The 138,018-nt window shown below is 36.8% G+C and overlaps 21 protein-coding genes and 1 long non-coding RNA gene across 50 annotated transcripts in view; 9 read left to right on the forward strand and 13 right to left on the reverse strand.

Annotated features, from left to right (window-relative positions):
• Positions 1 to 1,048: 1,048 nt before the first annotated feature.
• Positions 1,049 to 3,023, reverse strand: LOC129568004 (60S ribosomal protein L5). Its single transcript, XM_055445481.1, has 5 exons — positions 2,867 to 3,023; positions 2,337 to 2,600; positions 2,137 to 2,248; positions 1,713 to 2,038; positions 1,049 to 1,421 (listed from the first exon to the last, which is right to left on the reverse strand). Exons 1-5 carry the CDS (start codon positions 2,867 to 2,869, stop codon positions 1,230 to 1,232), a joined length of 897 nt encoding a protein of 298 aa, XP_055301456.1. The 5' UTR covers positions 2,870 to 3,023; the 3' UTR covers positions 1,049 to 1,229.
• Positions 3,024 to 3,159: 136 nt separating this feature from the next.
• LOC129568003 (serine protease snake-like) lies at positions 3,160 to 5,085 on the reverse strand. Its single transcript, XM_055445480.1, has 3 exons — positions 4,195 to 5,085; positions 3,655 to 4,124; positions 3,160 to 3,527 (listed from the first exon to the last, which is right to left on the reverse strand). Exons 1-3 carry the CDS (start codon positions 4,935 to 4,937, stop codon positions 3,367 to 3,369), a joined length of 1,374 nt encoding a protein of 457 aa, XP_055301455.1. The 5' UTR covers positions 4,938 to 5,085; the 3' UTR covers positions 3,160 to 3,366.
• A 2,960-nt stretch (positions 5,086 to 8,045) lies between these two features.
• LOC129568005 (proteasome maturation protein) lies at positions 8,046 to 8,477 on the forward strand. Its single transcript, XM_055445482.1, has one exon. The coding sequence runs from the start codon at positions 8,046 to 8,048 to the stop codon at positions 8,376 to 8,378; it is 333 nt and encodes a 110-aa protein (XP_055301457.1). The 3' UTR covers positions 8,379 to 8,477.
• A 143-nt stretch (positions 8,478 to 8,620) lies between these two features.
• LOC129568001 (protein-associating with the carboxyl-terminal domain of ezrin) lies at positions 8,621 to 10,996 on the forward strand. The gene has a single exon (XM_055445476.1). The coding sequence runs from the start codon at positions 8,766 to 8,768 to the stop codon at positions 10,839 to 10,841; it is 2,076 nt and encodes a 691-aa protein (XP_055301451.1). The 5' UTR covers positions 8,621 to 8,765; the 3' UTR covers positions 10,842 to 10,996.
• A 581-nt stretch (positions 10,997 to 11,577) lies between these two features.
• LOC129568002 (serine/threonine-protein kinase GL21140) lies at positions 11,578 to 18,319 on the reverse strand. 2 transcript variants are annotated; one of them, XM_055445479.1, is made up of 6 exons: positions 16,984 to 18,154; positions 16,772 to 16,901; positions 14,901 to 15,227; positions 14,732 to 14,825; positions 13,411 to 14,649; positions 11,578 to 13,297 (listed from the first exon to the last, which is right to left on the reverse strand). In XM_055445479.1, exons 3-6 carry the CDS (start codon positions 15,224 to 15,226, stop codon positions 13,007 to 13,009), a joined length of 1,950 nt encoding a protein of 649 aa, XP_055301454.1. In that variant the 5' UTR covers position 15,227; positions 16,772 to 16,901; positions 16,984 to 18,154; the 3' UTR covers positions 11,578 to 13,006. The 2 variants fall into 2 exon arrangements, with proteins under 2 accessions (XP_055301454.1, XP_055301453.1); XM_055445478.1 differs by lacking the exon at positions 16,772 to 16,901 and having other exon boundaries at positions 17,639 to 18,319.
• A 236-nt stretch (positions 18,320 to 18,555) lies between these two features.
• Positions 18,556 to 19,941, forward strand: LOC129568012 (iron-sulfur protein NUBPL). Its single transcript, XM_055445507.1, has 5 exons — positions 18,556 to 18,662; positions 18,850 to 19,006; positions 19,112 to 19,140; positions 19,206 to 19,336; positions 19,398 to 19,941. The coding sequence occupies exons 1-5, from the start codon at positions 18,633 to 18,635 to the stop codon at positions 19,939 to 19,941; spliced, it is 891 nt and encodes a 296-aa protein (XP_055301482.1). The 5' UTR covers positions 18,556 to 18,632.
• Positions 19,942 to 19,944: 3 nt separating this feature from the next.
• On the reverse strand, positions 19,945 to 21,940 carry LOC129568011 (deoxynucleotidyltransferase terminal-interacting protein 2). Its single transcript, XM_055445506.1, has 3 exons — positions 21,415 to 21,940; positions 20,977 to 21,326; positions 19,945 to 20,385 (listed from the first exon to the last, which is right to left on the reverse strand). The coding sequence occupies exons 1-3, from the start codon at positions 21,623 to 21,625 to the stop codon at positions 20,011 to 20,013; spliced, it is 936 nt and encodes a 311-aa protein (XP_055301481.1). The 5' UTR covers positions 21,626 to 21,940; the 3' UTR covers positions 19,945 to 20,010.
• Positions 21,941 to 22,115: 175 nt separating this feature from the next.
• On the forward strand, positions 22,116 to 29,646 carry LOC129568009 (zinc finger protein 677). 17 transcript variants are annotated; one of them, XM_055445485.1, is made up of 11 exons: positions 22,122 to 22,282; positions 22,434 to 22,482; positions 26,122 to 26,210; positions 26,321 to 26,447; positions 26,566 to 26,808; positions 26,879 to 26,937; positions 27,026 to 27,089; positions 27,176 to 27,821; positions 27,914 to 28,081; positions 28,184 to 28,341; positions 28,415 to 29,646. In XM_055445485.1, the coding sequence occupies exons 3-11, from the start codon at positions 26,190 to 26,192 to the stop codon at positions 28,534 to 28,536; spliced, it is 1,608 nt and encodes a 535-aa protein (XP_055301460.1). In that variant the 5' UTR covers positions 22,122 to 22,282; positions 22,434 to 22,482; positions 26,122 to 26,189; the 3' UTR covers positions 28,537 to 29,646. The 17 variants fall into 17 exon arrangements, with proteins under 17 accessions (XP_055301471.1, XP_055301460.1, XP_055301467.1 ...); XM_055445496.1 differs by lacking the exon at positions 22,434 to 22,482 and having other exon boundaries at positions 22,116 to 22,282; positions 26,321 to 26,438; XM_055445492.1 differs by lacking the exon at positions 22,434 to 22,482 and having other exon boundaries at positions 22,128 to 22,282.
• On the forward strand, positions 29,473 to 33,728 carry LOC129568007 (ecdysteroid-phosphate phosphatase). The gene is made up of 8 exons (XM_055445484.1): positions 29,473 to 30,175; positions 30,259 to 30,499; positions 30,591 to 30,807; positions 30,893 to 30,994; positions 31,067 to 31,242; positions 31,465 to 31,797; positions 31,868 to 32,114; positions 32,186 to 33,728. Exons 1-8 carry the CDS (start codon positions 30,075 to 30,077, stop codon positions 32,818 to 32,820), a joined length of 2,052 nt encoding a protein of 683 aa, XP_055301459.1. The 5' UTR covers positions 29,473 to 30,074; the 3' UTR covers positions 32,821 to 33,728.
• LOC129568010 (two pore potassium channel protein sup-9) lies at positions 33,698 to 35,569 on the reverse strand. Its single transcript, XM_055445505.1, has 4 exons — positions 34,966 to 35,569; positions 34,637 to 34,854; positions 34,166 to 34,566; positions 33,698 to 34,082 (listed from the first exon to the last, which is right to left on the reverse strand). The coding sequence occupies exons 1-4, from the start codon at positions 35,144 to 35,146 to the stop codon at positions 33,809 to 33,811; spliced, it is 1,074 nt and encodes a 357-aa protein (XP_055301480.1). The 5' UTR covers positions 35,147 to 35,569; the 3' UTR covers positions 33,698 to 33,808.
• Positions 35,570 to 35,887: 318 nt separating this feature from the next.
• LOC129568006 (mucin-2-like) lies at positions 35,888 to 39,251 on the reverse strand. Its single transcript, XM_055445483.1, has 4 exons — positions 39,041 to 39,251; positions 36,564 to 38,965; positions 36,224 to 36,492; positions 35,888 to 36,150 (listed from the first exon to the last, which is right to left on the reverse strand). The coding sequence occupies exons 2-4, from the start codon at positions 38,944 to 38,946 to the stop codon at positions 36,091 to 36,093; spliced, it is 2,712 nt and encodes a 903-aa protein (XP_055301458.1). The 5' UTR covers positions 38,947 to 38,965; positions 39,041 to 39,251; the 3' UTR covers positions 35,888 to 36,090.
• Positions 39,252 to 42,410: 3,159 nt separating this feature from the next.
• On the forward strand, positions 42,411 to 64,029 carry LOC129568022 (general transcriptional corepressor trfA-like). Of its 4 annotated transcripts, XM_055445526.1 has the most exons (6): positions 46,741 to 47,224; positions 47,507 to 47,595; positions 51,670 to 54,788; positions 59,928 to 60,492; positions 60,584 to 61,221; positions 61,313 to 64,029. In XM_055445526.1, exons 3-6 carry the CDS (start codon positions 54,537 to 54,539, stop codon positions 62,846 to 62,848), a joined length of 2,991 nt encoding a protein of 996 aa, XP_055301501.1. In that variant the 5' UTR covers positions 46,741 to 47,224; positions 47,507 to 47,595; positions 51,670 to 54,536; the 3' UTR covers positions 62,849 to 64,029. The 4 variants fall into 4 exon arrangements, with proteins under 4 accessions (XP_055301500.1, XP_055301499.1, XP_055301501.1 ...); XM_055445525.1 differs by lacking the exons at positions 46,741 to 47,224; positions 47,507 to 47,595 and adding an exon at positions 42,411 to 43,065; XM_055445524.1 differs by lacking the exon at positions 47,507 to 47,595 and having other exon boundaries at positions 46,720 to 47,224.
• Positions 64,030 to 64,301: 272 nt separating this feature from the next.
• LOC129568023 (uncharacterized) lies at positions 64,302 to 72,916 on the reverse strand. 2 transcript variants are annotated; one of them, XM_055445529.1, is made up of 3 exons: positions 72,604 to 72,916; positions 67,594 to 67,915; positions 64,302 to 66,882 (listed from the first exon to the last, which is right to left on the reverse strand). In XM_055445529.1, exons 2-3 carry the CDS (start codon positions 67,651 to 67,653, stop codon positions 65,968 to 65,970), a joined length of 975 nt encoding a protein of 324 aa, XP_055301504.1. In that variant the 5' UTR covers positions 67,654 to 67,915; positions 72,604 to 72,916; the 3' UTR covers positions 64,302 to 65,967. The 2 variants fall into 2 exon arrangements, with proteins under 2 accessions (XP_055301504.1, XP_055301505.1); XM_055445530.1 differs by lacking the exon at positions 72,604 to 72,916 and adding an exon at positions 72,142 to 72,386.
• A 4,928-nt stretch (positions 72,917 to 77,844) lies between these two features.
• Positions 77,845 to 79,879, forward strand: LOC129568019 (L-2-hydroxyglutarate dehydrogenase, mitochondrial). The gene is made up of 3 exons (XM_055445517.1): positions 77,845 to 78,206; positions 78,407 to 78,722; positions 78,811 to 79,879. The coding sequence occupies exons 1-3, from the start codon at positions 78,118 to 78,120 to the stop codon at positions 79,738 to 79,740; spliced, it is 1,335 nt and encodes a 444-aa protein (XP_055301492.1). The 5' UTR covers positions 77,845 to 78,117; the 3' UTR covers positions 79,741 to 79,879.
• Positions 79,862 to 80,958, reverse strand: LOC129568020 (post-GPI attachment to proteins factor 2-like). The gene is made up of 3 exons (XM_055445519.1): positions 80,538 to 80,958; positions 80,248 to 80,469; positions 79,862 to 80,145 (listed from the first exon to the last, which is right to left on the reverse strand). Exons 1-3 carry the CDS (start codon positions 80,956 to 80,958, stop codon positions 79,988 to 79,990), a joined length of 801 nt encoding a protein of 266 aa, XP_055301494.1. The 3' UTR covers positions 79,862 to 79,987.
• Positions 80,959 to 81,260: 302 nt separating this feature from the next.
• LOC129568018 (probable ATP-dependent RNA helicase DDX28) lies at positions 81,261 to 83,220 on the forward strand. Its single transcript, XM_055445516.1, has 3 exons — positions 81,261 to 82,317; positions 82,379 to 82,831; positions 82,894 to 83,220. Exons 1-3 carry the CDS (start codon positions 81,475 to 81,477, stop codon positions 83,176 to 83,178), a joined length of 1,581 nt encoding a protein of 526 aa, XP_055301491.1. The 5' UTR covers positions 81,261 to 81,474; the 3' UTR covers positions 83,179 to 83,220.
• A 2,081-nt stretch (positions 83,221 to 85,301) lies between these two features.
• LOC129568021 (aldo-keto reductase family 1 member B1-like) lies at positions 85,302 to 99,732 on the forward strand. 5 transcript variants are annotated; one of them, XM_055445521.1, is made up of 8 exons: positions 88,332 to 88,483; positions 88,843 to 89,162; positions 94,777 to 95,133; positions 95,205 to 95,492; positions 95,580 to 95,768; positions 95,842 to 97,854; positions 97,957 to 98,058; positions 98,128 to 99,732. In XM_055445521.1, the coding sequence occupies exons 3-8, from the start codon at positions 94,965 to 94,967 to the stop codon at positions 99,315 to 99,317; spliced, it is 3,951 nt and encodes a 1,316-aa protein (XP_055301496.1). In that variant the 5' UTR covers positions 88,332 to 88,483; positions 88,843 to 89,162; positions 94,777 to 94,964; the 3' UTR covers positions 99,318 to 99,732. The 5 variants fall into 5 exon arrangements, 4 of the variants coding, with proteins under 4 accessions (XP_055301497.1, XP_055301498.1, XP_055301496.1 ...); XM_055445520.1 differs by lacking the exons at positions 88,332 to 88,483; positions 88,843 to 89,162 and adding exons at positions 90,752 to 90,889; positions 93,678 to 93,828; XR_008687899.1 differs by lacking the exons at positions 94,777 to 95,133; positions 95,205 to 95,492; positions 95,580 to 95,768; ... (1 more) ...; positions 97,957 to 98,058; positions 98,128 to 99,732 and adding exons at positions 85,302 to 85,486; positions 87,008 to 87,089; positions 87,161 to 87,221; positions 87,300 to 87,783; positions 87,900 to 88,108 and having other exon boundaries at positions 88,278 to 88,483; positions 88,843 to 89,085.
• Positions 99,733 to 105,693: 5,961 nt separating this feature from the next.
• LOC129568013 (uncharacterized) lies at positions 105,694 to 106,437 on the reverse strand. Its single transcript, XR_008687898.1, has 3 exons — positions 106,317 to 106,437; positions 106,175 to 106,242; positions 105,694 to 106,092 (listed from the first exon to the last, which is right to left on the reverse strand). It is a non-coding gene; the product is annotated as an uncharacterized LOC129568013 (long non-coding RNA).
• A 16-nt stretch (positions 106,438 to 106,453) lies between these two features.
• On the reverse strand, positions 106,454 to 107,171 carry LOC129567950 (ubiquitin carboxyl-terminal hydrolase 7-like). Its single transcript, XM_055445341.1, has 2 exons — positions 106,900 to 107,171; positions 106,454 to 106,818 (listed from the first exon to the last, which is right to left on the reverse strand). The coding sequence occupies exons 1-2, from the start codon at positions 107,141 to 107,143 to the stop codon at positions 106,454 to 106,456; spliced, it is 609 nt and encodes a 202-aa protein (XP_055301316.1). The 5' UTR covers positions 107,144 to 107,171.
• A 3,502-nt stretch (positions 107,172 to 110,673) lies between these two features.
• On the reverse strand, positions 110,674 to 112,791 carry LOC129567960 (protein rhomboid-like). 4 transcript variants are annotated; one of them, XM_055445357.1, is made up of 4 exons: positions 112,420 to 112,791; positions 112,182 to 112,325; positions 111,882 to 112,061; positions 110,674 to 111,779 (listed from the first exon to the last, which is right to left on the reverse strand). In XM_055445357.1, the coding sequence occupies exons 1-4, from the start codon at positions 112,738 to 112,740 to the stop codon at positions 111,564 to 111,566; spliced, it is 861 nt and encodes a 286-aa protein (XP_055301332.1). In that variant the 5' UTR covers positions 112,741 to 112,791; the 3' UTR covers positions 110,674 to 111,563. The 4 variants fall into 4 exon arrangements, with proteins under 4 accessions (XP_055301332.1, XP_055301330.1, XP_055301329.1 ...); XM_055445355.1 differs by having other exon boundaries at positions 110,705 to 111,563; positions 111,641 to 111,779; positions 111,882 to 112,325; XM_055445354.1 differs by having other exon boundaries at positions 110,705 to 111,779; positions 111,882 to 112,325.
• Positions 112,792 to 113,481: 690 nt separating this feature from the next.
• Positions 113,482 to 122,473, reverse strand: LOC129567959 (probable G-protein coupled receptor Mth-like 1). The gene is made up of 7 exons (XM_055445353.1): positions 120,731 to 122,473; positions 120,329 to 120,545; positions 117,280 to 117,358; positions 114,867 to 115,057; positions 114,439 to 114,577; positions 114,136 to 114,319; positions 113,482 to 113,965 (listed from the first exon to the last, which is right to left on the reverse strand). Exons 1-7 carry the CDS (start codon positions 121,577 to 121,579, stop codon positions 113,780 to 113,782), a joined length of 1,845 nt encoding a protein of 614 aa, XP_055301328.1. The 5' UTR covers positions 121,580 to 122,473; the 3' UTR covers positions 113,482 to 113,779.
• Positions 122,474 to 127,684: 5,211 nt separating this feature from the next.
• LOC129568017 (probable G-protein coupled receptor Mth-like 1) overlaps positions 127,685 to 138,018 on the reverse strand; it is a 16,995-nt gene continuing 6,661 nt past the window's right edge. Inside the window, exons 3-7 of the mRNA XM_055445515.1 lie at positions 136,195 to 136,273; positions 132,221 to 132,396; positions 129,885 to 130,023; positions 129,463 to 129,646; positions 127,685 to 129,305 (exon numbers count right to left, since the gene is read on the reverse strand). Coding sequence (XP_055301490.1) covers positions 129,117 to 129,305; positions 129,463 to 129,646; positions 129,885 to 130,023; positions 132,221 to 132,396; positions 136,195 to 136,273 — 767 coding nt within the window. The 3' untranslated portion in view covers positions 127,685 to 129,116. The remainder of the gene's footprint in view (positions 129,306 to 129,462; positions 129,647 to 129,884; positions 130,024 to 132,220; positions 132,397 to 136,194; positions 136,274 to 138,018) is intronic.

Genomic DNA, 138,018 nt, shown 5'->3' on the forward strand with positions numbered 1-138,018 from the left:
ACATGTAACATTTTAAAAATGCAGAAGAACTATTTACTACTGAGATGCGCCAGTGATTCATATTTCGCTAGCTTTTTTTTAGTTCATAAGATGGTCACAGAACACAGGCTGAACTGAAATTCAGTTTAATTGAAAGATGAAAACAAATGAGAAACAGTGCGATTCTTTTTGACACAGATTGCGCCAATTTTTAAACTGATTATTGATTGATTGATGATTTATTACTGGTGTTGACGATAAACGATAATACTGTAATACTATCCTTATTGTCTATGGAAAATATGAATTGTACGAGACGAACTGTCAGTGGAACATGAAACCAGCTAAAACTGCAAAATACAAACTTGAAAATTCATACAAAAAAAAAATATAAAGCGAAACAAAAAAAAATACGAAAAATAAAGAGAAAATTCATTGAACAATTAACATCTGCACGTGCTTTTCATTCTAATGATATGATATGGTTATTTTTATGTAAGTTATTGTGTATTTTTCTATTGTTTCAGCATTATCATTTTCATATCTATCCACATTGAGATGATAAAGGCCAGGCACTACAAGTATGTAGTGACTACATACTAAGTTGATTTGTAACCATGTGGTTTACGAAAAATGGAGATCATTTGCAATTTCAGCCAAATTTCAAATGAGTACTGAAAACATGACGGCACATTGTTACAGACCTTTGAAACGGACAAATATTGAATCAATTAGAATCCATCAGCAAGATATCAAATTTTGGATGACTATGGCGGCGTCAGCGATGAAAGTATTGAAATGTCGGTGAATATTTCACACGGAACACCATGGAGTGTTTAGTTATGATGTGTGCAGTTATAGCCATACCTATGACAATGTGAACAGCTGAGACTTGTTGAAGTTGTATAATTCCATACATTACCTCTTACACCCGGCATAATCAAGCATTAGTTTGACGAACAGTTGATTGATGAGCGCCAAAAAAGACGTTTTTAATTCAATATCTTTTTTTCTCTTTTTATTGCTTACGTAATAAATTAAATTGCCAAAAAGAACTTAACTAAAATTGTTTTAATTTTTTCTCAGCGATGTTTTTTTTATTTTATTCAATAAACACATTGAAAGTGATTATTCTGTATATATATATCAACTATATATAACGAGATGGTAAGATAAAATAAAAAAAACGTGGATAAGTGTGTGGTGTGTGTGTGCAACAAATTGCAATTTTGAATGCCAGCGATGTTTGCTTATGCATCGGCTTCAGCCTTAAGTTTGGCGATGAAAGCTTCTTTGCGTGCAGTAACCTTAGCCTTACGTTGTTCAAGTGTAAGTTTCTTGTCGGTCCAGCGTTTCTTGGTAGCGGGTTTCTTGTGATCCTTCTTTTGGTATGAAGGGTCGGCACGAATGGATGCGTGTGCCTTCTTGTAAATAGATTCAATCTAAACAGGATGGATGAAAGAAAAATACCACAATATGTATTAGTTTTCTCTGTTCAGTTGGCTCAAATCTCAAAATATGATGATGAAAAATGGGGTTGTGAAATGATCTCAGGATGTTTGATATATTTAGACAAAAAACATCGAACAGATCGTTTCTGATGGTTGATGTGGTCCATTTTCGGCACCGAAATCGCACGAATGGCATTTGATTTCGGTAATTTTGGAAATGGACGTAAACCATTCATAAAATGATGCAAATGTCGAAACGTGTATGAACTTATGGATACTTACATCATCAGCACGGATGCCCAAGTTAATGTAGCGGCTGAATTGACGTTTGAAGGCTTCATTATCTTCCTCTTCCAAAGTACGCATGTATTCGGCAACGTGAAGACCGAAAATGTGGGCACGATGAACTTCAGCGTTGAAGCTCTTTGACTCAGCACTGTAACCTGGGAAACGTTTGACTGAATGTGGAATGTTCAATCCACCGTCAACAGCTCCTTTCATGGCACCGAAAATACGGGCACCAGTGGTGGTACGGGCCAAACCGACATCCAAGAAACAACGGAAAGCACCTGGACCATCATCCACTGGCTCAACATTGTATTCTTCACCTGAATCGAATTGAAAATGACAATCGAATTTTGTGGTTAGCACTTTAATCCCACAGTCAACACATTTTGCTACAGCTGCTAAAAAAAACGGTACGAACCTGTAACATCAGTGCAACCACTGTAAAGTGAGTCCAAGCCTAATTTTTGCAAAATACGACGGGCTACCAACAAACCGGTACAGTAAGCTGCAGCATAGTTGGTCAAACCAACCTATTGAATAGGGAGAATTGCACAAATTGTGATTAGAATGTTAGCCGGGACGCTGTCACCAAAAGTCACGTGGGTGTGTTACACTTACCTTAACGCCGTATTTTGGCAATTCGTGCGAGTAAGCGGCGCACACAACGCGATCACCTTCGATACGTGAGTATGCGATTTGGGCAGTAACATCGCGGTTTGACAAACGAACAATCAAACGGTATTTTGGGGTGTTATACTTGTTTTTGTCTTGGAAAATCAAGCGTTTACGAGCATAGTAGTCGGTCTTTCCCTCACGACGTCTCTTGAACTTAACTTGGTAACGCTTGAAGTATTGTTTGTTCTTGACGACTTTAACGAAACCCTATGAAAATGCAACAAATAAAACACAAAATTAGTTTTTTATTGAAAAAACTTCACTTAAAAGCAATCAATCAATTGAAATGTTCATATGACGAAAGTATCCAGTTTTGAGGTTACACAGTCGAATTACGGTCTTGCAAAAGCCGAAATTTTTAATCAGAAATAATTTGGGGAATCACTCGCGGAACTTGATAAATAATTATATTTTCGGAATTAGCACACCTAGTACGATCGATTGCGATAAATATTATTTGGTTTTATGCTCACCATTTTAAAAAATATTCAGTTAAAACACCGCACCACTACGAATAATGTCTTCGCGGTTTCAATGGTGACACGAAAAGAAGGTTTCAATATGGCTCCGCAGTACACGTTGGGCACGGTACGGAAGTTGACACTTGACAGCTCACACATACTCGACATTCGTATTGCCTTATCCTTTTCATTCGACGAAATGTCAGTGGAATTTCGTATTTCGTGTTACGTATTACGATTTCGGTTTTACGTAGTTGCACGACTACTCAAACTTGATATTCGTTTTTTTATGAAATGCAATAAACTTTTTTTTCATTTCGAATTTTTGCCATTTCTTTATTCAAAAGCTGAAAATTATATCTTACGCAAATGTTATGCATATAAAAAGTAGTACATGAATGTTTGAAAAAAAAAGTTGTTTCTTCTCTTTCATTGAAGCCGCCCTTAAAATAAAAAAAATAATGTTCACTGGACATAATCAATGTCCCACACACGTCCGATACCAATAATGATTAGTTTGAATTTTTCCAAACAATGCTTTCAATCCAATCCAAATACTCGGATATGCGTGTATAAACTCCATAGCCATTACCACATCCCATTCCAAAACTCGTTACTCCGATTACATGATATGTACATGCTGACTTTTGTGTTGCAACTTGAAGTGGACCGCCTGTAGAGTATGCAATGCAAATGTGTATGCAATTTAGTTTTAATTAGTATGAATCAATTGAAAATGTAAATGATGCGGTTAGAAGATATTAATATCTTCTTTTTTTTCTTTCAACTTATTCGTCTACCTGAATCGCCGCTACACGTGTCTTTTTCTTCAACATCATCGCCAGCACAGAGCTGTGAATCGATAATGCCATTCTTCAATGCACCAAATCGCTGGTAAAACCCGTTACATCGCTCGTTCGTAATGAAATTCAATTGCACTTTAAGTAACTCGTCCGATGGACGGCCACGATCTTTGGTTAATCCCCAGCCAGTTGCTATTCCACTGGGGTATTTTATATCGAATTTTTGCCACAAACATGCTGGCCTAATGAAATCGTTGATTTGCACGTCTCGACTCAGTTCGAACAAAGCAATGTCGTTGTATTTCGATGATGGTCGATAGCTTGGGTGTCGAATGGATTGCAAAATGCCGAAATCTTCAACGTTTGGATCATCGGAGCGTTTGAGATTCTGAGAACCCAATCTGATGATTTTTGGTTTGATTCCACGCCATGACACACAATGAGCAGCTGATAAAACAAAGCGGTAACTGAAAAATGGTTCTGATTAATGTGGTTCATTCATATCAGAATATATCAGAATGTTCATTCATTGCTTACCTTATCAATGAACCGCCACAGTTCCAATCAATTGGGCCATTTTCGTCTTGCTGCCATCCGATGATGGCCATGTGTGGGAATTCCCCATGTTCGGTTGCCGTTCCACCAACAATGAAACCTTCGCTGCTCGGTTTGGCACACTTGGTTGTTTGTACTGTAATGTTCTCCGGATTCAATGAGAATGTTGTTACGACCGATTCTTCAATCATCAATTTCATATACTGTTTGCATTTTTGCTCACTGATCCGAGTTTCATAAGATGGAACTGCTGGTGCTGCTGGCGGTGATAAAGATGGTTTTGGTTGCAGTGGAGGTGCTACGGTTGGACCTGTCGTCGTTGTTGTTGTGGTCGTTGTCGATGGGTAGTAAACATTATTCGATGGTGCGACTGGTTGCACGATTGGCACACTGGCCGGCTTTTGTGAGCGCGGACAACATATGATTGGTAGATGACCTTTGTAATTACAAATTTGCGGTTGAATTCCTTTCTGGAAATCCCGTATTGCCTCCGGACACTGATTTGGAAGTGTACAAATGCCATTTGTGCGTCGAACCAAATTGAAACAAGCTTCACCTTCAATGTCTCCGGTACTTTCGTGCGTAAATGCAATGTCACTGGGTAATTTGATGCGTGTCTCACTTTGAATCTTTCTACGACCAATCTGCTGCTGTTGCTGCTGCTGCTGCATCAACGCCACAGGAAAGAAACTAATCAACAACAAAACTAATGCTCGCTTCTCCATGGTCTTTTCGTGATTACTGTTCGATATCAAACGTTTCCACTTTTGAATAAACTATTTAGAATTGAACACAGCTATTTATTGATTTTATTTCGTCGCTAAAAACAACAACAAGCGATTGTCGATTGCAGTGCTGTGAGCGATCGATGATGAGTCGTTCAAAAAGTCCCGACCACTACAAATGCAATATAAACAATAAACTGTTAAATGTCGTGCTAACTAGTTAAGTTGATTGTCATTGCCTATGTTTCAAGTGTAAGTTCAAAGCAAGTCGGTGCAACAACGGTTTAAAGCTGGTGCAGCTCCAACCAACACAGTTTCTGCGTACGATTTGTTGCTTTGTTTTTTTTTTCTTTTATTTTTCTTTCGCTCGAGTCGGCGTTGCTTGTGTGTGCCTGTGCATACAACACAAATACAAGGGCAATACCGAAGGTTTTGGAGCACAACGCAATTTCTTTCGCATCTACTGGACGTTTTTTTTTTCTTCATTACATTCCATTGCACAACCAGTTGAGTAGTTCAATTTATATTTGGCATGGAAATTATTTTATACCATCGCATCTAACATCAATTAGCTAACAGATTTGCAAGTGATATATTTTTGTCTGGAATAGGGAAATACATAGCATTTTTTCAATTTACATCGTAAGTTCCGCCAAAAAGTATTTTCGTATTGCCATACACATACAAACACTGATCAGATATGCGATACACAAACTACTAAAGCAACACACTGTGGTTCACTTGTTAGTGTGATTCAAGCCTTTCGGACGAAAGACATAATTATTAAATTCACTGCCGTCCGACCGCTGTACGCAAGAGCATAACAAGTGATTTTGAAAAAGAAAAGAAGAGACTCATCAGAACCGTTTAGCGTGTGCGCTTTAAAACGAGTTTTTTTTCCTCATATTTCGCACTGTTTCATCTTCAGAGTGGGATAGATCAGGTATGAATATTTGCACAATTTTTTTTTTCTCGCATGAACGCGCACTAAGAACAAAAAATTGTCAGCAAATCTTTTTTTTCATCTCTTCGTATCACTTCATTATATAGTTTGAATGTAGAACTTTTTGTTTTATGCACAACTAAAATATCCAGTGACTCATATTTCGTTAATTGCCCAAAAATGTATACAATATACATTATGCGCGGTTTATTTATTGAATATATAAACAACATTTCTCAGCGCACATTTTTACAAGAATTGCGCTTACGTTTCGTTGCATGCCGGCACATGTGTTTCCAAACGATTGCTCTGACAACTCAGTTGACATAGAGCGAATCACATTGATATGCAACGATTGCCGCTTTAGTGATTCATTTCAATCGTAAAGATTACTTGAATTACAAACTGAATAGAGAAAACTTATGAAAGATATCAATTCCATCATGAAATATCTATTTTTTGTCCAATTTTTAAATGCATTTTTCTCTATTTTAATTCGTCATTGCAGCGTAGTGGTACATTCGAACATATATGGTACAAGACAAACACAATCGAGGCAAATATGTTTAATGCAACAGCAAACATGTCTACATTCAGAGTCTCAGAGATTATTGGATGTAGTACACCGATCAGAGTATTCAATGATACAAGCTCTGAAAATGGCAGCTCATATCGAGATTGTTCGAATGGTGTGCGGATTCAGTATTCTGAATTGGAGCCGCTTGATATTAGTGACGAATCAAGTGATGAAACTGCTCCACAAGAAGTGAATGTTGTCGCGCAGTCAAACGTCGATGGAGTTGATATCAGATCTGGTCTACAGGTCGTTTTGCATCCAATGACGCATGATTACATTCGAGATATGATGAATGGTGTCAAGTCCACCCAGTCAGCTCGGACTGAAATCACACAAACTGAAAGGCCCCAAACCCGTTCCGACAAACTGCACAAAAATGACAGAAAAAGAGATGCATCGAAAATAGACCACAAATCGTGGCAATGGCAACCGATACTGAGACTTGATCGCATCGATGAAAATGGTCAAAACAGCAATCAATCGGAAATGTCCACAAGCAATGTTCCACCTATCGAATTTGATAGGGACGAATCAATTATTCGAGAACTGTCACCAGAAAAAGCGACCGAGATTTTTGAACGGGTAAGAGAAATTCGATGATTTTTTTTCCGGATTCATTAAAATGATGAAATTTACTTCAACTTTCAGCGTTTGGAAGTGATAAAAAAAACCATGCAACCCATATCAATGAAACCGAGAAATCCAAAGGCAAAGCGAGCGACACGTGCGACGAAAAAGGTAAACGAGCTTCAGACGCAATATGAAGAAGTACACAAGCGACTGCAAGAAAAGCCCAAAAAGCGACCAAAGAATGCAAAGAAAGGTCGCAAATTGTATAATCCCAGTGATTCGTATGAGGAATCGGCTGAAAAGGAAAATGATGAACCGGATGATATGGAACCAAAATCAAAGCGACCTCGAATCTCATCAGCGCAACCCGTCCGAATTCTACCGAATCGCGCTGCCAAAAATATTGCCAAGTAAAGTGGATGAATCGACTAAATGAAATCAAACACCGCGGTGCAATTAATTCTAAGAGAAAATGACTGTAAAATCAACAACGATGATATAATTTGTTATAATTTTCACTACGTAAGCCGTAGCTCATAACTTTCAATGTCCAAATATGGAATGTTAATGTTGCCGTAAACTGAATCCGGTATTCAAAACATTTAAAACGAAAATGTAATGATCAAATCTATAATTAGAGTAAAGTGACTAATGAGTAAAACAGAATCAATTCTTTTTTCAATATATTTCATTTTTTTGGATCGAAAACCGCTGAATTTTGTACAATTTCGATTGAAAATATTCGTGTACGTAGAATGCGGTCCAGAGAGCGTAATACGAAATACGAAATACGTTTCAGAAAGCGAAAAACGAAAAACAAAATACGTACATTGAAATGTCAAACATATCGAACGAGACAGTCTCTGTTTTTGTATGGTAAAAGCTAACTAAACCGAAAGTTGACAACAAAAAGTGACTTGTCATACTGAGTACAAGCTGCAATTTAGTTGATTGGAATAGCCTGCATCACGGTTGAATACGGAAAAACAAACAGAATCCAGAAAAACAAGTACGGAAAATGGCTGATAAAATCAAGGTAACAACCCGAACACTCAGTGATCATCCATTGAAGGCATCTGAAGAAACATTTGCACAACGTGAACTCGAAACCAATTTGCAAATGTTGCGACGCAACGAAGGCATAGCTGCACCGATGCGAATCATGATGGAAATGCAAGCGTACAAAAAGGTGGGCCGTTTACCGTTCCTGCCATCCAGCCGTTTGCACATGGATGTAATTACTGGTCGTGATGAGACGATCGATTTCAGCGATTTCCTTGGCACCGAAGAATTCTCCGAGCGTTTGTGTCAGCCCCAGGTTATGGCCGAGAAGAAATTGAATTTCAATTAAGCAAAAAAGAAAAATGTCGTCCATTTGACATACAGCAAACAATTTTTTGTATTACGATAAGATAAAATATTAAAGAGAAGTTCATTGGAAGCGGAAAAATCAGGGATTTTCATTTCGGAATTTCATTTTCAGCAATTCTTTTATATGCAAAAAGTGAGGTTAGAATCAACAAACACACAAATCATCGTCGAATTCGTTCGGCTTTGTAAGCTTTTGTATAGTACCCGTATACATCGAACACTGTCTGAGCTGTCAAACTGGTAATGCAATTGGTATGGAATGACGTTTACGTCACCAAAAAACAGAAAGTAAATAAAAATGTGTGTTGATTTAGTTTAGCCCAATTGAAAGCTGAATTTTTTAGTGATATATTGCGAGTTTTGAACTATGGGAAATGATCAGTCGCATATAAAAGGACTGGAAGTTGATAAGAAAGCCATCGATTCGACGGAATTTTGGTCGATTTACAATGGAGAATTGAAGAATGAAAATATCCCAACCACACTGATAACTATATTTCAAGGTGAACAAGTTGTTAAAGGGCAACTATGGTCAAGTAAAAGCCCATTGGAACGAGCCACACGGAATTTCATGCTCTATCGTCATCCATCGATTCTGCGATTCATCACATCATGGGAAAAGGGCTCCGTACATTACTTGGCGACAGAACGATGCAAAACCTTGTCGATGGTGTTGGCAACGCAGAACGATACACAAATATGCCTAGGGCTACGGAATATATTGTGTGCGTTGATATTCTTGGTTGAGAAGGCGAATATGTGCCATTTAAACGTTTGTACGTCATCAGTTTACGTGAATTCGAGTGGATCATGGCGATTGGGTGGCTTCGAACACTTGTGGTCAAAGAAAGAGGTCAATCAAACTCTGTTGGAACGATCTCAGACGTATCGATACACAAATGCACTGGACAAGGATGAGACCAAACGTGATTCAATCCATGGCATTGAATCGTTTGCATTTGGCGTACTATGTGAGGAGATTTTAAGCAACCGGAAAAATAGCTCAACTATACCCCATGTGGCCGAATTTCGAAAGTACTGTGTTGAATACTTGAGAAATTCAAACGCAAAAAATCGTCCAAGTCTGTCAGCCGTTTTACAACATTCCTATTTCAACCAAGACTTTGTACTGATACATTCATTTTTATCGGAACTGCCATTGAAAAATCAAATTGAGAAGCAAACATTCTTCACAGGCTTAGTAGATCGACTGCGTGAATTCGACGAAACGGTCATTGGCACCGAACTCATTGAATTGATTCTGTCGCGCATGGTCTTACTGGATGAAACTGCCAAATTATGCGTCTTACCATTCGTAATGCAGCCACGCAATGATTGCGAATCCAATTCAGCTTCAATCACACCAATCTTTTCATCAGAAACATTCACCAAATTTGTTGCACCCAAGATAAAGCAGTTGTTTTTAGTTCGTGACGTCCAAATTCGTTTAGTGCTATTAGAGTATTTTGCGGCATACATGGATTATTTTGAATCAAAAGAAGATTTGACCAAACAAGTATTGCCTCAGCTATTGCTTGGCATCAAAGATACAAATGACCAATTGGTCGCAGCGACCCTACGATGTTTAGCCGATTTAGTTCCAATTTTGGGTTCATCAGTGGTCATTGGAAGTAATCGATGCCGCATTTTTGCTGATGGCAAACCGTATGGAGTTTTAGAGAAAATGGACTTGGCACCTTCAGTTAAATGGGCTGAGGTGCGTTCGATAACACCTGTAATGAATGGTGCTGGAATTGGTGCTGATATTGTCTCCAGTAGTCCTCTATTGGTGTCTAGTAGTCCTCTGGCAACGGACACAGGCGGTGATGTTAGTGACAGTTTTGTTTCGATAGTGAATTCGACAAATGTAAATGGCAATGAAAAGGATTTAATGCCAGAACGACTGTCACCAGACGGAGCCGCCGTGGGAGAAGATCTTCAATTGAACAATGAACAGGCGGATCTCGATGAAGATGGATGGAGCGACTGGGAAACCGATCAACAATCCAACGAAATTCAAACCGATGCAAAAGTTTTTGATGACAATGAAAACATAAATGAGAGTTCAACGATCGTCACACCAAGCTACCAAAGAAACATATCAGTCAGCAGTTCAAACAGCACGGCAACCAATCAGAATAACGAAAGTTTCATTAAAGACGTAAAAGATATCGAAATTAAACCAATTAACACACATTTAAATGATGAGATTGATGATTTTTTCAAAGAAATGGAACCAGTTATAGCGATGCCCAGTTTGACATTAGCACTATTAAATAACCTCACCACTACGGGTAAACCGTCACCCGGCGAAACAAAGAAACACGATATCGAAACCGATGCAAAGATTGATCAAAATCGATTTGCTGTCACTGCTAGCCTAGATGATGATACATTCGACGATGCCGCTTGGGGCAACGAAGCAAGTGATTGGGATAATTAAAATAATTGTTTTTTATTTGCTTTTTCTGTTTGTATGTAAATAATTGATAGACAATTGATCATTTGACACTAAGATTGATTGCAATGTATTTTTGAAACGCAAAAAAAATGAGATTCTCTAATAAACCAACGATTACAAATTGAAGGCATAATAAATACGTTTTTTCATTGAGATTTATTAGATTTTAATTTTGTTTTTCTTCAGCTTTAAGTCTTTTTCTTTGAGAATGGGTCAATTCAACGAGGTCCGTATCGAAGATTGTCTTATTTGGCTGGATGCATATTCTCGCCAGTTGAGATTTTTCTGTCATTTTTGATTTTTCATTCCTGATTTGCAGACCATTCTCCTGTTCTTTAGTGTCAGCTCCACTGTCCTGCATATTTGAAATCCCCATATCGTATTTAAATGCGTGTTTCGATTTACATCGATCTTAGTAAAAATGTCCAGAATCAATCGTGCAATAAATTACTAATAAATAATGAGAAATGAAAGACTTAAACCCTTTTTTGCAGTTTTTCATTTAATTTCATGGTTTTATGTTTATAAAATAATTGCACAATCTTAAAATCAAATAATTTGATGTATATATGTATATATCAAGCCAACGAACCAGTTCTGATATAGCATTATAATGCAAACAATTTTCAAGTCTTTTCAATCGTCTTTTTTTTTAAAGAAATTAATACAATACACTTTCGATTATAACGCAATTTAATGCAATGAATTTCCATTGTGATTGATTGAATCTCCGATTTATTCAAACATTTGAGATGAGATAATAATATAGCCAATTATATAAAGCCCAATGTGTGCGTGATATCTTGATAATAATTGTTTTTAACAATTTAGATTATAAAAATGCCCTCAATCTCGTTTTACAAAATTATAACAAAAGCGCATATTTTACAAATAACAGTTTCTTTGATCATCCGGTTGTAATGAATGGACTGCATTTATTGTACCTATCGAGAAAGTCTCATGGATTTATCGGATTTGTTTCCCTTATGAAATGCAGGTTTGTTTTGTTCATTTCTTTTTATATAAAATGTCTTCTGTTCATCATAAATATTAGAATTAAATACACTTATATGCTGTGTGTAATGTAACTCATAAATCTCTTGGCAAATAGGTTTGCGTCTATAACATACTACACATTTCCTTATCGTTATGTCCAAATAACAATTCGGTTATCCTTATTATATCACTATGGGTATCACATTCCGCTTGGAATGGGGATTTATTTTACAAGTATTTTCAATCGCATTTGAATAATTTATTTCAACCGAATACAGGGATAAAAAGCAGCTTAGAGAATAAAGTGGTAGCAAGTGGAAAATTTTTCTTCAAAGTATTAATAATAAAAAGTGGTTTTGGAATAATTTTTTTATTTGACTGAATCGAAAGTGGCAATGGGCGAGTGAAAGACCATTTGTTTTTTTTATGTGTTCTTTTGTTTCTCAATGAAATCTTCAGTATGAATTTTAAAATGAAAGTTAATATGGATCAATTAATTTATTTTCGGAATATAATGCAGTATAATACAGATAGTGATGAATGCGCCATGCAATAAATATGTAAAGAATACGAACAAATTTAATCAATTTGTAGGGTATACACTTTGGTTGATCATCCTCTTTTATTTCCTATATAAGAAAATCATGCGATGCATTCAAATTTCAATTTAATTTAGATATGTAATTTTGTGACCGAGTTCTAATCCCAATGTCCTACTAAGCCCTAATTGATAATGTGTATATTTAGAGTACAAATGTCTTTATACCAATCGAAACAATAGAATCGATATTCGGAGAATATTCATACAATTGTCTTGTGTGCCAATTTCGGCAGAAAAAAGGGGAGATACAATTTAAGGAAGCTGCTTGATCATCCTTTAAATTAATTTGTATTGCAAAAAAAATAAATTCCCTTTCCTTTTACTCTCTTTTTCAAAAGAGATGATAACTCTACATCTCATTCATGCACGAATACTAAACTAGCAAATAAATAATAATAATGAATTCATTATGTGTGTGACATTTACAAAATACATATCGCCAAAAAAACACAATGATCAAAAATTTCTTTTCGGCCGACTTACATTTTAATACAAGAGGCAAAAAGACATTCAGAGATGTATACACCGTTTACATGTCAACTGTTTCCCTTCAGCTCAAATCAATTAGCGCATCAAATTTGCTGTTACTGGCGGTATCGAGTGTCCATGGATGGTCAAGTACATCTTCGCTGGCAAATCGAAGGTCGGGATCAAGTTGAAGCATGTTTGCAATAAGATCTCGCACTTCTTGTCCTATATCATTCCAATATGGTTCGGGGAACTCATAAATACCAGATAAAATTGCATCGAAAAGTGGCTCTTGCTCATTATCTGGTGATACGAAAGGTGGAAAGCCACACAACAAAATATACAAAATAATACCGGCCGCCCAGACGTCAATCTATTGTGAAAATTGAAGAAAATATTTAATTTAATTTATTGGGCAATGGTTTCATGTATCATCAGAAATGGATGAGCAATTATTTAATAGCCTGCTTTCAAGGGATACAATACCTTTAAGCCGTATCCTGTCTCCATGAGAATTTCGGGCGCAACATATGTCGGGGTGCCGCAAACAGCGGTCAGTGGCTCAGTCACTTCGCAGGCCAAACCAAAGTCAGCTAACTTCAACTGAGTTATGTGTCCTGCTTCATCCAATTCGACCAATAAATTTTCTGGTTTAATATCCCGATGTACAATTGCCAAGGAATGTAGGTAAGCCATAGCTGATGCCAAGTGTCGGATCATTAATCTCGCTTCAGACTCCGGGAAACGAGTAACACGTGTGATTGCATCAAACAAATCTCCACCGCTAACGTATTCCAAAATGAGAAACATATTTGCTGATGTATCGCAATTCAAGTGCAACGACATCACTTGTTCATGCTGTAATTTCTTCATTACTCTTATCTCAGCATCGATATAATGCTCTTTGCCCTTGCATTTCGATTTATCGATGATTTTCAATGCAAAGTTCTTTTTGTCGCTTTTCCGTTTGATTTTCAAAACTACGGCAAAATTGCCATCGCCAATCACCGGGCCCAAGGTATAGTTGTTCTGGATGATTTCGGGTAAACCAAGGGGATTTGAGTCATCACATTGAGTCGACACTAAAATCGTATCGTCATCCGCTTCAAATGCTGCATTATGTAAATTGACGGAGTTTTTCGTGGGCATTTGCGGTTTTGGGCCACTTCGAGCACTTCCCGTACGTAATGTTCTTCGGGTTTGTTGTACAGCCTTCAATTCGTCTACTTCTAACTTAAAATCATCAGCATTCACACGTTCACTTCCGTAGGCAAAAAATACATATTCATCAGCAAAAAAATCGGCCAACGCTTGCAATTGGACCCCTTGCAAGGTGTACATTTTTCGTACACATCCCGTATCTAATTTGACACATTGAGTTATCGCTGTCAAAACATGCTCAAACGATGGACTGTTTCGTTTGTTCAGCAGAAGCCTAAGTATTTTCCTGGGCTTGGTTCCACTTCGTATGAGTGTCACTATTCGTGGATGTACCACACTGTCACGCTCACTAAAATCGACTTTATCAAATTCATTGGTGTTGATACCATATCCATTCAAACCGATCTTCAACGGTGATGCCGGTCGTTGGGATCTCGTCAGGCGATTGGTCGCTTTATTATTTTGGCCAAGTGGTGATGATGTATAGTCCATTTTCTTGTAATTTTCATTATTACACAAACATACATAGCTTTGGCCATCTTCAAACTCATCTAAACTTGTGATCTAGGTTTGATTTAAAGGGAAAATTCGATAGTTAGCTTCATGTTAAGTGGTAAAGAGTATGTTTTATGGTGGCATTGCTTACTTTTTTGCCTAAGGTAGAATATATGTTGCGCACAGCACCAGATACACGGTCTTCGAGGATTCGTGTTAAATCTTCAGCTAGACTATCAAAAAATCTGTGGAAATAAAATGAAAGGGATCTTAGTCTTGCATTGTATTTAATCATGGCGCAATTTTTTCCCCCTACATACCGATAGCGTTCATTTGACACAGGAATCACAACACCGCCGTAGAATTTATCACCGTTTCGAAAGAAACGTACTCGTTTCGCTTTCCTTGTTGGCGTCCTACTACTCGATACGCGTTTTTTCAGTGTGTTATTCTTTGTGATTATAATCACCGAGCCATTACTACTCGTCGTGCCACCATTTTCATCATCCCCTTCGATTTGTTCTCCAGTCGGTGTGCTGCCATTCAAGTCCAAATCCGCGAGGTCTTTGTCCAATTCCGAATTTGAGCTCGTCGAGCTATTACTTTGGCTCACTACAGTTTCCAGCATATTACTGCTTCCATCCATTCTAAGCGACGAGAAATAGAAATAGAAAAAATATAGGAAAATCACGACATATTCTAATTAGTATTATGCTAGGTATTATGAACTCGAGTGAGCAGAAATGCTTTTTTTAATATTCACGATGATTGATTTAAGAAGTTGTTTTTAATGGTAGAAAAGGCAAAATGCCCATTTAGTCGTCAGCAAACACTAATTTTGTTCAAAAGCACAAAGAATACGGTTAAACGACGGAATGTTGCCAAAGAAATATCGAACTCAAATGACATATTCTAATCACGCCTTTCTATTCTATAGTTTTCGAAAGACAAGTGTACGAACAACATAAATAAACACATTTCAACTCACAGAAAAAAGAAAGATTCTATTTGTGAAACGAAGAAATGAACGAAAAAAACAAAAAATCGCTATTGGCACACACTTGTTGTGTACAACTTTGGCATTTACACGGACGTAGTCAAATGATTTTCTGTGGAAACGAACAGTGAAACGGTTAAGTTAACCGTTCGTTGTAAGACAAAATCTGAAATTGCATTCAATATGAGAACAACATGCCATAAAAAACATGATCAATCCAATCAATCCAGACGTAAACAGCAACTGAAGTGAGACGAACACAAGAGATACACAGACAGAGAATCACGGTCGAGAGAGAGAGAGAGAGAGAGAGATTGTGCAAAGGAAAATTGAATGAAATGAAACAGCATGTCGGAAGTAATGTGCTACTCGTTATACACACGCTCAGCTACATGTAATATTCACTTATGCTCATGTTCATATTTGTATGGTTTTTTTTATCATTGAATATTTTCTTTTTTTGGCCCAATTAACCGATACGAAATGAGTGAGAGAATTGGAATTTCTCTTAACCGAGACTATAAACCTAGTGTGCGATGGTGTGCGTGTGCGCGATATTATATGTATATATGTACTTTCTTTCTATAACAAACGGCATTTCATTCATTATTATAATTGGCGATTTGGCGTGTGCCGTTCTTCATATACATATATTTCTTTCTCGGTTGCTCTACCTCCGTGTTCCGCGAAAATGCACAAAAGAACAGGTAGGGGCAAACACAAGATATTCTGCAAGCATATTGAATATACATTTTTTTCTCGCTCGCTTGGTATTCGGTATAGATTCGCTCTACTTTCATGCCGATTACGATATTAGCTCTTAAATGTGTTTGTTGATTGTGGATAAGAAAATCATTGCCGTCAACAACCAGAGAGTACAATACATATATCAAAAAGCAGCCACAATTTATGAACGCTGCAGCGGCGCGCGGCAGCACCTTTGCTTTTTTTTGATACGCCACGCTACATTTATATACACACATCACTAATGGAATTTTATAATTGCCACTCGCACGTACTTTTTTTGCTTTTCTTCTCTACATACTTATGATGGAAAGAGTGAAGAGAATTTCGTGCTCAAGTACCTGTTTAAGCATAGCTCAATTGATATATATATATATATATATATATATATATTATGAAAGGTAAACGCTTCTTTGTTTGTATTTATAAATATGTACGTCTAATGGTTACCATAAAAAATAAATAAATCCGTTGATGTGATTTTGGCCGTGCACAGCAACGACTGGTAGCGCAGAAAAAGAAAAAAAATGTCCCAAGAATTTTTCTCCCGAAAATAGAAACTGATTGCTTTTTCAATGAGCTACAGATTGGAATGAATGTTGTTGATTTTGTGTAAATCAATATTCCGAATGTTGAACTATTCTAAATAATGTTGCACTGACATGAAATCGATAACGATGGGAACGGAAACCATGATAACCCACAATTTTCATGTCATGCCATGCCATGGCATAGGAAAAGTCAAGTGCAAACACTTTCACCGAAGTCATCAAACTGATTTGACATGGGAATAATGTTTAGCCACATTATTATTATCAAAACATATTTTTCGTTGGAATTTGCTTTCGTTCATACACATACACACCCGAAAAATCGAATTACTCGCGATGGGAGTCGTATTGATAATTATTTCCTACTATCTTTGGTTGTTTAACGAATTATTTTGCCTGATTAATCGTATGTGTTTGGAGAAGCATCTATTTTCGCGAGTCAAACAACGGCGGAAAATTTGCACAGAGCACACACGGCCACATATTCGCTGATAATGCAAAGTGCAAACCAATTAACGCAATTTATATACATCGTGTACCGCATTTTTCGTGCTCAATTATTCGCTCGGTTGATTAATTGACAACGTCTTCTTGTATTCAATTTGAAAACGTTTTTTTCTTAAATCATTTCTCTTTCACTTTTCTTTTGGCATGTACACTTTTTTATTAGCATTTTACTTTCTTATTGAAATAATGAAACAAAGGGAAAATTGATTAACATCACACCATTTTCCCCCATTAAATCTCTGTTCATTGTTTCATTTACCTTTTGAAGATTTGTGATTTTTATACAATTTGTGAACGGGATTTAAATGAATTATGGCCAATTGGATAGTAATAAAAATTATCTCTCACACTGAAATAAAACACATATTTACACTAGACCACAACCGAAAAATTGATAAAGAACCGATCTACACTGTTTCAATGTTTGAGAACTCGACACAACCATTCGCAGATTTTGGTTGAATTTTCTAAATTGGATAGCGACTATTTGGTGATTTGAAACGGCGTCTTATCACACAAAAAACATGAAATATACAATACAAAAACGTTGACACTGAATTTACAATACACAATTCGGCGAAAAAAGAAATATACTATTTTTTTTCTTCATCCAAGTTTTAAAACAACTCGACCGATTGTCCGCCCATTTACTCAGCATGAGAGACATACAGCCGAAGAAGAAGCAGTGGAAAAAAATATACACTTTGAGAATGAAGGGAATTTCTATGCACAATTGTTGTGTGTAATACACATCGATGGAGCTATCGAGCGTGAACGAAGTAAGAAGGAGAAGCAATCAATTCGTGTGTGTATAATGGCATATACAGTTTTTTTTTCTTCTTCTTTCGGTTGTTTTATTCTTAAATCACATACTGGTGTGTGTGCAAAAAGAAGAGATATGTACGCGTCTGTGTGTACGAAATGTAGCTTTCAAATCTACGAATGAAGTATGAATCGGTTCAAGTGGAAGTGTCAATTTACGGTTTAAATTTCGATACACTATCAATGAACGTTATACATGCCATCGATTGAAGAACAGGGAAAAATGTGGATAAAACTATGTATCAATGTAATTGATTGCAAATTCATGCTTATCACAATGATTATTCAATCAATATCAGGTATATTGCTTTGTATGAAGATGTATTTACCCCAATTCACCGGTTCATCTGTCACTGACAATAACTGATTGTCAAGTCAAACATTGGTTAACCTAGAACTTTGGATTAGAAACCATACAAAAAATGTAAACAATGAAATTTAATCCGCGAATATTAGTCTCGGTATGGATTTTACTATAAAACTTCATATTAGTATCGATTTTTCTCTTTGTTTCTATTTAAAATAGCTCAAGGTTTTTTTTATTCCATTCGTTGTATTGAATGTTACGAATATAGAAAAATTGAATATAAGTGTTTGGTGTAGTGATGGTTTGTATCACGATTGAAAATACTTTTCAAATAATTTCAGGCGTGGAGTCGTGGTGCCAGTTACAGCACCAAGCCGACGGCACGTCAGGCCGAAATTATGGCTAGAGGTTTGCCCAAACAGGCACCTTTGCCCGGCGTAAAAGATATTGTGGTTGTTGCTTCCGGCAAAGGAGGCGTTGGTAAAAGCACGACATCAGGTGAGTTTATGCTATGAATTCAAAAACAAATTCGAATTGAATTATTCAATTTAACTCATTCAAGTAGATTGATTATATTCAACCATTTGTCTTTTTCATTGACAGTGAATCTGGCAGTTGTATTGGCTCAAATGGTATCACACACAAAATTTAATAACCATAATTAGAAAAACTGACCTAAAACAATTTTATTTTCAAGGGCAAACGCGTTGGATTGCTTGACGCAGACATATTTGGTCCATCGATACCGTTAATGATGAATTTGAATGATACTCCACGTGTTGATGACAAGAATTTGATGATTCCGTTGCAAAACTATGGCGTTAAATGGTGATTTTGCTAACAATAACTTTTGAAAGTCAAAAAAGTAATAAATTTCTGTCTTATTCAGTCTGTCGATGGGATTTTTGATTGATCCTGATAAACCGATAATATGGAGAGGGCCACTTGTAATGTCAGCATTGCAACGACTTCTAAAAGGCGCTGTTTGGGACCCACTTGACATTCTGGTTGTTGATACACCGCCGGGTACAGGTGACATACATCTGTCATTAGCTCAAAATGTACCTATATCGGGAACAATACTAGTCAGTACACCCCAGAAAGCAGCTTTGAATGTTACAAAACGTGGAGCCGAAATGTATCAAACGCTCAAAATTCCATTGATTGGCATAATTGAGAATATGAGCCATGTCATTTGCACCAATTGCCAAGAAAAACTACAAATTTACCCCAACAGCACGGAAGAATTGGCAAAAGATCTCGGCATCGATATTCTAGCTTCAATACCTATTGATTCTCAATTGTCCCAATGTTCGGACTCTGGTATTCCCATTGTTATCAAATTCCCCGATTCAACACACCACAACAGCTATAAAACAATTGCAACCAAGTTGATAAGTTTTCTGGATGAAAGTGATTCGACTAAAAGTTGAGCGTTTTAGATTTATTTATAACATGATTTTTTTTATTTATAAAATAATAAAAATGGCTTTTCCTATAGATTAAGACTTCTTTTTGAGTTTTTTCATTTTTTTGTACGCTTTTTTGAAGCCGGTGTTTCTCTTTTCGGCCAACACCTCCTGATATTTTCGTTTGTTGTACCGTTGGAATTCGGCATCCTCCAACAGTTCGTCGACTAGAGACTTCTTCTTGCTCACCCGTTGACCACGGTCATTGTATTTGTCGAGCGGTGATGCCATAACGGTACCAACTTGGAAGTACTTGGGTAATGTTTTCAAATCGTTTTTCTTGTAGAAATGTGTTGGATTTAGCACCGAACGCATTTGAATAATTTCCAAATCTTGGCGTAATTCATCGGAGACCTCTGTGGCAGGCATATTGAACCAGTTCTTGCCCTTTGTTTTTGATGCCTCAGCCTGAAATTGTAGAAATACACGATGAACATTAGTATCAAACACTTAAGAAATGATTTCATTATTTGCTTGGATATGAATGATCAGATTACTAAAATTGACATCATAAAATCCACAATCAACCGTAGAACGACCCATTTTCGTTAAATTTCCATTCGGTCAGTTTTTGAAATTCGCCAAATGATTAAGATTGATTTCGATCATCGATAGAAAATGATTTCACTCGATGAACAAAAACCAAGCCTTGCATTCGTCAGATTCAAAGAACAAACCACGCGTAGATGTATGGTACAACTTGATTCGAATATCAAATATATGATTGGTATCGTTTGTGTGTACCAATAAAGCCGTTGACCGTATTCATCCGGGAAAATCGAGTAGATTCTCCCTTCCGAAATCGTTTCCAACTTCAACAATGTCTCGCTGGCCTTACAATGCTATCATAATCTCAAAGAAAAGCATCAAGATACAACGAGTGGAGTTGAAAATGAGTTGAGTCGTGCTCTACAGCCGATACGAGTGGAAATGTGTCAGTGTCGCGTGTCACATCATTTCGAAGTTTTTCAATGTTGACATTTTGTGTTCGATATTCACCTTTCTTTGTCGATGTGCTTCACGTTCGGATAGAACTTTCACCTCCCTCTTGGTCTCAATGCCTTTTAGTACACTGCTGCGCATCTCTTTCTCAACATCTGTCTTTGTCAAATCTTTATGTACATCAGTTAGGTCGATATCCTCAATTTCCCAGCCTCGTTTGGTTTTCTTCTCAGGTTTTTTCGGCAAAACACCATTCAAACTCGTCCAACCCATTGCTTTGCAAAATGCATCTAAATCGTCTTCACCTCTTCCCTTTGATTTATCCGCATCGTTGCCGTACAACGGTTTGTTGAATAGCGTTGGCTTCTTCAAAATGCTAATGATATCTATTGGCGGTGGTGGAATGCCTACAATGTGACAAGGTAATGAAGTAAATATTATATTCGCTGTTGAACTAAAACTCATCTGTGAACAAATGCGGCTTTTATTACTAACCTCCATAATCGTAATCCTCTTCGATATCCTCGATGTCATCGTTCTCTTCATCTGCATTTGTCTCTTTCTCACTCTGGTCTTCTTCTTGTTGTTTAGCGGCATTTTTATCATCTAAATGTTTAGTACTTGAATATAACATTTTTGAATTATCATATTCGTTTTGCTCTAAGAGATTTTGCTCTCCAACCGTGTCAACGGTAAAAAGATCCATGTTTAAGCTAGTAATGCTTCTCAACTAGTAAAAAAACAATTTCTTTGACAATTGACACCACGAGGCAAAACACGGACAAAAAATTCCCTCCAGGGATATTTTGAGTGTCAAGCAACGACTATTGCATCTGGCAAAACGAAAATACCTAACTGACACTCAGACTGTCTCGCTTGCCCCACCTACATTGTGAAATGTACAGTCACTGTCTCAGTTTGACTCATTGCGATTAAGGAGAATTGCCAACACTTGAGTTCGTTTCATACGTACGCACGCATACACACACACACGCGCACACAGAGGAAATGATGCCAGTGTGTTGGTGTGCATTTCGACGAATTTACTGCTGTAAATGTGAGCAAAGCGAAGGCGAATGAAGGGAAAGCATATTCAAAAACCGAAGCCATCTATCTCTCGCATACATGGAACATCGCATCGTTTCGGTCGACGATTTTACGTACTCGTTCCACTCTCGCGCCTAGTCGCATAGTTCAGTGTATTTGTTCGAACGCTTCAAATGTGTTTTCATTCTTTTTCGCTGGTGTCTCTCCATCTTTCTTTATTCAATTTATATTTTGTGTTTCCAACAAACGGCACAAACAGCCATACAACGCGCGTACATATTTGTGTAGCGTAATAGCAGAGAGCAGCCATATTAAAGTGAGACAAAAGATTTTCTACAGAAAAACGAAATAAAAAATCATTTCATTTCTCGTACGTATATACATATTCTTTCACCATTTTATTCTATTTTTTTCTTTTTCTCGCCAAAAAACCAAAATTGTGTTGTTTGTAATCAAAATGTAAGCAGCAGAAAAAAGAGCGTAAATCGAAAAGACAATAATCGACCAATATTTTATGTGAGAGTGTAACATTTTTCGTCGCGTTTTGCATGTAATAAACAAAAATTTTACGAAATCAAAATCACTTTTGATCAAATCAAGTTCAATTAGTGGTATGAGTTTCGAGGTTTTTTTTTTAACTTTTTAGCCAATTTTAATAATTTTCCCCATTGGTTTTTGTTGCCTAATATTTCCAGAGACACGTTTGTTTTGTGAATTTATATAGACATGTGTGAATGTGGTTTTGTTTTGGCGTTACATCGAAATCGGAATGTGAATTGTTGGTTTTTTTTGGTCGTCGCTCTCTTTCAATGAGTTCGTTTGACAAAAATACCAAAATACCAAAATCAAAAGTTAAATTTTAGTAAATGGCAAAATAGTTGTTTGTCGGTGATTTTTCGGCAGAATTTCAAATAAATGCATTGGGCTTTGATGTGCATAGTTTTTTCGTTCACATTTTGCCACTGAAAGTCGCATAGAGGATGTAATGTGCGTATCTGTGCGCGTCGTAATTTATTTAAATATCAATTTATTAATGTGCACTATACAAGCTATTGCTGCCGTTGCTGCCGCAGCGACTGTAGTAGTCTGCTGTGGTTGTTGTTGTTGTTGTTGCTTTTGCTCTTTAACTACTGTAATGAGAGAAAAAATAAACACAAATAAATCGACAGTACTGAGTACGCAGAGAATAAAAATTAAATAAAACCGTGTAATGGCCGCAACGTTCAATTAGAATTGTAGATATCTGGTGGTGCGTGTATGCGTAGTCAAAATCGTTTCAAGTGTTTAACTTGATAAAACCCATTTGCTTTTATCTTGATTTTTGTAAATAAATGAATTGCATTTCGAAGCATTTTTCGGTCGACGACAAACACTTCGTTTTGCGTACAATTTTCATCGAAACAAAATCTTACCACCAATCAAGCGTCTAACATAGAGCGCATTTATTCAAAAAACCGTAAATCTTGAAAATTCAGTTCATTAACTTGATTTCAAAGTTCGATTAGTTAATTCTCGGCCAACTTAAAAGTTGATTATAAGCCTTTTAAACGTATAACGTTTTTCTGAGCGCAACAGAATATCAACTGCAGCAGCAACAACAACAACAACTGCACAGTGCAAAATGATCATTTTGAACACCTTTCGCTTTTGCACACTGCGAAAATGTAATCACGTTAAATAAACATGTAAGCTCGCTTTATAATTACCATAAATTATTATTGGTGTCACACGTTTTGCTCAAAGCATATTAATTTGGCGCGCATTTTTCTCTCTGTTTCATATATATATATATATATTCTTATGCTTACACACACTGTACTCACTGATGGATGCGAGTTGCAATGAATATCCATAGCAAAACAAAATCGAAACGATGATGATAACATGTTGATATGTGTTTGTCTATTTTAAATAAATAGCCACAAAAGAGAAAGAGCGTATGATGTGTGCTGTTCATCAGTACAGAAGAAACAAGTAAGACGGTGTCGCGACACACAGCCGAACCGCACACTGAAATGAGAGAAATGTAGAAAAGGTGTGCGGAAAAAGAAGAAGAAAGAAAAAAAAGAGTTGTTTTTGTTTTTCTTTTCTCTCGTCTATTTCATCCACTAAACCATCAATTTCAATGTTTAGGCGCGATTGAATAAGACAGAAAACCAGACACACATTTTTCTTTTTTTTTCGAGGAGAGAGACAGCTCTCGAAAGAAGCGAGAGGTACCGTATGTGTGTTAGGCGCGCAGACACAACGCATAACCTCTAAGACATACGGTTTTTATATCGCTCATCCCATTCTAGCACGAGTTTTGGTTTTCACACACTCGGGGAGAGTGATCTCTCTCTCAACATGCTACGAATCTGCTCGCATTGAAAAGAGTCAAGAATATTTTCGTGCTGTGCCGCCGCATATGAACCTTAGAATACAAACACGAAACGCACAAGCATATATGTGTATCCCTTGCACACCGTCGCCGCTTGATAACGACAAAGAACAATACAGACATTTTTTTAGAAAGAGAATGAGAGCAGCAAATTTTGACACATTGCATGCCATCGTTTGTTTATCATTATTTCCTCGCGCGTCCGTGTGTAGATTTGTTGTGGTGAATTTTCCGTCTGAACTTTGATTGCTGTTATTTTCCCCTTCGCTTCACATAATGACTTCGCTTTGCGATGACAAGAATGTACTTCTTACTATACTTTGCATTCCGTACCATTTGTCTTTCTCTCGGTTTTATTAAAGTTTTCGTTTCAACAACGTTTACGGCCAATCGAAAAATGTGTCACTTCACTTACCGTTTAACTCTAACAATCGAAATGAGTGAATAAGTGTACATTCTAAAACAAACAACATTGGAAAAAAAAATCATACAAAAAGAGAAGGGCATCTTTGAACTGAATATTTCTGCCATCATTCTTATACAAAGTCTTCGAAAGCAGGCCGAAGAAAGAGACAGAAGAAAAAAACAAATCATCAAAACACGACGGCACCGTCTTTTTTAGCGTTCGTTCAACGTAAACACAAGTCCAACGCGCTAAAGAATAAGAGAAAGGCAAAATATAGAAGCACATCGCCTCCTGTCAATGTGAATATGCAAGCGAACATTTTCATTTCAGAATCACAAGAAAGAGACTACACTGTTTTCGCTCTTCTTGTTGTTTCTACTTCTCTATCCACTCTAAGTGACTTGATTTCTGTTCCTTTCGCGTATGAACACTACCTTTTTCGCTTGGTTTCTCTCCCTCTCGTCTTGTATCTCATTCGTAAAAGTTGTGTGTGCTTTCGCGTGACATCAACTCGGCATTTCGTATACACACACGTATTTGTACGTAGGAAAAAAAAAACGAAAAAAAAACGACGAGAAATACATTGCAAAATTGACGTATGTAGCAATGTACGGCGCAACACACAAAATCCATTCAGGACAGAGACACATAAGATATGTATTAATGTATAGTCCGTTTGGCATTCAATTGTACATACTTTCTCGCACTCACTCGAATCCGACCCAGACACACTTAGCAACATGCTAACAGCAGCATTCACACTAACACACACAAAGATGCTTGACACGCTCAAACCATCGTGCATCGCAGCAGCAGCAGCAGCAGCAGCAGGAGCAGCAGCAGCGACGGCAACAGCAACAGCAACAACGACAGAGAGATATATACAGACTGTTCGCTTTCGCTCATATCATCAATTCCAATCCGTTAGAAATTGGGAGCGCGTGCGAAAGAAAGAAATACAAGAAGTGAATGTTTATGTTTTGATTGTTTTATTTCATTTTTTCCTCTGTGCCGCTGCTACTGCTGCTGCTATACTTCACCCAAGTGCCAGCTTTTTTCCACTCTTCGCTCTATTTTATTGTCGTCTTGGTTTAATGGTTTGTTGTTGTTTTTTCTCTTTCACCCTTTGTCAAAGTTTTTCGGTGATGATAAACTTGACTACGGAGATGAGATTTTCGTATGTGCTACAGTGCTTTTGTTGTGCGTGTTTTTCAGATTGGAATATTTTATCGCAACGCTTTATTTATATTTGTTTGCATGAATGATTAACGGTGGATATGGAAATATTTTGTTTTTGTTTAAACTACAAACAAAAATCGACATTTTTGCTGAATTCTTTTCAAATATTTCTTTCTCTTTCATTTTTCAGAAGCAATAAAAGTGAAGTTCACGCAACACTGAACACTTTGCCCGGCTAATGAAAAACACGAAATCACAATGTTAACACCGACATCACAGGTAAATTCAATGTTAGATAAAAAAAAATCATTTTCTGATCAATATTCCACAATTGAGAAATATCTGAATTGAAATAATAAAAAAAATGAATGTTTATTGAATATTTTTAGGGTCATACCAGTACGGTAAATTTGGCCCAACTAACAGACGACACCAAAACATGCTACATCGCCCAACCGTTTGGCTATGCAAATTATGCATTGGTTAACCAAATGCCAATCGGTCAAAGTAATAATGGTTCTTACACTTTTTTATTTTTTTCCTTGTTTTCTTTCAAATCATTTTGTTTATTTTCTAAATGTTCATTAGTAGTTCGGATCTAAAAATGCTGACTGTGTGTATTCTCTTATTATAGCTGCATCGACAGTTGCTGGCATTGCTACGGTTGACAGCAATGGACGAATCCAAGTGGTCAATAAGCCAATCACAAACACCATTTCCAACATAAGCTTCAAGTGCGACGTATGCGGACTGATGTTTTCCCATTTGACGCTGTTGAATCATCACAAGCGGATCCATACACAAGACGGGACGGATGGCACGAACGATCAACAGATTACTGTGGTGACACAACAGGCTGGACAAAACTTAGTTCAAGGTAATAACTTAATTTTTAATGAAAATGGACAAAATATTGGCTCATATTCAAATTATTGCTACCAATGAAGCCATGGACCAGCAAGTGCAAGGAGGAGACCATCAACAGCACCATCACCATCAACAACAGGTAAGCATTTTTTAGATTCTGGTAACACAATTCAGCCATCCGGGGCGTTGAAGTCAAGTGATATCAAACAATATTATCGTTTATTCAGCATCATCAACAGCAGCAGCAACACCATCAACAGCATCACACTGCTCAACAACAACACCATGCCCGTAAGTACTTTTTGTTCGATTTATTTGTCTTCGAATCATTTATAAACGTTTTATTTTTTCTCAATCGCAAATTCCCATCCAAACAGAGCAACAGCATCATCAGCAGCCTCAGCACCAGACGCATATAAAAATCGATAAGACCATAAAGTGTATAACATGCGGTGGTCCTGTACAGCAGAACCCAAAGCGTAAGGGTCCAAAATTGATACGATGCGAAAATTGTATCAATAACGATGTGTCTTCGATAATGACACAACAGCGTCAAACACAAATCTTTGTTGCACCCGATGGTGATGTAAAATTCGAAATGAATCCAGACGCCATGGATGTAATCAACGCACAAAATGTCATCGGTGTCAATCAGGCCGGTACATCACAGCATCAACATTTAAAGCAGCCGAAAATTGAAAATGCCGCTGGTTCGTCAAATCAAGCCGGTTACTATCCGGTGAAAAAGCGAAATATGGCAGCCGTCACAAAATGTCACAAATGCAACGGATCCGGTGTGATATTCATCGGAGGACATAAAAATTCAAAAGTTCCGCCACAGGAAAAGCCTTTCCATTGTAACATTTGCGGTGGTTCATTCTCGCGGTACTCGAGTTTATGGTCACACAAAAAATTGCACAGCGGTGAAAAGAACTACAAATGTTCGATTTGTGGACTTGCATTTGCCAAAGCGGTCTACTTAAAGAATCATTCGCGTATCCATACTGGAGAGAAGCCATACAAGTACGATACAATTGATTAAAATTGGAAATGTTCATTTCGGTTTGTTGGTATTAATTAGCTTGCTTGCACCCTCTCTCTTCCCAATCACACAGATGTCAAACTTGCGGTATGCAGTTTTCTCAATCGCCACACTTGAAGAACCATGAACGCACACACAGCGGTGAAAAGCCATATGTTTGCGAAGTCTGCGACAAAGGATTTGCACGCCACGCCACATTGTGGAACCATCGTCGCATTCACACTGGGGAGAAACCATACAAGTAAGTGTCACTACCCTGTCAAGCCAGGCACTGCTCATCTTTTTGTTGGGTTTTTATGAGGGGATTATTCATGTTGTCTTTTGAAATCTACTTTTTGAATAGATGTGAGACATGCGGTTCGGCTTTCAGTCAGGCAGCCCATTTGAAGAACCACGCCAAGGTACACAGTGGAGAAAAGCCATTTAAATGTGAAATTTGTACAGCCGCCTTCGCCGATCGTTTTGCTTTGAAGAGGCATCGAAGAATTCACGAGAAATATGGTATGATTGAAGCAGTGTCTCTGTGTTATTTGAAGCATTTATTTAACAAATTTCTTTTATGAATCGTTCGCAGGTCAAACAGCACCTCGTCAACCGGCCGTCAATCCGGATGAACAGATGATCGTTCACAAAGAGGAAATCTTGGATCCAGAGGACAATGACGAAAATCAGCAAGTTGTTTTGACTGGCATCTAAACATCATCAAATCAGACAATGGAAACAATAATTAAATCTAAACACATTTTGCGAAAGCCCTGACCGACACAATACATGTTACACACACGGAATTCGGATCGATATATAAAACTAAATGCTAAACCGCTAAAACAAACATTTACTATACAATCCGTGCGATATAGTAAATAACAAACAAATTTTAATACAATTACAAGTTAAGTGAATGAAAAACAAAAAACAGAGCGAATAAAACGCATTCAGATGAAAAACCGGTAGAGCGACCGATTAAAACAGAAAAAAAAACATTACACAAATTAATGTGCTAGCATCCATAGATCTATATAGCATTAAAATAGCGTTAAGAACTTTCTAAAAAAAAAACAACAACTAAACACACCAACAAACCATCAGATTAAAATTATCGTTATTGATAAGGAATTGGTGTATTTCAATAGAAACAAACACACGTACACAGAAACGATGATTTCGTCATTAGTTCGATACTTGAAATTCAAGTAGGGAGAATAAATGGAAAAATTGAAATATGAAGGTTTAGAGGCGAACAGGTGGAACATGTGCGAATCAGATCTATGAGACAAGAATATTTTAACATTGTTTATTTTTATTATATTTTTCTCTTCATTCTTATATTTTCTGTAAAAATAAAACAAAGGAACAATCAACAAACAAACACATACACACACAATAAGTTTGGAAATAAGTTTGAGTTTGTACAAATGGTATTTAGTATGCACCGACAACCTAATTCATCGCTTCATGTAAATCAATTGGAAAAAGTCATTCAAAAATCACCTAACTAGCACCGGTCGAGTGCTATGCCATCGTCGTTGGCAAATAACGATGAATAGATCCATGCCCAACAGAAGACAGAAAAATCTTGGACAATACATTTTCGACATAACCAAAACCACACACAACACACACACACAAACCCACACAAACAAACAAAACATGAAACATTATAGTTTAACGCGATTCGATGCAAAAACAAAAACAATATCCATAGAAATAGTCCAGTTGCATTAATTTGTAAATAAATTCTAAGATTTTTCGATTCATTACTGTACTAACCTTTTAATATTTTAATAAAGAAAATTTAGAATAGCATTGCATTGTGCATTCATTGTGCTCGAGTCCGATTGGATCGAAGGATAATCAAGGGCAATTTATGGTTTGCATTTTTCCCTCCAAAATTGTGTATAGGGTATATGATTCATAGACACTCAAACAGAAAGAGAAAGCGAAATTCATGCTGCGGCCACTGATGTCGCCACTTGTATCGAATGCTACATTCGTTCACAAGTTCAGTTATACCATGCGCATTACAATACCATAAAAAGCCGTGTAGCGAAAACTCAGTGTCAAACATAAACACACTCGCACATTCAGTCACCTGTTTGAAGCTTAGGAGCAAAGAACTCTCTCAATTTAAGAACGTACGTTCTTAAACGGTTTGATTTCTCAAATTCAGTGTGTCTCATCAAACCTAATCCGAATAAGTTCTTTTTTAATAAAAAAAAATACGTCGTAACGAAATGCCACCGCCTAGAAAAAATCCACCGCTACAGAATTTTTCCAAACCAGAAAAAACCCCGCTGCAAACGCTCATGTTTTTGGGCATTTCGAGAGACAGAGCGTAAGTACTAGTACATGCACATTTGACATATTTTTCATAAAGCAATTCGCATGGTATTTTTCATGGTTAAAACGCTTTGACAGTGAAAAGGCTTTAGCAGCCACGGGCAATGGATGTTCAAAGAAAGCGATGAACTGGCTTGTGTCTCATGTGAATGATCCACGATTGGATGAGAACATTTTACGCGAATACACGTTGTTAGCTATGCCGGTCGGAGCATTTGGCGAGCAGCTATTGACTTTCTGGAATGATTCACGTGACCTTTGCAATTGGAACGATGCACACAATCGATTTCCGCATATGACATTGGTGTCATTTTTCAAGGTAGCATTTGTTTATTCCCGCTTTGCATGGGCATTAGTGACCTTTGAGCAATCAATTTTGGATTTTTCTTTCGTTGGGCTTACCAAACCAGGCTTCCGCCGATATGGAGCCGCACATCACAAAATCGGTAAAGGCTGTGGTCAACACACTCAACGCATACATAGAGAAACGAATCGATTTGAAATTGCATCAGGATGAGGAATTCATTGGGTTCTACATCAATCCGCCTGACAAAAAGTTTTTCGAAAACATTGCAACAACATTCGTCGATGCTGTCAGAACGATTGAGAGCAAAGAAAGTAAAGACAGTAAGTCAAATCGATTGCATTTTGGATGTTTTATTGTATTAAAGGCTTGCCAAACTAACGTCAATCACTTTGACATTCATTCAAGACATTGAAGACTATAATCAAGCATCGGCATTAATGGCTTGCTGTCCGTGGTGCACCAGATCGCATTCACCGAAGCGGAGTGCTCCCGTCGAGACAAGAGGGTGTAAGTATTTTCAATTGAATCCATTTGACACATAAATGACGCGACAAATTTTACTGTTTTTCAATCATTCAGCAATCGACGTGGACTGCGAAGAGAAACCAGCACAATTGCATTTGAAATTGGCCTACAGATACGACAAAATGGATTCGATAACGCTGTCTAGTTTGCTTGACCGATTCGAATACGTTGATGCATCAGCATGGGAACTGCGATTGTACTCACGCGATGCTCGCATTGAACAAAACCAGGTGAATATTTGAAATGTCATTCTCAGTCAAGTCATGTTAAATGGAGAACAAAGCACCGTTGACTGAACACTGTGGAGTTGCCAGGATTTGCGTCTCTTGCGCCAACTTTCACACTTTGTCTCCAACTTGCCCTGAGTTTAGAGTCTTTGTTAGCCTAACGATGTTAGGAATTTACGTTTGATATTCACGTTTCTCGTTTCGTTCCGTCATCACTGGCATTAGGTATTCAGAGTAATGACAAATTACCGCGCACAAGTTCACGATGAACTGAATATAAACATTGGCGACTACGTTTCGGCCACAGAAACTGCCGTGAGCAATGGCGATGAAGAAGGATGGATTTATGGTGCGTCACTAACAACGGGTACCTCAGGCTATTTCCCATCGGATCATGTGTTGAGAGCACCCGAGTCCGAAGCATGGAGTTTGCACACACGACTTCAGTTCGTCGGTTCGGGCAAGGGCCGTTTACAGAATGACGAACCATTAGTGAATAACATGCGTCAGCCAGAAGCTTCGCTGGAAGATTGTGCCAGAGCGGCAATCGATTCTTCGGTGAGTTTAACAACATTTTTCAGCGTTTCGAAACAGCTAATATAAGTGAAAAACATATCCGAATTAACAGCGAAAAACCATTCCATGGAAACCGACAATAGGAAAGTTACTCGAACGTCCAAACGATAGTCAGAAATTGCTGATAATGCGACATGCAGAACGTGTAGACTACTCGTTTCCGAAATGGACGGATCAGTGTTTTTCGGAAGCTTTTGGCTATGAACGGTTAGATTTGAATCTGCCACTTGTTCTGCCCGAGAGAAGAGACGGTGAATACCGTTATCCGTGGAAGTTTGATTCACCGATAACGAACATGGGTAAGTCAACATGGCCACACTCAAAATGTGCGCTACATTTACAATTTATTTCGCTTTTTCTTCCACCGCAGGTGTTAATCAAGCATTCTTGACGGGCCAAATGCTAAAGGAACAAGGTGTTTCAATTGGTTTTGTCTATTGTTCACCAGCATTCCGATGCATTCAAACCGCACAGGCAGTACTACAAGGGTTACAGACGCCTGCTGAGGTAAAAATCAGAGTAGAACCGGCATTGTTCGAGTGGTGCGCCTACTACACGGAAATTCCACAATTCCTAACGGTCCAGGAACTTGAGATCGCTGGATATAACATCGATGTAGGCTACGTACCACTTTTGTCTTATGAAGACTTGAAGTATAAGCAACGAGGTGAGAATCTTGATACGTTTTATCAACGAAACCACCGAGTATCCGACTACGCGGTCAAACGTTCCAGCGAAAACATACTAATTGTTGCGCATGCTGCCAATTTGGAGACCAATAGCCGACTCTTGCTGGAAGGACGACCGATGGCCTTACGGAACATACGAGAGCTAATGGAAAAGATTCCTTACGCTAGTATACTAGCACTCGAGAAAAACGAATATTTAGGCAAATGGGTCGTGGCAAAGCCTATTGTTCTGCCTCTAACACATAGCCGAAACTTTCAGTTTGATTCGCGCGTATTCACTGATCTACATCGACCAACTGCTCCTCGTCAAATTTGAGATGTCGTTCAGAAATAATATAAAACATATTTAACAACAAATTTGTATGATCATGTATGATTTCGTGAAAAAGTTCGAATTCTAGGGGGAAAACACATTCAAATATTCACACATATTCGGAACTCCAAATGCAAGTCTTGACTTACCATAAGCCATTTATTCAACACAAAAATGGTTTCCACAGAAATCACTGGATAGCCATCTAGCACAGCTACGAAATGCAAGTTCTGTATTGTGTGAATATTCCTCATTTTCACAACATTATGAAAGTGTTTGTTTCCCCTAGATTGATTTATCATTCGAAGTTGTTTAATCCACTGGCTAACGTGTTGGTTGCCCTTTTTCAGTTTTTTCGCTAAAATTCGAATCAACCGTTACGCTGCGATGATTTCATGAAAATTTTTGTTCGAAGAATATTAACTGCATGATAGTTTATTCGCGCTAGAGACGGCGATTGATAGTTTCGCATAACTGTATGATTTCTAGCAAAATGTTTTCGAAGAATTTTTATTAACGAATTCAACTATTTTTATCACGAATGATATTTTCACTGAATACGCATATAAACGAACAGCATATTCGTATAGAGATTCGTAATTAGTTCAAATTTATGCTCGAAAAAAGAAATATTAAATGAAACAATCGTAGAAAAACCCACTATCAAAACGAAAACCAATCCCATCGTATCCCATCACTGTTCTCAGAAAACAAATATATTTTGTAATCGATTAAATGAATTTGTAGTCAGATCTATAACAAAGAAAGAAACAATTTAGAAATCTATTTAAAGACACAAAATACACCAATAAAAGTGAACCTTCTTTGTTAAGTTTATATATGAAAGCCAGAAAAAAATAGAAGAATAAAAAAGAACAATAAATATCAATAGATTCGAAATAAAAAAAAAATGTTTTTACGTTTTTATTCAACACACATTGAGACATTTTACATATTTACAGAATAACACGTGCTCGATGTGGCACGGCATTCAAACGGAGGCTCGCTTAATGCTCAAATTATCAGTGAGAATTTCGGCCGGATGATATCCTCGATCGATAAGTAGTTCGTGGTTTGCGCAACTGGCTCCGCCTGAGCATGTGCATGAACAAGTGCTTATCTGGTCATCAACATCAGAATAGTAATTGGATTGACTTCCACCAAGCAATTTCCCGGTTGCATAAGGATCATCGTAAGGCATTAGAACGTTATTCGATGCAGATGACTGTGCTTCTTGTTCATCGCGACGATTATCTTCAGCTTGCCTGGAAATTTCAATAAATTTTATCGTGAATTCAGATTTTTCAATCAATATGATTTGGGTTTTCTTTTTCTCCTTGCAACATACATTGTCATGAAACGTAGGACGAGCAAATTGATGGAGGCAGCGACTACGGCCAAACCGAACAGAATGAATACCAAACTCAGGGCCACATAGCCAGGTTTACTCGTCAAAGCGTGGTCATTTTGAAGTGCAACATAATCACCAAATCCGATCGTGGTTAATGTCACAAAGCAATAGTAAAAACTATCGAAATAATTCCAGCCTTCATATCGGGAAAATACGGCGGCGCCCGTAGTGATAATAACTGATGACAGTAGCACGTTGAACAGCATCAAATTCGTCTCAGTTGCCTCCGTTTGTTTACATCGAATGTAGAGTTTCACTCGTTTTATGAACACCGATACGAATTTGTTCAAACGCTCACCAATAGACTGGAACATAACGAGACCCAATGGAATTCCAACCTGTATTTGAATGAAAAGAGACGTCTTTAGCACAATCAAAAATCTCGACTGAATTTATTCAGAACATTACCATTGCATAGCCCATGCAGAACGCCTTCCCACCAATTGTGACTGGCGTAGAGTGACCGTATCCTATCATGGCCAATACGACTGTTGCAAAGTAAAATGCACCCGCAAATTTCCACTGTGGACCCGCCTTATGGGGCTTATTTTCGATTACAACTATTTCCATCATTCGATAGTCTTCGGCTGTTATATTATACTTTCGAACAAATGTATTCTTTATATCTGCAAATATTTTTCACCCAAAAAAGAAAGAAAATTGTCAACATTTTTTTCTCAACATAAATCACCAACAAAAAAAAAATCGTATTTATTCAATCGAATAAAATCACTAACTTGATAAGAAAGCCCATCGTTTGCTTTCAGTTTCCGATTCGAGTGCATCAAAAACGGCAGCACCAATTAATAAATACGTAAATGTGCACACAACGAGTGACAAAGTTCTCACATTTTGCCGTTTCATTGTGCAAGATGTCAAAATATCAATCACACTATCACTCCCTTTAGGAAGTCGCATTTGAAGAAAATCGAACGCAAAAAATTAATCGATCAACAGAAATGGTTTGCATTGAACGTGCGTTTTTTTTTCTATGTTGGCCCAAAATCTAAGCTGCTGATGTCCATGTTGGCTGACCAATCGATATAATTTTTCACACAAAAAGTACACACACTTGATAGATAGAATTTTCTTGGGCCTTTTCAAGTGGAGTTGATATGGAATATATCGCTATTCGATTCAATCACAAAAATTTCTAGTACTTTTTTAATTGAATTGTGTTATCGTTTTACTTTTCTCTCTCTCTCAGTTTAATTGTATTTTATCGATATAAAGAAAAAAAAATGTTTCCAATTTTATCATAGACGTCTCGTAATTAAAGAACTAATTTTCGTTCCACAAGATTTTCTGACACTTTATGATGAAAAAGCTTCGAGAGTGTCTGATTATATGGTCGAAAAATTGAGTTTACCCTACTCTAGTGGCGAGAGCAAAAGAGAACACCATAGTCAACAGATATGTTTGTTACATCTTACAGCATGGATGCTCGCAGCATCTACCCCTCATCCCAGCATGTGTCATATGACAGCAAATGCATGGAAACGTTCACACTTAAGGGAAGCAATCCCTGGACACATGACATGTTGCGCGTCATACTGTATCAATTTTGGAAAATGTGTGTTTTATTTGCATATTGATTTTTTCTCTCACTTCTTCTTGATGTCATACCTTCAGCACATGAGAAGAGAAATACAGCGAATGTTTCTTGTTTTAGTAATTGATATTCATGAAAGTTTTATTTAAGATTTTTCTATATTTTTCTTGAGATTTCATCTTGAGCAAAAGAAACCGATTTGTATATTATAACGGGTCTATAGACCAACTTATGCGCAGCTTCAGAGTAAGGACACTCTACCAATTCATGCAATCCATATTATAGCTTCGAGTTTAGTTAATGTATCCCATTATGGCTGTTTGTTTTCTTTACTGGCCGTACTTGAAGGCTTCTTCAGTCCGATGCCCGACTGTAACACAAAAAACGGAAACACCTTAATTTATCTGATTCATGCAAAACTGTAAGGAAAAAAATTGTATTACCATTCTTTTGAATTTGCTTAGTCCGCTGGCTAACGTTTTTGTGGCATTTTTGATGCTCGAGACCGTTTTACCACTGGAACTAGGATCCACGGTTACGCTGTTATTCACTTCGCTGCGGTAGTCTGATAAGGTTCGGCGCCGATTCTGTCCACTGCTATATGCCGCTTGAACGGACGGTTTGGGTGGTGTCATAGTCAGATATGTTCTATCCTTTTTTAAACTTGGAATTGGCGACTCAGCTGGTAACTCTGATCGTTCTGCTAAAGAGCCTATGAATCATGAAAAAAAAATTAGAATTTGGTCAAACAAATGATTCAGAAACCAAATCGATGGTTCGTACCTGTTTTTATGTTAGCAGTAGGAGACTTGGACAGAACGCTTCGTGGTGTGCTGGTGATAAGAAAACTTCCCTTGTTATTGTCAACTGATGCAACTGTCTCATTGATCAAAAGCATAGATGCGACACTCTTCATTGGTACAAAGGCACGTAACGGTGCTGTTGATCGTCCACCCACCGTCTGTGACACTCGGATTTTCAAATTCCGTGTAGCTGGTGGCACTTGAGGTTTTTTCATTATGCCATACGATGTTCTCAACTTTTGCGGCGAGTCTTTCGTGGAATTCGTCAAATCACTGGCGAATGATTTGCGTCGCGTTAAAGTGCCAGTTGTGCTGGATTGCAAACGTAACGGTGCGTTCGGGCGATTCAAATTTGAGTTGAGGCTTGGTTTTGGAGACGGTGATCGTATACCACCAGTTGTGGATATAGGTGGACCTTGAAAAGATCGTCTTCTTGCAACTGGATTCAATGGTTTCATTTGGGCGGGTTCGGACTCTTTTGGCGTTGGCTTTGTATTAACCATTGTTGGGCCTTGTAGTGAACGCCGACGGATGACTTTTGCTGCATCTGCCTTGACCGGCGGAATCACCGATTTAATTTTCTCATTTTTCGGTGTCGTTCTTGTGATTGTGCCAAATGAACTGCGTCTTTGCAGTGGCGGACGTTGTATTGGAGTTGTCATTGGTGTGGATTGATATGGTGATGGTTCGACTTTTTGTTGAACAGCACGAACAGCTGCTAATGGTTTCTCTTTTGCCGACAGTGATTGACTACGAGCACGTTGTAAACGTTGAAAGTCACCATTCTCGCCGAAATCTGCTACTGGTTGTGTCATGACAACAATATAAGTGGGATTGGCAGCATTTGCTGTTGTATTTTCCATCGGTTGCAGCACATTGACATTTTGATGTGATCCGAACGCGTTTTGAATTTGTTTCATAACTTCCGACAAAGCCGGATCAATCGGACTTATTTCTCCATCAGCTTTGATACTCTCTTTTGAATACTCGGTGTCAGTCAGCTTACTGTCATCAACTGTATCGTCGGCGTTTTTCTCAATGCTAAATGTTCCTTGTCGCTTAATTGGCTGCGGTGGTCGTAGCCCAATCAGACCGTTACGCCTCTCTTGGTTATCGTTCCCTTTGTTTGCTGTTTGTAGAATTGAACTCAAATCATCCAATAGGTGTTTAGCTGTGGACTGTTTATTTTTATCATCGCATTGATCAACCAGTTTCATCAAGTTTTCTATTAGTGAATTTCGATTGTAAGCCGACGATTCTGGTGGCAGTACCACCGTTGAATATTGACTCTTCGGTGTGGCTGGCTCATCTTCAATGGTGGCTGGCGCTTGAGTGCACGTAATATCAACAGTTTGACTGTGAGTTGGTGTCGTCACTGCCACCGTCGACGTGTCGATTGTCATCGGTGATTGTGGAATTTTTTGTTTAATTGAAGCTAGTTTCTCAAGTATTTGACTACGATTCACTGCCCTGGATTCAACTGTCTCTTCGCTTATTTGATCACCTTCTTTTGATGTTGATTTTTCGCCAGACTTTGAGCCATTTGTCGGAATATTCAACATTGGAATGTTCAATTTTGCAATATCATTATCAATGTCGCTATCAATGTCGATGTCAGTTTGGGAATCGATTAGATTTGGCTTTGTCGCCCAAATGTCATCGAACGAATCATCTTTGCTGGACTCACGCTGAGCCGTTGGCCCATACTTTTGCTTCTTTTGTACTATTTCATCTCCGGATAACAACTCATCGCCATGCGATCCACTTTCTCCAGCCAAATCCAAACGGGTATTTGATAAACTATACTTCAGTAAATTGAGTGATGTACTTTTTGCTTTGCCGCGTGGTATTGGCGAAAGGTTTTTCAGAATAGGTGGTGTTATTTGGACGGAATCATGTGTTTCACTGGATGGATTCGCCTTTTTGGGCGTATCAAATTCTGCTTTAGAATGTGGTTCATTTCCCGATTCACTCTTCGAAATGATTGGTGATTCTATCGATATCAGTGTTCCAGTCTCAACGTTCAATAACTCGGCTTCGGCTGGTGCACTGGACGAAATTAGAGCTGCATTTACAACAATCTCAAATGGATCGTCCGACAGGCAGGCTTGTTTGTCAAAGTGATCAAATGGATTATTATCATCTGCATCGACTGATCCGGAATTGAGCAATTTGTACAATGGTTCTGATGAACAAAGAAACGCCATCGATTCAGATGCTGCTGTTGTCGATGCATTATTTTGATCCAACGCTACTGACTTATTGGAATTTTGATTCGACCAATTGCTACTAGAAGACTCATCATCCACATTCAGATTGTTGAAATCGATTAATAAATTGTCCATGTTCGCCTTTTGTGTCATTTAAAAACTCAAATTAAACCTGTTGAACATTCGGAATGGAAAAAAATGCATATCAAAACAACAATACTTTACATTAACAATGATAAACACTTACACTCAACTGACACCACTTTAGATACAACATCAAAAATATTTGATAACCAATAGAACAATAACAAAAATATCACAATCGTTGCTCGTCAGAAATAGTTTCAATCAGAAATATATATAAAAAAAACAGTGTGTAAATGTAAGTACAAACAGAGCTGAGTGGATAACACAATAGCTCTTTTAACTGTTGGGATTTGAAATGTCAGAGTAAAAATGAAAAGGTGTACACATCAAAGTGAAGTTGGTTGCGAATGACAACCGATGCAGGTTTGAAATTTGAATGAAAAATCGGTTGATATCAATTCAATATTTACATTTTATTACACGAATGTATTTTTTTTACACAATTAAATGGCTTTGTCATGCTATCACTATTATGATAGTGATATCCTAATTTCTAACATTTTTATGTGATATTCTGAGAAAAATCCAATACGGAATCATAATGTTGAATTATGTATTGTAAAGAGTTCTCTACTTTGAATAGTGTATAAAATGCCCATTCACTTAAATTCCTTTCTTTATTAATTCAAACTCACGGATGACTCATTCGTTTGGTTAGGACGGTAGAAATTGAGGGAACAAAAAATCAACAAATGGCCATCAATAAAAATTCGCCCAAAATGCAGCATAAATCCATTAATTTTCAACAAATTCGTCAATGCACCATTAAAAAAAGCCGATGATGGTTATAAAAAAAAGGAGAATCAGAACCATTTTTTGAGTGATTTCATTTTCGATTCCTTTTTGTGTTTGCTTTCCATTCACACCGTACGTCTGACAAGGCAACCGCATTTCTTTCTTTCATTCTTACTTTGCTCTCGTTCTTTTCTTCGTCGTTTGGTTTGTGTGTACCCAATATAGTCGGATGCAGTGCAAAATCGACAACCTACAATTATATCGGTCACATGTATTTCGCCTCTCTGTTTATGCAGATATACACATATACTTCAGGTCAGCAAATTGCTGTGAAACATTTACATGCGCGTACCATCACAACCACTGTACGTATTCATACGGCATTAGTGTATATAATAGAATTCACCTTGCTTTCGATTCGTTTTCTTTGCACTTTTTTACTGAATTCGAAATTTATGTAACATTTGAACCGCACGAATTTTATACATTGAACGATAAAGAAACAGCAGCAAGAACAACAGCTAAAATATCGTCATGTTTGAATTCCTGTCCGTTTTTTTCTCCCGCGGACGACAATGAGAGCTACGGGCCGATAAGAATATATTTTAGCAGCAACAAGTGAACAATTTGCCGTATTAACATTTTTGATTATTGCTTCATTGCTATTCGGACGTTCGTGATTTGTTTCTTTTTTTTTCGGTTGGTAAATTGTTCTTTTCATTCTGGTTGAGCATTACATGTTACTGAAGTGCCTCGGGCAATTTTTCGATTCAGATATAACGAGAAATTCTGAATGTACAAAACAGTGCAAAAACACTGAATGGAAGAAAAGCAAAGCGATGCGAGAGAGTGAAAGGGAGTGAAAGAGATGGAAAAAGGTAGAAAGATGCTTAGAATGGAAATAATATCATTTTGTGATTGGTATTTATAGCCAGTTGAATGCCACACAAACCATTAGACATCACGCATCGGAATGTGGGCCAATCGTTTCGTTTCGACGGCAATTCATTTAATAGTTGTGTATATGATGCTCATTCTATGCCGCAATCTCATAAATTTCAATTTCCAACGAGGTTACATGCTTTCGACAATGAAAGGGCAATGCGCGTATCAAATGATTGAATGGCAGTGATCGTTTCAAAATCCGGAAAATCCCCGAAAGTCGATTAATTTTCGATCTATCTGTGAAGAAGGTAAAACCTCCTATCAAGACAAGAACCTGAGCTGTGCGCGCGCACACACACACCGTGAAACAAAATAGTTAATCATGAGAATTGAACAAATTCCACTTTTACTGACTCCGTAATCATTTTCACGCCGTGGCGCACACAATCGAATGAATGATGGTTTGTGTAACGTTAAAAGCATATTTGGTTTCTTTCAACCTAGTTTCGATTGTCATAATTTCTATGTTTTGCCGTCGGCTTCCACCGTGCTATTTTCCATGCACATTGCGTGGGAATACATATTTAGCATTTTTCTCTTCGTCTACAATGACTGAATTTTTTCTTCTCTTCGGCCAAGATCAACACCACACGCAATCTACGTAAGAAATCTATGGTCAAGCGTCGGATTTTTGTTGCCGTTGTTGTTGTTGACATAACGCGAAGATGCGGCAGCAAAAAAGCAAAATTGAACAAAAACATAGCGACGAAGCAAAGGAGGGAAAAGTCAAAAATCTTATATTGTATTGCCGAAATGAAAAGACTACGTCGCAGCGACAGCAAAGCAGAATCAATGATGAAAAGAGCAAAAATGTTAAACACAGATAAAGACCATTATTAATAGATCTCTTTCTCACTCTCGTCATGTCTTTCTTCCTTACCTTTTTACCGCATTCAAATGATATTATAAAGAAATAAATATGTATTAATTGAGAAACGGCGTTGGGTTCAAGCCCTGGTTCATACCTCAATACCTTACCTTTTACTTATTAGCTTCTCGGAGACAACAGCTTCATAAGCGTTTCATCAATGCAGTCTTTCGTACATCATACACAACACACACACACGGACTGTGTGTATGTGCAAAGACACGAAAATCCCCGGAACCAAATAAAAAAAGAATAAAAATTTCAAAAAAAGATGAAGAAAACGACGAAAAAAAGACAAAAAAAAACGCCAAAGTTGAATAAAAGCAACAAATAGAAGAAAGAATGAAGGTATACAAACAGATACAGAGACACACAACGATCGATTGAAACCAGTCAGCTTAAGCGCAAAGTTGTATGAACAGAACCATGGAGGATCATTTCGAGCGCATACACTTGCAATGTTAACGGCTTGTTGTGCAAAGAACTGAGCACACATTGAAAATTCATTGTGGCCAGTTTTCTGCCTTATTTCAATTTAGCATTTACTTTTTTTTCGTGTCTCTTGGCTTGGCTCTCCTTCTTCGTCTTCCTCGTCAGATCATTTGGATTGTGTGGTTTTTGTTGCTCGCTCACATGTCGACATCGTCTCAACATGCCAATGATGGCGTAGTAGTGGTGTTGTTGGTATTGTGTGCACTCATATGGTGAAAATGAAGAGAAAAAAAAATAGTGTATCGTATGCGGTGAGAGAGTTTAAACATGTATTAAGGCATATACATGTGTGTGTGTATGTATGTTTTAAACTCGTGTATAGCACACTTGTTAATGTGGTTGTGTTTGTTGTTTGGTGGCTACACATTTCTTTGGCTACGCTCTCATCGTGTAGGAAAAAAGTCTAAGTCGATTTTATTAAGTGAAGTCATTCCGTTCAGATCGGTCGCGTTTCATACACACAAATCTGCATTCTGAACGAGTTGCTTTTATTTTATCACATTAATTAGAAACAACAATAAAAAAAGGAACTATTTCACATGTTTGTGTCTCTTTACACACTGTCATTGACTCTATTTTGAGTGCGAATCACATAAATTTTACCTTTCAAAACAGCTGCACAATATTCCATAAGTGTATGGTGCAATATGAACACTTTTCAATTGGAATTTAATTAAAACCATGATGGTGCTACTTTGATAGTGGGTGAAAATTGTGCTGAAAAGAATGTATACAATGTGCTAGAAAGGCGACGTGAAACTGAAACTGTTAATTTGTGACTATCGATTGGCTTCATATATGTAAGCTTGTAATCAGATGTGTGCTAATCAAATATCAAATTACTGTTAAATCCATACAAAAATTGTGTGTGTGCGTCGTGTGACGGTGCTTCAACCACATTTTTTCGACGCTTTTCTTTTGTGTCGAATATTTTATGTAATTACGAAAATCGTGCAATGTTACATCATACCATTCAAACTCCTTGGCTACGAATTGATTGAAGTTTGATTTGCAACACCCTTTCTACAATCATCAGTCATCGACCAAAAGCAGCAAGACACTCAATCAAACTACGTCGGACAACGGTTCGTTTATACCATGCTTTTTTTGCTTCTTGCATTCGTTATACATTCATTATAAATTGTCTCCGACTCTGTTCATTCCTATTTCAACTGTAGCAATTGTTATTATTTTGTTTGGTTGATTCAGTAAAAGCGTTTCGAAAATCAATTTCGATCTCATTTTTCGAGGCGTTGAATGTTTCATTTTTTTTTGCATAAACACTTATGTTCCCATACAGCAACAACCGTGGCAACTGGCAATTGTGTAACGATCGATTATTCTATTTTTTTGGGCAATTCATTGCTTCGAATATATTTAAGGAAACTGGCGTTTGTTTTTGGCCAACGAAATATGAAATGACGCGATTGCGCAAATACACATAGCGCCCATTGTTATGGATGCGAAACTGAAGATACAAATCGTACGTGTATCTAAGCAAAGCAGCCATGGTCAGAATCATGTTCGATTCAAATCTACACTATTTTGTTGTCATTAATTTTAGCGTAAATTATTTTTCGGACTACAACGTTACCATTCCTTTTGAAGTTTTGCTAAATTTCGTGCTCGAAGTTCACCGAAGAGAGATAGAGAAAGAAAAACGAATCATTTCGACCTTATGATTGGTCGGACGAGCTCTGTTCAATGGATCATTTTGGTTAATCTCTACATCGGACACATTTATTCCTATAATGGGTTATTTCATCATCATCGCCAATCGTCGTAGTCATCGCCGTCGTCGTTAGCGCTATATGGACTGCTTTTAATTATTTGCTTTGCTGTTGCTTTGTTTCAATCCACAATTTGAGTCCGATTTCTTCTGACTAAGAGCTTTGTTCCCTCGCATATATTTACTTTTCGCTCTCGCAAATTCGCACATTTGTCGCTTGCTTCATTTCATTTTCTCAGTTCATTTTTCATAATTCGGCGTTGACTTTATCGCCAGCTGCCAGTTTCACGCACAAAATGCAAAAATGATATTTCTTAATTTCGTACATATGATTTGTGAAATATTTATGTGTATGGCTAAGATGATTTTCTTTATTTTGCTTCCCTTTCAGTCATTCAGTCAAATGCACGTTTTCAGTTTTGTTTAGTCGTTGTTTTTTCTCTTTCTCTCTCGATATTTTCGAAACAAAATGTTTATTATAATATGAATTTTGTTATGATTTTGCCTGCACTCTACACAAATTATGTGCCAGTGCAGTAGCAGCAGTGTACTCACAATAACAATAATAATAAGCGGTAGCGCGTAATTATTTGAACATGATTTTCATAATCAAACATTTTAAAGAAAATAAATACGTAGTAAAGAAGAAAAAAAGCGTTTGAAATCAGAAACATATATATGAAACAAAAAAGAGCAACTGAAACAAATGAGCGAAGTTCATTCTGTTGTTCGCCAAGCAACCATTCTAATGGAAGCTTGGGGAAAATGCGAAATAAATAGGGGCACCTCATGAGTGTGTGTGTGTGTGTGTGTGTGTGCACGACTGAAATGTTCATGTTGCAATTGAATATTTGGTTGATACACACAGTACTTTGTGCCGTGTTACTGTTGAGAGTTGCTATGTCTATTTGTTTCAAACATCATTTTCACGTGTCTCGAATCGCTTGCGTACTTTTTCAATGCACTAAAGCAAAACGATTTTCTCTGCACGCCCAGCGACACATAATATATGATTTGCACAAATGAAGCGATTAGCAACCTTTATCAAAAACGCAATTGTTAGCTGGTTTCATTCGTATTTGCGAGAGCGTTCATCGGCACGGTACAGTTGCCATTGTTATCGCCTGCACTGCAACAAACGTGAAAAAAAAACAACGTTCATACCAAGACCAAGTGTACACACAAGGCAGCGGCCTGTTAACAATTTTGCATGGAATGTTTTTTTCTCCATTACCACAATGGAGCCTTTGCGCTTCAAAGACTCAAATAAAGTCGAGCATATTGGCGCGCTTACATTTGGAAAAAATTTTTTTTTTCGACGAGAGAGTAAATGAAACACCAACGTGAGCTACACCAAAGGTTGTGAGTGCGTGTTTGCATGAAGTACAAACCAGAAGAATTCGAAACTGTTGTTTTATTTTTAGCTGAATTTTTAATCGTGTTTCACTACATTTTACCTTGAAATCGAAAAATTGACAAAAGAACACCAAACGGGTCAATTAATTACCAGGCTCGACAAATTTGCCCATACAGTAAACGCAGTTGAAGGCATATGGTTTTTTGTATTGGCCGTTTTTTGTTTCTGTTGTGTCACGACCTCCTGTCAATGCGTTGCCATGGCAAAAATATACACATCGATTTAATAGATTCGGTCGATTCAAAACGCTAACGATACCACGACCCAAAGATTCGACACACACACAAATTCGTTGGTGAACGTGTGAGGGATTTACATTGAATGTTATGATTTGAAGAAAATTGACAATAGTTATTGACAAGCAATGAAAAAAAAGGTCACATGTACCACATTCACCAATCAGTGAGTTTCGAACAAACGTAAAGAAAAAAACAAATTGAATAAATTAAAAATTAAAATCATTTTTTTTCCTCTCGTCGAAAATTGAATTAACTCCACGAAGCAGAACACACAAATTTTAACTGCTATAATCTGCCGCTTTATTTTAGTGATGTCATTTCTTTGGTTTTAATAAATTGTGCGAATGACTTTCTTTTTGCTTGGTGTGTTTGCTGTGCGTCACTTAAGACGATTATACAACGTCCAAAAAAAAATATTGTAGACATGCGAAGCCACAAAATTCTTAATGACTTTTGAGCGGTTGATTTTACGATCGAAACAACAAAAAATACGTGTATATTTTGTGGCTAACAGTGCGGTCCGTGGTGTTACTTCATCAATGGTCTGAAATTCCCAGTTGGTATTATTACTTCATGCACAAAGCTTCTTTCCAAAAATGTGTTTAATTTGCTCATTTGGTATGTTGAAGTAATATCAAGCAGATCTCGAAATCAAAGCGTTTTTTTCGCGTTCTAAAATTAAAATCTTTCGTGAAATTTTTGCAAATTCATTCATCGTTTTCTTTTACTTGAATTATTTGCAGAACTTGATCAAAAATAAATGAAAAAGAGAACATGATCGCCAGTGTTCACTGTTATAAATCTCCATCCATTCGGTCGTGTAGGTGGAGAGAACCGTTAACGAAATAGCGATCGATCATCATTCGGCATCGATTCACCAACAATTAGCATATTTATGCTAATTTCTCGTACATTTACGTTTTCGTACATCGGGTACCCAATACAAACAAGACGATTTTAAAACTTGAACAGACGAAGAAGAGAAACGAAATTCGCGTGCAATGAGAAGCTCTCTCGCTGGCATAACTGGAAAATAAAGAGAGTAAAATGCAAATTCGAAGTTAGACTGTAAACGAGTTGAAATATATTCACCGAGTAAACAGAGGATGAAATGTTTTTTGTTTTCTCTTCTCGGATGAATAATTATTATTGACTCAGTTGGTTTGAGTGTAACGTTACATGGAGTGCGCCACAACATTATTATAAGATCGAATAAAGTGCTGTGCAATCGATGAACAACAACAGACTGCAACAACAACAATTTTTGAGACGATGGGGATGACTGGGAAAACAAGAGAATTTAATTATTATTCCGTTTTCTGCAACTTTGTCACGCATATTCTCATCATCATTTAGTATTCAGTGGTATGTTTAGCCGTACAGACCGTGTACTTGATCGATTCTGAAATTTCAATTCACTCTTCCATACATCAACTGACTTCGTTTTTTCTCTCTGCCGATGACAAAACGTGAATTGAGGTTTCAACGTGTTTTTTTTTTGTTCGTTTCGATTCGCCATGCTTTTCCGTGTAAATTCCTATCGGAATTGACTTTGAGTCGTTGTGTTGTATTTTTTTTTTCATTGCGTTTTCGTATTGTGCAATCGAAAGAAATTGTCAACGATTAATTTCAAATTACAAAATAAATAGCGTGTGTTTAAATGTAGTACTGAACCTTGGAATGGCATCGTGATCGAACAGAAGAAATTAAAGCACACGAAAAAAAAGCAAATCGCCGAAACGAAAAAAAAGAAAGAAACGAAGAAAAAAATAGCGTCAAGTTGAACGGCGACGGTGCTGTGTCGAAACAGCACGTAATTGGCCACGAAAAATGAGAATAATGTTTACGTCTCAGTGAATGTGAGTACAATTCAATTCGATTCGATTTCGACATCGCGAACACGCCACGCTACTCTCTGTAGCCAGGATGGAAGCTACACACGTGTGTATCATGCCCATCAAATAAATTGATGTTTTAACTTTTGTGATAAAATGAAAATGAGTGTTCATTATCGGCTCACCCGGCCCGATCAAGATTGTGAAATTATTGTCTGTGTGTTTCTTTCTTTATTCTCACCAAAGATCCATCCAGATTCTGTGATGACCATTAAATAATAAATCGTTGCGTTAAACTTGTTCTAGATTTTCTGGTAGATTGAGATTCAATGCTGCCATCAAGTCCATTAAACAAATATATATGAAAGGCATACACCCGGATCCAGAAAAAAACAGTAATCATGAGCATTTCATCTATCATAATTTTTTGATGCGTGTTCCGCGCAACAATTGTATGGTATTAATAGTGGTATTTTAAGAGATGTGATCATTGGCCAATTGTTGGTTTCGGGCAAATGCCGCGAAGCATCGAAGATGAGAACAGAAGATCGCGCTTGACAGCTAATTTCTTGAATTGTTTCTGCGGCCTTTGTTTTGAACGCAAACACACACACACAAACACGCAGTCAGCAACACTTTGCGCATATAATTTCATGTAAGTTCGTGGCTGACTTTTACCTCGCTTTCTTCGTGTGCCTTCTTTGCTTTCTTCAGCCGAAGCGACGTTGGACTGGAAGTTTGCTAAAGTCTAGTTTTTCGGTGAATGTCAGAATGCAAGTCATTTGAGAAGAAAGAATCGAAAAGAGAACCGAAAACACAACAAGCGTATGTATGTATTCAAATATTCGGGATTGTTGTGCGTGAGAGCGATTGAGTGAAAGGGAGACGAGATATGTCCACAATGGAAACGAGAATAATTGCCGCGTGAATTGATACTTTGATAATTGAAATGTGAGCGATGACGAACGAACGAACGAAGTAAGATATGACGCGCGCGCGCGAGTCGATCGTGATAATGATTGTTTGAAGTTGGCAAACACAGACAGGCCAAAAGAACACGCAACCGCATGTTAGTCGATTCAAGAGATAATACCAGTTTCTTCTTCGTTGTTGCTTTTTTTCATCAACATTCTCTGCTATCTCTCACTCGACAATATTGTCATTTACATAAAATGTGGGAATTTCAAGGAAACACACTGCCTATGTAATCAAAAAAATATTTTCCTCGTTGTTTTTTCTTTGGAAAAAAAATTCCTTAAAATATGTTCTTAGTTATGTTATTGCATTTGCGTAACGGTGAATATGGAATTAGAACGTATGCTTCGTCTCTCGATCAAATTCCAAACGTGCGCTCCAAACAGAACAATACGTACGTAACAACAAAACCAACAATTTCATGTTTAATAACCACATCTGAAATTAATGTCAATAGAAAATAGACACATGTATGGATGTCTACTTAGAATCGCAACCGGAGGATAGAACGTGTTGTCAACGATTTGAAAGAAAGCGCGGAAAACGGAACACACAATTCGCATTGAAGAAAAAAAACACGCTTTAGAAAAGTACAAAAAAATCATGTGCTTAGACGAAAAAAAACGATGGAATAACTTAACTAGCTTCTATTATTTGAAGACGCATGAACAAAAGTCACAGATGCGACCGAAAATAGTACTGCTCTTCGTTCAGTATTCTCTTTTGGTTAATTCATTTCGAAGAATATCATTCCAAACCATGGTTGTTTGTACAGTGTCGATGCAATGTTGCCCAGTTTAACGTAGTAACCGAACATAAAATAAAAGTTTAAAGCATTCTGAGGTCGACGAAAATTCAATAAGATCATGCAAATGATGTTATTATTTCTTCAACAGAACAGAACAAAACAGAAAAACCCAAACAATAACAATGCAATATTATGAAATGGACGACATTCCAGCTAGAGTGAATGGTACGAATAGAAAAAAAGAATCAAATTAATGAGAAAAGTATAAAAAACTAGCCGTTTGGACGATTTGAATTGCCCAGAAATTGACTTGCAATGTATTATTTCGTTTTGTTTTGTTTTTTTCGTGCGCCCACTTGCAGTTAATCTCCCTCTCTTTTGCTGCGTCTCTCTCTCCAGTTTCAATTTATTGTAATTGTTTTCGTTGTTGCTGTTTTTTTTCTGAGTAATTTCATTTGTTTAAATGAAGGTCAGCTTAAATACATGGAATGTCCGTATGCTTCTCAGCTACACACAGACTGATGATACCACAAGTACCAAATTGGATTTGGACTTGGAAAAAGAAGAAGTGCCGCGTCGAAAGAGAAAGATGATTTGAATAAATGTTTATTAGTTGAATGTGAAATTTTTTCCTCTTAAAGAGTAAACCAAATTTGAAATGAACAAACACAATTCAAAGTCGTTGTCGTTCGTCAGTTAGACAGTAAATATTGATGGGTAATGAGGTATTATTGAGGAATGCATGCCCGGTATCGATTCTTGGTTTACTTTTCTTCCCATCCTCTTCCGAACATTCAATTACTGTGATGATCGTCAGCGAGAAAATAACAGCAGCATCGACAACCGAAATGGCGACGGCTGTTGCAATCGTGCATATTGCATTAACCCGGGTATTATTGTTTGAATGCCGACTGATTCGGGCGAGAGACGACACCCATAAGATGAGCAGCAATAACAAATGTAATGAACAGAAAGCAAAAATTGATGATTGCGTGAAAAGTAGCCACAATGAAATGAAAAAACTTGTAATCGCTACTCGAATCGACAAAAAAAAACACGGAAAATCAAGCGCGATCTTGTTCAACTGTTCATTGCCCAACCGCGATCCGATTACTGTGCGAGGCCTTAAAGCGAAATTTAAATAAGCAACATTTATAGAGAAAAACATGAACAGAATGAATAATTTGTGTGATATAGTCGACGTAAGACGGTACGGTTTGGATTCAGAAAACACTGAAACAGAAACATGGAGAGGAAATAAGCAATCGTTTGCTGACAAAACGGCGAAAGACATTAGTGAAAAAAAAACAAAAGAAAGAAATAAATGCATACATTATATGAGTGTGTGTGTGTATATGTTTGGAACCGAGTTTTTGGTTTCATCGTATGTACAACTCTCTCGCGCCGTCGAGATGAAGAGAATTCACTTCTAGGCTAATAGTTTCAGTTTCTAATTCTATGCCGTTTTTATGTAGCCATTTAATCGCTGGTTCGTTCACTTTTTCGTTCGTCTTCTTCGTGTTTATTAACGATTTTAAAGCCGCCACTGTTGCTATTGCTGCTGCTGCTGCTGCTGCTGCTGCTGCTGCTGCTGCTCATGTGCTCAACCGAATGCGATTTTCTGGTTTCTTTTTTGTTCAGCATATTTGTAGTTTCACTAAAATTATGGAAATTGGCGCTCCGGTTTGTCCGCTTCAAGTTTGTGCGGCTGCTGTTGGCTTAACCGAATAGAATAGAAACTTGGAGAAAGAGGGAAAAATTAATGGAAACGGGGTTAAATGTGTGTCATCTGTCACAGGCAAAGCAAAATGAGTTGTTATGATTATAACGAGTTTTTTTTTGTCTTCTTCATTCATAATACACAACGTGTAATTGTGTGCGCGCTGCAAAAGTAAAAACTTAATATCTACGTCGTCTCTTGTTGTGCGCTCACGCATTTCGAAAAGTCGATCCGAAAAAATAGCATCATTAACGTGGTTATTGGTCGTTCTCTTCGGCGCACACGGATGAATAATCAAATAATCAATAAACATTTATTTTGTCGCGACGAAATATATTTTCCATGCGATGGCAATTAAAATGAGTTGAATGAGCGCTCACTTTCTGCTAAAACTTGTTGCACAGCACAGCTGCCCTTCTTCACTGGATTTTCTGTTGCTGCTGCGATCGCTGTCTATGCGGAACGAATTAATTGTATCGGAAAACGCGAATATAATCAGAACATAACGATGAGAAAATGAATAGAAAATCAGTGTTTGGAAAGAGAGCCAAACGACCACAACGAAAAAGTAAAGTTCAGTTGAGTTTAAAGCAAGTGTGTATCATCTTTTGTTGTATATTGGCAAAGCTATTTCCCCAAGCGAGTCAAGTCTCTGACAACTTGTGAACGTGTTTGTGTTTGTTTGTTTTTTTTTCACGTATAAATTGAAAAATTGCAACTGATTTGCTATTGTATCGGTTAATTTATTCGAATAAATCTTGGATCGGTAACTGAGCCGTTGCATGCACGCTTGATAAACAGCCATTTTTTTTTGTTCGTTTTAAACGCGCAATTTGTGTGCTCTCCAACAATTCTTCAATAATTATTAGTGTATCCAACATTGTGTTAAGCTTCACATTTTTTCAGTTCTTACACGTGTATTTATGTTGCAATTTCCTCATTCTTTTCGGTGCCATTTTCATTTAGATCAAAACAATTATAAACGGAGTATCCTAATTTTTATTTCTTTCATTGTTTCGTTTGCAGATATAATTGATTGGATCGTTAAAGAAAAATTCCCGGTCGAATGCCATGAGAGACGAGCCGTAGAGATTGGTGTTCGCCTCTGAATTCAACTGACCGTGTTACAAAACGAAATGGTAAATTGTGGAAAAGCATTCAGCATTTGAAGTGTGTGGCAGTGGAAGAAGAATAAGTCCAAAGTGAACACCTCAAGAAATCGCCGCAGCAGTAGCAGCAGCAGCAGAGTCGTCGAGAAAAATCATACAAAAATTATTATGAACACCAAGAATAGCTCTTCAAAACGGAATACAACAATCGCGAAAGAATTTTTCTGAATTTACTTCAACGTCGTTGGAAAAGCGAAAAAAGCAACAACAACAACAAACGAAACGAAACGAACAAAATGAATAACCGTTTTGCTATTCGTTCGCGTCGTACGTAGACAGTTTTAGCGCAAAAATCTTTGTGCGGGGAAGTGATTCATGCGTCTCGTACACTCTCCAGAGACCGAGAGAGCATACATATAATAATAAAAAAAAATATTCTCGTCCATATATGGTAAAGAGCACATGCATTGTGGCTTCGGCATGTTTTGACTCTACTATCGGTTTGACATTAAACAAACGATGTTTGTGCATATCGCACTCCTCGTCACTGGTTTTTTTTCTTAGTCGCAAGTAAATGAGTGTGTGTGCTGAATTCAGACAAAAATAAAAACTAAGCCGTAAGACATCACACACTACTCTGGTTTTGTTGGATTGTTGACAGAGTCTGAGCGACTAAGTACAACGAACACGAAGAAAAATATAAACTAGTCAACTTTTGTAAGCAAATAAAATCAACAAGACATAAAATAATCCGACTGCGTGCCGAAACAAAACAGCAAATAAAAACACAACAAAAAACATTTAAGCTCGCTTCGATCGTTCGAAATGATAGTGAAAATCTGATTTGAATTTGATTCACATTCATTGTTGTTCGCAATTTCTCCGCGTGCGTACTGCAATTTCTTTCTAATCCGGTGTAGTTTTGCATTCAAGCTGGTGTGGTAGGCGATTGTGATTGGTGTGCGTATGAACGAACTAACGAACAAACGAGCATTCATGTTGAAATTCTTGTGCTCTCGATTTGCGATCGCAGCGGCGGCACCAGTTTCTACAGACCTTTGGTTCACACTTGTGCCAAATTCGTGCCGTGTAAAAGACTCTGAGTTTTGTAGCTCTAAAAAGTTGTCTTAATTTCTACGATTAGTAAACGGAATCATCAAGTTGGAAAAGAAGAAGAGGAAAAGCACGAAAGAAATCGTAAATAAAAGTGCGCGATGAAAGATTAAAAAGTAGTCCCCACACACAAACAAACAAAGTGAAACAATTCTCGATTCAAAGCGAGATCCGATGAGAAAAAAACGAGCGTCGAACGAAATTGTAAGTGCGAACTAATGTGAAAAAAATAAATTTTCGCAAAATAGACTATTTTTTCTTGTGTGTGAAGTGAGAAGATGCATTGGAGAAACGTTTAAAGCGGCTTAGATATTTTAGAAAGATTTGCTTTTGTTCAAGTGGTTTTTATTTCTTGGTTCCGTCGTGTGTCTATCGTTCGTTCGATCGTTCGGTGTGTATTGTTCAATTCAACTGACGTCAGTAGACGTAAGCAACACCGAATACTATTGAAAAACCAGAAATTCGATTTTGATTGATCCGGTGTGTGTGTGTGTGTGTGCGCGAGCGAGCGCAATGAATCCACCAACAACCCAATGCCATATTATGCATGACTATTTCATCGTTCATAAAGCACTCGCACATTGCGTACAGTAATCATAATCAATTGCAACTGTTGAATACACGGGCGACTGTAAAATTCGACTTATTTTACGTGTTTTTATTAATCTCCACCTCAATTTCGATTGTTTACTGCCCCCGACACGCATAATGAAATATGAGAGAACGACGAAAAAGACGGAAAAAGAAGACGGAAAAGTAAAATAGCCAGTAAAATTCAACAGTCGAAACAGCAGTAGCAGTAATAACCAGCAGTCAAGCGAGGCGCTGAAGAACTAACAAAAAATACAAAAAAAAATAAAGTGAAAAAATAAACCAACATACAAGCGCTAGAGCAATAGCGTAACATTCAGTTTAGTGGAACTAATTAAAAACTTTGGCACCAGCAGCAGTAGCAGCAGTAGCTCAGCAGCATCAGCCAACGACCAAGAAAAAGAAAACGGATTTCAGTCCAAGTGCTGTTTATTAGCCATAGCTTACACTCGACGCAGTGTGTTCACCTTTATATTTCACGTATTGTGAAAGAAATTCGTAATGAAACTTAAAACTGAACTCGACAGTGAATGAACAAAACGAGCACGAGAAATAAAAAAACAAATTCGACAGATAGAAGCGAGGCACAGCAAAAAAAAAGAGATACATACATATAGACGATAAATAGTTTGTGGACACGAAAAGCGTTCAGTGTTCACAATTAAACCGCATGCGAATGTGTGTGTGTGTGCCTCCCGACCACTATCACCACTTTGAATAGTAAATGATTTCTTTATAGCTGTGCTTTATCGTGGTGTTGTTCTGTTTTTTTTTGCAGACTGTTTTAATTTGTGTTGTCGGATTGCGCGCGCGCACGTGAATGTAAATTATAAACAAAAGCCGCAAACTGACAAGATACCCGACCGATTTGGCTACGGTACACAGAGGGAAAGAAAAGCTCACATAAAATATTTCGCCATATTGAATGAGCAGGCGCGAGGAAAATATACCAACATTTATAAATTATCGTGAACTCGAGTGTGTGTTAATAAAGTGCAGCCGTTGCGTCAACGATAAAAGCAACGACAACACGAAATAGGGAGAATACGACACAGAAATTAGTACCAAAAAACCCGCAAAATGAAATGGTCTAGTTCAAATTCAAGCCTAAGCAATGGCAGTGTTGTTACGATGGCACTCAACAATTCAAACAATAACAATAGTAGCATAAGCAGCAGTGGGAGCAACACATCATCAAACTACGGCCACAATGGTAATATCGTGCGATCTACAGCCACGGTTCGTCGACATGAAAGTGATCGCAGAAGCATCTTCTACACCGATCCCCACGATATGGAAATATTTTTAAAGAATCACAACAATAAAAAAAAGGTTCGTTTTTGAATTATTCAATCCATAATTTAATATTTCCCTTGTCAGGCCATCATTGTTGTACAGAAAAAAGAGAGAGAGAGAGAGAAAAACCGAAGCGACAAGATTCGCTTTGCTCGAGCAATACCGGTGATACTCGATCGTCGTTTTTCATATATACACATATAAATGTCTTATGATGTTGCCGATTTCATCATTAGTTTTGAGTGACGTCCGTAATGAAAAGCATAAGCACTCATAAAATAATATGTTTTTTCGGGTTTTGCGATGTCTTGGTTTGTTGTGTGTGTGCATTTTGTGGTTTTGACTTTGAACATGATTCGTTTTGTATTCTCTCATCGTGTACTCCATATGCTGGTCGTGTGTCAAAGGAAATATATGACATGAAAGCGATAATGGATTTTGTAATTTATGTGACGTTTATCGTCATATTGTCTTTTGTGTTCGTATGTTTACAAATCACTTCTCGAATCTGAACTGAGGAAAACGACGATGACAACAAACAACGTCGATGACAGAAAAAAACGACGACGAAGGAAAAAAAAACTGAAATAAAGAAGCAATGGCCACTTCTACATGCATACAATTAGTCATTTGCATTTATTGTAGATAGTTATATCATACGGGTTGAGTTTTTGTTCCTTCTTTTTTTTTCTTTGTTTTGCCACATTTTATCTGTTCACTTCCTTTTGGCTCTCAATGTGTGCGCGACATTTACTCGCGCACAATTTCCATTGAATTTTTTTTTCTTTAATCTTCTACGCGTCCACTTGAGACATTATAAGCGATTTTTAAACTACGATTCATATAAGCACCAAAATAATAATAATGGTTTCCAAAATTGCCTAGTCAAGAGTTGGCGGCAGTGGTTTGTGAATTCGTGACCTTTTACGCGTCATCGTAGTATTGGTGACGAGCGTTTAATTTGCATTGCAATAATGTACAGAAAAAAACACACTTCGGTTTCATTTGACCGGAGAGCAAAAAAATAGCCATTTAGCCATTTTGCACAATTTAAGACACAACATTTTGACTTTTGAATTGGTCTGGTCTTTTGTGCTACGTGTCTACTTTACCTTTAGCCATCCATGAAATTAAATGTTGCCTTTTGTTTCTTTTCAATCGTCGGTGTGTCTGCTTTTTTTCGCGGCCTCTCAATGACTTTGTTTTTCGGTGGGTTTTCTATGGCATATATGGTGTGGATGTTTGTTTGAACCTTTGCCACTTTCATTTTCATTCCAATTAAGCACTGAACCAAAGATATCCATCAAACCTCATATGTCAGTCTCGGTTGTTGTTGTTGGGTTTTTTTCCTCACCTTTTCTCGTTTAGCATTGAAATTACTCAACAATCGACAAAATCATACTCTCGATCCAATTACACTGACCATTTCCCAGTTGTATACCCCGCTATCTATTTCTTTATCAAACCTCGACCAATTGGCCAATTGCTGTTGTTTTTTTCCTTCATCTCCGCTTGACTTACTATTATTATGTATTGCCTCTCATATTTCACACTCTTGAATAGTTCATTTTGTTGGTGGATTTTTTCCCTTCTCGTTACTTCTCTTAATAATCGCTTTGAGATATTTGCTTTTCTTAATCAACGCTGATGCTGTTTCCTTTCGGATTTAATTTTTCTTTGTTCAACGGCGATTGCGTTACATTGCACACCCAAACTGGAATATGTTGTACGGGCACACACAAAAACACACCAGCATACACATATCATGGTGATTATGTTTGTGTAGTGAGCAAAAAGCGAAAAAAAAAATCAAAATCGAATCCAAAAGAGATCGAAATCACTGCACAACTGAAATTGGTTGTGAGTTTGTGTAATGCATGACTTTTGAATGATCACCGCCATAAACGAGATTAAAATTTATTTTTCGCAAACATAGTTTAAATATTAGAGATTTTCTTTTGGTGGATCTCATGTGCGATTAGATGTTGTTGTTGTATTTTTCTTCTCATTTTAATTCGTTTGGTTTTGGCTGTGGAATTTAATAATCCGGCTAAAACTCAAACATTCCGCCGCAAACATTTTAATGCACGATTTTCGTGGTGATACAAAAATATAAATGACGACACCGCAAACGATGGACAATTTTTTTCATTTTTTTTTTGGAGAATGAACTCAACAACATCAAAGAGAGAGAAAGAAAAAAATCTGAATGCATTCAGATGTTTATCAATTAAATACAAACACAGTGGCTGTGAGAAAGTGTTTTTTTTGTCTTCTTTTTTATTTCCATTCAAATAGTTAACCCGTAGTGTGAATGGCCGTGCAGTGAAGCAACCATCACTTACGCTCCATAAACTATTTCTTCGAATCATACATTTCTCTAACGTAATCACTTGTTAAAAATTTAAACTAGGTGCTAAGCGGTACTCTCTGTGTGTTCATGTGGTTGTTATTGTTTTTTTTTTCCCTCTTTTCGTGTGTCTTTCTATTTCTGATTTTTTGTTGCCCCGTTCAATTTCCACAATGCTGCGTGTATGGATGTGGACGCAATGGTTTGTAATTACTAAAATTAAGTGGAAAACATTACACACAGCCATATGTTTTAGGTCAGCACATTTCACTTCGTTTCGTTGTCATGGACAAGTGGATGCAATGTGTCAAGAGAGAGAGAGAGAGAGAGAAAATGAAATGATACATCAAAAATTAATATGCCATAAATGAAAATTAAATTATTAAAAGAAAGAAAGAAGAAAGAAAAAAACAAATGAAAATGTATAACATTTCTCTAAATGGGCATGTTATATAAAATTCGACCTCACATTACTTTTATTTCTTGTTATTTCTTTTGAGTTAATTATTTATTTATTTTTCTACGGCCTGTTAGATCCTGTTCGGTCTGCTTGTTTTTTATACCTTTATTTCACACCTCATGCAAGCCACTTCAGTTTATGGCTTAAAAATTCAAATGCGCTTCGTGGTCATTAAAGAGATGGTGAAATTGTGCAATGGAAAATTAAGAAGTGTATCGCAGGGAATCACACACGACTCCGTCATTAAATCGATATTCATTGTTGCCACACTTGCACTCAAATATCGATATAAATACCTTCCGATAAGAATTGATGTGATTGAATCATGCTATTTTTGCAAATTCCTTCCAATCTCTCGGTCAAACGTGTTCATTTAGTCATCAACCCTATCAGCAATTAACACTCATATTTGATTTGCCTAAAATGATTAGATAAAATTCATCGAAAAGATAGACAAAATAAAACATCAAAACAGATAACAGATTTCTGGCATGAAGGTTGACGGCTATTCAGTTTTTTTTCTCGTTAATTAATATGACTCAAGACCTTTGTGCGCCTGACATTATCATGTGGCTATGTCAGTGTGTTAGCATAATATAAACAAAACCAAAACCAAAAACATAACGGATAAAAACGATTAGTTACAATGGAAATATGAGGCGCAATTTTTCGTTTGGATTTTCTTTCTGTATTACTAGTCCGCACACCGACTTCACAGTAGTAGCGCTAAATTCAAATTTGATTGCGATAAAGTATTGTAATCACTCGAAAACCGTGTAGAAACCCATTCATAATAAATTATTTATCTATACACATTCGACACCAGAACAGTTATATTATGGACATGTGGGCCAAAGTGGCATCCATAAATAGATTACAAATATGGAATAGTACGTCTTACAAGCGTAAAACAATTTCATTTGAAGTAGAAACCGTTCAATGGTATAGTCATAAAGTCATATATTTGTTTATTTTACGTTACAGTTACGTTGCAACCATATATGAGTTAGTGCGCTACCTATCAAATGTCGAACAACAGTGTTTTGCTTGCATAACAAAAATCTCAATGATCCAGTGAATAAAAATTCCGTGTGTGATTTATCATATATGAGAATCACAATTTATTTGCAACAAAAGACGGGCGAGAGAGTGAGAAAAGCAGTTTGGTTTTGCGAGTTATCCTTGAATCTTGTATAGTTTTGCCATTCATTTCTCTTTTTTGCCCCATTCTGTCCTTGCATACGCAATCGACGCGGTGGTACGAACCAGATGCAAAAACACAATAAACCAACTTCAAATTTCAATCCGAAGTACACGCATTACATTATTATCAAGGGGGCATATACATATATCATTTAACGAATGTATTCGCTGAACATTTACACCAAATATTCCAAATGCTATGAACTGAGAGAGTGCCAAAAGCTTGTTGTGGTTAGAGAGATTTATGATTTAGTGTGTATGTGTGTGTTTGTGTCGGAGTGTATGCGACATGCCGTGCAATTGCCGCCGCACAAATGTGCAATTATGAGCTTCTATGCCATGTTCATTCTATTGTATTCGGCTAAAAACTTTATGGTTTATTACGTTGATTTGTCGCACAATACTGCACACGGTACACATATTTCTGCCTATTTCCTCAGTTACATTTCATTGTTTAAATTGTGCGATAAGAATATATTGATAACAAGCGACAATATGAACAGAGAATTGTGTGTAGAGTCAGAATGAAAAAGACAACCGAAAAAATAAAATAAAACAAAGAACTAACGACACGACATCTAAGCGCAACCAATGGCGCAAAAACAACAATTGGGCACATACACACTCACTCACACTCACAAGCACATCTACAACGCTGACAACTCCGATGTTTAAATAAGATTATCACAATTTCAATTTCTTAGCTGTGCTCTACCCCAGTCGTACACTTACGAGAATATGACAAAATTTGAAATTCAATTCGAGCCCGACCAATAAAACTGCCAGCCAAACAGCCAGTCAGCGTTTGTCGCGCTACAGTTGTCCGTTTCCATTTGCTTTGGGCACTCTAACTATGTTCAACTTTTATGAAATGGTAAATTTTTCAATCGTTAGTTTGTGCAATCGCATCGACAGACATAAAGAAATTGAAAGAGAAAAAGAAACACATCAGCAACAACAACAGCAACAACAACAAAAATAAAGAGATAAATAATTGAGTGTGTCGTGCGCCGCGCTAAAATTCTTTTTATCTGTTTTCGCCGTAGTTATTCATTTCTCTCGTTTCTGTGTACTCTTGTCAACTTCAATATTACATTCAGTGACTGTATTTTTTTTATTTTTTTTCTCATTTTCTTCTTGTTTTTGTTTGCTCCCATTTTAGATGTCACCATCACTTAGCTCGAGCCGATTACCCACTAGCAATGGCATAACCAAAGTAAGCGCTACAACGAATGGAAACAGCAAAAATGGCACAGTTCATTCGCGTCTTCAGGCTAGCAGAAGCAGTAGCAGCAACGGTGGTGGCGGCGGTGGAGCGACAACAGAAGCCGATCAAATGCAACGGCGAAAATGCGAAAATCTCATTTCCTATTTCACAAACCAAATCCAAAATCTGAACAAAGAACTGGAAATAGAAAAACATTCGCGTGACACTCATTTAGCGAAAATTGCAAAAGCTCTGCTGTGCTTCGAGGCAAAATTGAAAAACGATCAGAAACAGATTCGTCAGCAACTCTACGAAAAGGATACACAACTGAATCGTTTGGCTAGCGAAGTGCTATCGTTACGGGAAAAGTACGGTGTAAAAGATGATGAAACGCAACAAATCGATCCAGTCGCTCAATATTGTCCGAATTGTCGAAAACAGTACTATTCGCTTGGCACAGCCGATGTTAGTGTTCAAGTTAATAAGCATGGTCCAATTTGTCGCGATGACATTGATAAAGGTGAGAAAAAAAGAGCAACAATATAATGTTCCATCATCAACGTATGTACGGGATTTAGTCAATTTAAAACATTTCACATTTATCTTTTCAGAAAATAATATGCGTCCAAACTCATCGAGCGAAGACGGATTGGGACAAGTATTCTCATCGGAAGCGCGGCGTAGCAAGCGTTATATGAGCAAACGAACATCGGGCACGTTTCGTGAATACCTAAATTCCAGAAACATTGACCTGGCATTCAACTGCAGTGATGAATCGTCGTTTAACAAAAGTTTCGAGAGTTCACAGCCACAATCCGAGCAAATGGAACATAAACCAATCGTTGAGACAAAAACAAAAGACGGTTTTATGCGAAAAGGAAGTATGCGACGATCAACGAAATCATCTGTTGCGATAAAATGTGATAAAAATGGCAATAAATTGAGTGATAAAACCGATAATGAAACGGCAATCATCAAAGCGAAATCGGCGGCCACCGATTCAAATGGCAGAAGAGCATTCGACATTGAAGTATCTGCAAATAACCAGACAACAAAAAGTGTATCTGGTGCAAATAATTCGTTTTTAAAGAAATACGATAACGATGTGAGCAAACCAAAAAATCCGCAATTTGAATCGAATGACGATGTATGGTATGCGAGCGCAAGCGATATGGATGACTCGGACGGAGCGGTATCCAAACCATATGGCTACAATGCAGTGAATCCAGTACTGGAATGTGTTAATCAAGTAAGCGTTTCAGCATTCACCACTTGCTATGCTAAAACCCCAATGGAATTTTTTAAATATACTCACTCTCTTTCTCTGTCCCGCACCACAGATTCTCTTGCAACAATCAATGGATGGCATAATGGAGAGCTGTGCGAATAGAAATGATACCAGCACTGATATGCCCGCTGCGACCTCAACACCATCGAACAATAATAATTTAACGGATTCTCCTCCCAAAGAGACTACAAACACATTGAAAAAACGTGTACACTTTTCCACACAAAACTCAATGGTACAAGTTCCACGGTCCGATAGTTCATCGAATTTATACCGTTTGAATGCTTCAGCAACGTCAACCGTTGATGCATGTAATGCCAAGGATCTTAGCTACGCAACCATATACGGTAACGAGTATGAGCCAATTGGATCGGAAAATAATTCAACAAACCATTATGTTGATATGGATTCAAAATTGGAAGATGAACGCTGTCCGTCGATGATTGAAAAACCAAAAACACCACCAGCTCTGCCCCCGAAGCCACCGAATCTGCTGAAATTTCGCCAAATATTGAAAATGTCCTCATCATATCCCGTTGTCGTTCAGTCAACATCAACGAAATCCGTTGATAACGAATCTGAACCGGACTATTGTTCCATTGGTGACGTACAAGAGACAGTTAAAAGCGTACAAATCGTGGCTGACGTGCATAAAAATGCAGACGATGATGTATCATCACATGCCAGCGAAGAGACGAAAACTGACATGACAGATGAAACATTCGCTGATATTCCAAAGCTACCAAACGTGGTCGCTTTGTTATCGCCGAAGAAAGAATCGTCACATAGCAAGGTCATCGCTCAAGACAATTACGTGATCAAATCGTCTCCGCCGAAACGTGCAAAACCGGCCGTGTTGCCTACGAAAGCGGTGGTCGCCAATTTACTGTCTGAAATAAGTGCACAGAAACCCAAGGGTCCTATCAGCAATCAAATATCAAAGCCAAAAATTATAACTGAACTCGATGAAAGTACCAAGAAGAATCCATTAAAATTGATGGGTCAACAGAAAATGACGACAATTGTTGAGACAACGACAACGACAATGTCAACGACGACAACGAATGCGGCACAACAGCAAATGGTATCGGTGCACCCGATGAAAGCGCTGCCAATCATTAAACAGACCGATAAGATACTGATGCCCATTCAAGCTGAATTCGATTGGTACAATTTAGATGTTGAATATGGAAAATTGTTACCCACGAACATTCTGGAAAATGGAAAAGAAAGCGAAACTCAAGACCATGTTGAATACAATTTGGATGCGGAGTTTTCGTTGACTTCATGCTCCGACAATAATTCATCGCTCGAGTCAAGTGGTAGTACCATTCATTTTGTTCCCATTACAGTTGCAGAGGATTGCAATGGATGTGGCGGTAATCAAATTTCGGATGATGATATTGCCAGCACCAAAAATAATATTTTGTTGAATCCGGCACGTTTGAAGAAACTTATTAATAAAACGGCAACCGTTCAGACCGATGTTAATGTTAAGTCATTCGACACATTCTTAGAGCAAACCGGTTTAACTGAAAAACCATTACCGCAAAAGCGCAAAATTTTTTATAATGCACCATTTGTATAGTGTGTGTGCGCGCGCGATATGAATCATTCAGTGCGGAACAACAACAACAACGAAAAATAGTAAAGGCGAAATAAAGCAGCAACAGCAGCAGCAGCCGTAATAACAACGAACGAAAGCGACAATCGAAATATGCTATCGATTGGATTTCGACCTTATATTTAAATGAAAACGAAACAATGGCAAAATTGAAACGTACTATTCTATTGTAATACTATAGATATATTTGGGTACCGTTAAGCTTGCAGCAGAAAAAAAAATATAACTATTTGTATTTAAAGCACGTTCAAAACTATTTATTTGTATTGTGTTTTCCCTCAATTTTTTTAATTTGTATTTTGGCTCAGTATTTTTTTTTCTCCTCTGTTTAAGATGTAATTTATAAAATAGAAGTTTGGTGAGCTTAAAAATGATGTAGAGAGAGTTCAGTTGGCTTGCTTTACAATGTACATAATAAAAGCATAGACTAGACTAGTATTTGTAAAAGTGATATTTTTGGCATTTTGCTCTTTGCTCTATCTCGAGCTAATTTATGTTTGCTATTCGAAACAATAGATGTAACAACAAATCATACTTTTCGAGAAAGAGAGACATTTACAATTGTCTTTTCTTTTATTATCTCTCCATTCGCAAAAGATGTGAACAGAAGAAGAGAAAAACGCGCGCAATAATTTGCTTCGACTTAACGGAAGTATAACATTTTGAAGGACCTTTGCACTATATTCATTACTTTGCGGAGGATATGCCATGAATGAAGACGAGCCAAATTTGCATACGAACCGTATCTCGCTTTCTTCGGTGCTCGGCACGATTTGCACTAAATCAATACATCTTATTCAATAGTCTCACGATGAATATTATCGGTGATTCGCCCGAATAATGATTTGTGATTATATTGATGGGGAGAGCGAGCGAAAAAAATTGGTTCCGCTTGAAAAGCAAAAGTAATTCGGGCGGATATCATTTGATTGTAAACGGAAAAATAAATTGATCCAATCGGAATGTAATAAATTCATGTCCTAGCTCTGCTCTCCAACGTGCCTGAGAGCAAAAAATGAGAAATGACACGGAAAAAAACTAGGTACTTAAAGCTACATCAAATCCCAACAAAATATTTCAAGCTCGATAAGTAGAAATTTCTGTGTAAAGATGAAAAATGCGAAATAAAATTGACTATATTGACATATTGCTTGATTTATTTGATTCATTTTTTCTTCTTCTTCTCTTCCATGATGCGTTTTCATTTAACGCCGCAGGGACTTTCGTGCATTTGGTAAATATTTGCGAACTTCAATTCCACTGCAAAATTCCGAAAAAAAGTGTATCTCTTGAAACGATACATCGGATGTATCCATCCTGTTGCTGTGGCGACTGGCGACAGTTTTCTTTTGTTTTGACATCTATTGCTGATTTCTGTACGTAATATCATTGCTAATGGTATGACAATAAAACGCGATTTTATTTACGATAGTTAGTATATAATTTTATTTTCATTTCTTTTATCAATATTTTCCTTAGTAATTTACAGCATTTCACACTTTTACATTGGTTAAATAGTAGTTTTTATATACGTATAGTAAGCTTAGAAACATTATGCTTTTGCAGTTTATTTGTTAACGAAAATATAAGCGAGGACCGTTTTTTTGTTCTTGTTTTTCTATCTCTCTTAAAACACACAATTGTGTCAAACTGACACTGTTAGTTATACGTATTTATATGTCATTTGAATGGGTTTTTCAATTGCATTTTATAATCACATTTACGAAGCTCTGCTTGTGAACAGTTAAAAGTAAACAATTTCCTTTTTCACTACAACTGTTTTCATTTTTATTGGAATTTTTCCCCCAACAAATGTTTACAAATAAAATGAAACCAACACACCTCTTAAGTATTTATTATCATCGGAATATTGCCAACACACTTCATGAAACTTTAAAGAGTTAAACATTTGGAATTCGGTCCTGTAGATGAATTATGAATTACTGGAAAATGATAAAATTCGTACACAATTACATGCGAAGCATTCGGCTTTTCCTATTAAACTTTGTTAGGTTTTAATTGTTTCATTTCTTTATTGTGGAAGCGATAACAAAAAAACATTGTTAGGTTTGCAAATTGAAATTTGTGATTAGTTATAAACGAAAAAAGATCGTTTGTTCTTGTTATTAAAAAAGCTATTGTTCAATCAATTGTTTTTATCACACTTTTCCAGCAAACCGATCAACTTTTTCATTCGCTTTATTTTCAATTGATTCATTTTCTGCGTTTTTTTTCTTTCATTTGTGCACAACTACAAGCAATTAACGGTGATTTATTAATTTATCAATTCATTATATGGATTTTGTTTATTCAGATCAGTGCACCAAAAGCAATACCAAAAGCGTATTTTGCGTTGCTTCAGCCATTTATAGAAATGCTAAACGAATTATTTTAATAAAACATGTAAAAATCAAACTCAGCGAATTCATTTAATTGACTGATTTTTTTTGGAAGCTTTAAATTTTATGCACGCACATGTGGAGGGTGTTCCAAGCGTTATAATTTGGGATGATGCTAGCAATGCCCAATTGCTAGCAATGTCACATTTCGATTAGCAATAAAATCGATTTCATTTCTTTTTTTTTTCAACCATCAAGCTTGGACAGTTGGACTCACCCAGTGTGTTGAGGTAAAAGAGTTTCATTTTCTTAGAGTGTAAATTGTGTAGAAAATTGAATTCGTGCAAAAATATATTCCACTGAACATTTTGAATATATATAGTGTATTGCATGGAAGTATATATGGAGGAAAAAATCGACCGTATGATTTAATCGGATTCATGAACTTTTTTTCTCCTTCAAAATGTATAGACAGCTCTCAGAAAATGTGTGTTGAAAGAAGATTGTTGTAGATTGAATTTTTACTGGTTAACGTGTGTAATTGGATAAACACTCTTTTTTTTTGCTGCATGCATAGCCTTCATTCATGGCGTCCGGATTTATGTTGAATATCTCTGTGGTTTTGTGAGGTTTCCATTCGAGTATGTGTTTCTGTTTCGTCTTTTTGTGCCACAGAGAGCGGACGTGTGATTGGTTCTCGTTTTAAATGCTCTTCCTTGGCTTATCGGAAGATTTCATCGAATGTCAAACGTAATTCGGAGCTTGTTTCTGAGCATCAATTGATTCGCTATTGCCACGGTCGATCCAATGTTTGAGTCGACCCCGTAGCTCTTCTAAGCTTTTTGATTTTGCCTTATTGATTCGCTTGTACTTAACATCTTTTGGCTTGGTCACTGTACGATGATTCGACATAATGCGATTGTAGCTAACTACATTCTTCGTTTTATCTACATTTGGATATGTGATGGTGGGTTCGCTGATACTTATGCTTACTGTTTCGCATTCAATGTTTTCCACATCGACCGTTGACTTGCAAGCACTGATTTTCGATTGTCGTTTGAAATTTTCACGCTTTTCGGTCGCATTCTCTGTTTCGGGATCTTCTTCCACACTGTAAACGGTTTCCAAAATATCGGGCCGCCGTAAATAGCAATTCGAGCGTCGATTCAAGTTACCGGACAAATATTTATTCAACGTGCTGTCAATAGCATCTGATACCGATCGTATAATATCGCCCCCATTGTGTCTGCGTCGCAATGCAATCGATGAATTGTTGCTATCGGAATCGATATCATGGTCCAGTACAACGGCCGAATCATTGTCATTCAATTTCTCGAAATCACTACACGAATCCAATTTATAGTCAACCAAACGACTAGACAGTGTATCAATAATTTTCTGTTGTCTCACAATCGTACATTCCGTTTCAATCAGAACGTTTGCAATCGAACGTTGTTTTCGTCGCAAACGTGATTCCAACAAATATAATTGACTAGTTAATGCATTTAATTGTTCGGTTTTCAGTTGACCAATGGCAAAGTGCTGTTGTCGTTGCATGTTATACGCTTTTTTCCAATTCAAAATCTGCTCACTTTGCATCCTACATTTTTGCTTGAATTTGTTGATTATCAATTTGGCGGTTGGCAAATCAACTGGATCCTGTGTAATGGTGGAACATTTGCCGAAGTATTCATACACACAAATTTATTTGTGTCGTTGTTTAGTGCGCGAGCGCGTACGTAGGTGGCAAAGGGGAGAAGAGAAATGAAATAATATCATTAAATATTCATGGTATAAATAGTAAAATTATTTCATTTAAGTCTAATTAGAATGGTCGTCTTAATAGAAACAATTTCCATTGTTAAATATTTCGTGGTGGCAGCACTCGTGTTGGCATTGCCCGGCATAGATATTAGGATGGGTGTTAAGTATAACGCAGAAGGATGAATGCGTGCTCACTTGAATGTGGCAACTACACACTCATATGAACACTGACGTGGTCATTTCGAAAGAGGGAAACGTATCATAATCGTAAATTCGTATATCACGTTTTATTTTTTTTTCTGTCGTTCTTTTTCTTTCTGTGCCAGAAAAATATGATACGGTTGGTGTGTTTTTATGTGATTAAATCTGTCACGAGCATATGGTGGACTTCTGCATGCACAGGCACACACACACTCAGGTAGAAATAACTATTATTCCAAGTTCTCATGCAGCTCATACGTGATCACGCATATATGCTTTCAAGTTTGAAAATATTTCTGCTTCAGTTTTTTCAGTGCCACAATAATGTTTCTGTTATTTCTTTATCGAAACGTAACGACGAATGAAAACAAAACTAAGCGCAAAGTCTAAATTTAGCCAATTTACCTCATTTAACGAGATGTTATCATCGGTTGTTGTGTTGCTATCCTCACCCTTATTCGCCATTTCCGTCTGCCGTTTCCTTCGATTTTTCCGCCGAATCGTAAAAACTTCTTTTTTTTATTTTATTTTTGTTGTTGTTTGTACTTTGATTGCAGTTGTAGCAGCAGAAAGCAATACACTCGAGTCTCTCTTCCTCTCAACGGCGGAGTTGCTGCTTCATGCGTTGGCACGTCGCACAAGAAAAATCAATTTCTCCTCAGAGTTTCCTTTTTTTTCACAATGTGCCATGCAAACCGAAAATTTGGAATATCTAATGGCGGAATTTCTGAAACGAAAACGAAAGAAAAAAATCGCCGAGTCAACATTCATTCCATATTTTATTGTCTATAAAAAGAGAATTGGGCTGATGAACAAAAAAACATGAGGTGTGGTGTACGCTCGGCAAGCTGGATTTGGATACCGAATTTCGGAAAACGGATGATAGTAGAAGAGCTGTATGAGACGAGGATGAGTATTATTCAAATTAAATTATAGATTAGAAATGAGCGTCACCGATAAATTTTCGATAAAAATGTCTTTTCTACATTTCGTATAGTATTCTACCCTCAAATACCCGTGCCACTCACAAGCGAAATATGTCCTCTTCATAATGCAAAACGACGCGGTAAAAAAAGGAAACGGGAGAATGTGATAGAGAGAGTATTCGCAACCCTGACCTATGAATGTTTCACACAGAGTGAATATGTAATGATAAATATAATAATAACCTGAATGCCCCAGCAGCAGTAGCAGCATATTGAAATGCGTTAGGACATATTCTATCAATGTAAATCCCTTCCACTACCAATGCATGAGCTTTGAACATTGAACTTCCATCACAAAAATGGTACATCGGCACAAAAACATCTAATGCCACTTGAATGGCTATAAAAATAAACGGCCCCGTTGCCATGAACACTTTGGTTGAAAAACGAACAGATACCATATCGAATGTCATGTGAGACCAACTCAATTCAAATTAGATGGTCACGTTAAAATAATCCGCAATTAAGAAAAACCAAATACCGCGAATCTCCGCCACTGTATACATAGCATTGGGAATTGGTATGAAAAAAAAATGGTGAAATAAGAGAGCAAATGGAAAATTAAGTGAAATGTAAATTACCACGTTACAAACTCGGCACTCTTCAGTACGTCGCATCCGATGTGCATTGCTTGAGAGTGTGTTTTGAGAAAGCAGAGCAAGACAATCAAATAAACAGTATGTGAAATGTGTCGATTGTGTATGGTTTGGGACCAATGAAACGCTTAAAATTGGAAATCCACTGAAAATAGATCGATCAATTGGCTGCTGTACAGCAATACAACTTTGCTGCTGCTGCTCTTTTTTTCTCACCATCTTATTAGATTGAATTGTCAGTAGCAGAGTGAGTACTATTAGAGAGACCGAAAGTTACAATGCACAGAAGAAGATGAAGAAAAGTGGTGTGTGCCAGTTGAACGGCAACGTGAATAATTGAATGCCACATTGTAATAATAATAAAAAAAACGAGCGGCCAAACGACGATACAAAAGAAAATCGAACGGCTGATGAAAGAAAACAAAGAAAGATGAAAAAAAGAAGAGAAAAAAACCGATTCGGAACAACACAAAAAATTTTCTTTTCACTCTTCCGTCGAAGTACATTTCGACCCGACCGATGTATTTGTAACATCTGTATTTATGTTGAGCGTTGATCAATATTGAATATGGTTGTTGCATTTAATATCCATACGATATGGTGGTAAATCCATTGGGGGGGGGGGGGGCATATGATGAGCGTGCGGCCGAAAATAAAATTCCTTTTTTGTATGTGGATGTGTATCATTTTGCAATAGTACTGTATATATACACCAAAGTACTACATGCATAGAAAAGCAATCACGATTTATAAAAAGAATTTCGCCTCGAAATTGAGAAATATGAGAAGAAAGACGGAACGAAATGGAAAAAATTTCGGCAAAATGAGAAGAAAAAAGAACAACAACACATAACGAGTACAACACGACGCAGCATTATTTGAATCTCTGAATTGCTTGCGTGTGCTTTGTAATAGATCGAAACAATTACTTTGTTGCTTTTGTTTCTTCTGCCATTTCGTACCAGTGTCGTACTCTTCCCTTCATTTTTGGGCAACATCAGCTCGCTCTCTCTCTCTGCGAAAGAGAGAGCAGGAAAGATCAGAGCAGAAAGAAAGAGCAAAGACTCGATAGATGGAGATGGCCACTCAATTTCATTTCATTTGTCCATAAGATCAATGTAATAACCACCTGTATAGATGTGCTTTGATTCAAAGCACTGTACCTTCAATTCATAAATTTCAGACGCGAATGGAATTTGAGACAAATGAAAATACACACATCAAACATTCCATAGTATTTGGTTCGAGCATAACACACATTCATACAAAAATGAACAGCATCAAAATATTACATATTCCTTTGCTTGGAAAAAATAATAATCAAACATTGTGCTTCTTGTGACGACGTTCCAGCAAGATATTCAATACGGTTATCTGGTATTTTTCTGGTATGTTGACTGCGTTCTTTTTGTTCATCTTGATATATTTCTGAGTTTGTTTTTTATTTTAATTTGTCGTAATATCCATAAGTGTTACGGTAATTTTGACATTTTTTTTCATCCTCTCTCTCTCTCTCTCTCTTTCTCTCTCTCTCTCTCTCTCTCTCCAGTATTTTATTCCAGAAACTGTGTCGTTGAGTTCTATCAAAACAAAAAAAGACAAGATAAAAAAGAAATCGTCTTTCATTTCATAAAAGTTTGAATGAATGGTCTGGAGGATGATGCTGAAGATGGGTTTTGACTGATACATTTCAGCTCGTTTTGATTCAAGTTTCAAATGAGTGTGCCAAGTAAAGTTTTGTGCAAATGACGACGATGAGCTTAGCAATCATTCGATACTTCGAAAACAGCAGATGCACAAAAAACATCACTCTGAAGAAGAGAAAAATACACATCTACGGAAATGGTCCGAATCGAATGAGTGAGAATCAGACAGCAAGCACACTATGAATGGCATGGAACATTCGTTTCATACGTATCTAGTATAAAACGTGCACCACAAGTGAATTTCTATTGAAAAGAAATATCAACGGTACTGTGAACGACTTTAGATTGAACAAACGAACGAAAAAAAACGGCAGAAACAAATCAGCAAACGCGGAACAATATCATGTTGACGGTCTTGTTGTGTATGCTTTATTTCTTTATTTTTGCCTTTATCGACGCGCGCGTTGTCGTTTGCTTTGTCGAGAGAGTCGTTGTTGGTCGTTTTTTTGCGCTATTTGCTGTTGTTTCTTTCTTCTTTCTCCGACTGTTCATCTGCTATGCTTATTGCATTAGTCTATATTTTGTTGTTGTTTCATATTGAAAATAAATTATACGTACAAGTTTATCGTATTAAACGTATTAAATCTCTCGTTAGAGAAAAAGAAAACAGAGAACCGTAGAGTTGCAGTTAATTTCGAGAGAAGCAGCAGAAAGGAAAAATACACAGCGGCGCACTTTTTTCCTGCCTTCTTTCTCGGTCGCCGTTTTTTCAATTAATTTTGTGCGCTGTGCATTGCATATTCATTTTCTAAGCGAAACGTTTTTTCTCTCTCTCTCTCTCTCTCTCTCTCTCTCTCTCTCTCTCTCTCTCTTAACTCGATGGATCGGAGGGGTTTGATTTCATATGCTTATTTTTTCTTCTTTCGTTATGGAGTTCACATTTCTCCCCGGATCAACCATTTACTTTTGCTGTGTGGAACTTTTGTTGTCGGAGTACAAACGGAATTGTTCTTTTTTTGGACATTGAATCGTGTGTACGTAGGTATGTAATACACACACTTTATTGCAAATTGAAAGTAGTTGGATGCACAATGGTGTGTTTTTTTTTCGCTCTGGTCTTGGTGCGATACCAGGGCAATTTATATAAATATTTCAGTTGTTTCATTTCCTTTACTTCACTTCATTTCAATTACCTACGCTCACGAACACGTAGAAAAATTACTTGGCAGATTTGCGCTTTTATTTTATTTATTTAAAAAAAGAAGAAAGCACAAAAAGCGACTGACTTTATATATATGGATCACGAAATCAGCGTACATTTGGCGAAATATAAATTCATTGCATTGCGCGCTATGGTGCGCTCAATTTGGCTTTTCGGATTTGGACGATGATGACTAAATTACTAATTGAATTACGTTGAAATGCATTCAAAACATTTTCACTTGGCCAATTTTGACAATGTAATTTGTGCAATACACTCCATATAATTTGATTATACCATAATTGCGGTGACAAACGGAATGTTGTCATATCAAGGTCTCTCTTTTTTCGGATTCCAACCACATCAAATTGCAGTTTGCTTTGATTTTATATGATAGCTAATAAACCTCTGTCAGTAATCATAGTCATTGCCGTTCCCTTTAAATCGTACGCTTTTTATTCAACCTTTATCCACAAAACAAATAAACAAACCCAGAAAAAAAAATAACAAAATAAATCGGTCACCTTTTATCCGAATAATCAATACGTATAAATTGGCGCGGTGCAACAAGTCCGACAAATTCGGAACACGATGGTCTGAAGTACATAATTCGGACACAGAGTGTGAAAATGACGAAATAAATCGTCTGAATCACTCACTTAATATCATATCAAATAAATAGCGAACAATCACCATTAACAAATTTGCACAAAGTAAATCATCAGCAAAACGTATCGTTTTAAATTACAAATGCCACACGCACACACTCACACACAAGCACACGTACATCAAAATGGTAAATGTTCAATGGGTGAAGAGAAAAAAAAAACGATGTAATATTTTAAACTCGGACACAGTACACATTGGGTGATATTTAAATCAAACAATCGTGAAATACTTCAAGCACTACAGCAATAAAAAAAACGAAGAAAAATGTTGTTACACAAACACGAATACAAAGCTCCAGAAAGAGATCAAAAACTCACACACAGCACGGATTCAAAGCTCACGGAACAAAAATCGGGCCTATGGTTGTGCTTGGCCGTTGTGTCTAATCTAAATTGTAACTGCTGGGTTTTTGTTTGCTGCTAGCAGCCCGTTTTTGGGTGAAAATCAAATCGTAATGCGAAAATGAAACCAAAAAAATCAAACTAACTAAAACCATAACAAAACGAACGAACTATTCCGATCGAAGCGACAAAATATACTAGTTTGGCAAACTGCTCTCCGCATACTGTTCGCTCTGGTTGTATGTTCACAACATTCGAAGCGTTCGTTGTGGCTTGCTGCTGCTGTCGCCGTCGCCGTCGCCGTCTGTTGTGTTGTTCTTGTTTCTGAATGTTTGCTTGGCTGTGCACAGCCAGTTGATGTTTCGCATGCTATGTGAACTTTTGTGTTGTGTGTTCTCTCTCTCTCTCTCTGCATACGCGCGCACACAAGCCATTTATCGCGTTGTAATGTTTACGGTTTTACCTATACCATTTTATGTGTACATTTCCAATGAGGAATTGTGTGTGCTTTTGAAACGGACGCGTCAGATTTGTGTTTTTTCATGTTTTTCGCTTTGTGTCGTCGTCGTCATGTTTTGTTCAGCCAGCTCTCTGGTTGCGTCGAGCCAGTATTCATTCTATCGTTTGGTCATGAACGTGTGCGCTGAAGTTTTTCCATGTAGCATGTGGATAGGTGCACGCTTTTGCACACATTACACACTCTTAGCCTGAATGTAATTGCAATGTAATGCAACGAACGTACGAATGGAGCATTCATTTTGGTACCCAATCCATCGCATCGAGTGTGCTTGATTCTACACCGTATTTTTTTCTTTTCGGCTAGTTGTGCATTTGAGATATATATGTATGTTGGACTCTCTATTCGCTTTTTCGTAATCGGCATCATCGCAGTCGTGTGCATCGTCGTCGTTGTCGTCGCCGTTGCCGTCGCCGTCGTGGTCGTCGTCATTTGTTTGGCGAGAGTCGTAAGCATTGCTTGATACTTGATGCGCGCGTTCGCAGCACTACAAGTCAGGTCTAGTTTTTTTCGGTTCCATTGCCCGCGCTTTCAGCTGTTGATGCCGAATCCAATTCTACTTGTACTCTGTAATTCAACGCAACGCTTATTATTGTTATTATTATTGTTCGCCATGCTTTTGGTACATGGATTGCAGTATTTCGCAATGTACTCAACACCAAACTCAAAAATACCATCAACACAGAGCAGAATACTCGAACATAATAATGATGTACAGCGAGCATGAACACACACGAATTTCGTTTCTTCTTATTTGTTACTTCTGTCTCTCCCTCAAACTCTCCCTCTTTCTATCTCTCTTTTTCAAAATTTCTGCTCCATCTCTTTACTTGCCACAAAGCACACTCATGTGTGCAAAGAGTCTTGTATGCAAAGTTTGTTCTTTGTATCCCCCCGAAAAAAAACGTACACTCGAAATGTTTCAAAAAGATAGGTAATTCCACGTCGAGTGAGCAAAACCATCACACATATTTTGTTGGGAACATTTGTATCAAGTGGTATTCTCAGTGAGTTTATAGCACCATCGTTAAGATGGCAACCGCTCACAAAAGCATTACATATTAATAATTGAATTAATTAGCAGCGCATTTTGCTCGTTTCATTCTTATCATTCGGTGGAAGAAAGAAAAAAAAATCACCATAAAAGCAAATCGTTATATGGGCGCTAAAAAATGTGTACATTTATTGCCGCAAAAATGCTTGGAAATTGGTGAACAACGGCATTGCATCAATTTTCAAGACCATAGCCTGTCTTCCAGTCCAACGGTGTCTTTTATTCATACCGTACTCAACAAATCACAAAAAGCGAGAAAAATGCTATCAATGTAAAAACGTTACACAAACACAAAGTGTTGTTGTTGTCAGAAAGAAAAGATGAAGATGAAGACGCACAGCAGAATGGATTTTCTTCCTTTCTTCTTATTAGTTATGCTTGTGCATTTTACCATTCTGTTTAGGAGACATAATATTCATGACTTTCTTATGTGTTTTCGGCTTTTATCGCAACGAAACAACGAACATCAGTGTATATATAAACTTGGGACTTGGCGTACATGTACACTGTACACTCACAGCAGTGACTTATGCTTACTATTAATATATGATGAGAAAGAGTGATGCTACTGTAAGGAAAGAATTCTTGCCTGTTGATTTCATTTGCATGCATATATAAGACAGATATCTCTCGGTCTTTCTTGTTCTCTCTCTCCTTCTATCTGTATCCGCACGTTTTGATCAATCTTCACGTTTCAGGAGCGCATAACCATTCCAATGAAGCACGCCGTATCGTAGACAATGTTTTTTCTTCGCTTGTTGTGCTTGCAGTTTGCTCAAATCGAACCTTAACGGAAAAAGTAAACAAACACAACGACGTCACGCTATCGAATAAATCATTATCGTATTATGTAAGTTATGCATGGTCACATCATCATGGTTTGCTGTTCCTGTGGTCAGCTGTGGGTTCGAATCGAGGCAAAGTTTTAAATTACCCGAAGGCAAATTACAACAACCACTCACTGTGTAGCCGTTACCATCGTATGGATTCATCGTTTCCGAAAACCGAAAAATGTGTGCTGGGAAATATTTGCCAAAAAAAATGAAAAAACTTTAGCATTTCGGTCGATACGGTTGAATTCTGAAATGTTTGTAAAATCGGTATTCAGCTCAGGTTTCTCGATTTTCCTACTTCAATGCACACACACCCACTTGATGCTTCATGGCAATATTCACCGTTCGATTATTATTACTCGCTGGAGATTATACGATTTCATATGCGGCCTTTTATACGCCTCGGCTGTAAATTCAGAATAATTGAAGACGGAAAGAAGCTACATCGAATACAACCGAGCACAGCATAAACGTAGCACAATATATATTACATCAGGCTTCTGCCAGCTTGAGTCTCGACCACACGGCATCATTTTACAATCGCATGAAAGCAGAAAACATGCGAAACGTATCCGAAAATACGACACAAAAAGGAAGCAGCAACAAATAGAAAAAATTTCACCCATAATTTCGTCGTACGTGTATATTTGATTCCTGTGCTGTGTATTGGCCATGTTTTCCTTCTCACACGTTATTGTTATCTCGCAGTTTTTGCTTGCCATGCATATCTTCATTGTTTTTCTTCGCATTTTTATTCAATACATTTTCCATTTAATACCAGTAGATTTTCTTTTCTTTACTTCTTCGGCTAACATTTACAGCGCATATCTTTCACTTACTTACGTCTCGTCTTCGGTTTTTTTTCCTTACTGCGCTACGCTATAAATACCTAAATTTTTATCTAATTTTGTTATTATGTGTATTTTATTGTGTGCAGGCCCATGAATCGCTACTGAATTGCCAACCAGCTAACTCATGCACATTATATGTCAGAGACTGCATATTTACTGCTGTGTAGGCCTGAGCTGAGCTGAATTTTCTACCTCAGGCGTCTGAAGCGGTATTTTAGCGCGCTTACGGTGCAAAATTGTCGTGGTCTACTGGAATCCACTCAAATATAATTGATAAACAGCGTGGGTTCCAGCTATCCACGACAATTTTGCACCGGGATGATGTGCGCTAAAATACCGCTTCAGGCGCCTGAGTTAGCAAATTCAGCTCAGCTCAGGACTGCTCAGCAGCAAATATGCAATCTCTGTTTTATGTACTGATGCTTTTATTTAGTCGGCTTTAAATCTTTATTTGATGTTGATTCGAAACGGAATTGACTCTGTTTATAAGCTTTGTGAACGTGTACCTAACATAACAATAATTTCGACTGTGTTTGTTCAACAAAAGAAAGAAATACGTTTGGATGCATAGCATATTTGCGAATAGAGACACAATCACAACAATGTCGTTTGGAACAACGCTTGACGAAGCGAAAAAGAAAACTTTTTTTATGGCAAAGCTTCAATTGTACCTTATATCCGATTTACTGCAGATAATTGGATAAATTTATTAGTCTATTTCTAATGCTTATATTATATGACAGTCGTTTATAATGTCATTATTACTTATTTTTTTTATCGCCTTTAGCTACTTATGTAGGAAGCAGCTCGCTCTTCGAATATTACACTAATGAAGCTTTCCAAACTTCGAACAAGTGAGTGTTTGAAGAGTGTTTGTAACTATTTAATTATAATTGTACGACTTTTTAATGATCTTCTAAACGCACTGTAAATCATCATCATATACTCCATACAATCATCATTATTTTAAAGCTCATTGAGAACAACTCATTCACTTATGATGCTCCATGAAATTTAAATCACTCACCCGATTTTCGGGTAAGTAGAAGCGCACATGTCGTTTCCACCTTTTGCACTGTAGCAATACCAATTGGATGTGCGACGTGATTGTACACTATGCTGCTGCCGTTATCATAATAATCGATGACTTATGTACTTGAAACGGTGAGTGTGTTTTTGTTCTTCGTTTGCACGAGTGCATTTTAATTCTTGCGATCTTTTGATGTTCACAACGATTGTATAAACATTGATTTTGAAGAATGGAGCTTGAAGCGCTTTGTAATGGATGCGTGTGGGTGAAGATAATTGATAAAACCTTTTTACATAAATTACGATTATTTAAATATTCATTTGACTTGAGTGAATTACCAAAATCATCAAGACGTTCTAGACTCATTGGTAGATATGGTATTTATTCAGCATGAGTAAATTAAGATTTGGGAGTCCAAAACTCATTCGTTTAATTTCTTAATGGCAAAGCCTAGAAAAGAGCTGATATAAACACTTATAAATGGTAAGAGTGAATATTTGGAAGAAATTCTTTTGACGTGAATTTTTTTCTACCTGCTTTGAATATTTTGTTCGTACGTCATAGGTTTGGCAAAAAAATTTTCTCATTAACTGAGCTGCATACTTTGAAAATTATCTCTTTATTCCTCATAAGAATCGATAGAAATATACATTTTTTCATACATTCAGAAGCACTTTGAATTCGTTAATCTAAGCAAAACACTTGATAGTATTTTTAGAAAAAAAAACTCGTTCTCACTTCATTTCCCATGCCATTCATAGAGAAACCTTTCAATTGTTCCAAAACATTTGCAAGTACTTGGATCTGTTATATATTTGACATCAGTTTAAGTACCAAAGAAGTACTATTCGCTTAAAATCACGAATATTGTTCACGCAATATTCTTCGATTATGATATCATAATGACATTGACATTACTTGACCTTCTTCTCCGTCTCCGTAATGTGTACATAAGACTCATACAATAATTAAAATCAATTTACCGATGAATGTGTTCGAGATTATGTCACTCTCTTGTGTACTGTCATCGGTGATATCGAATCACATTTTTGTTATCAATGTGTAATGCATAGATGTACGTGAGCAGGCTGTTGTCTGTTTAACATATATATATATAAAGGCTAACAAGGCCGTGTCGTCTAGTCATATTTTTAGTGACAGAAAAAACATCAGCTGGTTCTAGTGTCTGAAAAAGTTTAGCTATAATGTTGTCGCGTAGTATATGTCCAAATTTAGCGAAAAGCTCGAAAATTTTACAACGTGGCTATGCAATAAGTTTTTTTGGCTCAGAGAAGTAAATAATTGTTTCTGCGTATTCGGATTAAATTTGAATTTGCTATTTTTAGATATTCGATTCAATTGTTTTCATGTATTTCACAATGTTTCGTCTGTGTTACAGTAACCATTAGCAAGTGATATTATCTAATCTAATGTTTGTTTACTGTTGTGAATTGCATTGACAAAATGTTTGTTGTTCACTTTTGCTTTTAACAGAGTGGAAAAGTTCGATGTTGTTGTTGTCGGAGGAGGTATCGTTGGAGCTGCATCGGCTCGTGAGATTTTGCTCAGACATCCATCATGGAAAGTGGCAGTTGTTGAGAAAGAGGAGCGACTGGCATTCCATCAAACGGGCCACAATTCTGGAGTCGTGCATGCTGGAATTTACTATAAGCCAGGCACACTGAAAGCAAAACTTTGCGTCGAAGGCATGCAACTATGCTATAAATATTTCGACCAGAAAAGCATTCCGTACAAAAAAGTTGGAAAATTGATCGTCGCCACAGAGGAAGTCGAAATTCCGAGACTGTTGGTAAGTTGAATTGTCAACAAATCAACCAGTTGATTGAATTTTTCTTCATTCGCAATTTTCATAAACACAAATTTGTCAATATTTATAGGATTTGCACCAACGGGCCATGGAAAACGGAGTACCAGACCTGCAGCTTATCGATGGTGACAAAATTCAAGAGATTGAACCGTATTGTGAGGGATTAAAGGCATTATGGTCCCCACACACCGGGATTGTAGACTACGCCCTTGTCACTGAGCACTATGCAAGCGATATACGTTCGCTGGGTGGCAAAATATTCCTCGAATACAACGTAGACCAATTTTCAGAAACTAAAGACAATTCGGAATATCCCGTAACTATTGCTTCTTCACAATCCAATACAGTGCTGCAATCCAAATTCGTATTAACATGCGCCGGATTACAATCCGATAAAGTAGCTGAAAAAACCGGATGTCCACGAAGTCCACGCATCGTTCCAATTCGTGGTGAATATCTATTGTTGTGCAAAGAAAAGCGTTTTATGGTCAAAGGTAATATTTATCCGGTACCAGATCCTAGCCTACCTTTTTTGGGCGTTCACTTCACACCTAGAATGGATGGATCCGTATGGATCGGACCAAATGCTGTGCTCGCATTCCAACGTGAAGGATACAAATGGTACCAAGTGAATCCATTGGAATTGATTGACGCTTTGAGATACCCAGGTTTTCTTCGTTTAGCCTATCAGCACTTCCGATATGGTCTTACCGAATTCTTCAGATCGACACTCATTATGCTTCAAACGCCACATGTACAGAAATTCATCCCAGACATCACCGATTTCGACTTGAGCGTTGGACCGACCGGTGTTCGGGCTCAGGCATTGGAAATGGACGGCACACTGGTTGAAGACTTTGTGTTCCATTTTGGCGAAGGACAGAGTGCCGTAGCCAAACGAGTATTACATTGCCGAAATGCACCAAGCCCGGGGGCCACCAGTTCACTGGCCATCGCAAAAATGATTGCCGATAAAATTGACATTGAGTTCAAATTATAAATTAGAATTTATGGTTTTGACCACTTGTGTCGAATATATAAAAAAAAAATTTTACGACATCGATTTTTGTAAAATCTAATCTGTAGGTATAATATTTTTTGGCAAGATTAAACACACACAATTGTTATATTGCTATAAAGCTTGCTTGGTTTTCATTTTATTTTCAAATATTGAAATGCACAAATTTATCGCTGAAACTCAAAACAAAATATCAGCTCTGAATTGTTTCCTCTCAAAATTTTTACATTCATTTCAGTCGACTGTACTGATTTGCTGTGATCATATCAAAACCGTTGATTCTGTCGCAAACAATTATTTTGTCACTAAAATCCCAATAGGCAGTCATGTGAAAAGCCATATTCGTCAGCACTACGATGTATTCCATCAGGGCGAATAATGTGTAAACTGTGAATTGAAAAAGATAATCATTTTGTTAATTGTATTTCAATTAAGTTGTTAATTTGATAATCAATTGTTCTTTCCTTATCTTAAGTCAAAATGCCTTACCTCCAGCCTCACAGTATGAATTGTGCCGCATAAAAAAGTATCCAGCAAACCAAAAGCCAATAATATTCACGAATAAAAATGTTCGTTTGTAATACAATGATTTCCGTTCCACGGTTGAAAGGACGTCGAGAATTTTGCGCGAATGTCGATTAAGTATATATGAAATAAGCATATAGCACTCTGATGTCGCGATGAAGACAATGAAACAAAATTTGTGGATTTCTGTGGAAAAGAGAATGAAAAAGGGTTTAGAAATTGCATGAACAGCCGAAATGTTGACATATATTTACCGTAAAAGTCTGATGAATTCCATAGACTAAGTCCGACCAACGCGATATTTTCGATCAGGTTTAATACAAATGCCAAATAGGCCAAAGCACGACGATTCCTTCGGATGCGACTGCTATTGTGCCTTAAATACTGTTGAGCGACTAGGAGACGTGGCAATGCCTGCAGCAAAATTGCACACTGCCAAATGAAACGTTGTGGCTGATAATTACCGATGGCCGCCGATATTGAGGGCAGGTAATTGACAACGCCGCAATGCGTAGCGGTGGATCTGTCGAAAAAGTAAAGGACGGACCATACGACACAAAAAATAAAACTAAAAAATGGTAATGAAACTATTGCCACAGCAAACTTTCCGAATGGTATTTTAAAGAAGTGGGCTTTGGTCGACTGGGATAGGGGCTCATACTGTCTAGGAATCATGTTGTTTTTTTGGTAATAATGAAAAACTTAATGCGTTAGAAATTTTAGGTCTTTTTTCACAGCCCTTGTTATAGTTGTGAGTTTCCGTCGCTGAACTCCCCAAACTGTTGTCGGTAAACTAATTTTAAAACTATTCATCATTCGTTGCGACGGTAGTGAACGAAATGTATAACATATTTTCTTTAGAATATTCGAATTTCTAGTATTTCTAGTATTTTCAATAAAAGAGCACTTTGTAGCAAAAAAAAAATCGCAATGCAGTAGAATAATCATTTGTTGACAACACACTTTTTGTTATTTAGGTCGATTTCGTGTTCTCTGTCAAATACTCACGCCCTCGTGATTGTCACAGTGCATTTGACATTTGTGTCGTTTTGGAAACATGCTTCATACACTGACATTTGTATAACCTAAACAAACAAGTACCGAGAGAGTATTGCGTTTAAACTACATTTATGACGAAATGAAAGTGTTTTTTTGTTTGTTAAATAAACGAATAATTTGTACAAATCGGAAATGTTGAAAGTTCGTGTGGTGGAATGGAGCGCCATTCGAGCGATGTCTTTTTACAAGAATGTAATAAAGACTAAGAAGTCGCCCAAAAAGAGTCACATTGGTGAGCCATTGTTAACATGCCGACGACCGGAGTTTAATTTGTATCGAGGTGATAAAATTGAAGAGAATGCAAAATTCGGAAGCATCCCGCTTACATCTGACGGCTGGCATCACTACAAATCGAAAGGAGACTTCTTCATAATTCATCCGCACCATTCAGAGGAGGATATCACCCGAAAACCCGAGTACAATCAACCGTTTGAAACGTTTAATTTGTACCCCGAGCTACTAACGAATTTATCGGGTCGATTGAATATGCCACGAACAACGTTCATTCAACACACGGCGATTCCCAAGATTTTAGCCAATCAGCACACATTGATTGCGGCCGAAACTGGATGCGGAAAAACCATTGCTTATTTATTGCCAATCATTCAAAATGTATTGAAGCGAAAACGAACGATCAACACAGAGTCGACTACGGAATTCAACACACCAAAAGTGCTAATTATCACACCGAGCCGTGAGTTAACGATGCAAATCGGAGATGTGTGTGAAGATTTATGTCATGGCTTAGAGTTGAAAACCAAAGTTTTAATTGGTGGCCACACAAAATCAATTATGGCCAATCCACCGATTGAAGAAATTGACATTTTGGTGGCGTCAATCGGAGCGCTGAGTAAATTGATTACGACAAACATCTATCGTATGCATGAAGTATGCCATGTTGTACTAGACGAAGCTGACACTTTGCTGGACGACAGTTTCCAGGATAAATTGCAGTACATTTTGAGACGTTTCCCGGTAAGATAAAGCAAATTCTGTATTTCGACCTCTTTTTCTAAGATTCTTTTTCTTTCTACAGTTCCACAAGAATGTGAGCCGACGAAATCATGATGAAGTAGCAACTCAATTAGTTTTAGCATCAGCGACAATGCCAACAAATGTAAGCGAGTCTTTGCAAATGATCATCGACACTGAAACGATACACGAAGCAGTTAGTCCGTATTTACACAGAGTTATGCCAAACATAACGCAGAAATTCATTCGAATACGCAAAGCCCAACGCCCAATTGAGCTACTTGACTTGGTCAGAAAAGATATCGACAAAAAACGACCGGTTATTGTTTTTAGCAATAAGAAAACGACATCGGATTTTGTTTCAATGTTCCTCAATGATCATGACATTGATGCTATATCAATGAATAATTCGATCCTGGAGAAAATTCGACAACAGCAGTTCAGAAAGTTTCAGTCTGGCCAAGTTAACATTCTATCAACGACGGATCTTGCCAGCCGTGGACTTGACACAAAAAGGGTAGGGATTGGATGATGAAATGAAAGAAATTTTTTAATTGTGTTTTATCCATATTGTTTCAGGCTTGTCACGTGATCAACTTTGAGTTTCCTATGTATATTTCGGATTATATTCATCGATGTGGACGTATCGGACGTTATACCAGCGCAACGAATTGTCAAGTGACCAACTTCATTAGCAGTATGCACCAGCTACCATTAGTGAGAAAAATCGAACACGCTGTACGGACCAAGGGCACTCTTCCAAACGTAAATGCCAATATCAACAAAATTCTATTCGACAAGCATGTTAAGGAGGCCGAAAAGGAACAAAAAGAATTAATTAATGCGTTGGAAAATGGTTCATAAATTAGTTGACTGAATTCAAAATAAAAATACGGAAAATAGAAATTGTTCATCTTTTTTTTCTCTATCGTATGTATTAGAGCAAATAGTGATTGCCGGAGCAGATTCATTGTGTTTCAATCTTGATTGATGATACGAACCTATAAATGGACAATATCATCCATAAATAATAAACTCTATAGTCAACTTTCTAAACCCATGATCAAAGAAGAATCGGGGTTTAAAGTACATCGTTGAATACATCGGCGGGCTTGGGAGTTGGTTTATTCCCCTCGGGAAGGGAGGGGTTTCTTAGGTATTTTGAAAAAATCTATCGTATTGTATCCGTTTCCCCGAAAATGAACAACTCTTCTGAACATAATTGCCAAAAAATCACATCTAATGTGTTTTGAGTCAAAATTTTCGAAAAAAGAATTTTTAGCCAAAAAGGTGAACAGAACATAATTTTTTGGGTTGATGTATTCAGAAAAGTTGTTCATTTTTACACCAGCTACAATTTCGCCGAAGACCGTGCCAAAAAATTGAATACATCCTGCGTTTTACTAAAAAATGCGGAAAGAATATGGGATAAAACGTTTCAACCTAGGGGGTAATAGCGAGAACAAATGTATGAAAATATGGTAGGGGAATGTTGTAATGAGCGGATCACCCAAGCCATTTCGGCTATAATTTTTTTTTTTCTATGTGGACTTATGTGGAGTTATGTATACAGTTTGATAGCTATTGACATTAGCTAAAAGTTTTTTGCAGCCGTATCTTGTTACCTCTTCAAAACAAAATTTTTGCTTATTTTTCCAAAGTGTTGATTTTTGGCACCCTTAAATTTTGTAGTAATAAGTGTGGCCCACCTGATAAAAATCCCAAAAAATGTCAAAAAATCAAGTAAATGTTTTCCAAAATTCCAAAGTTCTAATGTATAGTTAGTTCTGAAACATCGAAATCCACGTTTTTTGGAAGTCATATTATTTACAGGTGAATTAGATGTGGTCATATTTTCGTCATTCGGATGAACGGAAATATTACACTAATTGCGTTTTATAACGTTTTTGCGGTGCAATCAAGTCTACACTATACACGGGTTTTCGGTCTCAATTTGATGTTTTCAGGGAAGAAAATAATGGGTGGTCCACTAATTAAATTTAAAGCCATTTTGATTGACTCACTAAAAAAAGTGTGAACATCAAAATTACTCCGGAATAATTTTAAATGATCGATATCATGGCTTGAGCTAACCAAAAAAATAAAACTCTACTTAAAAAATACGATTTTCGAACTTGTTTCGGGCTTTGGTTGAATTCACTTTCTTATAAAATGATTTTTTTCCACAAATTTGGTCTAAAATAGTCATTTTTCGAAATTTTCACCAAGAAATGACACATTTTTACGGGAAATAATTGAAATAGCGATTTTTCGAGGTCAAAACTGCTATTTGTCAAAAGTAATGAAGGATTGTTGGGTAAAAGCAATAAATTTCATCACTGTTGTCTCATATCAAAATCTAAAACGAAATTAGCCAAACTAGTAGCTAACACTGTTGTATTGCAATCCTGTCATGAAGAAATTCTCATTGAACTTTTGGTTAAACATTAAGCGGAATGAAAGTAAAATTGCTGTGGTGCGGAAAAGTTTGGACTAACTGGTAAGTATGTAAATCGTTTTATTTCAATTTTGGAAACAACTTTTTAGCCACGCAGTTGTTCAATGCGTTCATGTAATCGAAATGTTCTTCAGCACAAGTCTCTTCAGTTTTTATTTGAGAATTAACTCGGTCATTGCATGTTTACAATTTTTCGTAGCTTTTTGTGGATTGGAAACATCGTCTTGAGTTTTGACGCTTGGAATTTGTGCAGCTTTGAAAAAAAAAAAATTTCTCATCAATAATTTTCTTCATGTGGAAGTACATCAAAATTTGAATTAGAAATATCGATTGCAATCATTCAAACGTTATCCACATATAAATTGATGGCCCCATAAAATATTAAGCGATAACATTGATTTGAAGGGGAAATGCAATGCAAGTGTCATGAATCGCAGAAACACGATCTACTACAACACCGCTATAACTCATTTCCCCTCATTGTGACGTTACTATGTATCTGTGTTTGACGTATAATAGACTTGCTGAGATAAACCCAATTTAGTCTACATGCGCCATTCGCAGAGTACAGTATTCCGTGAATATTTGTGCACATTTTTCCAGTCAGTAATTTTCCATAAAACAACATCAGAGCTAACAATGGCATCACCAGTACCAAACATTACTTTGAACAATGGTCTATCCATTCCTCAACTGGGTTTGGGCACATGGAACGTAAGTATTGAAATAAATTAAATCAAATTGAAAAATCATTCCAATTTAAATGGGGTAGCAACACAATAATTTTAACACATGAGTGGTACCAGTTTGATTGGATTTGCTGGGAAACGACACCGCCGGATGTATATTTGAACAATATTTCAATCATATGCATTGAATTGGTTTTCAAGTTTCAACTGGTTGTTTATTTGGACAATCATGCGCGTCATCGTTCGAACGTTCTGGAAACTATACCTTGATTATTGTAAAATAGCTCACGAGAGCAGTCTTCAGAGCATTGCAATGTTACACAGTAACGCTACATTCCAACAATTGATTATATGATGTGAAAATAAAAGAATTGGATGGATGGCAATGAGTGAATTTTGTCACCTGTTTCGAACTAGAACGATGCTCGGTGCAAATTGAACGATATTCGTCACTTGTCATACATATTTTACATAACCTTAAGATTAGCATTGCAATGTTATTTCGTTGAATTTTTCATGAGAGCAAATATGTACGGCGAATCAAACGAAAATCGCTGTTTTCGCTTCAATTACAATAATTGAATGTCAATTTTCTTCGTGTTTGCCAACGCTTTCCTCGGAAGAGAATGTAATGCACGGTTTCCGTAGTCTTTTTTTTAGTTTTGTGTTTGCTTCATATTTCGCTATCGCTGCGTACGTAACTTTTGATTAAGTAATGTTCAATGGTTGATAAAGCGAATAGGCCAAAAGGTCGTTGCGGGGTAAAAAAAAACTATTTGCTTGAAATTTAATGACAAGATAATTATGATTTAGAAGTTGTTGTTTCGACAAACTTATTATCTCCATCTACCCAGTTTGAGCCCAATCATATGGAATTATACCAGTTTCAATAAATGATCAGAATTTTCGATAACCATGACCTTAGTTACAAGATACCCACTTTAATTCTACCGTTATAAAACTTTAAATATGCTGCTCTAACGAAAGTATATGCACAACAGATTGAGAACCGGTTGAACTTCGAACGGTGTCTTCCGAATCATTTGCATGTGCATCATGTCGTTGGATACGCTAAGAATTCTTTTCGTTCGCATAAATAAATCAATTTAGACTCTCTGGAAATAGTCGGATTCATAACATTTCGACATTGTCGTTCTCGATATTTTCAACTTATGACAAAAATCAATATTGTGAATTACGTGTGCAACTTTACAATTTTATTGAACCAATTGAACTCTAGACAACGGCTTTTAATCAAGTACACGTGAATTTAATGCGCTAGTAATAATCTGTGAATATTTTTGAATTGAACTTGTGACGAAAAAAATGTGTCTTACGATAATGACTTCGCAATTTTTTTTGATTGCACAATGCACTCGTCATTCCATCAACAAACATTAACATCCCGGCTTATCAATCATTTATTGTTGCTGCCAGCAAATCGTATGAGATACATTGTCACTTGCATGTAATATCTTATCGTTTCTAGAAATAATAAGAAAAACACTTTTGATAATTTTTTCCAATTTATTTGCTGTTTCCGCAGTCGCCACCCGGTGAAGTTTCGCAAGCTGTTAAGGACGCCATCGACATTGGATACAGACATATCGATTGCGCTTACGTCTATGGTAACGTTTTCTTCTAATTTCATTAATTTGAAATGATTAATTTTTATTTGTTTATTAATTGGATTTATTAGGCAATGAAGCCGAAGTTGGAGAAGGCATCAGCGCAAAAATCAGCGAAGGCGTTGTCAAGAGGTTTACAATTTCTACTTTCCCACAACAGGTCAATCAACTTAACAAATTGCTAATTGAGTTTTTTTTTTCTCTTTCCAGAGAGGACTTGTTCATTACCAGCAAATTGTGGAACACATTCCATCGTCCAGACTTGGTTGTTCCGGCTCTCAAGAAAACATTGGAAAACTTGAAAACACCCTACCTCGATCTGTACTTGATTCATTGGCCGTTTGCCTACAAGGAAGAAGGTGACCTTTTCCCAAAGGACGAGAACGACAAGCTCCAATTTTCCGACGTAGACTTCGTTGATACCTGGAAGGCCATGGAAGAAGCCGTCGACTTGGGTTTGGTTAAAAGCATTGGAATTTCCAACTTCAATGTCGCCCAAACCAAACGCTTGCTAGAGTCATGCCGCATCAAACCGGTCACCAACCAGGTCGAATGTCACCCGTATTTGACGCAAATCCCTTTGAGCACGTTCTTGAAGAGCGTTGATATTGTTTTGACTGCATACAGCCCATTGGGATCACCAGCTCGCCCATGGGTTACGAAAGACGATCCAGTTTTGCTTGAAGATCCTAAGGTAAGAAGAAGTGATTATTTAATTGATTCAAATATTTAAATATTTCGTTTCAATTCGAAACCAATCGCCCAATTGAAAGAGAGAAAATAAATCACACGAATTGTATTTTTTGTCAGATTCTCGCCATCGCTGCCAAGTACAACAAGAATGCTGCCCAAATTTTGATCCGCTATCAACTCCAACGTGGTCATGTGGTCATCCCGAAGTCAGTCACCAAGGGTCGCATTGCAAGCAACTTCAATGTTTTCGACTTCGAATTGACCCAAGGCGATATTGATGAAATCAATACGTTCGAATGCAACGGTCGTATTTGTCCGATGGCTGGGTAAGAAACCATTTAATTTTCTACACGTTTTACTTCACTTGTATTTTTTCCACTTAGATATTGTATTTACAATTTATTTGTCTAATATATTTGAAGCGTAACTTTGTAAGCGACAGCTTTCACTAAAGAAAATGCACAAAATTTTAAAAAATAAAAATTTTTTGACCAGGGGAGCGATTGATTCAACAGCCCATCGTGATTATCCTTTCCATGATGAATTCTAATTCACCTGTAACGGGCTAATCTAATTCAAAAACCAAACAGCAAAACCAAACCAAAATAAAAAAAACAAACAAATTTCATATCAAAACCATATAACTATTGGTTAAATCTCAATACAAAAAAAAATGAGCATTTGAACACGTATTCTATTAGGTAAATTGGAGTGTGTTTTGTTGTGATGTAGTTGTGTAGTCTTTCTTTTGTAGTCTCTTTTCTATCAAAAATTGAAGCAAATTTTTTTGCATTTCCTGTTCTTTTTTTCACATTCTTATTTGTATTCCAATCCCTTACGTTCTTCCACTTGTTATGCAATAATAATTTTTCTTTGTTTTTCCCACTAAGTTTTGTTGTGTGTTGCCGTAGCAAATTATGATAATGGGTTTGAAATTGTTTTGGTTATGTTGCTAATATTGAACAATTTACTAAGCAATTTGTTTGAGTGCATGCTTGCTTGCTTTACTTTGGGTGAAGTTCAGAAATAATTTGTTTTCTTTTTCTCTCTCTATTTGCAGCGCACTTGGTCACCCATTCCACCCATTTGAAAAAGATGAGTTCTAATGCACCAAATACGAACCAGATTGTTCTTAGAACAAATTCCTACAAATATTTTCATGTACCAACCAAATTTAGAATTACATACACAGCCTCACGTATTTGATGTTGTATGTTGTTTGATCGTGGAACGTTCATGAATACCTCAACATCATTTCACGTGAGATAATAATTTGATGCTATGAATAAATCAGAAAAACCAATAGCTTGTGTCTATTTTGTTTGGTTCATTCAAATTTCACAGCGGTTTGTCAGTTCATGGCATAATATTGCTTAAAAGGTAAGTTTTGAGCAATTTTCGGTTGGTCCATAAAACAGAAAACCGAAACCGAACACGTAATTTTGATGAAATAACGGCACTTTGGGTAAACCAACAAGAAAGAACAATCAACGTTGGCCAATGTGTTTAACCACATCATTTGCCTTCAGTGAATTGAACGAAAAAAGCAAATTCAATTGGGTGTTCTATTTTCCGATTGTATCGGTATAATTGAATGAGTTGTGCCATTGTATCACACAAACTTGTGTAGAATGAAGCGAAATCGCGTTGACGACACAAGTTCACGATTAAGAGAAAAAGCAACAGCAACAATAACAAAAACAACAACAACAGCAACAATAATAATGACTGAAAACAATCCGGAAACCGTAATCACAGTAAAGCAAATTGCCATCCCGTACAATTGGAATGAAAAAATGTAATTGATAAACTAAGAGTCTGTTTCCACATGCGAAACCTGTTAAAAGTGGAACAAAGTCAAGAACATATGCAAACAGAACCAAACGGATCATGTGTATGATGCGGAGGATGTTTCATATATAAACATATAGCGATATGAGTTGCTTATTTCTCTCTCTCAGCCAACGATCATCTTGTCGCACAGCATCGACGTTCTTACGAACGTATGTATGTTGTTCACGTGTTTCCCATATCTTTCTGTTTCGCATCATTTAACGGTTTTTCGCCATCTCGATCGAAAAAAAAACATAAATTGAATATTTTGTAGCTTTTGGCATTGCTTAATAAATCTCGACGATGAAACCAAGCCAAAAACAAGCCGCTCCAACGAAAATTTACTTTGGATGGAATATTTAGGTGACAAGAGAGATTTTGTTAGAAACGGCACGGCGCATGTATGTTCTTGCGCAATGTTTTTGTATTCTTTGAACGGAAAGACAAAAAACGTAAATCCATTGGGAAAACCACAATGTGAATTTAAATGAAATGTTCAGCCGCAGCATGAATTTTGCGTATTCTTTCATGTTTCCTACTTTCTATGCCTTACCATTCAGCTTGAATGGTTTGTTGGTCTATTTGGCTGAACATTTCTTACTCTATGGTAATATCGAGAATTGCTGCAGAACCACCGTACGGCCATATTCCTACATGCATCTATTCAATTTCGCGTGCGAAATGACAACGACATTTGACCATCGAGTAAGTCTAATGTTAAATGCAACACAAATGACTTCTTCGAGAAGCGAACAAATGCTGATCTCTCTCGTACGGCAAAAAAGATGATTCCTATGTATTAATGAGCATGTGGAAAGAAACAAAAAGACAAATAGTTAACATCAACGCACGTCGATTTGTTGGCTTTATTTTCCTCTTTGCTTCGTTTTTTTTTTTCTTTTTTTCGTATAAAAATATTAGCTACATAAAGAATAATAATAAGCGACAGAAAAAAAAAAATAAAACTGCACGCATACACACGGTCGTCGTCGTCGTCTTCTTTGGCTGTGTATACAACACTGAAAGTCGGCTGAAGCTGAAGTGGAAGTGGTATGCTGAGTATAGAACTTTGAATCTCGTCATTTCTTTACACCGTTTAACCAAATACAAGAACTCTTCAGCTTAACTGAATTTAGTCGATTGATATCTGCAGACGCAAACGGACGGTCTACCACGCGCCGCGAAACTCAACAGTTGTAAGAAAAAATAAAGAAGAGCAGGCGTTTTTCGTAACAACGTTTTTTTATCGTTAATTTAAATCGAAAATAAAAATGGTGAGTTTCAGTGATTGTTCTGATTTTTTCGAAGAGATTTCGAATGTGAAACCCAATCTCAAGAGGTGTTGCGATTTAAGTGGTACAAAAAAATAATTTAGATGTATTAATTTTGGAATATAGATCTTCAGTGAAGATTCTTCACTTAAAAATTCAGCGATGAATATGATTTAAAAAAAGAAATATGTTTGAATAATTGGCTCTTTGCTTCCATGTCGATCGGTCGAAGTAAAGAATATTTACAACGAAAAAAACAAAAAAGACTTCTTCATTCGAAAAACAAATTCGGCGAGCAGAATTTGTAGAACAGAAATACATAAATTGCTTAATCGTAAACATAATGTGAATCGGCTTAAAATCGACAAATCAAAGTTGCGTAAAGAATGTGATCAATTAAGAATTCATTCATCGTTCAAACCAAATGTGTCATTGACATCGACAAAATTTGCGTACATGTTCTTACATAACACCTCATAATTATTCGGAAAGTCAGAAGAAAGCCATCGTCTTCATTATGAAAATCCGAAAAAACCCGTTACCTTTACCTCGTCGATTGAAATTCGATTATGCGCTATAAAATTTCAATAGTTCAATGTCCAATGAGTTGAGACCGAACCAATGTCCAGCACCGTGCGACTGAGCCAATGTTCACAATGTTGAGAGACTGCGAGCTGTGAAGCGAATTGGATTTAATCTCCAGCTGATAATTTGGTGTTAAGTTAACACTGTTACCCATTTCCACAGGAACATAAGTAGATTTTATGCATAAGTAGTTTACGTTTGCATAAGTAGATTTTATGTAAACTTAAACGTGCACATCTAATTAACAAGAGCTAACGAGTTATAAAATATTCGCAAAGTTATTGGATCGAAAAGTCACTGACTTTGAGCTGATCCCTTTAATTGCATGTGATGATTCTTTAGAAATAAAAGATTATTCATTCCATGCGATGAAAGAATGAAAATATACCTACCATACGCAAGATTTAAACAATTGTGCACCATTTTAATTACACGTTTTTAAGAGCAATAACAACAGTTTCATTCTATCAAATGGAAGGAAAAAAAATAATCGTCTTTCACGGTGTAGTCCAAAATGTTAACCGGATTTCGATGCGAATGCTATTTGTTTCATTTAATTTGAGTGAATTTTCATTTTCTGTCTACAAATAAATTATGTTTTGTCGGCAACACTATAATTTAAGCCAAGCACAACAAAAGGAAGAGAACAAAACAAAAAGTGAAACCGAACACAGGAGAAATAGCATGAAAACAATTTCTGTATAAATTTCATCACACATTTGCTTAGATATAAATGAGTTAATGGCCTCTAATGATGATGATTCGTTTAGAATCACAATTCAACCTCTTTCATCGTTGTCTTTGGAATCGGTTCAAAAGTGGAGTGAGAATTTAATGTGAACACGACTTTGTAAAGTTTTTCTTCATCATTCAGTGATATTCGAAAAGAAATTATGTTTTTTTTTTCATTTTTCTTCATCTCACCTCAAGAGTGTGAGAGCAATGATGACAAAAATGTACACTTCAAAGGAATTTTAAATCAGAGAAAAGCCCGAGAGATTAAAATGGGATTTTTTGTTTTGTTTCAATTGGCAGTTTTTTTTCTTCTAAATGCGTCAAACAACATACAAAATAATAATTGCTTCTTTAATTGCACTGGATCTCATAATTTATGTGCAATTTAATAAGCAAAAAAAAACGCAAAGAAAACCTAGTGGAATGGAATGAACATCTTCTTCAGCTGGTAGAAATCGTTCTGAGCGCAAAACAACCTGTACAATAAATAAAACAACGACGATTGTTCAACAGTGCGGAACCGCTTTGATTCTTATACTTACGCTTTGTGAAGAAAACAAGAATTTTCACTTATCACACTTCGTTTGCGTAGAAAAAAAAACGTGTTGTGTGCCGCTGTTGCGGCTGTATGAGGGGCCTCGTGCAAAACAAGTGATTTTCTATTCGCTTGAATCACACATCACACAAACAAGCGGTCGTTTCATCTGAGTCTCACTATAATTGCTCGTCGCTGAGCTGAGACGAATCCGATGAACCTAGAAAAAAGAGCTTAAGATTGACACATGAAACTTAAATTGCTGTACGTGTTACAAGAGCGTCGTAGTTTGTTGACACATAACAGCATCTTCCCCCCCCCCTCCCCATCCATTTAGAATGATTATCGCTGTGGTGCAAAAAGAACTCTCTTTTTTCACGATATTTTTTTAGCCTAATTGATGGCTCAAAGTGGTTTTTTGGTAAACAATTAAATGAATCCAAATGAGGTAAAAGTGACACCGACTTAATTTGATCAGATTAAAACGCTCGGTTGGGGGTTAGTTGAAGAAAAAAACACAACAGTGAATGAGCACAGAAATCGTCGAGCACGTTTAGTAATGTTCACCGAAGAATATTCTTTAGACAGTGAAAACAGAAACAAAAACGAAATACAAAAAGAAGATAAATGTTCACTTTTTCGAGAACAATACAATTAAACGGAAAAAGAACAAGCCAAAAGAAAAGAGAAGCCGATGGAATGCTATTTTTATTGTTGTGGCTCCATATCAGCATATTCATCGCCTGCAAACAGAAACATCAACGATTTCTCATTTCATCGAAATGAAATGTGAGCAATGCGGCAAAAAATGTTCTAAAAACCACGCGCGAGACTGTTTCTCTTTTTTCTGCATTTCTCTTTGAAAGAGAAGATCTTAGGATGGTGTAAATAAAAATAATTAATTTTATCCAAATCTTTCTTTTCCCGAATTCTAAGCTGAATCATTGTGTTTGAATGGCAGAAGATACCATCAAAAGAAAAATTCAGTCAGCAAATATGGATTTGATGTTCAGCATATTCGCAGCATTTTTTATCGTGCAATGGCAGCCGACAAATGGATATAGTCTAACAAATGCAACAGATTCGGGTGAGTTTGAAAGTTTTTTTTGCAATCAAAATTTCTGCTGCACATTCTTGTTTGCAAAACGTTCATAAAAATGGCAATTTATCTGCTCGAAAAGAGAAAAATAGAGCCAAAACCGTTACGTGCCACACCATAAACGCGATAATACTGGTAGAATTCTATTCATTGCTCTTAAGTGAGTGACCGTGTTTTCAGCCCACGTAGAATTATTCTGTATTGTATGAATGCGTCAAACGATAACTTTCGAATTTGTGCTTTCCATTGTCAATTAAAATGTGAAATGGGAACACACAGTTTTGCAAAACACACATTGTTGATATACGTATGAATTCACTACTTTGACACGTGCAGAATAAAAAAAAACGCTCACCAACATTAATGAAATTAAACTCGGCATTATTATTACCATTGATTGAAGCTCAATTCATATACACACTACAATTACTATGGCAGTTATGCATTGTGAAACTAGATGATCAAGGTTGTGGTGACTTAATTCCATACTCCAGATTAGTTATCGGTTTGCATTTATACTGGTATGCAAACACACTGGTTTAATGCACTTTGTTTCCTCTTCGCTTCTGTCGTGTGTTTTTTTGTTGTTCTTCTACGTGTTACGGTTGCATATGAGCCATGCCCATATGAGCCACGGGTCTCATGTACCGGAGGCTTTCTTTCCTCGCAATAAATCTAACTGGATTATTAACTCATATGCAGCATATTCTTGTGTACATATTCTGTTGCGGTGTTTCATGCTGTGATGCAGCACAAAATGAATGTGTGTAGTACAAAACCGTGTGTAGTCAGACCATTGGCGCTCGGTTCTCCGTTTCTTGAATAGCCTACTTTTCGATTCGATCACAATACCGTTTAGATCAAGTGATGCAACTTACTACTATTTTTTTCTCCTCTTCTTCTTCTCTTCCTTTTCTGTTTATTTTCTCTGTACAGTTTTGGGATGTTCTCACAACAATACGCGATTTGCCAATGGATCGTTTGTGCCAACAGTAGAGCCTTGTCTGAACTGTAAATGCATAAATGCAAACTTAATATGCGCTTTGCGTGTGTGTCCTGATCAGGCGTTTCCGCCGCCCCGCGGCTGTGTGATCGTGCAAAAAAAGAACTCGTGTTGCCCATACATGACATGCTCAAAACTCCATACGGTTTACAAAGATCAAGAGAAAAAGGTCGTTACACACGATCGCAAATGGTACGAACAAAATATTCGGAATCGAATATTCAGCCAGAATGCGCTGCAACGACGGATTGAGGACTCAGACGCAGAGCAGCAATTGAGCAATGGAAAAAGTATGTTTTTGTTTGTTCATTTTCATCGATTTATCCAAGTGAAACCGATAATTTTACCGACTCAATTACAGTGTGCGTGGTCAATGGGACCGTTTATCGAAGTGGTTCAGCAATGACGAGTTCATCATTGTGTACTTACTGCTACTGCATCGAAGGCAAACAGAAGTGTATCCAACCGAAATGCACTCTTCCAGCCAAAGGCTGTGAACCAATTTTAATCGATTCGTCTTGCTGCCCAGTCCGGTATGATTGCACTGAAAACAAAATCATCAAAGCCAGATATAACACAAAATATAATCGGCGACGAAACGATAACAAGCATTACCTGCGAATGACATCGAGAATGCAGAGAAGTCGAGGTGGGTGGTATTCGGTTCCCAAAACAAATCGTTACTTAATGTTTAACAAATAAATTTCCAAAAAATTATATACGTTTATGTTGACAGGTTGTTTGTTTAATTCCACATTCTATCCGGAGGGCCATAAACTGCCAGCAAACCAAACGAACCCGTGTGAAATTTGCTTTTGCATTGGCGGCAGTAAACGATGCGCACCAAAGAAATGTGCTCCGATGATAAGAAACTGCAGACCAATCATTCCGGATGGCCAATGTTGCCCGTCCAGCTACGATTGCAGTAAGTTTTTATTTTGTTCTTCTCGCCTGCTTCGACGGAAATATAAATAATAATTCGTATTCTCGATTCTCAGAAACGGTTTCAGATCACAAGACTGCTCGGGGTTTTATATCGCGACAGTATTCGGATTTGTTTTCGTTGTTTTTCGGTGATGAAGATAAAGAGAATTCAACAGCATCATGGGATTATGAGACTGAAACCGAGTCGATAAGTGCCGAGCTGAATGCAACGAATGAAAAAGGCCTGCTCGACGTAATAAAAGACAGCTTGAATTATGTCGACGGGAACAAACAGACGGCAGAACAGCAAACAAATGTTCCTAACCAAATAGTTCAGTCGATAGCAAATTTACCAAGCTACAATGTTAGCGACGGTGATGACGGCAACGGCGGTGGGGACGATGATGATGATGACGATGAAGAAATAAGTCTGCTGGACTTTTTCTTAAAAGGTGAGAGTGAGTTCACCTCAACAACAACTAAGCCGTTTGTGTTCAATGTGACTGGGAAACCACTACTTAATGGCATGACGAACAGTCCGATGCAAATTCAACCCATCTTACCAGACAATATGAAGAATGATTCCATTAGATTCTCAATGTTGCCCATGTCTCTGTATAATATGGTGAAAGATGATGGTACTGTGATGTTTGATGGTGAAAAGGCAAATCAATCACAACAAATTGTATCTTCGCATCCATTAGGAGTGTCTAATTCCAAACACGCAATCAAAGAGATCGAAAGTGACGTATCACCAATTAAAAGCCACGTAATCCACGCGCCAACAATTAGCAGTGATGTGAAAACGACAACACATTCATTTGTTTCAGTAACAAAGCCTAGCACCAGCACTCAAACGTCGACCTCTGCACCAAAAGCAAAGCCACACAATGATTTAAATGTACGTGTTTCCAATGAAACCGCAAAAATAAATAAAACAGAAAGTGTCAGTGTGAAAAGTGCGGTGAATAAAACGGAAAGCAGTCGGATCGAGACGACGACAGAGCAAAAAATCTCAGTTACAACTACTCCAAAATCGAAGCCAACCAAATCTTCGGTAAATCAAAATATGACGAAATCCACTGGTTTAACAACCAAAAGGATTATTACAACATCGACCATCAAGCCCACCGTTAAAGTGACATCAACTACACCAAAAATCGATGCAACCACCGTAAAAACAGCTATTAAAACCACAGTTAAAACGACGGCCAAAACAACGACAAAACCAACGACTACTAAAGCACCACTAATAGAGAGCACCACAGCTTCGATGCAACCACTAACAACCAAAAGCACGACAATTCCGAAAATTACCGCCGTTCAAATCAATTCGAATCCATCGATACTCGAAACGGATGTCAGTTATGACTACAGTGAACCTACTCTGCCTCCAAGTCTTCCGAATTTGAAAATTATACCATTTTTGCCGACTGATGCCGTTAAAAATATAATCCATCGAAATGATGGCTATAAATCAAATTACAATTACTATCAATCCAGTTCGAATCACTATGCCGGCCCCGAAACACATGTGGAAAACACGGCATATTCACCGTTCAACGTTAAGCCAAATATTGAAAAATATCCTACATACACAGTAGCAGATGACCGCATCGATTATGATAGCTATAAAATGCCGGCTGAAAATGTGGATGGGTTGGATTATATAAATGTATACTCAAACGGTGGTAATATGATTCAACCAACGTCGTTCCAATTAAGTGTCAATTCAAAACTTGACTACGGAACCACAGATCAGAAAGTGGTTCCATCGAAAATTCCACCGATAGTGAACAAGAATTTGACAGTGAAACCGCCGCTGCCTCCGTTTGAACCCGAGCATGAATATCATCTGTATAATCCACCACCGAAGCCGCAGCTTGAGTTGGGCAATGGCTATAATGAGTACAGTGTTAATGGACCTATTTCGAATGATCCGTTCCCATCCGAACATAATTATAATGTTCCACATTTTGTGACAATGCCACCGTTGAAAGAACCACAACACAGACCGGTAGCCAATAAGGATACAGTATTTAGTTATGGTGGTAAAAACAAATTCATTCCACCGGCAAAAACAGAAGGTATGTCGAACACCATATGGAAATATGTGAAAAATCTAAAAATGTCTCGTATTTTTTAAATTATGATCCAATGTTGTTTCAATTTGACTCATCTATTTGAAGGTGGTTTTGTGCCGAAGCGAACGAATGGAGAGAATTACATTCCTTTGCATGGATCTAATTATTATGCTGACAGCAAAGAAGACGAAACTAACTCATTGAAAAGTAATTTTTCCAAAAACAGATCATGAGATGTGAACTAAAAAAATTAATTTAAATTTTATTGCTAACCAGATTCGTCGGATACACCAACAGATAAAGTGCAGCCGAATGAAAGTGAAGAAAAAACAAAAACAGAGGAATCAAACCAAACCACATCGAATTTGGATAAATACATAATATCAATAACGACAGAAAAGGACTTCAAAATCCCATCACTCGAGGAGTATAACGACGCTTTCTTGGGTGTTGACATTCTTGGGCCATATAAAAAGCAGTCGGAGGAATATGAAGTGGCCAGCGACAATGACCAAAATACTGCGAATGCTCAGCTTGTTGATCATAACATTTCCTTCAATAGTCTTTACGGCGTGCTATTTTCAGATGAAGAACACGTACACACACCTTCGACTGCATTAACCGCTTCCAAATCTTCGAATACTACAAGCACCACTACCACTAAATCCACCACTTCGACTTCAACACCAAAGCCTCCTTCGAAAAATTTAACAGATAACGCCATCCCTTTAAAATTGATAACAATTATAAACAACACGAAGAAGGAGAATCCAACAAAAGTTGAAATACCGCAACGGAAAAATAACAAAATCATCGATCCGACTGATGAACCATTGGTAGAGAATTTGCCGACAACTGAATTGCCCTCATCCACCACAAGTGAACCGGAGAGTAGTGAAAATTTGGCGATACTTCGCGATGTGTTCTTTTCAAGCCTAAATCGGGCACCAATCGTCAGTAGTGATATTTCTGAAGACTTACTCCATAAATCTCCTATATTCCTGTCCCGTCCAATAAACAAATTCGGCATCAGCACTGCTGGTTTTTCAAATCTAAATTCATTGGAATCAAAGCACAATTTCCAAACCAATCCAATTCGATCTGAACTCGATTTGATCATTCCTGAACTGAACAAAAATAAACACAACCACGATTTCAGTCATACCAACAATTTCAGTTCGGAAAATTATCAAGTGCTTCCCGCTGACGATACAAACATTTCAAATACCGAATCGTATGTAGTGAATCCAGTTGATGTGGACAAATTGAAGGAGCACCATTCGAATGGTGAAACCAAAATATATACACCTCCGCACAAAGATCCGGCAGGTCTGTTGAAATTGGCCGGTTGTAATATTTATGGTCGCATGTATCGCGTTGGACGGATTATTGCTGAGCTATCGAGCTCATGCCTCGAATGTAGATGTACAGAGGTTGGTGTGTCGTGTACGCCATTGAATTGTTAACAAGTGTATTCAACGAAGCCAAGTGATAGTGACAAAAAAAATTTAGCAATTTTTTTTATTCAAATTTATCTCACTAATACATAAAACTTGTGTGCCGAACGGATTATATTAATTTTAGTTTGGTAGAAGAAAAACAAATGCACGAAATTGTTTCGTTTGGTTTTAAATTTCCAGTGAATATCGTTGAGAGTTTTCGCATTAAGCAAAGTCAAAGATTTTATTTATGTTTAATGTTCATGTGCACTCTTTTTTTAATAGTGTATAATTTCAGATCTAATTTTAGCATCTTGACGAATTTTATTGCTATGGAATGAATATTAATATTCACAATAATTATTATGGTTTCTTTTCGTACAATTTTTGGTCATAATGTGACTAATTCTAAGAACTCAATCGATAAAAAATAATATAAAAATCGAAAAAGAAGATGATTGTTTCAATTTTTCTCGCAGAACTCAACTTTGGTTGGAAAATAATGGTTTTAGATCATTATTGCTTACTTTGTAATGAGTTTGATCGATTGTTTTTTTCTTTTCTTAAAAATAATTAGCCCTGTAAATAACCCAGCAATTCCGCCACCTAAACGAGGGAAAGTAGTGAAGCAAAGTAAACAATTTAGTAACAAGAAGAAGAATTAGAAGTCAATTGAAGGCAAGGCTTACTTACAGTCATGGACAAAATTGAGCGTACGCCTATAAATTTTGTGTTTTATTTTTTCCAGTAACTTTTCATCTCAAATGTAATATATCAATGGGAAGTACATGAAAAATGAATAACATTGGCAATTTTGAACATCAAAATTGGTCGGCCAATAGGCGGCTTATGGCCCTCGGTAAAAACGGCCAAAAATTCAACTTTTTCCTCAGCCGTTCGATTTAAAAAGTTTAAATGCAGTTTCGAAGGCCTTCAGGAGCAGATGCTTTTAAACGCTGAAAACTTTCTGTTTGGTTTCAATTTGGCCAAGTTATGGCCGTTGGAAAAATGGCCGATTTTTTTCGAAAAATTAAACCAAGCGTTTGATTGCGAAATGTCATATGTCGTTGGAAAGCCCATTTAATGAAGATAATTTTAATAGTATAAAACATAGAAATCGGTTACAATTTAACCAAGTTATAGGCGTACGAAAATTTTGGTCAACATTTTTTTGGGTTTTCCAACGGCCATAACTTGCCCAAATTGAAGCCGATCCGAAAGTGTTCAGCGTTTAAAAGTATCTGCTCCTGAAGGCCTTCAAAACTGCATTTAAACTTTTCAAATCGAACGGCTGGAGAAAAAGTTGAATTTTTGGCCGTTTTTACCGAGAGCCATAAGCCGCCTATTGGCCGGCCAATTTAGATGTTCAAAATTGCCAATAATATTGATTTTTTATGTACTTCCCATTGATATATTACATTTGAGATGAAAAGTTACTGAAAAAAATAAAACACAAAATTTATAGGCGTACGCTCAATTTTGTCCATGACTGTATGTGTACTTTTTGCATTGCACTGTATATGTCCATAGTATATGTCCATAAGAAATACACAGAGACAATGCAAAAAGATAGGCAGATTTGTTTACAAAAATAAACAAAACAAAAATCCCCATAACTAATGCATTGGCAATATAAAACTAAATGGCGAACATTTTACATTTCTTAAGAATACTATGTAAAGTGGCAATGCGTGGATATAGGCAGACTTGTTGACAAGGGTCAAACACTATGTGTGAGAATCGTTGAATGAACAAGCGCGCGTCGTTTCATAGCCAGAAACTTCAATGCTCTGGTTCTGAGAGTTCATTTTCGTAATCTCCGGCGCACATCATGTCATTTGTTTATTTTGTTTGTGTACCTCGCACTATTTCTTTGTCCAGATTTGAATATGAGTTCGTTGTGCTTTCGATCTGAAATACATTTGTCTGATTGTACCAGTGCCACACAATTGCACCGCACGTAGTGCATTTAATACTAATCACTGTGACCAATTAGCGGAGATTGTGGCAAACAGATCGGTTAAACATTGTGTCCAAACGGAACGGCTTTGTCTAATTGCAAGATAGCAATATCAAAGTCAATGGTCATCAAACTGCTTATATCAGAAAATTGATAATTCTCGTGTTTATGGACACGTATAATGTTTCGTCTGATGTCATCAACATTGGTACCACCCAAGCAAACTTCTGTATGCTGATGCATTTCGTGATTGTCAACTACTTCATGGGCGCAAGACCCTGAAACCAGCACATGTTTATCTGATATCAAAGAACCCGAACAAATGAAATTCATGGGATCCCCGTATGGTCCCCAAAACACTCCGACTGTCTACAGATTTTGATCGGGCTGTTGTTCGTTTTCGCCGAACTTTTGTTTATCCTGACCGCAAACTGGTAAAATTAAGGAAGAGAAATGGTTACAATATTGTCACAGATCCTATGCATTGTTACATCAGTTTCTACATGCTCTGTAGCTCAAATCTACAGAAAGGAACACATTTGAATCGATGCAATTGGCATCTACTTGATGTAATATTTTTCAAATCCGTACTACGCCGCCAATAAATTGTTTTCATGTCAGAATAAATCTAGAGAACATTGCTCTCAGAACAAATTCAATTATCAATTCATAATTACCACAATCACAGGAATTATTCTCAGCTGGGTAACAATTTACAGCGCTGACAACAGCCAACGAAATGAGCATTTGAATAATATTCATTTTGAACTGTTTAATTTTTAATCACCAAGAGAAATTCCACAAACTCATTTGAAACAAGTTTTATTTTGTATTTATTTAAATTATTTCCTTTTTTTGATTTTGTTATTTTTTCGAGAAGAACGGCATATGTCAATCCAAGCCACTGTATTTGCATAGTGTCGTCCATTTCATTTTTCTGAATTCATTTTGGTTTTACTTCAGTTGTTTTCAAAATATTACAATTCACACATACAAAAGGATAATTATCCTCGGAGGCAGCATACATATACTCACTATGTGTTGCACTTTGTGGCGCCGAACATTGAAAAGCTATTAAAGCAGATGTTATTCTCCAAAAATTGATGTTATGCATACGTGCATTGATTGGTTATTTGGCTTTGAATCCATGCCAAGAAATTGGCAAAACGCGTATAAACAATTGGCGTTCCATGTGAGAAACTGGATCTACGACCACTGAAAACAATAAAGAGTTAAAATTTTCCGCTATTAATTTCCTGAAAATATTTCCGATTTGATTGAAAATTTGTAACTAACAATGAGTATATTCCGACTAACTCCGTGCTGCCATATACGTTTTCACAGTTACAATAATTCCAAATATTTAATCAGAGAAATATATATCAAACTGAATGTTCGTCTCTGTGTGTGTATGTATGTAGCCAGTTATCTTTCCTTTTTTGATTCATGGATTTGTTGTTATGCGCGCTGTTTGATTTCTCGCGGCCTCAAGAAGGATCTTATAAATGCAGTTTTGATTTTCAAATGAAATTTTCAAAAGTTTGAAGAAAAAAAAAATTCATCGTTTTCCGATACAATGTACATTAATGTGGATTGATGGCAACGAACATTTAATGCGTATTATTGTAAAAGAGATTGAAAAAAAATGATAATTCGCATCAGGACAAACCATACATGAGTGAAATTTGTTTTGAAAGAAAGAAACTCAAAATGGGGAGAAGACACACGTAGATTTTCTTTATATAAAGTAGCTTGGAAGAGGTAATGGTTTAAGCTTGAAACACTGATTTAAGAGAAAATGTATTGTTTTCTTCAATGCAAGAAAGAATTATGCGGTGAAACAAAAAATTGCTCTGAATTCGAGTGAAAAATATAAATTAGATATATGTTTATTAAGAGAAAAATTAGAACGTTAAACGAATGGATGATGATGATGAGTGACTGGAAAATGAAAAAATTATTCGAATTAAAGATAGACGTTATTCAGATTTTTTATTTTTTCATTTGATACGCGAAGCGACCTAGCCCCGAAGCCGAGCGAAGCGAGACATAAAATTAATGGAAATGCCATTTTCTATTTCCGGAAGGAATACAATTTCTTTTAGCGAAGGCAATGCTTTCATAAGCAATTGTTTGTCCATAAGGATGTTCCAACACTCAATCGAATTTTTAAAAGTCAATTTTTCGATTGTTGGATGCTCATTAATAAACATGAAAAATGGTTTAGTTCCTCCGTCAAAATACCCATAAAAGGTAAAATCTTTCAGGTGCTCGCACAAAAATGGAATTTTTTTATTTCCAGACAGTACTAAATTCAAATGAAATTCTCTTACATTCGGTAAATGTATCACATTTTGGTCAGAATATGAATAGTTCATTTTTAAATGAAGAATTTCGATTGATTGAAAATATTGTTGCGCGAATGTTAATGGTGCGCTGCTCTCGCCGAGATTCAAACTCAAACTTCGTAATTGAGGATTACAACGCAAAGCAATCGAAAAGGCGCAATGTTCATGGTCATATGAAAGGTGTAAATAGTCAATTTCTAGATGTTCCAAATGCGGAAAATATTCCGATATGCATGATGTTCCACAACCGTACAGCTCAAGTTTTAGACGACGTGCTCTTGGAAACACCTTATTCAATCTATGCACTTGATAGGATCTTTTGAACTCAATCTCTTCAACGTTTATAAATGGTTTTGTTAGAAAATCTGTATATTCAAAGATTGTGCCCGCTGAAAGCTTGACTAGTGAATCGGCACAGTATTCGTTCATATAAGATAGAAGTAAGAAATGTCTTGGGTGGTGCTCCCATTTGCCTGTCATAAACGGATCGGATATTTTGGTGATCATGTGGCCAAAACATCGTAAAGTTTTCAAGCTCGTTTTGAAATCTTTGATTACTTTCACACTGTTTGGGTCTTGTTCAATTAGTCGGTTTGGGTTCACAGGAACAGGATTAACTTCAACGACTCTTTTTGAATATTTTCGCTGAAATGGCAAGTACGTACAATTTCGAAAATATTTGTTCACGTGGGCTACGTTAATTAGGTCCTCCAAATCCAAATACATGAATATGTGCTCGAGACATTCCTGAATCATATCAGTGATATGAGTTCCTTCGGTTGGATTTTCATTGTAGTATTCCATTTTTCTACGTTTGGATTGCTGACTGAGTTCACCGCACAGAAGTTTGTCTTCCTTTTCCACTTTAATTTGTCTCCTTCGAAATGGCTGTCCAGCAAATTTCTCAACAATCGTCTGGTTTATGTCGATTGTTCCATCGGGAAATATTATTCGATTTAAGAAAATGCCACAATTTCACTATATATTTATCTTAATGATCTTCTGCCGAGAGTCGATTTAAATGCAAAGGCTGAGTGTTTTACAAATTCAATCTGTATTCGTCAAAGGCGAGAATGCAACTGACTCGGTTTTCTCTTTCAAATTATCCAAGCTATTATTTCAAACATTTACACATCAACTAATTACCCGTAATTACCTTAACTGTCAAATATAGGACGTTATATGCTTGCACCTGACCACACCAAAAATGTGTATACACAGTCACTGAAAAAATTGGGATTAATTAATTATGATCCGAACATAAGGAAAATTACCAGAAAAATATCAAAAATGATCAGAAGAATATTCAAAATGATCAGAAACTTTTTTATTAATTTGATCAGAAAAATATCTAAAATGATCAGAAATCTTTTTTCAAAATTGATCAGAAAAAAAAGTACAATGATCAGAAGTATATTTAAAATTATCAGAAACTCTTTTCGTAACTTGATCAGAAAAATATAGAATTTATCAGAAATATATCGAAAATTAACAGAGAATTTTTCGAAATATGATCAGAAAGAAATATATTTTTATCATAAAAATATCCGAAAATGACCAGAAAACTAAATAGTTTTACCATGAGTTATATTACCTATTTTTGTGCTGTTTTCACCTTTTGGCTCTTTATTTTATTTGATCTCAAAAGAGGAAGAGTAGAAGGAAAAAAGATGGTATTTTGAAGAAAAAATTGTCTTGAGAAGAAGGTCAGACCTATTACAAGGTAAAAATGGCCAACCCAGATCTCACCAATTGTGAATATCCTATTCAATGAGTAAAAATAAGACTAAAACGGAGGCAATTCAGCGGCTCTGGAGCACGACCGAACCGATGGATTTGGTGCTTTGGTGGTCGAAATCAAAAAACAAATCGAAAAAGAAAAAAAAAAACTAAAAAAAATCACAAGAGCTATCAGCCAAAGTTACTAAAGGTCAAAAAGCGAAAAATGTCGTAGCTTCAGAAGAGCAAGAGATGTCGCGAATTTTCGATACACTCACACACATTCAAGCAAACAAATAGAAGGATAATTATCCTCGGATGCAGCATACATATACTCACTATGTGTTGCACTTTGTGGCGCCGAACATTAAAAAGCGATTAGTGCAGAATTTATTCTCCAAGAATCGATGTGACCAGTGTTGTAAGGTGGACAGTACTGATGGTAACTCACTTTCCAGTGAATTAAGCCATACATGGCCTATGGATATATATTATTCAATTGCCAGTTCAACATTTCTTTGATTTATTTTCTCCCCTTTGATATGAAGGAAATGGATTTCCAATTTGGACATTTAGGTACATCACTTTTATCCGCATGAATTTTTACTATTATTCTCGGATGAAGACACAAGTTTGTTTGAAGTTCTCGCCATGGCTGGCTTCTTTAGGTGCATACGTGCATTGATTGGTTATTTTGCTTTGAATCCATGCCAAGAAATTGGCAAAACGCGTATAAACAATTGGCGTTCCATATGAGAACCTGGATCTACGACCACTGAAAACGATAAAGAGTTAAAATTTTTCCGCTATTATTTTCTTGAAAATATTTCCGATTTGATTGAAAATTTGTAACTTACAATGAGTATGTTCCGGCTAATTCCGTGCTGCCATATTCATTTTCGATGACTAATTGTCCAAAATCGAACTATGAAACGAGAAATATGGTCAAAAAATGAAAAAATGTTGGCGAATATTTTCACTTTTACAAACTCAACTTACGGACACTGCTAAATGCAGTCGAAAAATTTCATTCAACAGCGCCGTACCGCTAGAAAAAATGCAGATGGGGCTCAGCCCCGACGATTTTTCTAAGGAAAATATTTAATTCAAATATAACTTTTGGTCTTTTATTTTAGTTATAAAACAATATTTATATCAATGCTAAATTTTCGGTTAATTAGCACAGAATCTCCATGATTTACAACCACTTGAATGTCCTTTTTCTCTAATTCTTGTTTACTCATTTCGGCTTTGATCAAATCCAATGAAACGACCTCATCCACTGCGATGTCTCGAAGAATGTTCGGAATACACGACTCCTTAATGTAAACCAAAAAGTATGCGTTTGTTGTGTTCGCATTGTCATTACCAAAGTTTTCCTCGACAGCATCTTTTAGTGAACATTTTGTAACCGTTTCATCGTTGACTTTAAGCCATTTACCATCGGCCTTTGGGCAAACGTATGCCATGTAATGACCCGACGTGTTTGTGCCTGAATGAACTGTTGCGAAGAATGTTTAAGTCATTCGAAATGTCGATAAAATATGCAAAAATCTGAAGATTAATTAGCAATCAGTCTTACCCAAAATGGAATGTAGCGTATATATCGCATCTTTACAGAAATTGGTCAGATCAAGGCTTGGATAGAACCGGAAATGTTTGTTATTTTTACTTGTTTCTTTGGTCGTCGGATTGAGATTGAAACGCCGCAATTGTACATGCAATATAGCCGGCAAACTGGTAAGCTTGTATTCTTGTATCGCTTCCACTTTACCACTTTCATGTTCGTAACTGGATGGAACGCAAGAAAAAATGTGAATATTCATTGAAATAGGCCAGAAATATGTTCAAAACAGGGAAATCAACGAAACTTACTCAGGAATTTTCAATGGCTGCAAATACGTTCGAAACGCACCAAATATGTCATCATCATCTTCGATTGGCAGCTGAAGATCCCAGAACATTTGTGATTGTTTCTTCACGAAATTGAGTTCACTGCATATGGTTGTCGTTTCCAATTCACCAACGAACAATCGTGTCAAGCGCTCTTTGAATTCTGTACCGTCGACGAACTACTCTAGCTTATCTATCAGGCGTCACAAGAACTCATGTATATCTTGTTGCGCTGTGGTGGTCATTTCCTTCCAATCAAAACATTGGATCATGTTGATTGTTCGGATTTTGCTCAATCCACCGAACTGCATCGCGTAAAATATGTATTTCAGCCAAAAAACGAATGAATCATCGACATCCCCTGGTTCGATCTCTATACCGTACACAAGACGATGAAGTTCATTTGTGCAAAACAACGACTGCAGCAACGAATTGATGTAACAGGTGGCACCTTCATTTACTAAACCTTTGTATTCCTCTTCTGATTCACTCGATTCATCGCTTTTCCTCTTGAACAGACACCAAGTACGGCTTCATTTACTAAACCTTTGTATTCCTCTTCTGATTCACTTGATTCATCGCTTTCTCCGCTTGAACATACGCCGATTCCGATTTCGTTTTCATTTTTGTTGTTCGAGTCGTCTTCGCTTTCTCCGCCTGAATAGACACCAAGTAAGGCTTCTGACATTATTCTTGTATATGGTTTTAAAATATGTCGTTTTGGTTGCATCTAATCAAATCATTGCCACTAGTCTTTTTGAATCCAAGAGGCAAATCTTGCACAATGTCCAAGCAAAAACACAGTACAGCAAAATCGTCTGCTTGATTCCAATTGGCAGGCTTTGTTATGGGCTAAATCCATCACGCTGAATAAATTCATGCGATAGATTTATGCGATAAATGTGATGCGCTCGCTTTGCGGTGAACGAAGTCTGTTGCTCTTCAGTTGTTCACGCATGAACGTTCATGCTTCACCGTTCATGCGTCACCGCAAAGCGAGCGCATCACATTTATCGCATAAATCTATCGTATGAATTTATTCAGCGTGATGGATTTAGCGCATAACAAAGCCTGCCAATTGGTGATGTATTTATGCATTTTATGACCATTGTTATCATTCTGTGTCGGTTTATTTACCTTTGCTTCACTGAGTGCCTTACTTCCGCGATTCATGATTGTTTCGAATACGGGATAAATCTCATTTTTGATTGGAGATTGGAATGGAATGACCACAAATGTTGTTTTTTCGTTGTCGGCCAAGTACCGTTTAATCAGTGTAATTCTGTGTGAGGTTTCTTCCAGTGGTCGGATGTGAAGCGCTGTAATGCTTTTATCCCAGCATCTTTTCCGTTGTAGAAGTTTGTAATAAGCGTAATCATACCCTTTAACATTCTTTTATATTCAAAAGAGACTGTCAGGTTGTCCACTTGTTTCATCATTTCGAAATCATCTTCTTCTAGAAGCGTATACATTTAGAGGTGTCAACGGACACGGACAAAAATTCGGACATTGGTGTCCGTCCGTCCGAAAACCGAAATATCTTTTCGGACGTCCGATCCGAATGTCCGATTTTTTTTCGGACGGACGTACGGACAAGGGGTTTTGTCCGAAATTTTTTTAATTAAAAAAAACAAAAGAAAATTGGATAAGAATACGCTCTCGACTTCCGAGAGTTTTCCAACCAAAAAATGCAAAAATGTCGCCGAAAAAGAATACGAAGAAAAATATTCGGACGTCCGAAAAATTTCAAAAAGTTCGGACAAAACCTCTTGTCCTTCCGTCCGTCCGTCCGAAAAAAAATTCGGACATTCGGACCGTCCGTCCGAAAAAAAATTGGTTTTCGGACATTCGGACCGGACGTCCGAATTTTTTCAAAATTTTTTCGGACGGACGGACAAAATTTTGTCCGTTGACACCTCTATATACATTCCGCACATTTCAGGTTTTTCTGTTATAACTCGTCTTATGCGTCAATTTTTAACCACATGTTGCCCTTTGTCTACCGCTTCGGACCAATACGAACATCCTGTAAGGAATTTTACTTCATTCCATTGCCTCTTTATTTGTTTTATGAGGGGTAAATGCCCTGCTTCTAACCAAGATGGCTGAATTCGCACTTTTACTCGTATTTATAAGACGATGTCCAAATGATTCATAAAAACATGAATCCATGCAACAGGATAAATCTTGTTGCCTGAATATTCATATTTTATTGTTTCTTCGGTATAATCGACCACATCGAACTGAAGAATTCGGCTGTTCCATTCTGGCTTATTCATGTCGAAAATATCACCATTATTCGAACAAATGAACGAAGGTGCACCTTGAATTGTTTTACCAATGCCATATTTGACATTAGCTTTCAATGATGCAGCTTCCAAAATATTTAACCATGGCTTTTAATAAGGGCCGGTCACTAGCTCATTGAAATAGTTGATTTTGCAATCAATTAAGTCTTGGAAAGGAAATTGGCCGGGTTCTGTAGAATTACTAATACTACCGACCAACAAAAACAAGACAGTGAGAGACTCGACGATGAAAGATTCGCCAGAATTAGCTGGACCGAGAAGCCATATGGTACGTTGTTTGCAATTGCTGTTAATAATGACATTGTACCATTGTCACTTGATGATTGATCACCATGTGGATTTTAATTTTTTGTATGGTGAGGGAACGATAACCGCATGTGTAGCATTCGTAACTACGGAATGTACACACTCGCTCGTGTTTTGTAAAACTTTGTGAATCGACGAAGTTCAAAAAACAACCGTAGCATCGAATATGGCCTTTGGTGTGTGAATTGGCATGTCGATTGAATTGGGTAATAGTTCGGCTTTTATATGGACAATTTTCCACCGTGCATTTGCAGTAATTCCTTTTTAGCAAATTTCTTCTCGCAAATATTGCACCACCAAGCACCTTGCACGTCTTCCTTTCGAACTATTACCTCATTTAGAGCTCGTTTATGTGAGACCAATCCGTTCGCAGTGCCAAGTATTTGTGAGCAAATATTGCATCGGTATCCATTTACTCGTACAGATGTATCAACATTGACTTTTGGTGGTGGGCTTTCATAGTTTGGATGATCCTTAGCCATGTGTGCTTCCATTCCTTGCTTATTTCGCTATTTCAAATCACAAACAGCGCACCACCAACCGCCTTCTACATCTTTTGCATGTAGTAATGTTGCAGGAACTTCTTAGCTTCCATCTAGACTTTCATCATATAAAAACACGTTGCAAAAACATTTCGGCAACATATTTACAACTTGTGTTATTCAAGTTGCATTTCAGTTTTTAAAATATTGTATAAACGTAAGAGTAATAAAAAAAATTCTATTTTGCGTTTCAATGTCAAACAATATTTTGGATGCCAGCATATTTTTGGACAATTCTCTACGTTTTTTCTATAATTTTCATTCTTTTTGATTTTATCCCACGACAGTTTCAATGAAATCAGTCTGTTTTTGTTTTATTTTCCATGATTTTATTTTATTGCCACAGAATTTTGATTAGGCGATGTATGCCTTACGGAAAGAATTCTAATGACAGCCAAATTTTATTTATTTATGCAACATATCTACATTCAATATGTTCAGTTGAAGTAACCTTACTGTAACCTCTATATAACATGAATGTAACTTAATTATAACTTGAATTACGTTATTGTAACAAGAAAGATAGTAATGAAGTAGTTTCAACACAAGTTGTTTTTTGTGCTTTCTCTGTTTTTACTGTAATGATTGGTTTTAGATTAGATGAAATCCACCAACGCGAAACGTTTAACGTTTCCAACGTTTTCGAAACTCATTAGCTTGGCAAATTCTTCAACAGGAATTGCATTCTTGGACCAATTGTATGAATGTTTGACAAGGTGAAATGCACTGACGTATCATGGTTACGTATGTAACCAAATCGCAGTTGCAGCAACGTTACAATAAAGTTTTGAGATTATGAGTTATCTGGCAACCAGTTGGTAAACTTGTTAAAATATTTCTCCTTTTCTGCAACTTAAAAATAACTTTTCTATAACTTATATATAACAAAGCGGATGTCTTGTTACCTAATAACCACATTGCAACTGTTCTATAACATATTTTGTTGCGAATAACTGAATTGAAACCGATTTATAACAAATTTTGGTTGTAAGCCTGAGATTTTTGCTACTCGGGCTGCTGTGATACAAATCCAAAAGATGATGATCGCCTAAATTTTCTCTTGCTGCAGAACTGATACTAAACTCAACCTTTTTTGAAACTAATGCTTCTCTATTGCTTACTTTACAATGATTTTGATGGATTGTTTCTTTTCTTAAAAACTATCAGCCCTGTAAATAACCCGGCAATTCCACCACCTAAACGAGGGAAAGTATTGAAGCAAAGTAAACAGTTTTGTAACAGGAAGTAGAAGTTAATTGAAGGTAAGGCCTACTTATGTGTGCTATATAAGAAATCTTTGGTTCAACGTTGCTCCAATAAATATGCTTCAATATTAAGAATAACACATCGCTGAAAAATAGCATCAAAACGGCAGCCAGCCGAAAAGTTCGATGTGAAATTTGTGTCCACTTCTGTATCAAAGAGAGACAATTGAGGGAAAAAAGTATAGAGTTTCCGCAAAGTTGCTATTTTATAGTACATTCTATTTTCGTATCAAAACATGTGTTTCTTACCAAGATACATTGACTAATATGACTGAAGAGAAGAGAGTAAATCCCACCGGATGATCCCACTATTGCCTGTGTTGGGTTTAAAAGTAATGATCCAAGTGCTCCGAATGCCACACCAGAAAAGTAAACAAACAGAACTCGAATATGACCTTCAGTCGTTTCTAACGGTAACGCAATGAGAATCTGCCATGAGAAACCAAAAAGAATAGTTACCGTATCCATTGAATGTGCTTTGCGATGGAGACGGTTGAATTTCTGAAAAATTCTGAAAAGTTTCGTTTGAAAAATAGACGAGTTCAGTACCTGAAGAGCAACATTCAGTAGTAAGTGCGTTAAATTGAAATGAATGGTGTGATACGTGATAAAACGCCAGAGATCGTATTTCTTCTGCGGTTTGAATATAAGGAGTGCGATAGAGTCATTACAAGCAACAAAGTAAACGATCACCTGATCATGTGGAATAGAAAACAAAAACACTTAAATGTAAGAAATATTTGAGCGTAGATTTATCCATATTGACGCATTCAAAAGCCATACAAACCTGAACGATACTCAACAATACGATAATCCAAGGCATTTTCAGTGCGTATAGCTCGGTTATTCGTCGGATTATCTTCATACTACTCCTACAACAACAACAGCTGCCGGTAATTGTTGTATTCTCCTGTACTTGCACCACCGATTCGCATACAGTTCGATCATTTTGAATGTTTTGAATCACATTGTTCGATTGTTGTGGTCTTGGTACTACATACAAAACTCTTAAATTCAAACTTTTTTCACTCATCCCCTCAAGAAATTGTACACTCTCATCGGGTTCGTTATCTGCAGTGCACCAAGATAAATTCGAACCAGAACTCATTTTGTTTGAAAATCCGTGCAGATTACCAAAACAATAACTTCAAAGATAGACTTTTCTTATCAACTTATCGCACAAACTTAGTTCGACGAACAGAAACAAAAAGCAAAAACCAGTATGTTATCGGCACACAATGTTGACGGCTACGGGGTCAAAATAAAATATAAAATTTGTTGTTAATGAAACCTCTTCACTTCGACTCTACGACATGACTGATGTTCATTGAACGAATATCGATTTTGCGTTCAGTATCGAATAAATCCAAGTGCGAATAAAATGTATGCGTATTTCATTCCATTCATTCAAATGTCGCATACATTAAACAAAAATCAAATTGTGTTTTTTAATACACACAAATCATGTTTGTCAATTTTTTTGTATTCTTGGGTAGGTTTCGTGAACACGAACGAATATAATAGGCAATCGGTGGATCCATTTTCAGCAAAGCTTCATAAAAATTAGTAAAATTATTTTCATGTGTGTGTTGATTGATTCAAGAGAGAAGCAATCGCCACGTATGATCTGATCCGTTAATTCTGAGATCACGTTCGAGACGGTGATGTGATACGAATTTTGATTCGCCACTTCCAAACACGAGCCTTGCAACAATATCAAACTTTGACGTATTTGGAATAGCATGGCGCTATGCTATGGATTCATCCGCAAGCGATTTTCGATTCATTCAATAAAGTCAGCAGCTTTCTATGGCTTCAGCGATTTGAATGAAACAAAACACCGACTCGATTTTGTTTTTCAATTACTTTTAATACTGATAAAAAAAACACATCTTGATACAAGCACAATCGGTTTTGGCACAACAAAAACTAGTGAATATATTTCGTGACGTTCAAACTGATAATAAATTTGAGCATGAATTAAAAGTAGTAATCTCAGCAGCATATGATACGTATTAATAAATCAAAACATGAAATAAATTTCTACTATGGACGACAAGTGGAATCGAATGAGTTGTTTAATTTATTTCCAAAAACAAAATTATATGCTAGATTCCAATGGCTAACAGCAGACGATGAATTAAGAATTAGCATGCAGTTTCGGCGGAAATTTTCGCAGTTGATGTGGTGAATGTATTGTTGGTGATTGATTCGCCCAGCGATGAGGCAATTTGTGACGAACTGGAATTTTGTTGACCGCCTTCGGCATTCCTATTCCTATGCCGGCATTGGATGGTTTTCGATCGCCAGATTTGCTTCAATACACTTGAAACCTGAATGCATATACAATTACAATGAGAGAGGAAGATAGGGACAGATAGATAAAGAAAGAGAGACAGAGAGAGAGAGAGAGAGGGAGGAAGAGATACGTATCAAGATACAACGTAGTGAACGATGGTTTTGTCTATACTACATAGAGATTATGATATCAGTTTCGCCTTACCTGCGGTTGGCATCCGATAACGATGAAAATGAAAACACCTTGCAACGTGTTTATCAAATCCGTAACAATCCAAATGTAGTACCCTCCGCCAAACCATACACCATGCACCCATGATATTACATCAGCTATCCACGTCAATCCGCATACAATCGAAAGCTTTATACAAATTTTGCCGAGCGTCGTGCTGTGAAAACAAGAGAGCAACAAGACGCGTACATGTTACATTGCTGCTAAAATGTCAAGCCCATGTCCATGATGGTTTGCATGCAGTCGCTTGTCGCTTGAAGCGAACAAATATGTTACCGTTCTGTAGTTGATTTAACTTCTTCCCGTTTCCAAAGACCGCAAGTTAATTGTCGAGCGGTTGATGCAAATAGCAGTAGGTTGATAAACAGTAAAACTCCGACCGGCCCATAGAAAAATGCCAACTTCTCCATATTACCTATGTTTTGGGAACATTGAAAGGGCGAAAACATTTTAGGATGGCAAGTTTCATTCATCTTTTTTTCTGTTTGAAACGAAAAACTTTTAATTGCATTTGGTAAATGGTTTTTTTTCCGTCCATTTCCATCCAAAACTTAACATATACGCTGCAGCGTATTGATACATGTATCAACAATCAACATATTACCAAAATCGAAAATTGGATTTTGTTTTTAGCTAATGGATTGCTAAAACATATGAGACTAAAGCATCAGCACAAATTTTATTAGTCACAATGTAATACTGACCGGAAAACCAATACTCCGATTCACAGAATCTCGGCTGTAGATACGCATCTTGGGCGAGTGAATTTTTCCGCATGTGATCCAAAGTAGCCGCACCGCTTGATATTAACAACGGAATACCAAACGCGTATACTTTATAAATGCGTAATCGCACTTTTTCATGACTTCGTTCCAGTGACTTTGGCCGAAAATCTCTGCAAAATACACACACAAACATCACATGAGTTTTCAAAGTGACACTTTTCATTTCCTAAAAATGTGTTTTTGTTTGTTTTTTTTTTGCTGTTGCGACAGCATGAATCCAAGAATTGCGAAATTGCCATTCGTTCTTCGGAAATGAAATTAAAACTTTTGTTCCAGGAATTTGTCCAATTAATACTGCGTCCGATTGCATTAATTTGGTTGCCTATGGTTGGCAATTTTTTTTCCTCCTCTGCTCATAAATTAATAAAGACGGTTGAATTAGTGTGCATTTTCTTCCATTCAAAAATAATTTGAGCCGCTTAATTGCATTTTGCCTATTTAGTCGTTGTTGTCATCAAAATAATAGAGGGAAAATCGTGAGCGAGTCTGTGTTTTTGTTTGAAAATGTTTACTGAAATATACGGTTTCGCATTTCAGCCATCGCACTTTCGATTTTCAGAGGCGAACATTGTATGTTGGTCGTGCAATTGTTTATGTTTTTGCATTATTATTTCTTGTCTTGAACGTCAATTTCCGCGAAATATACGTTTTACTGACAGACGAACGTGCATTCGTAATTAGAGTCATTGAGTTGATGCACTTGTTCACTGACAACACTCTCTCGGTCCGTCGCCGCCGCCATCGCAATACTATTCAATAAGTTTCTAAGTGAAAAATGTTGTTATTTAAATCATAACGACTATCCGTACGTGCCATCGAATCAAATTTTAAACGGAAAACAAAAACAGTAGCAACAAATGACAAATTGACATGAACTCTGGCGTAATTAAATCTAAAGTCACCGAATCGCCTACATACAATCAAAATGCAACCAACATAACATCATTAATGGCTTTGATTAAACCAATTCAGAGTCGTTTTTATAAGCCCTTTTTATCTTTCAACGCACATTGTGTACTATGATGCGGAGGTGGATTTTTTTTTAAAACGAAAAGTTTTCAAACTGTCTGAACTTATGCAGAGCCATGTTAAGCTAACTTTATTAGTTTGTTTTATAAATATATAGAAAGAAAAGAACTCGTCGGTCGTTTTATGATTTATGTTGGCAAACGTCCAATTCGAAATATGCGATGAAAAAAAAGAACAAGAAAAACAAAACTTTGTTTGGAATCGTGAAACGTGGTGCACAGCAATCGGATTTGCTTGAGTCATTATTAAGACATTTAGTAGAATTTATGAAATTCTATTTTCACATTTTACGGTTAATTTGTGCAGAAATAAGGCGTAATAAGTACACGACCGACTAACAAGCATTTCATTCAGATATGTACAAGTTCATGCGAATCCGAATTCTCTCTTCCGACTTTTCGTCGAAACACGATTTAATTGTTGCAATGAATTCAAAAGTTGTTTTCGAAGTTGAAAAGAGTGAGATAGAGACTGAAAGAAATCTCACGGCGCTTTCGCGCGCAATTCTATTAAAAACATATTTCGATTTGCGATTTTTGCACGTTTCGCTTGCTTTTCGTTTTAGTTGAATTGAATCATCTGATTATAAACAATTTTATCACACCGTAATAATAATAATCAGACGGTGTGTTGATTTTGATTTGGTTGCCGTGCTCAGTCTGGAATGAAATTAATTGAAAGGCGGCGAATGTGGGCTCCATTTATCTATATATAAACTACGAAATAATTTGTTTACAAATCAATATCAATATATTGATTGGAAAGTAGCAAATGCAAAGTGTAAAAGTTCATCAAATGGAACCACGAAAAAAAAACAGTTTGGAATCTCCTGAAATGAATTTCATTTTTGTGGGTCACCAATTTGCTTTGAAAAATGAAATCGAGACTAAATCCAGATTATGATGTAATAATTCATAGCAAACGCCTATATAGACTAGAGGTACTCTAGTGCTATGCTATGAAACACATGTTCCAATCAAAATTATTTGAGCCACTTGACGACCTCATGCTCGAAATTATTTTCAAAGTACACACATCAATCATGCAATATGAGCACATGTTATCCGTGCCACTTGGCTTGAAACATAATAATAATAGCTATGCTTACTGAAAATCAACGTCGAAATGAATGGGAAGATTTCTGATTGAAATAATTAACAACGAGAATTCAATTAGCATATTTCCGAAAAACAAAAATATTTTCAAATTGTGTTTGTGTTTTAATTCCATCGAAAACTTCTTCAAACAACCAACATCACTTACCGAAAAAATGCAAAAAGGTCCAGTCTAAACTAATACTCACTTGAATGTGTACCAAATATTCAAACACATGGTATTAAGCCAGAAGAAAGCAGACAGGAAAAAGAAGTGCATCGAAACGGCTGCAATGACACAAAAGTTTTCAACAGTTTTAGTGTGATTTTGTTAAAAGCAGTAGACAGTTTAAAATGAGTTGACTTTTGTACAGTCGCCGCTTTTTTTGGCAACATGGTGAACTACTGTATAAACCGATGTCGATGTATACGGCAGTAACAAGCCAATGCCGTCTCATAATTTACTATATTGAGACCGTGTTTTGCGTGTTTTCTTATTTTTCTGGTGCAAACACACACACAGGCCGCACTCTGATGCAGTGCTTTCAACAATGAAGAAAAAGTTCTTCCCGAAGATTTATTTTGTAGGCAAAATCCATATAATCAAAGCTTCGAGTTAAAACCTAGGTTTAAAAAGTTGCAGCACTTTCATACTTGCTTCCTGTTCACCATCCCGACTGCTCCTATTTGTATCCACTATTTTTGTGTTATATATCGCAATTTTTCATCGTTCTTTTTTCCTGCGTTGTTGTTGGTACTGATGCTGCATTGAGCCTTTTCGGGCACTGCGAGAGAGCATTCAGTGTGCAACTATTTCAACGATTCCTTTGAGCGATTTCCATTCATTACGGCGATTGTTTGCTGTTTCAAAGGAGAAAATTGAAATTGTCTTTGCCAGCCGAGCTTGTGTACACGATGACGACGTTGTGAACGTGTAAAAATTCGCGCAGCAAAACTTCGTCTGTGTTCGTTGATGCACAAACTGGCTTGGTACCGAGATGCGAGGGAAAGGGGGAGAGAGTGCGAATTATTTTGAAGACGATGGACTGAAAGTTGATTTGCAAAGGAATCCATTTTTAAACTTTTAAATCTTTCTCGCTATCGCTTTTTTTTCTCTGGTGCATTCAGGCGTACAGAGACACAGCGCATAAGAAAAGAGAACCGACAATAATTTAAAGTTTTCTGTGTTGGAACAAGGGAAATAAATATGTACATTCAGCAATTGGAATCGACATTGCATATTCATTATCTAGCAGTGGTTTATCGGGTTGTTTCGCTTTTAAATTGCAACTAAACACACTGTTGCAGCAGCATATTTGACTTGACAAACTGTGTGTTTATTGCTGCGTGTTATGTTTTTCGTCTGATTTACACAGTCATATTGCTGAAGCTGCATCATTGAAGGCGACAAAATAAATATGAAGTAAACAACGCAAAAAAAGTACGCATAAAACAAATACTGCAGCGTTCTTTTTTTTTTAAAGAATAATCATTTTTTTGGTGTGTGTACGTGACTGGGCAATTGAACATCGTGTTCGCTTCATTATGTCGATCTAAACAGTCACAGACATAACAAAGAAATTTTAATAATCAATAAATCGGAAAATCAAAGTCTGTTTTTGTCGTTGTTCTCGAAGAGAACAAATTGAAGCGAACAGTCATACACATAGCATAAACGAGTCGATATCTTGTTCCAGTTGGATATGTTCATTTTTTGTCGTTCGACTAATCGCAAAAGCAGAAACTACCATTCGATGCACAATTTCAATCTATCGCGTTCCTTTCATGTTTGAATTTGTTATTAAACGTGCATATATTTATTCCACTGTGTGTGTGTGTGTGTGTGTGTGTGTGTGTGTGTTCAATCAGAGGAAAAAATCACATTTCAACACACGGAGCGCAATGCAAAAAGGGCATGAAAATTCCATGCCAGCCATTGTAGAATTTTTCCGATTTCCATTTAAAAACCATTTTTCGAAATCAGTGCATTGTATTCATGAAGAATACATGAATGAGCTGACGATGGGACGAATAGCTAAGTTCTCATTTCCATGCGACACAAATGTGTACATTGTACACTGTACAATTCAGCGCGAATGCAATTATTTCGAACAGCCAAAAGAATCCTCAAAAATTTCCGAGCAAACAAAGGAAGCCAAACAAAAACCCAAAACGAAATCAACGATACACACACACACACACACATTCAGCAGTGAAGGGAACGAGGCAAAAAAAGGTGCAATGAATCTGCCTGCACACAAATGATTTCCGCCATAAACAAAAACCTATTTTTGAGAGCTGAGCTATTTTCGGTTGCATTTCATTCGCCTTTTCATGTGCGTTCTCCATAAATATTATTGAGTTGTTGTTGTTGCTTTTTTTCAGTGTGTTTCACCACATTGTTTTTGCTTTTGGCGCTCATTGTCACAGCAAAATGTATGCACATATATAAATTTTATTAAAGAATTTCCGTTAATATTATTGTCGTTGATGTTTTTTTTTTTGTTGCTGTCTCTGAAAAATTTGCTGATAATATGCAAACGCAGCGCGCGCGCACGCATTCGAATGATGTGTGAAAAATGTGAGTGTGAATTTATCGACATAAATTGTGTCTGGTCCGCGTTTTGGCGATTTTTAGATGCGAATCGATAATATTTTGGCGCGATTTAATTAATATCGTGGTTGCATCAGATTGGTGCTTCCCACTGGCATTGTCATCTCTCTCTCTCTCTCTCACTCTCTGCTCGCGTGTCCAATGCCAATGCTGAATGTAATTGAACTCTGTACGAAAAACACAATGGAAAAGTTCACTTAAATTTATTTATGTGTCTCTTGAGAAAAGAGCGTTTAAAAACCTATAGCGTTTTTCTGCAGTCGTTGTTTTTGTTCGTATGTGGGAATTTCGAGTTTCAGCTCCCATAAATCCATTACATTTTACGATAAGTCGATAATGACCCTGCCAAATGTTTATGTAAAGTTAAAAAAAAAACTTTTTTAACCGTTGCTGATGTATCGGAAATGTTCAACATTTCAAATATGCGTTGATTCTGCCTGTCGTTCTGTCAGGGAATAGGGACACAAGACACAAAAAATCCGAATCCAAACATGGAATAAGTTTTCGTCAAACTTTTCGTGTGAAAGTGTTTGATGCAAATGCCAACAAACACAAAGCCAATGTAAACAGAGCGATATTTGTTCAGTTCTGTTGGAAATGCGTTCATTTTATTAGTCTATATAGCTTGTACTACGTATACATACCGATTGAAACGCATGTAAAACCATTTGCATTGCGACCAAATAGCTGGGTGAATGCCAACAGAAGATCTCCGATCAACAAGCATGTAACATAAAATGTTTGACAACGCCAATGAAGTATGTGATGATTGGATGGTAATACATAGCGTGTGGCAAGTGTCGCCAGCAAAAACACGACGGAAATTAACAATCCGATCGGAAATAAGATGAAACGTATGTCCTGAATGGAAGAGAAAGAGAGACAGAGAGAGAGAGAGAGAGAAAAAAAACCACTCGGGGTATATCAAACATGAATTGGGATGAAATGGGAGATAAATGTTGAAAGTTATCGACAGTGATTGTTACCAATTCGATTGTCATTATTTATGTAAATATCGAGAATTCACAATGAGACACAAAACTTACCCTTTCTGGCGTTGGGTTGGTATTTGGAGACGCATAAAGATGGTCGGCACATGTGAATACACTTAGGGGTAGTATGTTATCAGTTCCATTATCGATGACGTGTTCGAGACAAAAATCTTGCCAATTTAACTTTCGTCCGGATTGCAATACCAGTCGATTGGTATCCCAATCCAAATTGGATTCTTTGAATGTTTCCGCTATCGTGAAATATTTGCTAATTTTACATTCGGGGAAACCGAACAAAATATCCGTTCGCGTTGAATTGAACACAATCTGTCCGACATCGGCCAATGTGTAATCGTTTGATGGAATACATGTGCTGTCGTGTGATTTATAAACCGCGCTCTTGACACAGCACTTACGAATTTTCAACAGTTTTGTTGGCTGGATTAAGGCATCAGGTGAATTAACATCGGGATCACAGACAATGGCCGAATTCTTATCAACACAGTAATTTTGAGGCTCAATTGATTTATGCTTTGCCGATAGGTACAGTGAACCATTGGTAAATAGTGCCAGCTTATCTTGTCCGATGTAAAATTCGGGTTTTTCACACGACGGACGCGATTCACGATATTTCATAAATTTCGGAGCACCACCTTTTGGTTCGAAATACGATTGTAGTTTGATCATAAATATCAGTGGCCACCATTTATCATTATCACCGTCGATTATGCACTGGCCATTTTCACTCGTTAGCCATTCACCTGTGCCACAGCACTTATTCACAGTCACCGTTGCTTTGGTGGTTGTACCATTTTTTCGAGGTGATAACGCTACACTATTACTTAAAACTACGAACACAACCAGAAGAACGATGAACGAAAATGAGCCCGAAATCGATTTCATCGTAGTCGTCGTTAAAATGCAATTTTATGTATCGATGATGATGAGGAGAGGAAACGCTTTGAATTGTAAACGAGAAATGTAAACATGTCACTTGAGAATTTCAATCGAATTTTCTTGTATGCACTAACTTCATTGTATGCCATTTAAGGTCGATGTTGAGATCGTCGAATAGCCTTTGCTGCTCGCGCACACACGACCCAATGGGCCCACTCAATTAATTTCGAATAATTTAATGGTTCACGTTCAACTCACAGACACACGATACGTATAGATATGTATCGATGAGAGAGCAAAGAAAAAAACAGCGGTTTAACGAGCGCGATATTTTCAAGCGACTTAACTCAAAACCCGTTGACCTGACGGCGAACCGCACTAAATGGCAACTAAAAATCGCTACACGAAATAAAAGTTTGTGTGTGATTTTCGGATATTCGGATCGGTTGAATCGTGATTACGTCTGTTGATATATTTTGTGCGATGCTTTCGATTTTATTTTTTTATTTTTTATTCTTTTGCTTCTTCGTCTTTCATCTGTGTGTTCGCCAGACAACACTCTCTCCTCCATCACTCGCACTTCTTCTATGTAACTCTTCGTTTCGGATATTGTATGAAGGCAACTCACAGTCAAATACATTTACATACGTGCGTCGAAACTTTGCTCTGATTTTCATGTTGATTTTTACTTGATGATGCTTATATCGGAAAGTTTCAGTTGAATGGGATGCACGATGGGTGTTTTTGCTTGTTGTTTGCCGTCGTTTTTTTTGTGTTCCCGTTCGATTTTTGTTTTGCAAATACAAACGGAACAAATGTTTGATGTGTGAAATTTCACTCGTTCGCTCAATCGCTTCGCTTGCTCACACGTTCACTAGCGTTCGTAGCACACAACACATACGAGCGCTGTTTACAGTGTATAAAATTTATCGCTGTAGTAGCGGTCCACGATTACGCTTACCGATTTCAACCGAAAAATTGTGAATATCTTTCCGTCATTTGATTCGACGAAAAACTACTATAAAAATAGATTCGCTTACTTATCCGATTCAGAGGATTTTTCATGTTTTTTCATACTCACATATTTGTTTTTGGCACGGTCTCGTTCGTAGAATTCCAATTCGTGATATCAAACGAACAAATTATTTGAATTTTGATTAGGGAAATATAAATCACTCTAACTGTCTGCCATTTTTCACCGTTGAATTAAATGTACAATGTACAAATCGTAATTTTTTTTTCTACTCCGTGGTTCATAACTCTAAACTTTTCATTTCCAAAACAGATTTTAGTTTTATGTTTAATTATCATCTTTGGCTATCTACAAAATGGAATTAGAAAATTATTACCAATACGATACATATGACTGTTTTCATTTTGATATATTTTGGTGCAGCGTATTGCAGTATTCTAGCGTAGCATTTGATAAAAAAGGTTGGCAGCTGCAAATACCCATAAAAACTCGATGTTCACTAGACCCAATTGATTCCTTTTCGGGATTTTGAAAGACTCTACACGAAGCGTCGAATTATGGGCCATGAAACACACGGATTTTTCAAGTCCTGCTAACAATACAAGTGTAATATCCGTTCCTGTTTTAATTTTGACGCCGACTTTAATTTTTAAAATAGCAAATTTGTGGAAACCACCAATAGAGTGTGAACACTTAGGCACGATATTAACATGGATATCGTCATTTTTACCTATCAGAACTCAATTTTCAAGTTAAAGCCACGGCTTTAATTTTAAATCTCAAAGCCACAGCTTTAACTAAAAAGTTAAGTTCGATCGATGAAAAAAAAGATATCGGCAAAAAATTCTCGGTCAGTTGATCAAAATTTAATCACATTTTTACGCCTTATTGGTAGTTCTTCGATAAATGCACTCTTGAAAAATTTTAGCTGAATTCAAAATTAGAACAATTGGAATGGACATAAGACTTTCCTAACAACAGCTTTTAGTTTATTAATCAACGTTCGTGCAATTTGATTGTTTGAAAAGGCCATTTAAAGAAAAATTGTTCTCCAGATTATATTGTATTGCGTGTATTCATGAAACATTCAAGTGATAAATAAAAAAAACTAATAATTTATTAATGTGTGTATTGTGTCTCTGTTTTCTGTAAAATCAATATTATTGAAGGCTTTATTCATTAAAACATTGTGAACTGTTGAAAGGGGCTGAGCTTTTAGTGAATAATTCCACTCATTCAGCAGATTGCACGAAAAATCAATTGAAGAGAAATGTACCGATATAGCCACTTCAAGAAGATTATCGTGAATGGAGTTCGATTTCCGGTAAGTTCTTCAAACTAAATTATCATTATTAAGACTCAATTTTGTTTTTCGATTGACTTATAGGTACGACGGATTTTCCTGATTGTACAGCGATTGTCTAGAGAATATTGTAAAAATAGTACGATCCATAGTGTTCAGTATTTCACTGAACAGTTCCTGCATTGGACTGAAAGGTCAATATCTGTTACATTGTCTAAAAAAACTGCATTTGAATCTCCTCCCTACAATATTTTCGATAGATTATGGTTAGACCCCCCATCGATATTTTGGCAAATATCGGGAATTCGTCGTCGAAAAATCGGGACAATCGGGATGTTTTTTTTCTAAATCACAAAATCGGGAAATATCGGGAGTTTTTATAAAAAAAATCCGGATTTTTATTGAAAAATATCGGGAATATTATTGAAAGGAAAAAGCAAAAAAAATGTATATAAATATAATGAAGTTCCTGAAGATATTTCTAAGCAAAAACGTGAAAATTAGCAATCGTCGTCGGTAGATTCAATGTATGCCATGTTATTCAGTAGTAGAGCAGACTGTGACATTCGATTCTTGTCCTGTTGGTATTTAGCACCAGATTGTATTGCACTCATTTTTGTCGACTTATTGTCTAGAGTTGTTTATTTGATAAAATGATCGCCAAAATGAAATATGTTTATGTAATCGATTAATTTATACCGAGAATTATTCTTTTCTGCTTCTTCGCCAAAACATATGTACTGCTTAAATCCATGTTGCAAAAGTTGATTCGATTGTTATGATTCATCATCAGACGTGTGCAAGGGGGGGGGGTATTCCGGTTTTACCCCCCTCTAGGATTCCAAAATGTGGACCCCCCAGCGATGTGGAAAAATTTACACTAGATATAATCGATTTTCAAAAGTGAGGACCTTTTTTTTTTTTTTTAGTCCTCACTTTTTTCGGAGACTGGTTTTACACTAGATATAATCGATTTCCAAACCCCCCCCCCGGCAGGCAAATTTAACCCCCCCCCCCCTAGAATTTTTGACCTTGCACACGTCTGTTCATCATCGAACAAAGATAATATTCTATGATTTGAATAAAAAAAAAATTATTTCAAAATTTTAAGAAATATCGGGAAAATTGACTAGAAAACGAACAAAAACCGGGAACCGGGAAGGCGGTGAAAATATCGGGATTTTCCGGAATTTCCCGCAATTCCCGGCGGGATGGGGGGTCTAATTATGGTGGTTATTCGCTTTTGAAATTTCGATTTGGATGTGCAGTTCATTGATTCAGAATATTTGGTTGAAATGGTGCGATACGCCAGTTACAATGAACTCGGCAGAAAAAGATGTCCCCATTTCAATGATTCCATTTCCAATGGTCACTGTGTGTTCTTCAATTAAAAGTTATGGTTCCTTTTTAACTAACATACTCAAACATTTAAAGACATTGGACGATATAGAGTGAGGCAAACTAACACTCTCAACACATTTGAAAATATATTGAAATCATTTTTTCCTTTGTGCATCCTCTGCCTTTTCCTTTCTTTTCAGAGAAACGTACTTACTTAAATGCTTTAGCACACGTATGCCCACGAATAATATTTACGAAATAATTCCCGACGCACCGTACAATCTTTTGAAAGGAATGTATCCTGCGTGTTTGTGGAAAAATGAAGAAATTGAATGCACTAAATCGCTGAAGCTTATTTTCACTGAAGAGGGTCTCTGCTATACATTCAACGCCTTGAAATCGAATGAAATTTATACCGATGAGTAGGTGTCAATTTCTATCATCTTGTGCTATATCATTATTCAAGGAGTAGGATACAGTGAAATGGAATAGAAATGTTCAACAATTTGCCGATATTACAATTTTCTATAAAAAACATTATTTTTAGTCGTTCAGTTTATAATGATTGAAAAATATCTACAGATTTGTCCACAATCGACGAGTGTGAAACAGAAATTGCATATATGTTTTCAATTTTTTATCCGGAATTCAATAAGTCTCTTCTCACTGACACAAAGTAAGCAGAACGATTTTTTTCTATCTTCTGTTTAATACTTTGAGTTCATGTTACATCCAGTGTCTATTTTCAAAATCTACAATAGAATATCGCGATTGAATGTAATGAGTCAAATTTGTCGACAAATAGGATCAGACATGAATTTGATGAGGATATTTTTTAGAAAAAAATGGGTAAAATAGATTATTAAGTTATGATCGGGGAAAATATGACGGTAACTATAGATTTACATTTACGTTCTGCTTTATTCTCAAATATTTAAATGATAAATGAATTGATATATTCATTTGCCATTTTCTCTTTGTCAATTTCTTCACTTGAACTCTATCTCTGTAATCTAAGTCTCCGCTCTATGAAAACGAATCATTCTATTCTACAATGGAAGATATGGCCCCCCAATTGAGCGACACAATCTACAAATGTTGGTGGCGAAACAAAGTGGTCGAATGTTCCGAATATGTTGTTCCGACATTCACCGATGCATAAATTTTATGGCGGGAGGAATTTAAAGGCCACCACATCATATTTATAGTTTGAGTTTGCCCACATTTGACATGTACGCAATGGACGAGCATAGAAAAATGAAGCGAATCTGTGTGTAGATTGGTTTCGTTACTATCTTCTCCATCTTCTGACAAGCAAAAAAGTCGTGCTATGGCGAAAAACATTGTGTGATAAAACTCAACTCAAAGAACAACGCTGATAGTGAAAAATGAATGTTCCGTATTCCGTGTTCCCACATCGTTCGTCGACGGATTCTCATTTCGACGAAAAAATAAAACTAAGATAAATTCGTTGATTTGATGTGGCAGGTTCTCTCGTTATTCCGTCCATAATTTACAACTTGTATGCAATAATATATGTCACACGCGTTTTATAATTAGATTTATATGGTTCACAGCAAAGTGGCGCTTGCAAATAATGCTCTCTCTCGCGCAAGGTTCGCCAGCGAAATACAGAACAAAAATGTATTCTCTCGGCTTGTTTATTATTGCGATGAGGATACATCATGTTATAGACCGCAAAATGTGTTAATGTCATGATTGCAAAAACCTGTGTGAAAAATCTTCGAAGGCAATCAACACATACTCAGTCACGTTGAAGGCTTAATTTTGTGCCTCTTGGCAGAACTTTTGCACTGGCCTTTAATAAAACCAAAAAAGTATGACGTGTAATGTTGCAGAATAATCCGACACACTAAACTGCAGTCATGAAACTCTTGAAAACAAAAAAAATGTACGATTTTCGTAAATCCTCATTTCAAATGCTCTTCAATGTTACGAACGCAAACGATTGTTGTCAAATTAACACATGAAATACGAATAAATATGAAATACCGAACAAAGCAGAGCAATGATTTAAATCATCATGACGTCGCATTCATTCGCCGAGTTTTTTTTCGAAACTCTTTGAATACAGTTTGCCGCCGCTACCACCGCTGCTGTCAACAAAAAAAATCTCTCCCTCCGAACAATTTATACGACGTTCGTATTTATGAGGAGTCACGAACTTAAATTGCCAACAAGCAAATAAAATATTTATCCATATTTTAAATACCCAATTTCATCGCATGCGAGCGTGCATACAGTCTCTCTTAATCCTCATTTTATTGAAATATTATAACCATTTTATATTGTTGCTGCAACGAGATGTATTGCACGCACCGTCATTGCTCATGATTGCGATAACAATATGATTCTTTCATGCTATTCTATATATATATCAATTCCAACGATGTGTACTTTCTATCAAACAGCATACTTACTCATGTCAAATGTTTCCCTAAACACCAAAAAATTGCTGATTGAAACACCGACATTTATTGTTATCTTGTAATAATTTTATTGAATTCATTTTGGCTAAGTTTTTGAATTGAAAATAATAATAATAATAATACATAACGGATCAAACAGAATAGACAACTATATGTGCAAATTTACATTATTCTCTACACATACAAAACATAGTTTAAACATTGGAAACACTTAAATCTTTAGGACTGATACAAAAACAAATCACTGAAAAAAGTAAAAATAAATAATTTTCATTGATTAATCATCATTTATTGCTTTGAATTTCTCTTAATCAGGGGCATCAATTGTGATAAAAAGTGTATTTGTGCCGAGAATGATCACTTTTTGGTAACTGATTTAATTGCCAGAACGTGGTTGCCAGTTTTGAAGTAGAAATCATATATTATGATTCAAACCTATCAAACCATGGCTCATGTTATGGAATTAAACGAGTGACTACTTTTTTTTCTTCTAAATTTCTCTCATTCGGACTATAGTCCACAGTTAAGTATACTGATGTATGCTGAGGCTGACATTAAGTTGTCAGGCTAAGTTTAGCGAGTGACATTCAATTCCAAAGCATCACTTCACATTCAATGTATTATTGTCAAACAAAATTTCGATTACCTGTTTATGTTAGTTAGACATTTAGACAAGACTAAATTGTGAGCTGAAGTTCTATCGATTTTTTTTTGTTTAAAGTCTGTCGCAGATATATCGGAAATACAAAAGTTTTTTTTTTCTAATCAAAAAAGGCCCTACACTACAGTACTTCATAGTACGGTTTCGTCAATTTTTGTTGTATATTTTACGTTATTTATGCAAAATAGTCCGAAAAACTCTCTGCCCCTGTGCGCCGCATGTGGACCACAATATTGTTCAATCTGAAGAGTAAGTAGATGAATGTTTTGTTGTGAGTGTATTTTGATAAAGGGAATTAGGCTATTCCGTCACTTACGCATGCTATGAAGTCTTACTTAAAATTTTAATTCGATTAAAAACTACAAAATCACAAAGTTATAAAATTGTTCGATTCGAAAAATTTTCCTCTTTCTACCTTCCACGTAGAATAGTCTAATAATAAATTTCCGCATATTTGGTTTCACGTATTAATTTACTCGACACATCGGTCGAATGAATGTGCGTAGACCGAGTTGTGCCACTGACTTGTTTCAGCTAATAATATATTATGTGTATGACTTAAGCCTAGCAATGGCGATATTAAATTTCTGGATATGATTTACTTGATAGAAATATGAACATATATATTGAAAACGGTGCATGAGACTGAAAAAGGTTAACACTATTTTTTGGCAGTTTGACGAAATGAATAAATGCTTCAACAGAAGAGATAGAAAAACAGAAGTAGTATATCGTTTAAAGTAGCTGGTGTTTTGTGTGTGTGTGTTTAATTTTTTCATTCGGCTTCATTTCGAGAATAAAGTATGATGTATTAATTAACATACGGTTTCAAGGGGAGCTTTTGTATTGGCTGTGAATGAATTGTTAGTAAATGTATTATTCGTGCATGATTCTCCGATCGACGGTAATCCCTGCGATGAGCTGGAATGCTGCGGTCCATTTGTTGTGTTGGTCGTGTTTCGTCCCACTTTCGAGCACCAGAATCGTTTGATCGCCATCAGCACCTGATCAAATTCATTTAATCGCTTTATAATTTCTGACAATTTCTTTCCCATTTACAGGCTCTCGCACATCAAATGGGGGTTTGACGTGAGAATGAGCTTCCAAATGCAATGTATGCAAGCACATGATAAAGGTATGTTTGTTTCTGAACATATTTACCTGTGGCTGACATCCCACAACAACGAAGATGAATACGCCATGAAGGGCATTTATCACATCGGGAATGATCCAAAATGCATGTCGGTTGCCGTCCAGTGTTACGTGCACCCATGAAATTAAATCAAAGACCCAAGAAACGCCCATCACAACCACCAATTTCATACAGACGCGACCCAAAGCGGCTCTGACCATCGAGAAGAGAAACGTATAAATTAATCGCCAACCATTTTCAAGCGAATTAATGTCGCTTATCATTATTTAGCTGTGCATATACACATGCACTCAACTCTCTTTAACTCTCAAAATGATTCAACAGAATTTGCATTTGAAAGCAATGTTTGTTTGGTTATATCTCTTGTCTGCTTTTTTCTTCTACTTCTTCTTCTTCGAGTCAAAATGAATTTATTCCAAATGTTTTTTACCGTTCCGTTGTCGATTTGACTTCGTCACGTTTCCACAATCCGCAGGTAAGTTGTCGAGCAGTTGATGCAAACAGCAGTAAATTCACGATTAGTAGAAAACCTACAGGTCCGTAGAAATATGCCAGCAATTCTTTGTCACCTACGAATAAAACCAAAAAAAAAACACGAAATGAAAAGAAATATATCAAAAAAACGCGCAAATTGATTAGGAAAGCAGTCAAAGGCAAGTCGCGAAACAAGTTTTACGATCCTAAAGGATTTCAGCAATATATAAATGTAATGTCTATATAAGATGCGGCTAACAACTGTGCGGTAAAACAACAAAAGTGGCAAAGACGAAGTAGTGGCCGTACTTTTTTTAATCGAAACAAAAGTTGCTGTCTTTTTTTTTCTCGCTCGCTACATGGCCATATCATGTTACATTACAGTGTTCGTTTCCCTTTTTCGCGTAAAGCGTAAACAATAAATTTGCTTTGTGCATGATCGTTACTGATGTTCAGCGACGTAGCGAACTGTCGTTTCGGAATACAACGTCATTTACAATCATATCGTTTTCAAGTGCTGGCAACCACAACGGCATGGTGTCTAACGGTAAAACTTTAATTTTGTTCTGTTGTTATTGTTGGTCTTGTAAGTAAAAACACAAGAAAAGCACTCCATTTCTTCTGTACATTTTATTTGAATGTGATTTTATCTATTCCTAGGTTTTTCTCCTGCCCTCACTCACTCGTCTCAAAGACATTTCGTGTATTAATGCCCTTTTTTATGTTTGTTTCGCGTTTTATATTCATCAGTCTTTCGTGTAGATATTCGCCTATTGCTCTTAGCCAGAACAACCAAATAAACAACAATCAGTTAACGGAATGGAATATTAAGTCGTAATTCAAACAAGCAAAACCGAGCTGTATCAATTCAGACGGCTGCGATAGAAACGAATCCGAATAACAATAAAAATAGATATTTTTAAAAAGTCATAAGACTTGCGGTTGAGCGCGCGCATTGCCAAAGAACACTCATCAACGTAATTACCATGGCAGAGTAATCAAGTTCTCCTCGACGATGCTCGTATCGCTTTCCTACGCCATTCCGATTCTCTGCATCGTCATTTCATCGATTCTATTGAGCATAATATTGTGTGTATGTGTACATATTCAAAAGAGCCTATACTGCTGATCATCATTCGACAATATCTCTGTTTGCGGGTATGAACCATTCTACAGCATATTCTCTGTGTATGTGTTTACAAAATTATTCAAAGAATAAACAAAGAACGACCAAAACGAGCGGATGATTTTTTTCCATCATCTGTAAATGAATTTTTGAACTCGAGTCTTGTTTTTTTTTCCTTCGTCTGTTTGTTTGAGCTTGCTGCAAAGACGTTATTCCGCACTTATGATCTCAGCAAGTAAACTTATCGAATACCGCACACATCATGCGGTCGCATCTATTCGCTCTTTCTCTGTACAAATAATAATTATTTAATGAATTCTTGTTATGAATTTTTTTTCGTTTCGTATGTAAATTTTCTGACGATCCTCGAAAAGAATTTTTCGATTATTTGCGCTGTTGCTGTTTTTTCTTTGCGCTGACATTAAAAGAAGTCAAAATTTATATTTATTTATTATAACCATTTCGTATAGACGTATTAATATGGCATATATAGCTATCAACAAAGTTACTGCCTTCTGCCACTCATGTATAAAAATGTAAATTCCAATATTCGCTGTGTGGGTTTTTGGTTCAACGTCTCTATTTTGCCGCCCCTCACTTCAACTCATAGCCACAGTTTGTTTGTTGTCGCTGCTGTTGAAGACCCATCAAATTTGGTTGTCTACTTGTATTGTGTGTAAATTAAGGTTCAATTGTGAAAAATCTTTTCACACAGAAATTTTCCCCCTTTTGCCGATTTATTAGTTTGAATGACAATTTTATTTCCATCTTTATCCATTCGTAATTTTTTTCATGCGGTATCCGAATGAATTCGGGCAAAATACGAATAAAAAATGACGCACACATCGCACAAATCAATTTCGACAACATTGCCACAAACGGCGAATTAACAAACCGAACACAATGAATGATTTGCAAAAATGTTTAAATCCACTATGTCAATAAATCCTAGGTCCAAATTTGGAGCGCACGACTTGTTCGCCGGTACAACAATGTAATTTTATATTTGCTTATATGAGCACAACGAGCAACTATTGATTTCGAAGAACAAACATGCATTCGGAATATTTTAAGCATGTCCATAAAAATGACAACCTGCAGTTGATATAGACAGGTAGACATAATATCGATGGAAAAAAAGAGTTCGATTTAGTGTGTGTGCTTACCATCGAAACCGCATCGAGTCTGTCCAAAACGTGGTCGCAAGAAATCGCCATTCGGCAAAAAATCCAAAATCAAAGCCGTTGTCATAATCAGCAATGGCACACCCCATGCATAGGCTTGATAGATTCGTAACCGCATGGTTTCTTGCACCTTTTCCAGTGTCGACGGTCGAAAATCGCTGCAAAAAAAAACAAATGGTTAGAAACAAGATTCTTGTTTGGTTATACCTAGATAGTAGTTTTTCTATGAGATAATTCATGTCTAATATGTTCTTAACGACTGATCCAGTCGATTATTCATCATTTCTTTGGCATCACATGTTCTAGACCTATTCTTAGCGGTGAACGGTAGAGGAAGAAGTCAGAAGAATCAAAAACTTATCAAACTATCTGAAATATTCTGCAGAAATAATTTAATCAAACGAATGAAGATTTGAAACCGAACGAAAAAAAAGCGATTAACTCAATGAGCTATAGATCGTGATGATGTTTCGCTTAATTAGTAGATCATGAGGTTACGGAAAAAAAACACATCAGAGAGAACTGGAATGTGAGCACGAAGTATTAGTGGAATTTCTCACATCAAGTATTTCTCTGCTTTTTTGGCGGTTAACATGGTGTCCTCATGTCCGTTTGAAGATCATTAATGACAGCACACACGTTCGATCACAAAGTAACTACAAACCGGCTCAAAATATGGAATCTGCAATGCGAACAACGCAATGTCAATAACCGTCAAAGTATTCTCTATGTGCGTTGATTTTTTTTCTCTTCTCACTCTTCAAACTCTTCCTCTTGTCTGTCTTTCTTTCCGTCTTGCTGGATTTGTTTATCGAAACCACTTCAATTTGGTAAGAGGTAGCACCAAAAATGGGCAGAAGTTTGTTATTCAAATTCAGCTCTGAAGCATATCGACGAAGAAAAAGAGTGTTGTAACGTTTAAACTCTCGCTTGGAAATACCATTTTCGATAATCATAATTTGGAAAACACGCCAAGATCATATAGCCGATGGAATGGAAGAAAGACAGAAAAAAAGCGCGTCTTGTGATCTATGAAACAGAGATTCTGGTTTCGATATCGAGGAGAGTGTGATTGATACGCATGTCGATTCACAGTTTTCAATGGAGTCCCACTTGAAAATAATAATTTGTTTATTTCACTTCGAAATCGTTCGAAATCTTGATTTCAGAATTCCCAATCGATTGCTGTGGTGTTGTATTGTCGTGACAATAACCCAACAACGATATCACATTCGACCGTCGTTTGTTTGCCTCCAGCTGCTAAAGCCTGATTATTGCTGATAGCTACAGTATATCGACATATTGTCTGTTTGATACGATATTTTTATTGACAATTTTCAATCTACGTGCTGCCTTTTTTGGATACGTTCGACCGTCTATTTCATCAGTTCATGTAAAACATCATCGAAAATAATCCATGTAACTTATCGGTTAGACATATACAAGTATGGATGTGATTAAAGTTCATTAACTTATGCGATGTTCGTTAAATGGCTTAAACATTCTCTCGCTTATTATTTGAACAGAACATAAACTAGCTGCCGTAATTAAACAGTTTGACTCATTTATTTAGAAACGCTCTTTAAATACACAAACACACTTTTTAACTCGAAAACTTTTGGATTATAGACATGCGCTCACGCACGTCCAATGTTTACATAAAAACCGAACGAAAGCCGATTTGTGTCACTCAGCGCAAAAGTGTGCACATTCCAATCAGATTTCTTGCATCAATTGTGCGCACAACTAGATTTCCATTGCATTGCATTGGATTCAAGTGAAGTTTGTTATTAATTGTGACGGAGAAAATACAATTTATTGAAAAGAAATCAACAAGGCCAGCTTATCAATATGGCATGCATCTCTAACAAATCTCGTTTTGTAGCGAAAAAAAAAAACAAAACGAAAAAGAAAAGAAAATAAGTTCTGGTTGTATAGAAAATAAAAATTGCCATTTAATGTACGATGAGAAGAGGAAAAAAAATTACATTCGCATTCGTTGAATACGTATTATAATATAAATGCAATATAAACTATTCAATCCAGACATTCTTTTTCCTTTCTACCGATGATGATCATCATCATCGTGGCCATAAAATTGCATTGGCAAACGAACTAACGGCCATGGAGATGAAAACACATGAACGTATTAAAACGAAGTCAAGAATAAGGAAGAAATAACACGCTAGCAAGCGGTAGAGAGAGAGAGAGAGATTTGAAATGGTTATTGCCGACCTTGGACGCGATATATGCACATCTAGCTAGTTTTGAACGAGATGAATGCATAGAAAATGGCAATCGCAATTGCCATAGCCCAAAAGAATGCAACGAGCACTTCATTCATGGCAAACAAATGTTTTAGCCAAACGGACTCACAGTCGTCACTTGGTGCACTGGCACTGTACATGGTGTCGAGATGCATGTGTTTTTAAAATCCCATTTAATTGGCATTTTAAAATGTTTCAAATGGCTCAGCAGCCAAACACATACACACATACATACACAGATACAAAAGTGCAATCACTTTTATTTATGAATAAATGAACGGAACTGATTGCGCATTGGGCTGCAGCCCATAAAAATTATTTCTTCAACAATCTTAATTCTTTTCACACGAAAATGAAAATTTCATGAAACGTTGATTATTCCATTGAACAATTGTATACGGCTGGTGAAATTAGTCCCCATGGGTTATGAATAATAATGATAAAAAAAAGCGGAAGAAAAAATATTGGCAAACTAAAGTGAATGTACGAGTGAGACTGAAAAAGATGATTGTTTAAAAATGTAGCACATTCAAGTGATTCGGATCTTGGGAGATTTTAAGCGCACTAAACGCATTTCAGTGAAATGTCAAGACACTGCCACCGTCACACTGCACACGAACAATAAATTTTATTCCTTTTTTCGAGTTAATTCAATGAAACTCATTGTAATTGACATTGCTTTTCTTTTGTAAATCGTACGAATCCGCACTTTGGATTGTTGCAAATGTGAGAGTTCGAAAGAGATGCACATGGAGTAAAAATGCCACGCAGTGAAATGCGGTTGGGAATGCAGTAGCAGTGCTATATTTGCGAATTAATTATTTTGTCTCGAGCAAGTTGACTGCTAATGATAATACTGTACCAAGTTGTTACAGATGCTTGGAATCATTCCAAAAGCCCATTGTACTAAAAATAGCATTTTCTACACGGGTTTCTTTCCTTTTCCCGTAAAGGCGAATAGAGAGTAATTGATGTTGCGATTTGCAAGAGAAAGGAATTTCATTTCTACTGACTATTTTAGAGACTCCGATTTTTTTTTATTCTGCATCGAAATGGTTGAAAATTTCTGCTCGCAGACGTTATTTGGCATGTTCATCATTCCGGTTCTCTCACTTTCAAACAACAACATTAGCATTAATTAAATTCATATCACACCAGCATTGGATTTCCGATCTAACAATCGGTTTAGTGTTGCCAGTACAGTATACAACAATACACAAATCCATTGTGTGCCGTATGCTATCGAATGTTTTCACACCACTTCAAATTATAATAAATAATATGCATGACAATGCTACACAGTACGCAAATATCCACATTTCTTCACGTGTTTCTCCAGTTATCGTGTTGACCAAAAATAAACAGCATGTATTTAAGCGACGCAATCACTTCTTACGTGAATATGGCTTAATACCGAATCCAAACAACAGTGACTAATGAACGTTTGTTTTCGGATGGGATAGTAGGGGGAGAGAGTATGAGGAATTGAATTGTATGTTTGTGTTAAACAATTTGAAGTGATTTCATAATATAGTTACAAGTCTATTCGATTTGTTAGTGCCAAACCCACCTTAGAAGATTTTGTGAGTCGCTCACCGAAATGAATGTAACAATTTCCTCATGAATGAAACGGTTTTGTTCAAAAATTTTTTTGGCTGAAAATCAATCAATATTCTAAGAAATGCTTACCGGAAAGTCCACCATATATTGACACACGCTGTATTGAGCCAGAAGAAAGCACACAGATAACAAAAGTGTACACTTATTGCTGAAAATAGAAAATGAAAAAAAGAATGAGGTATTCGATCAGAGTATTTGTAAGCTAATTCTGAACCATTTTAAACACTAAAAAGCCACATTTCTACGTCAAACGAAAGGCGTTGTGCAAATGAGTGGATTCGAATTGAACAATGTCGATAATGTATTCAAAGTCCATCCATTCATCCAATCTAACTGTAGATATAAGCAAATTTTCATGTTTCTCAAATTCATGAACATTTCGGTTCCGGCAGAATCATCATTATGCAGTTACAGTGAAAATCAATTATCTTCGATTAAAGTTTTCATTCCTCCTTCTCTTCGCATTTTACTGGTGTTGCACATTTATACCGCTAGATTTTATAGTTGTGCTACATAAGCAGATGCTCACTCCATCGCTCTGAGTTCATTTAATATTTAGAAATACGGTGTAGCCAAGAGATTTTAGCATTTCCGCATTTCGGTCCAAATGGATTTTTAAGCGTGAACGACTTTAGACTATGATCACATACTACGGAGAAATGAGCCTCGAAAAGCGATTTTAACGAGCACCCATCAATCAAAACACATGATGATGATTATGAAATGGGTGCAGTTTTGCGCATGTAAAGCCATAAAAACAAGTCCTTCAAATAGATCTCAATCGATATATTCTGGATAACCTTGAAGGCTGAAAAAATCAAATGTCAGCACGTCGAACGATTCCGGCGAAACATAGAATATGTGTCCACAGTATCCATATGAGTTTTATGACTTTATTACTCGTAAAAAGTATAGAAGCATATTTTCTTTAATTGCATCCGAACAATCTTTGCGATAATTTCGTCGAAAGTCCAACATGTGTTTTCAATTATACCAAAGAATCTTTGTTCCCAATGGCTCCGCTGTTCTTTTTTTCTGCCTTTTGTGTGTCTTTCGGTAGAATCGTAATTGACAGTTGATTCGAGTTATTTTGAAGCATGAAGTATAATAATCATTGTTGAAATGAAGCATGTTCTTTACGACGTTACGCCTAACCAAGTAAGAGAAAGACTAGAAGTCAAATGTGTGTCAGTGAAATGCTTTTGAATTCACGCTAAATCGATGATTTTCGGCGTTTTTCCTCATCGCTTTTGAAATTGAATCACTAGCTCTGATTTCTATTCCAATTGAAAGAGATTGACCTTATTACTTCACAAAGTTCATCATTTGAACGCATTTCATTTGTTAATGGGTTTTGATTTACGTGAGTTTTCTTCAATTCATTCTATGGATTACAGTCTCAATTAATTTTCGCTTAAAACGCCGACTTTGTTCGTTGTTCCATTGAAAGTTTTAGTAGAAATCCAATTCAATTCACTTCACTTTGTGCAGAGAGTGTAATCTATATATCAAAATGCTCTCTAATGGAAATTTTCTGATTCGAATAGTTTCGAAGTTTAATTATTGGCAACGATTAGTTTAGCGGCATTCATTATTTTTTCATTTATTTCACGCACTTGACTTAAATGGTTCAGTTATTATAAAATGAAGTCATGTCTGAGAGAACGACCGATTTTTACCATCTCTCTAATCGACTTCAAGGTTCGAATCTATTTATTTGCTAGTGTGGCTGTATATCATCAAAACCGTAACACCAAACGCTTCATTGTTTCATCTTTTGAGTGTCTTAATTAGACACACCATCATGGTAATGGATAAAATGGATTGATTGTGGTTCAACGCTGAACGGGAAATATAGATCAACGTACAGTTTTGGTAGAATTTTTTGTGTTG

This window comes from Sitodiplosis mosellana, unplaced genomic scaffold (assembly GCF_009176505.1).
Source record: "Sitodiplosis mosellana isolate CC-2019 unplaced genomic scaffold, AAFC_SMos_1.0 Smas_scaffold_14, whole genome shotgun sequence".
Classification (NCBI taxonomy): Eukaryota; Metazoa; Arthropoda; class Insecta; order Diptera; family Cecidomyiidae; genus Sitodiplosis; species Sitodiplosis mosellana.

Bases quoted from the DNA above. Each gene is read 5' to 3' on its own strand.
- LOC129568004 (XM_055445481.1), bottom strand. The intron at 2,249-2,336 runs GTAAGTGTAACA...CCTATTCAATAG, and splicing joins TGCCAAAATACGGCGTTAAG to GTTGGTTTGACCAACTATGC. The intron at 2,039-2,136 runs GTTCGTACCGTT...AATTCGATTCAG, and splicing joins TGGTTGCACTGATGTTACAG to GTGAAGAATACAATGTTGAG.
- LOC129568003 (XM_055445480.1), bottom strand. From the start codon at position 4,937: ATGGAGAAGCGAGCATTAGTTTTGTTGTTGATTAGTTTCTTTCCTGTG. The intron at 4,125-4,194 runs GTAAGCAATGAA...ACCATTTTTCAG, and splicing joins TGTGGCGGTTCATTGATAAG to TTACCGCTTTGTTTTATCAG. The intron at 3,528-3,654 runs GTAGACGAATAA...CATACTCTACAG, and splicing joins CACGTGTAGCGGCGATTCAG to GCGGTCCACTTCAAGTTGCA.
- LOC129568005 (XM_055445482.1), top strand. From the start codon at position 8,046: ATGGCTGATAAAATCAAGGTAACAACCCGAACACTCAGTGATCATCCA.
- LOC129568001 (XM_055445476.1), top strand. From the start codon at position 8,766: ATGGGAAATGATCAGTCGCATATAAAAGGACTGGAAGTTGATAAGAAA.
- LOC129568002 (XM_055445478.1), bottom strand. From the start codon at position 15,226: ATGGATGGAAGCAGTAATATGCTGGAAACTGTAGTGAGCCAAAGTAAT. The intron at 14,826-14,900 runs GTATGTAGGGGG...TTATTTCCACAG, and splicing joins GTGTCAAATGAACGCTATCG to ATTTTTTGATAGTCTAGCTG. The intron at 13,298-13,410 runs GTATTGTATCCC...TTTTCACAATAG, and splicing joins AGACAGGATACGGCTTAAAG to ATTGACGTCTGGGCGGCCGG.
- LOC129568012 (XM_055445507.1), top strand. From the start codon at position 18,633: ATGAAATTTAATCCGCGAATATTAGTCTCG. The intron at 18,663-18,849 runs GTATGGATTTTA...AAATAATTTCAG, and splicing joins ATCCGCGAATATTAGTCTCG to GCGTGGAGTCGTGGTGCCAG. The intron at 19,007-19,111 runs GTGAGTTTATGC...TTTCATTGACAG, and splicing joins TGGTAAAAGCACGACATCAG to TGAATCTGGCAGTTGTATTG.
- LOC129568011 (XM_055445506.1), bottom strand. From the start codon at position 21,625: ATGGATCTTTTTACCGTTGACACGGTTGGAGAGCAAAATCTCTTAGAG. The intron at 21,327-21,414 runs GTTAGTAATAAA...GTCACATTGTAG, and splicing joins AGAGGATTACGATTATGGAG to GCATTCCACCACCGCCAATA. The intron at 20,386-20,976 runs GTGAATATCGAA...CTACAATTTCAG, and splicing joins AAGCACATCGACAAAGAAAG to GCTGAGGCATCAAAAACAAA.
- LOC129568009 (XM_055445485.1), top strand. From the start codon at position 26,190: ATGTTAACACCGACATCACAG. The intron at 26,211-26,320 runs GTAAATTCAATG...GAATATTTTTAG, and splicing joins TGTTAACACCGACATCACAG to GGTCATACCAGTACGGTAAA. The intron at 28,342-28,414 runs GTATGATTGAAG...AATCGTTCGCAG, and splicing joins AAGAATTCACGAGAAATATG to GTCAAACAGCACCTCGTCAA.
- LOC129568007 (XM_055445484.1), top strand. From the start codon at position 30,075: ATGCCACCGCCTAGAAAAAATCCACCGCTACAGAATTTTTCCAAACCA. The intron at 30,995-31,066 runs GTAAGTATTTTC...TCAATCATTCAG, and splicing joins TCCCGTCGAGACAAGAGGGT to CAATCGACGTGGACTGCGAA. The intron at 31,798-31,867 runs GTGAGTTTAACA...CCGAATTAACAG, and splicing joins GAGCGGCAATCGATTCTTCG to CGAAAAACCATTCCATGGAA.
- LOC129568010 (XM_055445505.1), bottom strand. From the start codon at position 35,146: ATGCGACTTCCTAAAGGGAGTGATAGTGTGATTGATATTTTGACATCT. The intron at 34,855-34,965 runs GTTAGTGATTTT...AAATATTTGCAG, and splicing joins ACGATGGGCTTTCTTATCAA to ATATAAAGAATACATTTGTT. The intron at 34,083-34,165 runs GTATGTTGCAAG...TGAAATTTCCAG, and splicing joins GTCCTACGTTTCATGACAAT to GCAAGCTGAAGATAATCGTC.
- LOC129568006 (XM_055445483.1), bottom strand. From the start codon at position 38,946: ATGACACAAAAGGCGAACATGGACAATTTATTAATCGATTTCAACAAT. The intron at 36,493-36,563 runs GTACGAACCATC...CATGATTCATAG, and splicing joins TACTGCTAACATAAAAACAG to GCTCTTTAGCAGAACGATCA. The intron at 36,151-36,223 runs GTAATACAATTT...TTTGTGTTACAG, and splicing joins TAAGCAAATTCAAAAGAATG to TCGGGCATCGGACTGAAGAA.
- LOC129568022 (XM_055445525.1), top strand. From the start codon at position 54,537: ATGAAATGGTCTAGTTCAAATTCAAGCCTAAGCAATGGCAGTGTTGTT. The intron at 60,493-60,583 runs GTGAGAAAAAAA...TTATCTTTTCAG, and splicing joins TCGCGATGACATTGATAAAG to AAAATAATATGCGTCCAAAC. The intron at 61,222-61,312 runs GTAAGCGTTTCA...CCCGCACCACAG, and splicing joins TACTGGAATGTGTTAATCAA to ATTCTCTTGCAACAATCAAT.
- LOC129568023 (XM_055445529.1), bottom strand. From the start codon at position 67,653: ATGGCGAATAAGGGTGAGGATAGCAACACAACAACCGATGATAACATC. The intron at 66,883-67,593 runs GTAAATTGGCTA...ACCATTACACAG, and splicing joins ATAACATCTCGTTAAATGAG to GATCCAGTTGATTTGCCAAC.
- LOC129568019 (XM_055445517.1), top strand. From the start codon at position 78,118: ATGTTGTCGCGTAGTATATGTCCAAATTTAGCGAAAAGCTCGAAAATT. The intron at 78,207-78,406 runs GTAAATAATTGT...TGCTTTTAACAG, and splicing joins AGTTTTTTTGGCTCAGAGAA to AGTGGAAAAGTTCGATGTTG. The intron at 78,723-78,810 runs GTAAGTTGAATT...CAATATTTATAG, and splicing joins TCGAAATTCCGAGACTGTTG to GATTTGCACCAACGGGCCAT.
- LOC129568020 (XM_055445519.1), bottom strand. From the start codon at position 80,958: ATGATTCCTAGACAGTATGAGCCCCTATCCCAGTCGACCAAAGCCCAC. The intron at 80,470-80,537 runs GTAAATATATGT...TCTTTTCCACAG, and splicing joins GAATTCATCAGACTTTTACG to AAATCCACAAATTTTGTTTC. The intron at 80,146-80,247 runs GTAAGGCATTTT...TTCAATTCACAG, and splicing joins TTCATACTGTGAGGCTGGAG to TTTACACATTATTCGCCCTG.
- LOC129568018 (XM_055445516.1), top strand. From the start codon at position 81,475: ATGTTGAAAGTTCGTGTGGTGGAATGGAGCGCCATTCGAGCGATGTCT. The intron at 82,318-82,378 runs GTAAGATAAAGC...TTCTTTCTACAG, and splicing joins ACATTTTGAGACGTTTCCCG to TTCCACAAGAATGTGAGCCG. The intron at 82,832-82,893 runs GTAGGGATTGGA...ATATTGTTTCAG, and splicing joins GTGGACTTGACACAAAAAGG to GCTTGTCACGTGATCAACTT.
- LOC129568021 (XM_055445520.1), top strand. From the start codon at position 93,696: ATGGCAGAAGATACCATCAAAAGAAAAATTCAGTCAGCAAATATGGAT. The intron at 95,134-95,204 runs GTATGTTTTTGT...ACTCAATTACAG, and splicing joins GCAATTGAGCAATGGAAAAA to TGTGCGTGGTCAATGGGACC. The intron at 98,059-98,127 runs GTAATTTTTCCA...ATTGCTAACCAG, and splicing joins CGAAACTAACTCATTGAAAA to ATTCGTCGGATACACCAACA.
- LOC129567950 (XM_055445341.1), bottom strand. From the start codon at position 107,143: ATGAATATTCACATTTTTTCTTGCGTTCCATCCAGTTACGAACATGAA. The intron at 106,819-106,899 runs GTAAGACTGATT...TCTTCGCAACAG, and splicing joins TACGCTACATTCCATTTTGG to TTCATTCAGGCACAAACACG.
- LOC129567960 (XM_055445354.1), bottom strand. From the start codon at position 112,740: ATGAGTTCTGGTTCGAATTTATCTTGGTGCACTGCAGATAACGAACCC. The intron at 112,326-112,419 runs GTTTGTATGGCT...CCACATGATCAG, and splicing joins TATTGTTGAGTATCGTTCAG to GTGATCGTTTACTTTGTTGC. The intron at 111,780-111,881 runs GTAAGAAACACA...TCTTTGATACAG, and splicing joins ATATTAGTCAATGTATCTTG to AAGTGGACACAAATTTCACA.
- LOC129567959 (XM_055445353.1), bottom strand. From the start codon at position 121,579: ATGAAATCGATTTCGGGCTCATTTTCGTTCATCGTTCTTCTGGTTGTG. The intron at 120,546-120,730 runs GTAAGTTTTGTG...TCTTCCATTCAG, and splicing joins CCAACCCAACGCCAGAAAGG to GACATACGTTTCATCTTATT. The intron at 114,578-114,866 runs GTCAGTATTACA...CCCAAAACATAG, and splicing joins ATCGGAGTATTGGTTTTCCG to GTAATATGGAGAAGTTGGCA.